The following is a 117,409-nucleotide window of genomic DNA, read 5'->3' on the forward strand; positions in this document are numbered from 1 at the left end:
CTGCAATAAGGATGGAGCACTTGCAGAAAACAGCACTGCTTGGAACCGCTTGAATACTCCGAAGGTGCTTGAAAAATAAGGGGTGTTACCTTAGTTCACTGGTAGTGAACAGCTGACACCACAGTACATCTCCAGCGTTAGAAGCTGTGCAAAGGCAATGGTAATAAAAGAAAGTGTTTATATTAGAGTTTTTAGGAATAGTGTGTATATAAGTGTATGCATGTATAGATACAGATATATATATATATATATATATATATATATATATATATATATATGTATGTATGTATGTATGTATGTATATATATATGTGTGTGTGTGTGTGTGCATGTGTGTATATACACTCATACATACGCATACATATTTATATTGACTTATGCATGTGCATACATGCAAATATGTGTGTATGTATGTGTGAGCATGTGAATATGTGTTCATGTTTGTTTACATTTTTTAACTCGAAGAATTCTGTATGTTATTCTTGGAAAAGGAAATATTTTGAAAACAAATGAGTTCAATATTTGATTTCATATACTGGGTCATCCCATAAATAATGCAGTTTTTTTATACTTCTTTTATTTTTCAAAATTAAAAAAAAAAAACTTTGTTTATCTTAATCTAAAATATACTCTCCTTCATTTTCTACAAAGCTCTTCCATCTATCTGGTAGACTTGCAAGGTCCCTCTTCAAAAATTCACTTGTCTGTCATGAAAAATACTCTTGCAAATAAATTGTTGAATGACCAGATCCAAGCTTCTCTGCTAGTTCCTCAACAGTAACAATGGGATTTTGTTCCAACAGGGTTTGTAGGACATCCTTGTTGAGTTCTACAGATCTTCCAGGATGAGGCTCGTCCCGGCTTGGAATTTCTGGAACCACCATTGACACTGGCTTATGCTTATTGTCCAATCCCCATATACTGCATTAACATTCCTTGCACTTTCCATTGCGTTGTTGCCTTTATTGAACTCATAAAGCAAAATATACCAAATATGCTCCTTTGTCACTTCCATTATAGCTTTGAAAAAATAACTGTTAAAATCAAACTGCATTCTTAAAAACTTACACTAAGAATAAGTACAAGGTAAAATTACTACCTGCTTTCATAGGTAGTTTTTTTCATGCAATTGAAAAAACTGCATTATTTATGGGATAACCCAATATATATTTAAATATGTGTGTGTGTGTGTGTGTGTGTGTGTGTGTGAAACTGATAAACTAAATTCATTTTAAGACAAAAATTTGCAATTTCATTTTGATTAAAAGAGCAGTGACTTCAGAACAAAACCTTTTATACCTGCATTTAACAACTCCAACTGTCACTCACTCCCACTCCATTTGTTGTCTTAGACCCTTTATACTGGCATTAGTGACGAGACACAAGGATGTCCATAAATTACCTTTACAACTTCCACACTTCCGAACTTCAAATTGTAAATGTTATTTATTTCCCACCCCACAACCTCTTGCCGAGGGGAAAAAAGTTCATAGTGAGCATGATGGAGGTTAGATCAGTTTAAAACACAAAAAAAAAACTAACTTATTACCAATTTTATTAAGTAAAAATAGCAGTCAACATACAAACAAACTTTGCTTTTTATAAGTATATAGATTACACAGCAGTATAGATATTAAAAAACAAAAGGACAGTTGTCATATAGACATGACAGCATGCTAGCTGTAAATATTCTTTATAAAACATAGAATAATTGTTTTTCTATGTATGTAGCCATTTGTCAATGTAACATCTGTTGCATTATATTTTGAGTTATAGACTAGAGAATAAATGTTTCAAGTAGAATACTGAACTTTTTTGTATAACAGATTTTTCAGAACAGAATAAACTAAAATTCTGTTTAATTAGTATACTGTGAATATTATAATAAAAGGGTGTGGGAACACACATGTATTCAATAACATATGATTGGTGTTACACAAATTTGTGGCATTAATATAACTAATAAAACCATCATCATCATCGTTTAACGTCCGCTTTCCATGCTAACATGGGTTGGACGATTTGACTGAGGACTGGTGAAACCAGATGGCTACACCAGGCTCCAATCTGATTTGGCAGAGTTTCTACAGCTGAATGCCCTTCCTAACGCCAACCACCCCGAGAGTGTATTGGGTGCTTTTACGTGCCACCGGCACAAAGGCCAGTCAGGCGGTACTGGCAACGGCCACGCTCAAAATGGTGTATTTTACGTGTCACCCACACAAGAGCCAGTCCAGCGGCACTGACAACAATTTCGCTTGAAAGTCCTTACACATGCCACGGGCACGCAATTTATAAATCCAGAATTGCAGGTAGATTTGTACATTAGGGTTTATCTGTTTTGCATTTAAACTGGCTGTATCAGGCCCCCCTCACAGCTATCCTACAGTGTCATTCTAAAAGTAAACCATCACATAATGAAAATCTTGAAGCTACAAGATAATGCATGATTAATTCAAACAATGTAAATAATAAAGCATTACCTTTGACAGAGTGTTAAAGGGTTAAATCAAACCATATTCTATGAGTAACGTTGCAACTGTGTCAATCTTGCTTTTATTCTGGAATTGCAGCACTAAGATTACGTTCCTGTTTCAACGATGGAGGAGAATTTGATTAAAGAGATTTATTTGCTGTTTTGAACAGGAGATTAAGTGACCGTCTAGACACTTCTAAGAAGTCTGAATTTAAGATTATTAGCTAAATACAGATGTAAATATTGAATTCAAGATAAAAGCAAATTTATTAATGAAGTAAGTTTTTACATTCCTTTAAGAAATTTAGAATTTATTTTCTACATCAGCACTAAGTTTAATATATATAAGATAAATGAAGACCACAGGCTACTAAAGGCTTTATCAAGAACATTAGAATTAAGGCTCTTTTATGTTAACATTTATGTTACCAACCAGCCTGGTTCTAAAGATACAAACCTCCACTTTTAAAGTGATCTTATTTATAACTGTCCATTAAAAGCTCAATTAAATTTATGTTTCAAACACTAACTTAATAATGAAAAATCTATTTAACTAAATTCTTCATTATTTTCAAAACTGAGAAAAAGACTGTATTTCAACAGAAATTTGGTAACAAAATGGTTTATCATGAGACTAATAAATTAATTCTGAAAGTGAAAGTAGTACCTAATTTTTGTTGGCTTCTTTTCTAACCTGACTAATTAAGATGCTAATATAGCATAGAAATCATAAAAGACCACGTAATCAAAAATACCTAGGCTATCTTAAACTGTGATAAGCAATACTTTGAGATTAAGGTCTTAAACAACAGACCACATGGTCATAATTATAAATGTAATAATTGTCATTATATTATAACCTGGCTTTGCTGAGACAATCTGATAGGGTAGAAACATGTCTAAAGTTATCTGCACTTGTTGAAATGATAAAAATATTAGTCATTGAGCTACACCTCCATGTGTATCCCACTTTTGGGACAAGTACACATATTCTTGTATATTGTAAAGGGCAACTAACAGGGTTGGTTGTCAGAAATGGCATCCCATTGTAAAAGATTACCTCAAAAAACCACTAATGTTGTCTTTTCCCCCACTGTGCAAGTATTTTGAATTGGATTAATCATGCTCATTACACTGTTCTAACTTAAATATTGCCCTTAGTTTTCCTGACTGAACTAAAACACAGGCCCCACCCCTACTTCAAGATTCAGTCACTAACAGTAGAAAAGGACATCTAGCTGCAAAAATTAGTCATCAACATAACTCTTCCCAATTATTCAAATGCAGAATGGGTATAAAATCAGTACCAAGAAAAAACATTGGTGCCATACAGTTCTGTGTGTGTGTGTGTGTGTGTGTGTGTGTGTGAGTGTGTGTGTGTGAGAGAGAGAGAGAGAGAGAGAGAGAGAGAGAGAGAGAGAGAGAAAGAGAGAGAGAGAGAGAGAGAGAGAGATAGAGAGAGAGAAAGAGAGAGAGAGAGAGAATAGGAAATATAACACCAGAATTTAAATAAGTTTGAAGTTTCCATGTGAATACAGAAATATTTACATTTGAGTAAAACACAAATAATGGGCTCAACCATATAGAACTACATGTAGAGTAAGCCTCTACATGTAGTTCTGTATACCCTCAAAAGGTAAGATGGCCATGATTGGAATGCTTGCAGTGATGAAACTTAGTTGAAAATAAGTCTGCTCAGCTATCTTTGATCACACGTTGAACTGCACTTCATCACAGTTATTCTAGTTGCAACATCTTTGATAAGTTTATCTGCTCAGCTGGAATGTCTTTGATTATAAGTTTACTCATTGTAGTTAACATGCAGTTAATTTACAAAACAATAAGTGTGGAAAAAAAAAGGTCTTCAAATTTATGAGCATGTGCGCACACGTGCGCACACACACACACGCACACGCACACACACACAGTGCAATTTGTCTTTTGACTACAAAAGCTGAGGGAAAAATTGAATGAATTCTTAACTAGATTTTGCCTCAATTCATCTCAGAAGAAATATAAAGCAAATTCAGCCCTTGTAGAATTTTAACTCTGAAACAGGTCACACAAAATTAGAAGCTTCAAAGAATAGCCATGCGCGCGCGTGCGTGTGTGTGTGTGTGTGTGCATGCACACATGCATGTGTAAACGTATATATTCTCCAAGCCATAACAGAGAAATTTAAAACTGGCTGTCTGAAGGAATTGTTATATGCTGGCGACTTATTTCTTGTAACTGAATCTTTTGAAGAATAAGAGGAAATTCCAAATGTGGAAATAAAGTTTAAAATCAACAAGTGTTACAGTAAACCTAGCAAAGACAAAAGTTTTAACTATTTAGAAAGGGGATAGGACTCTGCTGTTGTCTGGAAAGTGGTCCAGCAAGATATACACAAATGTAAATAATAATTCCATAAGATGTATTCAATATAAACTACAAGTGTGCAAAAGGTGTAGTGGGACAAATAGATTGACAGGGAAAAAATTCAAATGCAGTAGATGCACAGGAGCGGTTAACAGAAAGAGCAACCATGTAATAAATTCCTTCACGTGTTAAGGCTCCCTAGAAGTAGTTAATAGCTTCCATAATCAAGTAGGTGGCCTAAAGCGTGGTGGCAGTAAATGTTTTGAAAGCAGAGTTTAAAAAATTTCAGGAAGCTATTACTATTTCTGGGAGAAGAGGGAGTCTTTCACTGAGTCAAGGGCAAATCATGATGTATGTGTATGAAGTGTTATGCTCTATGACAGTGAAATATGGGCATTGCATACAGAGGATATACAAAAGCTGAATGGAATGAGATGAAATAAGCATGCTTTATTGGAAGTTTAATATGAGTAAGCACAAATAACAGAACACAAATGAACAAGGAGGAAAACTGGATATAAGAGGAATCAGACGAAGAGTACCAGAAGTACTTCAATCCCCAGCAGCTGCTAACAAGCAGTCACACAATGGCTCAAGCAAGACACACCACAGCAACTGTTCTATCCCACATCTGGGATGGTACAGCTACTATCGAAGTTGATATCCTGGGTCATTTCAGAGAAAAGCCAATCAGCTGTTTGCCATTCCATCACTAATGTCTATGTTCTAGCAGACAGGAATGCTGTCTCCTTTCACTATCTTTTCTATCATAACTATAATGGCCTCTACACATTGGAGCTGGCTGTCTCATACCTCTATCATGCAGGCACCCCCAACTAACTCATTACCCTTGGTAGTTTCAATTGCTCTTTCCCCACACTAACCACTATACCCAATCCTTCTACCTAGAACATCATCCTAATGGAACTTCCTCTCTGCTCATGTCTTCTTGCAGATGTTGACTTGTAACAATTTTAATGGAACACAAACAGCATCAATCTCACCAATTTTGGAGGGCTTGTAAGGATCATGGTGTCTGTCCTTTCCTCCACATTCAGCATGTAAACAAAATACCAAAAAAAAAAAAAAGGAGAGTGCTGCACTGGTACAGACATGTGATGTATGGAGGATGGTGTTTGAGTAAAGAAGTGCCATGTGATCCAAGTGGAATGGGCCTAGAGAAAAAGAAGACAAAGTAAAATACTGGACAAAGTCGTGAAATCTGATATCTGGAGGCTGAATCTTCAAGAAGGTGATGAACAAGGACCTGCAACAAGTACCATGTAAGCATGGTAAAATGATCATAGAATGAAAATTAGAAGCTGTGAAGACCACCTGTGTGTGTGTGTGTGTGTGTGTGTGTGTGTGTGTGTGTGTGTGTGTGTGTGTGCATGTGTGTGTGTGTGTGCATGCATATGTGTGTGCATGCAAACATTTTTCTTTTAACTTCATACTCACCAACTAAATGTAAAGATTAATGTTTACATTCAGCCAGTAGATTGATGTCTCCCAATAATCTATAGCAAGTTATCTTGACTGGACAAATGACTTTTATTGAAACAGATACATTTACAACCCAGGAGTTTTGTTATTTCCAAAACATTTAACTCATAAAAGATGTTTTGACATTTGTTCAAAAAGTGTTGCATTTATGATAGTAGAAATTGTAACCGATGTCCGTTATGGTGCAACGTCAGGATCACCAGTTGTAATGGTTGATATTTGTAAAAGGTTGAGATTTTTCATTATGTAAGGATGAAAGAACAGTGATTGAAGTTGTGACGAAAATATTTATTTTTACCGTTACATCGTATATACCTTGCCTCGACGGGCAGGTGATAAAATCCTAGAGTGTGCAAAGTAAAAAAGCTAATTTCGACCTGTGTGTTCTTATTGTAATAGTATGTTCTTATTGTAGTAGTAAACCATAGAGAGAGATATGGTAATGTGCAGACGAGACAAAGTGAGTTAGTGAAAGTGAGAGAGTGTGGGAAGTTGGGTCTCATAGCTGCTGACACTAAACTTCATTTCTCCATTTGACCATTGTCTTTAATAGCTGCCTTGCTATTATGATTCTAGCGTTCTACTCCTTAACTGATGGTAGCTGACTCTGACTCCAGTTGTCATTCATTAACTGGTTGAGTTGTCACGAGCCAACTAACTGATTTTTGCTTGGGGGTTCTTGCTTTTATAACTATCCAGAAGGATAGACATATTGTTGAGAACAATGGATTTAGTTAGTGGTCTTGTTATCTTAATTCTAGCTTTTGGGGAAGTAGAAGAGGTTAGAAAGGTCAAGTGGTGAAGACATTATTTTGGGCCTAGCTAAGGCATCTGGAAAATGTAAAACTGCTGTCACAGAAAAACTATTGTTTTACCATGAAAAAAGTTCTGTTGAACTGTTAATATATAGAAAATCAACGAGAGAGGGTGAAGGAAGAGAGAGTATAAGTATGATGGGAGAAATAGAATGCTAAGAGCAGGAAAAGAGTCAGTAATAAGCAGTTATATGTTGCATTGATAGAGAGATTAAACAGAAAAATAAATTAATATGAATGGTATGATGGTAAAATCATTAGAGTGCTGGAAAGAAAGCTTTGCAATATTTGTTCAAAATCTCTGCACTCATATATAGGATCACTGGTTTAGTTGCCAAAAGCCTGACAATGTGACAGGTTGCACTGGGTTATGTGTTACAAGTAGCAACAAAAATAACTTGAAACTTTGTCATAACACTTGCAACTTCATTTGTATCCAATATTTATATGCTAGAATTTATAGCTTTGTCTATTATCTACTTCCAAGTCCATGTTCACAAAGTATCTGACATCATTTTTTTCCTGCCAAAACTAATGCCATGTGGGTGGGAGGTGACACCACCCTTCCTGCACGTGTGAAAATTTTTGTGCCAGTATATAAACTGTCTTTGCACAGGGGCCATCTGGACTCCTGACTTCGTCATGAACAGGAATTCATCTTCTTTTTTCACTGCTTTGTGCCACATGGGCTCAACTCACTTTCTCTCTTCATCTGACACCAACTTTACCTCCTCTCTTCATCTGACACCAACTTTACTTCCTCTCTTCATTTGATACCACCCCACACCACTCCACACATACTAGCACTGACCACTTCCCAGAACTCACACTACCATCCACACACCCACACACAATCTTAAATAGCATCACCACACATACCACTATAAGAGCAGCCACACACAGTTTAACTCCGTACACACACACAGTCATGCACACTCCCACACCCACACAAGCATATAATACCTGAACATAGACAATATATACTACCACACTCACACAAGCATATAATACCTGAACACAAGATATATACATACACACACAACACGCATTAACACACACAACATAAACAGACAAGAACTTCTGCTCACATATATACACCCTACACATGCATACTGCCTGGTCACAAATACACACACATCACATGAAAAAGCACGCCTCAACCGCTACACACAACACACAAGTTACACATGCACACATTTACATACGCACACACTCAAACACAAAAGAGTCACTCGCTCCTATTCACACACACACACACACACAGACTTAAACACACTATTTTCACATACACACACATGCACGTGTGCCTTCTCTTGGGATCACCAGCACTTTAGTAACTGCCTTTCAACCTCTTTTTTTTCGTTATTATCTCTCTTTCAAACTTCTTCCAATCATTCGCCAAGTTTTTTTTTCATTCTCTCTGTTTATTTTCTCTTATTCCTTTCTGTTAAAGAGCATAGGCTCAAACTGTAAAAGACTTTTTCATTTTCCTGGGCATCAAACTAATATACTTGCTTGTTTTTCATACACCTGTCTTTGTCTTTTGTTTTTCAATAAATTTCAACTACATATATATATATATATATATATATATATACATACATACATACATACACACACATACATACATATATGTCATCATCAACATTTAACGTCCGTTGTTCATGCTGGCATGGGATGGACGGTTTGAGCAGGGCTGACAAGCTGGAAGGCTGCATCAGATTCCAGTCTCATTTGGCATGGTTTCTAAGGCTGGATTCCTTTCCTAATGCCAACCACTCTGAGAGTGTAATGGGTGCTTTTACATGCCACCGGCACAGGTGCCAGTTGCGTGACACCAGTATCTGCCATGACTGCATTTTTACTTGGCTTCTCGGGCACAACATAATACCAGTGGTCTCAGTCATTCATCATAGCCTCTGTGTGGCCCAACACTCAAAAGGAGCTTTTCACATGCCACAAGCATCACCCACTTTGCCTCCATGAGGCCCAACGCTCGAAAGATGCTTTTAACATGCCATCAGCATGGGTGCCAGTTATATGACACCAGCATTGGCCATGACTATGATCAGACTTGGCTGGACAGGTCTTCTCAAGCACAGTATATCATCGAAGGTCTCAGTCACTAGTCATTGCCTCTGTAAGGCCCAAAATTCGAAGATCATGCTTCACCACCTTGTCCTATGTCTTCCTGGGTCTACCTCTACTACAAGTTCCCTCCACAGTTAAAGATCAGCACTTGTTTACACAGCTGTCCTCATCCATACACATCTCATAACCATACCAGTGCAGTTGTCTCTCTTGCACACTAGATCTGATACCTCTGATGCCAAATTTTTCTCTCAAGACGCTTACATTCTGTTGAATATGTACACTGATATTGCACATCCAACGAATATGGATGAGTGAGGAAGAACAAGAAGAAGAAGAACAACAACAGAGTAGACAAGATTGGGAATGTATCTATACTAAATGTTAATTGTCATAAACCTATGGTGGGAACCAGTGTTTCTAAAAACGCTAGTAAGAGCACTGCTCAGGTTGGAGATACTAATAATCAAAGTACCCCCAGTGCCTCCTACTACAACCATCATCCAAACCATATGGAACAACAGGATGATCTGATAACAATAGTAGAACTGTGATTAATCATAATAGCACTACATTTAGAAACAATTTTAAACACCTCCCCTTACTTCAGAATAATGAAAGAACTTAGAGTCAGATATTATGACTCACCAAAATAAGATTAAGAATAAGAGAGCAAATCAATTATGTAAACAGAAAATTCTGTAGTATAACTCCACCCCCTTGGTAGTATAGACATTCACAGATATTTCTTCATTATTTTTCTGTGCTTTAGATAAATATTTTCCTCCTGCTAATAAAATATCATAGATTATTCAATAGGTACACAGTCAAATTTTCCTATTCTATTCCAAATTTGGCAGATAATATAGCTGCAATAAATGGCAAACAATTAAACAATATTAGTAATTGCCTAAGTGTGAACAATAATCCTTGTAATTGTCTACATCCAGCCCAACTATTAACAATGATCTAAATAATATAAATGGTAGCTAGTAAAACTGATTATTTATGTAACTGTAGAGATAAAGATAATTGCCCTTTGGATGACGAGTGCCTCCATGGTTATATAATATATAATATTCTGTCCAGACATGCAGTAACATTTACTACAATATTGAAGCCACTGTAATGAATTTAGGGCAAATTTGAATAACCATCTTATTTTCTTTGATGATAGGAAGAAATTACACAGTACTTCATTAGCAAAATTAATTTGGGAATTGAAGAACAGTAATATCAATCATGCCTGGGGATATAACTTATGTTCTATGAAGACATTTGAGATTCTGAGATGCAAATCAGGTCTAATTAATAAACAGTATAAGAATATACAAGTACAAACATACACACACACGCATAATATATATACATTTATATATTGTCTTGCAGAATGATATAGCTACAATTATCTCTACCTACACCCCACAAGCTGGCCAACCAAATGAACAGAAGGATCACTTCTGCAGGCTACCTCAAAGACGAGTGACAATGATCTCAACTTTGTGGCTGGAGATTTTAATGGGCATGTTGGACAGCAACCTGGTATCTTCCATGGTGTACATGGGGGCCATGGAGTTGGTACCAGAAATGAAGAGTTCTGCAATGCAAATAACCTATTGATCTGCAACACCGACTTCAGGAAGCTAGCTAGACACCTGATAACCTATCAATCAGGTGACTCTGCTAGCCAGATCGATTTCATTCTCACCAGACAGTGGGATGCATGGTTGCTCTTAAATACAAAGACCCTCCCTGGTGAATAATGTACCCTACCCCAACATAGACTAGTTATTAGTAACTTTAGATCCGAGGCCAGAAGGATGTCAAAACCAGACCAATCTGGAAAAGAAGGAGTTGGAAGCTTAAGAATCCTTCACATGGTCAGAGATTTAGGGATATCCTTACCGAGAATTTTAATGATAGGGAGGAGGAACTACAGTCCTGTGACATAGAAGGCAGCTGGTGCAAAGTCCATTCCAGACCTAGGGTAACATGGTGGTGGAACAATACTGTAGACAGGGCTATCAGAGCAAAGAAATAGGCTTGGAAGGCCTGGAAGAGTGTGGGTAGCAGGAGAATGTATGAGATAGCCAAAAGGGAAGCTAAGAGACAGGTATATATAGCCAAGGGAGTAGCAGAACAGAAGAAGTTTGCCTAGAATCGAAGGGCCTTAGGGTTAACCTAGCAAAAACCAAAGTCTTAGTAAGTAGGAAGGCTGTCAAATCACAATCCCCTTCAAGTAGATGGCTCTGCTCAATCTGTAGAAAAGGTGTGGGTAGAAACTCCATATGATGTACCTGGTGTTAGCTATAGACACATAAAAGGTGCAGCAATATCAAAGGACAGTTAACTGGGAAAAAAGTTTTTGTGTGTGACAGATGCACAGGGGCAATAAACACTGAAGATGCACAGAAAACAGATTCCATCATATGCCAGGGGGAGAAACTAGAAGTAGTTAGCAGCTTACACTACCTAGGCAACCAAGTCTGTAGAGGGGGCGGCTCTGAGAGTATAGTGACTAGAGTAAGAATAGCCTGGGCAAGGTTCAGGGAACTCCTACCTCAGCTGGCAACTAAGGGTCTCTTGCTCAGGATAAAAGGTAGACTGTATGATGCATGTGTGCAAACTGCCATGCTACACAGCAGTGAAACATGGGCCATAACTGCTGAGGACATGTGTAGGCTTGAAAGAAATGAAGCTAGTATAATCCGCAGGATGTGTAATATCAGTGTGCATACACAATTGAGTGTAAGCGCCCTGAGAGAAAAGTTGGGCATAAGAAGCATCACATGTGGTGTGCAAGAGAGGTGACTGTGCTGGTATGGTCATGTATTACGTATTAATGAGGACAGCTGTGTAAGGAAGACATGGGATGAGGTGGTGAAGCATGACCTTCAAACATTGGGTCTCACAGAGGCAATGACAGGAAACCAAGACCTTTGGAGATATGCTGTGATTGAGAAGACCCGGCAACTAAAGTGAGATCGCAGCCACACATGTCCGGCCCTGATGCATTGGGTGATATGATATGCTTGAGAAGACCTGTTGAATCAAGTAAAACCAATATCGTAGCTGTGGCCAGTGACCCCTGACTGGCTCCCATGCCAGTGGCACGTAAAAAGCACTATCTGAACGTGATCAGGCCCGCCTGACTGGCTCCTGTGCTGGTGGCATGTAAAAAGCACCCACTACACTCTCGGAGTGGTTGGCGTTAGGAAGAGCATCCAGCTGTAGAAACATTGCCAGATCGGATTGGAGCCTGGTGCAGCCGCTGGCTCTCCAGACCTCAGTCACACTGTCCAACCCATGCCAGCATGTTAAACGATGATGATGATATATATATGCCAACTGAATTTCTTTTCTCACTGCTATTACACTTCATCTGTGATTGGTCTTCACTTGTAGTTACATAACTTTGTTTTATCTATACTATCTTATCACCTAAACTTCATATATTAACTTATTTTCTTACTCTTAAATGTCATTTGTTTCAAATGTCATATTCTTCATTTTCTTGTATGCCTAGTAACTATTTCATTTTACTATTCTTTTACTTGTTGCAGTCATTTTGACTGCAGCCATGCTGGAGCACTGCCTTTAGTCAAACAAACTGACCCCAAGACTTATTCTTTTTAAGCCTCGTACTTATTCTATCAGGCTCTTTTGCCAAACCACTAAGTACCAAGGACATAAACACATCAACATCTGTTGTCAAGCGATGGTGGGGAGACAAAACCCAGATACAAATACTTATATATATATGTGTGTGTGTGTGTGACAGGCTTCTTTCAGTTTCCATCTACCAAATCTACTCACAAGGCTTTGGTCAGCCCAAGGCTATAGTAGAAGACACTTGCCCAAGGTGCCACGCAGTGGGACTGAACCCAGAACCATGTAGTTGGGAAGCAAGCTTTTTACCGCACAGCCACACCTGCGCCTATACTCATTTATTTATATATTTAATCAATTACTGCATATGCATATGTACATGTATATATCTATATGTGTGTAGATCTTTATATTTAGGTACACATGTGTGTGAATATATGAGTGTACATAAATTACATATACATGCATTATATATATGATGTATGTATGTATGTATATGTTGTGTATACAGTTAAATTTATGACTACTATTGTATGAATCAGACCTCCCATGTAGATTATCATTATCCAGTTAGCTTCCAGTACATTATCACTGTGTTATTAATTATGACATACAGTGCATATGTAGGGGAAAATTAAAATAAATATAAATTATTAGTTCCTATGTATGTTTTACTACTGCAACTATTTGGAACCTTGCATTGGATGTACCAAATGCACTTGGTTGCTTAACCACAATGGATCATCGGGGGATATACATATGTAAATTTATGCACTCTTACCCATAGTGCTTTGTTGTAGAACTGAATACTATCATATGGTTGGGAAGCAAACTTCTTACCATACAACCATGCCTGCACACACATATGTATATATATTTTTTCTTATTTATTTATCTAAATAAAGAAAAATAGAATTCAAAGTGATGTATTATGCCTACTGGATCATACCTTGGATTTTCAAAGTGCTCCCCTTTGTAATTAGTTGAAGTATAACTGATCTTCCTTCAGTTATCTGAATACTGTGCAAGCCAGGTTCATACATGATGTGCTGATGAGGTGACTGCCTGCATTTTAATTAACCTACACACACCACACATATAATTGGAATGGCTGTGTGATTAAGAAGTTTGCTTCTTGACCACATGGTTTCAGATTCAGTCCCACTGTATAATACCTCAGACAAGTGTCCTCCACTACAGCCCTGACCAACCAAAGTCTTGTAAGTGGATTTGATTGATGGAAACTGATGGAAGCCTTTGTGTGTGTGTGTGTTGGAGTGTATGCTTACATGTTTCTTGGTTTTGACATTGCAGTCCACTGACTGTCATCAAATTATTATATAAACTTTCTTCATAAACAGAAAACTAACATTGAGCTACCTACCTAACCCAACTTCCTGTCAGGTTAAAAGTTTTAGGGCTGCACTATAAATATTAATACAATAAAAGGTAAATATGGATGGAATGTAGAGGCAAGCAGATGTGTGCTGTGTATGTGAGGTAAGATATCAAGGAGCCTGATTAAACAGAATTGACCTAGATGATATGCAGTTCAGTTTTGGGTCAGGAGAAAGAATAATATCTCCTTCTTAGTGAGACAATTGTAGAAGTACAGCAGTAAGACTCTATATCCAAAATTCTTCAAACTGGAGATGTTTGAAAAAGTTCCATGTTCTGGAAACTGGTAGTCACAAAGAAAACTAAGAGTAGGTGTATTACTTAAATAAACTATGTAGAGACGCAATCAGTAATATGGCAGCAATGAGATGGATCAACAAATTTAGTGAGCAGGAAGGGGTTGTTAGGGCTCATTTGTCAAACCCCTCTTGTTACAGCACTCCAGGCCATAACAGAGGAGTTTTAAGAACAGCTGTGTGTGAGAATTACTATATGCTGATGACCAAGTTCATATAACTGAATCTGTTAAATACTTACAAGAAATTCCAAACCTGGAAGCAAAACCTGGAAATTAGGCCTTAAAAGGTAACTTAGTAAGTAGGAAATAAGATAGGACCCTATTAACATCAAGGAAATGCCCAAGCTCAATATACAGAAAAGAGTAGGTAGAAATTCCATATAGTGACTCAGTGAAAACTATAGCTGCCCTGGCAGGATCACATGCAGGCTAAGAGAAGATAAATTTCCCTTAGTTAAAAATCATGAACACTTTCACACATACACATGGAAAACTTTCAATTTCCACTTACCAAATTCACTCACATAGCTTTGGTTGGCCCAAGACTGTAGTAGAAGACACTTGCCCAAGATGCTGCACAGTGAGACAGAACCCAAGACCAAATGGGTAATAACTGAACATTCTAGCTATGCAGTCATGTCTGCAACATCATATGCAGCAAAAATTGAGGTGAGAGGGAAAATGAAGGATAAGAATGGGAACTAAGAGGCAGTGTAGAAAGAGAAGGAAACATTAGTGACATGGCTCCAAGTTTGAACATGAAATGGTGTTCCTTCTGTTTCTTTGAGTATGTGGATCAATGATATACAGCGATGCCATTAACCAATAAATCATTAAAGGAGTGGCCAGTTGTGTTGAAATATGTGGCGACAGGTTAGCCTGGCATACATAACTGTGTGCTTTGAATATGCACCCAATAGTACTGACATGGCGACAGCTTGTTCGTTTAATGTTAAATGTACCACAAAGTTCGCAGATGATGCAACATATGAAGAAGATTGTGTATCAGAAGTTTTTAAAAAGCTCAGTGACAGGTGTAGAGCTATTAATGTATAGGCAGGTGTTGAATCGTCGGCGAGACAGTTTCTCAAAAACAGGATGCAAAACTGTCTTCGTTTCCCTCATGTCATCATTATTCTGAAGAAGGACTCTAACCCAAATGTGGGATATTCCACTTCCCACAGCAATTTTACTGTATTCATTGTCGTTTTCACAAATCTACTGCGATGTAGGACCACAAATATTTTAATTCCCTCTAAAAAATATTTGTGGTTATTAAGAGTGAAGCTATTTCAAAAAAAGCTAAATAATTCCAAATAAAAGTTATATTGTATTAACTTATAGCTCAAACAAAATACGTGAAATAGAAATTGATAAATAAACGTAAATAAACGGCATGTACAAAGATTGCTATCAAATGCACCAGCAATAAGGCCTTCTTATAGTCACTCAGGCAGCTAGAAATGGTAGCCACATCTCTCTCAAGTCAAATCCTACCATATTAAAAAGTGAAGGATACACAATGCTTTGACTGCATTCAAAGTATGCTCAAAACTTTGAGTAATATTCAAGTTTTAGTTTAGTAATAAAGTCACACAACAATAATAATTTTCAAATGTTGGTACAAGACCAGCAATTTTAGTAAGTCGATTACATCAACCCCAGCATATTTGACTGGTACTTTACTTTATTGATTCCTAAAAGGATGATTGGCGAAGTTGACCTCGGAATGTAAAATAACCGGAACAAAAGTCGCAAGGCATTTTCCGATGCTTTAACAATTCTGCTAGCTGGCGAGTTAAACCAAGAAATAAAAATAGAACGAGGACAGAACGTGTTGACTTAGAAATAAAATAATAATAATCATAGTAATAATAAAAACTTTTTAAAAGTACACATCAGCTGTATCTGGTCTAATTTTATCAATTTTTAACTCCTAGGGTGATGAAATTGTATGTTACACCTGTATTTATGATTGCTAAGTCTTCCATCCAGTCGTACTAAATACTTTACATTTGTGTGTGTGTGTGTGTGTGTGTGTGTGTGTGTGTGTGCACATGTTATAAATCATGCATATTATATATACATGTATTATATAAATACACACACACACACATTATATATATATGTATGTATGACACACACATATAAACACATTCATATACACATACACTTATTTACATATCGTTTCTGTTTATTTCGTGATGCTATATATCTCAATATAAAAATGTCTTGTTAGAAATGGTGTTCACCCCAGGTCAAGCTGATCGGGTAGACCTATGATCAAAAGGAGCATTCTAATGCTGAATGCCCCACTGTTTGCGAGCTATCTAAGACTACCACAATCTAATATGTCCTTCCTTGTTTTATGATGTTTGGATGGGGGTGGGGTGAGGGGATTTCATCGCCTTTTCCAGCAGTTCGATCGTTACTCAGAGACGCCTTCGTTGGCTCGTACATACTAAAGGTAAACACACTATGTACATACATATTCGGATCTTAGTGTTTCCTTATAGTCGACTTTATGGTGGAATATAATTCATTAACGAGTTAAGAAGAGACATTTCTCCATGATCCACTGATGAATTCAATCGACTATAAGATCGATCGCACGAAATCTTTAGATCTGAATACATTCCTGTTGATTTTTTTTAGGGTGGGATCAGCTGTACCTGACGAGACCCAGAATCGAAAGTGTTCCAGCAACGACCATCCTATCAATTTTCAAATATTGTGTACCTTGGTTACATTGTCCAATGTGCGCTTCTTTAATGACTACATTGTGATTTTAGGAAATTTGGAGTCTATTTCTAGCAGGTCTATTGACCTCGTACTGGCTCTCCCGTTGGCTTTATCTCACATATGACCAATGCACATGCACACAAACATACACATACACACATATATGTAGGCATATTTTCCACCTAGCAAGGGGCAAGTAATTCCTTCAAATTTTAAAACTGATATTGTTTACATTTATAATAGAACTTTCCACACACACACACACACATATAGATAGATAGATAGATAGATATCCATTCACATACATATCCGTTTCGGTCGATTTTGTGTTTCATATAATGTCAATATTGACCACATTTTAAACTAAAATTTGAGGCTCAATTTTTATTTTATGAGGGCAATTTATTATACACATAACTTTATACACACACAGACACACACAAATATATATATATATATATATATATATATATATATATATATATATATATATGGGTGTGCGAGCGTGCCCGCAAAGGAAGACAAGAATTGTTTGTGTTTTTATAAATGGCCAACAGGAAATAAAACCAAAAGTAAAAGAGCAACAGCTTTCAGTTTTAAAATGCAGTCGACATTGACATTATATAAAAACAGAATCGACCTAAGCGGCTATGTAGAGCTTTTGACATTTCTCAAGACAGAAAGAATATCAAAAGCTAATGAATGTAAATGGCAACAGAATACGGAAATATATAAACGATATAGCATCAGGAAAAATTAAAATTAATTTATAGAAAAGGTTTCAGAAATTAATGCTAAAATATATATACTTATATATTAATTTAATACCTAAATATATACAAACAGAAAATAGGAATAAATCTATTAGAAAATGGCACTAACGGTACTTCATAAGATAAAAGATTAGATATTGTGCTTTGATTTCGATGACTACATATGTATGCATGTTTGTGCGTGTTGTTTGCGTAAATATGCATACAATGAAATAAATATAAACGTATGTCAGCTCAGAGATTCCTCATGAAGCAACAACTTGTGTTTGTAGTTATGTACACAGGAGAATTAGTTGTCTGTTTGTTCATTGGGCTCTCGTAAAAAACATTTGTTACTGAAATAGAAATTGTAATGCAAAATCAAATATAGTCCACAGCAATAAGGGATGAGTATGCTCTAAAAGTGCACATGAAATATTGTGAGGCGAGAAAATAATAGCACCATGTAAACAATAGAGGAGAGACAGTATCAAAATACATATACAGATAAAGAAACAAATGAGAATTGAAAAGTACTAACGAGGTATATATAATTTACCGTTCAGGAGATGAAAAAGATAATAATTATCGTAGTAAATGTTGGTGATAATAATAATACCAAACGCTGATGAGATTTGCGAAGAGGGAGCTTATCAAACAGATTGTAATCAGTGGCGAAACAACACTACCCTCTGACTCTCGCTTTCTCTCTCTCTAATGACAAATCATCAATGGAGCCACGTCAGGTTATTTTTTTATTATCTGGAAGCCCGTATGTAGGCCAGAATCACTCCGGCTCGAGATCCTGCAGTATTTGTAAGTTATAATCTGAAATAAATACATAAACTTTTGTTTGACTATTCTACTTATTGCAACAGCATTTTCGGTACACATGCTGATTTCATAATACTATTTTTCTTTTCTTTTTTTTTCTTTTTTGTTATTTGTAATTATGATTTACTTAAGAAAAAATACTTCAGCAAAAACAGTAAGGAAAACAGAAAAGAAAAACATCATTACAACGTTAATCATACTTTCGTGTCTTTTTATTAGTTTTTATCCCTGGTTTCACTGAAATATGACATTTTCACCTATATTCAACTATAGTTGATAACAGGCCAAAGACACAAACTAAAAGTGACTCAAGTACCGTTGGCTTTGTGCTTGGTTCTTAACAAAGTTTTAAAAGTACTATACACGAAACTCTCGGCCCTTGAGACCCTTTTTCAATTTTCTGCCGATTAAAAATAAAGACGCATGCTCTCTCTTTCTCTCTCTCTCTCTCTCTCACACTCTCTCACACACACACACATATACATCTATATATAATGTTTTAGTATATAAAAATGTTTGTATATATATATGTGTGTGTGTGTATAGATAAAACAATTAAAGACATGAAGACAGGGAAAGCCCCCAGCCCATCAGGATGCTTAAATGTTCAGAGAGCTGTTACTTCTGCTGGTAACGAAGGGCCTCTCCCTCAGAGTGAAAATCAGACTGTATGATGCCTGTGTGCGAACAGCTATGCTACACGGCAGTGAAACATGGGCTGTGACAGTAGAGGACATATGTAAGCTTGAAAGAAATGAAACTAGCATGGTTTGCTGGATGCGCAATGTCAGTGTGCATGTACAATAGAGTGTAAGCATTTTGAGAGAGAAAATGGGCATAAGAGGCATCAGATGTGGTGTGCAAGAGAGACGACTGCATTGGTATGGTCTTGTGATGCATATGGACGAGGACAGCTGTGTAAAGAAGAGCCAATCTCTAACTGTGGAGGGAACCTGTGGTAGAGGTAGACCCAGGAAGACATGGGACAAGGTGGTGAAGCATGATCTTTGAATTTTGGGCCTCACAGTGGCAATGGTTAGTGACTGAGACTTTTTGCCATATGCCATGCTTGAGAAAACCCCTCAAGTCAAGTGAAATCGTAATCATAACCAATACTGGGGTCATATAACTGGCACCCATGCTGGTGGCATGTAAAAAGTACCTTTCAATCATTAGGCCTCATGAAGACAATGACAAATGACTGAAACCTTTGGTATTATGCCAAGAAAACTCATCAAGCCAAGCAAAATTGTAGTTGTGGAAGATACTGGCATCTGTACTGGTGGCACATAAAAAACACCTGAGCATTGGGCTTCACGGAGGCAATGTGGCTGATGCCAGTGGCATGTAAAATGCACCTTTTGAACATTGAGTCTCATGGAGGCAATGAAAAATTATGCCATGCTCAAGAAGAAGAAGAGCCATCAAACCAAGTGAAATTGTAGTTGTGGAAGATACTAGTGTCATGCTACTGGTACCCATGCTGGTGGCACTTAAAAGCACCCATTACACTCTTGGAGTGGTTGGCATTAGGAAGGGCATCCAACCATTGAAACCATGCCAAATCAGGAAGTACATATAATACTGCTACTGGATAGCACAGGGTAAATTGAAGGTGGATGAGCTTTATACTGTACTCTACTATGTTCTTAACAGAATATACCATAACTACATATATATATGTTAATTCTCTAAATGTGTCCTGGCAAACAGGACACAGTAATGTGTCGATAAGCCAGCTGGAGGAGATGTCCTCCTGGGGCTAAAAGCAACAGTAACATCCACCCCTAGGGGTCAGCCACACTTAAGTGGCAATATACTACACTACATATATATATATATATATATATAGAGAGAGAGAGAGAGAGAGAGAGAATAAATAAATATATATATATATAGAGAGAGAGAGAGAATAAATATATATATAGAGAGAGAGAGAGAACTTTTATAAACTTAAACTTAAACCCTTTGAGGATGTCATCTTCGAGGTTAGGTGGATGAGCAGGTGCATTGTCCAGGATGAGAAGAGCTTGCAGCGGCAGGTTATTTTCCTGGAGATATTTCTTAATGTCAGGACCAAAGACGAAGTTCACCCACTCCACAAAGAACTGCCTGTGACCCACGCCCTTGGATTTGCCTTCCACATAACCTGCAGTTTTCCTTTCAGAATCTTATGTGACTTAGTCTCTGGGGTTTTCTGAATGATTAATGAGCAACAGCTTAATCTTGCAGTTGCCGCTTACATTGGCACACAGTGCAAGGGTTAGCTTATCCATCATGGGTTTGTGGCCTAGCATCCTCTTCTCCTCTGCCATTATATAAGTCCTCCTTGGCATCTTCTTCCCAGAAAGTCTTGTCTCATTACAGTTGAAGACTTGCTGGGGGATGTATCCTTTGGCTGCTATAATTCCGGCAAAAGTTTTGAGGTAATCCTCAGCTGCCTTCATATCCACTCTCTCTGTTTCACTATACCTGACAAGGGGGTGAATGCTGGGCCTCTTTTTAAAATTCTCAAACCAGCCCCAACTAGCTTTAAATGGCTAACCTGATACCCTGTCCGTACAAGTGCCGGGAGTCTGCTACAGCAAATCAGCATAAATAGCTCGTGCCTTCTTGCAGATTACAGCCTCTGTCACAGTATCTCTTGCAAGCTGTTTCTCTGTCTACCACACTATCAGCAGCTTTTCCATATTTTCATGGATAGATGTCTGCTGTCTACAAATTATCTTAATGCCTTTGGCTGGTGTTATAGCCTTTATTGACTCCTTCTGCTTCAGGATGGTGCAGATCATAGAAGTGCTATACTTGTACAACTTTGCCATGTTGACTGCATGCACACCTTGGTCATGTTTTTTGATAGTCAAATTCAATGCACATCATCCACTTCTTTTTCTCACCACTGTCCTTCGCACTCACTTTCTTTAGATCCATGGTTGGAAAAATGAAGTTTTGCAAAGTAACTGCAAGCACTATTGTGAGCACAACACTGATGCTTCTGTAGCCTGCGACTACTAAGTAAGCATTTTACCACCCGTCTAGCTAATGATCCACTAACGATCTTCACACTTGCTAACGCACATGTCTATCTAGCTATCCATCTACTAATGATCTTCGCACTTGCTAACGTGCATATCTGTCTAGCCATCAAGTGAGACGGATGTTACGACATTCACTGTGGCATTCACTATGCCAACTAGTGGTAGGGTATCATATCTTGAAAAACTCGTTAGTTGGAACACTCATAAGTCAAGATACCACAGTATGTGTGCATGTGTATATATATATATATATATATATATATATATATCTTTATATATGTGTGTGTATATATACAAGATTTGATCAATAAGTATCCTGACTGGTGCTGTAAAAGCAAACATACAACTTCTACCAATTTTGCATTTAGTCCCCTTCAGAAGCCACAAACTTAATCCAGCATTGTTTCCATTGATGGAAGCATTCCTGGAACTTGTTTTCTGGGATAATCAGCAGCTGCCTCGTCGCATTAAACTTTATTTCCTTGAAGTCCTGAAATCTTCTTCCTTTCAAGCAGGATTTGATTTTTGGAAAGGGGAAAAAGTTGGAAGGGGTGAAATCTGAGGAGTACAGTAGCAGTTAGATCTGAGGAATGCTGTGCCTAGCCAAAAACTGCTGCACAAGCTGTGTAGCATTGGCAGGTGCTTCATCAGCTGAAAGCAGTTTTGGTACAAACTTGGCAGACACGTGTCTCATAACCAAATCTTCAGTGATAATGGACTGAGCTAATCTGCACGTCCTCTGATAACTTACAGATGATGATTCAACGATTTGTCCTCACAGCTGCACACACATCTGTGATGTTTTTCTCAGTTCTGTTGGTTGTAGGTCTCCCAGAACGTTCGTCACTATCGACATTTTTTCGGCTCATACACTTCTCTCCATACATTTTCTGCAACCTTGCATAGGCCTTCTGAGCAGGTACTGCCAAGCTTTTGGCAAAATTTGAGGCAGATTCATGGTCAATGTGATGATCACACACTACACGCGTTCCTTCCAAGCGCTGCTGTAAACTGTAGAAGTGAGCTAGACCATTAAAACTTAGTGTGCATGCACAGCAGAGTTCAAGGTCAATCTGTGCCAAGTGGCTTCACTCAGTGTGCTTTAACTTCGTTATTATGGCAACAGTGCAGATACTTATTGATCAAACTACATACCTATATGAACCAAACTTCACAAGAAACTATATGTAGATGTTATAATGTTAGTAATCAGGTCACAAAAAGCACCTAAGAATCAATGTTCCAGTGAAATGAACAGTCTTTGTGTGTTTTTAAATGGCTTATACATGTCTTTCACACAGCAATTGTTTTAGTTTCAACACAGTTTCACATCAGATCATTTCTCTGCTCAAATACACCTCCAGTATGTGTGTGTGTGTTGTAGTTCAGCTGTTAAATTTAATGATGACCTGATTGCTAAAATAAACAATAAATAAACAAATTAAACATTTAGAAAAAGAAAGAAAGCACAAGAGGAAGATGCCTAAAGTTTTCATGTTTGCAATGAAACCAGAGAATTAAGCCATTCTTATCTGTAATGCCCTTTCTGTGTACTTGAAACAGTGGAAGTGATAGTATTTTGTTGTGAAACTCAGATCACCAGAATTAAGAGTATTGCTCTAGATTCCAAAGGCTTGAGACCTTGTATAAATTTTCTTAATTACTTGATTAAGACACTCACACATATATATATATATATATTTAGAGAGAGAGAGAGAGAGAGAGAGAGAAAGAAAGAAAGAGAGAGAGAGAGAAAGAAAGAGAGAGAGAGAGAGAAGTTTGATAGTACAAAAGGAATAAGAAGAATTGAAATCATGTGTACATATATTTTTGTATTATCTTTAATCAGCAGAAGTTACAAAGTGATCCACTTTAAGTTGTTTTGTAAATTCTGATTAAAAATAGTAAAGATATAAATATCATTGTCAGCATCATCCTTATCATCTTTTAACATCCATCATGTTTGGTTGGTGTTGTTTGGATGGTTTGACAGGTTCTGGTATATCAGATGACTGTGTCTTGCTTCAATGTCTGCTTTGGCATGGTTTCTATAGATGGATGCCATAATGCCAACCACTTTACAGAACTGCTATATAATATTTGCCTCTCATTCTGCATCTCTACCACACATTTGTATACTTTGTTGGCTTGCATGTAGTGTCCCTTTAGGGAGTATTCCAAAAGAATTCTACAGCTACATTTCATAGGTGAGAGACCAGAGTTGTAAGGTCAGTTTGTTGTGCTAATCACAGTAAAGATCTTTAGAGTACCAAGCTGATTGGTTACTCTAGAACAGTGGTACCCAACCAGAGCTCCACCGATCCCTGGCGGTCCGCAAAGGTAGAACTGGGGGTCCATGAACTGAATTTAAAATTTCATGTATACACACACACACACACACACACACACACACACACACACACACACATAAGGATAAGTATATTAAAAGGGGTCCATGGAAAAACTCATTCAAATAAAAGGGTTGGGAACCACTGCTCTTGAATGACATGCATCAGTGATGTTATTTATATGCCTCCTTCACCTATTTCCTTCCCATTTCTTGACCAGTGGCATTACTGCCCTGGATCTTATTGAAGTGAGCTCCACTGTATACACAATTGCAAGAGAGATCTCTTCTTTGGATACCTTTAGAACTGCTTACTTCCATCCCTGAGGTGGTTCAGTGTTTGGCTTGCGAAGACCTGTTGGGGCAAGCAAAAGCGAAATCGTGATGGCACCTGTGCCCAGTGTCGCCTTCCTGGCACGTGTAAAGACATTTGAGCGAGATCGTTGCCAGTGCCGCTGGACTGGCTCCTGTGCAGGTGGCACGTAAAAAACACCATTTTGAGCGTGGCCATTGCCAGTACCACCTGACTGGCCTTCATGCCAGTGGCACGTAAAAGCACCCACTACACTCTCGTTGTGGTTGGTGTTAGGAAGGGCATCCAGCTGTAGAAACTCTGCCAAATCAGATTGGAACCTGGTGTAGCCATCTGGTTCACCAGTCTTCAGTCAAATCGTCCTATCCACAATGATGATGATGAATGCTGGCCATGTTTGGTGTAGTGGAGGTGCATGGTTTAGTGGTTAGGGTGTTGGACTCATAATTGTAAGATTGTGGTTTCAGTTCCTAGATGAACAATGCATTATATTCTTAAACAAAACACTTCATTTCACATTGCTCAAGTTCTCTCAGCTGGCAAATGTAAGTATTCCTGTAACAGACTGGTATCCTGCCCAGAGGGGAGTATATATGCCATGAGTCTATATGACTCAGGAAGGAGCTTTATCCTTTAGCCTTATGTTTGGTGTGGTGGAGTATGACAACTTAACCATATTTCTAATAAAAATGTCATGGTACCTATGTTACCAACATGCCTACCTACAATGTGCATGACGGTTACCTTACTTGGCAACAGAGGAATGATGGTGACAGAAAGACCATCCAGCCATTGAAAAATCTGCCTCAGTGAATTTCAACAAACTAATGGCAAGCATAGAAAACTGGATGTCAAAATGGAGTTGTGCACATGTGTATGTGTGTGTGTGTGTGATAAGGAGGGTACACATACACACACACACACACACACACACACACATACACACATACATACATACATACATAAATACATGCATGCGTGCATATGCTTACATACACTTATATTGTTGATCACATGTTTACAAGACATGTAGGTTCAACTCCCGCAAACAGTCTTCAATCTTTTTTATCCCAAAGGGTTTTTAAACCCAATGTTTACCTGTTATTATTTATAGCTTTATATATAATTTGAGAACCAATTCCAAAATAGTATAACACACACACACACACACACACACACACACACACACACACACACACAAACACACAAACACACAAACACACATTAGGTGTGACAGAAGGATTCTCAAGATTATTTGTACCAATTTTGTTTTTAAAAACAGATTTTCTTTGATGAGCTGTGCAATGTTTTCTAAATTCATACAAATAACCTCAAAAAGCTGATGCAATCTGTATTTACATATGCATACATACATATAGGCATGTATGTATGTATGGATGCATGCATGCATGCATGTATATATGTATGTATGCATGCATGTATGTGTGCCTATATAAAAGTGTGTCTGAGCATATACATATATATATATATGTATGCATGTATATATATATGTGCATGTGTGTGTATGTAATTATATATATATATATATATATATATATATATATATATATATATATATGTAACTGTTTGTTCATAAAAATATTATTTATGTAGTCGATGGATGGATTGATGGGTGGGTGGGTGGGTAGGTGGATGTGAGTGAAATCATGAGGTTTAGTGGTTAGAGTGTTGCATTCACAATCACAAGATAGTGATTTCAATTCACAGAAAGGGCAGCGCATTGTGTTCTTGAGCAGGACACTTTATTTTATGTTGCTCTACAGTCACTTCGCCATCTGATATGTGACACACTGTGCACCTGTACTGGCAATATCGATTTGATGGAAGGAGTGAGCTAATGCTCAGCACAAATATTTGATCACAATTAACAAATCATCTGTGTAGATTGTTCAGCAAGAAATTGTGGAGCACTCATCGGTCAATTATGACAGGAGAGTCTACCATATATTTATGTATCATAATGTAAGAATTATTTATGTATATTATGAATATATTCTACATAGTGCAAGCACGTATCTGATATATAAATCAATATGTTGGGTAGACTGAATAGATATGTTTATTATGTCAAAACTGACTGTCAACACTTTACATATATATATATAAATATATATGTATGTAAGGGTTTTTAAACCCAATATTTACCTGTTATTATTTATAGCTTTATATATAATTTGAGAACCAATTCCAAAATAGTATAGCTAGCGCGGACGCGCGACTGCGCATTCGGGACCGTGCTGCTTTAGTAGTACCATGTATATATATATATATATATATATATATATATATATATATATATATATATATACACTTGGAAGAGGATGTGTAGCGTTTAATCATATAATGATATAAATAATATACATATACATATGCATATATAGGGGAGAATGTACGAAAAAACAACAACAGATGAGGACAGGTGGTGTAAATAACAAAAGGATGTATTAGTATGACGCTCAGGAATACGGAAAGTCTTTGACGTTTCGAGCTACGCTCTTCAACAGAAAGAATACGGAAACACGGAGAAAAAAAATTGAGAAAAAAAATTGAATAGTGTTCAGTCAACGGTCAATGATATACTTACGTCTATATGTATATATATGTAGTGGATCTTGCATGCATGAAGTAGATTCGATCAACCATAGCCAAATTTAAATTAACACTGCAACAGAACTTTTCCCACGGTGGAACAATGGCTTTTCTCTGACAGCAGTTTTACATTTTCCAGATGCCTTTAGCTAGGCCAATATAATGTCTTCACCACTTGACCCTTTCTTACCTCTTCTACTTCACCAAAAGCTAGAATAGAGATAACGAGACTACCAACTGAATCTATTGTTCTCAATGATATGTCTATCCTTCTAGATAGTTATAAAAGCAAGAAAACACCAAGAAAAATTCAGTTCAGTCACCAGTCAGTGACGACTCAACCAGTTCAGTCACCAGTCGGTGACGACTCAATGAGTTCAGTCACATGATGATGGCTCAATGAGAACGAAGTCTGGCTGACCAGCTAGAACCTTGGCCAGAGGGAGAAATGAAGTTTACTGTCAGTAACTGTGAGACAACGTCCCACACTCTACAACTCTCACTAGCTCTAATTCTGTTCTCTTACAACATCATTCTATCTCTCTCTGTAATTACTACTAAACAATGAAGAGGACACAAACACAAACTTCACTTCGCATGCTTTTGGATTTATCATAACCTGCTCGTCGAGGCAAGGTATTGTAATGTAACGATAAATAAATACTTTCTTAAAACTTCATGCATTGCTCCTCTTTCGCATCCTGCAACATGCCGTTATAACAACAAAGTTTTATCGGCACAACTGCTGACACCGACAAATCATAATATCATTTACTAATTAATATCTCCCATTATAATTGGTGACCCTCGACTTCTATGCAAATTATTATCATTACAACTAAAAACTTTATCGTTACAAACTGGCAATCATGATGTTGCACCATAACATGCATCGCTACAACTAAAAACAATAACCGTTACAATTGGTGACCCTCGACAACAATTAAAATCCAACCATTACACATATATGCATATGTGGGCACAGGACGTCATGAAACGTGTACAATAACAAAAAAATACGAAGCACGAGTACATGGAACATGAACTATTCTTTTGAACAACGAAAGAGACGAATGGAAAACAAAACAAACAACATAAAGAACGACCCTTCATTAGTTGCTGGATGTTTTTCTAGTCTCATATTTCGAGCATTTAACAACAATATACACTTTCGATAAAACAGTTGCTCCCGCAAAGCAAATTAAATAAAATTTGGGATTTTGCAGAGGTTCAAAATTGGTAACACAAACAGGACAGTGAAAACAAACAGGGAGGGCAGCATGAAATTTTGATACAATATAAAGGACATAATAAAAATTAATATGCACAAGCCAAATTTTGCAACACCACTACATCACATATGAAAAATTACATCGCTTAAATGGCAGCCATTTTCGGCTTCGCACACATGTGCTCTTTCCAAAACTTGCACCATAACACTCTCAAGAGTTTCAGACCCCATTTCTCTGATTTCTCTATTGATGTTCTCCTTCAGTTGCACCAGGGTATCTGGTTTGTTGATGTAAACCCTCTCTGTCAGGTATCCCCACAAGAAAAAATCCAGGCTAGTCAAATCTGGGGTTCGTGAAGGCCATTCAAAGTAGACCTCACTCAGGGTTCTAGCAAGATGGGGCAACTGCTCATACCACAAGAGAAACAATGCAGTTGCTACGGCACTGCTTTGGAGAGAGAATAATCTCCTGTTATGGCAATGTCAACTCCTCAGACTTGACTCGCCCAGATTTTCTCTTGTGGGTTTACATCAACAAACTGTAGATTCTGGTGCAACTGGAAGAGAACATCAATAGAGAAATCAGAGAAGTGGGGTCTGAAACTCTTGAGGCTGTTATGGTGCAAGTTTTGGAAAGAGCACGGGCATGTGAAGCCGAAAATGGGTGCCATTTTAGTGATGTCATTTTTCATATGTGATGTAGTGGTGTTGCAAAATATGACTTGTGCATATTAATTTCCATATCAAAATTTCATGCATTTATTTGTAAAGTTAAGGAACTTATTAAAAATTGAAACCCATCAGGGACTTTTGGAACACCCAGTGTATAGACACACAGATACATACATACATACATTTGTGTACACCCATGCTAATGTGTGTGTGTGGTGTGTGTGAGTATGCGCACATGCGTGTGTGTTTTCATGCCAATGTGTGTTTGAACACATGCATTTATACTAACACACACACACATACATACATACATACATACGTAAATACATACATACATGCATACATACATGTGTATGTACATACATACATACATACATACATACATATGTGTGTGAGTGTGTGTGAACAAACACATACATATTTAATTCAGAAAAATACGACTTCCTATCGTACATAGTGCAAGCATATATATATTTATATCTGATAAAGAAATCAATACGTCAGGATTGAATGGATAGATATGTTTATTGTATAACAGTTTACAAGTGTTTGTATAGAGAATATATAATATAGTATTCTGTGAGAGAAATATTTGAAATAACATTGTAATTGTATGTGTACATGTGTATGAATAACTCTCTTAGTATGTGTGTATATATATTTCAATGCTGTTATACAAAACACACACACACACACAGTTTCTCATATTTCGTTATTTGAAAGTATCATCATCACTTTCCATATTTGCATAGTGTTAGTCAGGTTTCACAGTTACATTGAGTTCACTATAACTAATTTATTTTCTCCACCCTAGATGGAAGAAATTCAACCCTGGTGGAACCTAATGCAAGAACTGAAAAAGTTGGATCTAAACACTAAATAGCATTTCCAGTTAAAAAATAATCATTTTGACCATCTCTTGCCCTCCGTTTAACAAAATATACTAACTTATAAATTATACATACTAAACTTACCAGAACAGTCATAAACTTATATAAATAAAACTAATATGTGATTGATAGACTGGTAACAGCTTTCTTTCTTTCTTAAATTTCTGTTTCCTATTTACTACATGGATAAGATGATAAATTTTGAATGATGATATAACAAGCTATTTGAACATCAGCATTTATACTTAAGTCGATGTGGCTCTCACTTCTTATATTTGGACCAATCAAAATTCGCCACATATGAGTTTAAAATAAAATGAATGTATGGTGGATTTTACGTATAAATTTTATAACAAAACAGTTAGAAAATGAGAATTTATTTTGACGGAGCAGTTTTTGCTCTCTCTACTGTGCAGAACCATGGAAGTATGTTTTTTCATGTGTGAGAATCAATTTTACTGCTGCAGGAGTTCAAAATTTAATAGAAGAAATTATCTCATGTGATTATATGCAATGCTATACAGTCTCAGTAACTAATCTACAATTTTTTAAACTTGTCAATGACGTTGCTATGAATTAAATTAATTTTGATTTTCTAAAGCTAAAGAAGAACAAGAAAATTTAAACAATTGTAACCTAAATGAATTATTAAAAACAAGATAATAGATAGCAGAGCCAATAGGAAACTAATCTATCAGTTATGTGTTTGGCAATGGTATGTTCTGTCTTCAGGATTGTTGTGTCCTAAGTAGAAACACTTAACATGCACTACTAGAATTTTACTATTTTAATTTTTTAAGTTTTATTTCATTTAACCAGAGAGGCAACAGCTGTACCCATGAAAATTTATTAAAAAATCTTTTTACTATCATAAACGCTTGCACCAGAGTGGACTTTACTAAGTACATCCAAGGCTATGGATGAAGTCAACCATCCAAAAACTCAGAATATAAAAGCATGGTGGGTTAGCAATAGCAATGTTTAGTAATTAATGAATTGTCTTGCAGTGATCAGTTCAATTCCTCCCAAAGGAAAAGCTACTCATTATAAATCAATGTTCCTGAAGGATAACATGGTGTTTCTGCTTCTGCAATTACAGACATCCTAGGCTACATCATCTTAAAAGAAGGTCACTCAATTGATAGACAGTAACATAGTGCAACCACTGACTCACAAATGCGACCTTTACTATCATAGCTACATCTATTATGACTTCAAGGGCTCTGATCTTCTGAATCAGGAAGTTTCTCCTCCCTTTATACCCAATCTCTCACCACTTAGATCCTATATGAGACACTTTGCCCAGAATTTCAACCTTCTGGAATTTTCTCACCATGCACATATTTCTGGTATGCAGTGAACTATAGATGTTTAAGCTGGACACCATCGATCCAATCATTCTGGAAGAGCCTGTTAAAGGCCTCAAGTATTGCCACTCTGTATTTCTTTTATATTAAAAATATAAAAATAAAAACCAGGAATAAACACTTACTCTATAGGTCAGTGGCCCCAACCTGTTTAACATCCAGGCCAGATCCCAAACCTGGATATTTTAGGAGTCTGCACTGCAAAAAATCAAACATCAGTCAATTGAAGAAAATTTTATATTTATAGAGGGAAGGCTGCTGGAAGGATGCTTGAGGGCTGCTCAAGGCCCTGAGAGCCACAGTTGAGAATCATTGTGATAGATTGTTATGACTAAGAAAAGGATTGGACTTGCAAAATAATTTAACTCATATATATTTTTGCTTTGTATTATATATAAATATGTGTGTGTGTGTTAATGCAGTAGCTAAAAACAGAAAACCAGTAAAGTTGTCAAATTGAAAAATCTAGAACTACAATTCTTAATCTCAATTATGTAGCTTGTTTTCTTTCTCACACACACTCTCTCTATTTTCCTCTCTCACTCTCTTTCTCTTTCTCTCTCCCCATCTCTTTCTCTCCCTCTCACTCGCACTTTCTCTCATTCTCTCTTTATTTTATTCTAGTTAATACTTTTACTTTTAACCTCCCCAAGCAGATCTAAACAGGTTTTGAAATGCTTTTAGCTGTCACTAGAATAGTCACATACCCCCCCCCCCTCTCTTTCTCTCTCTCTCTCTCTCTCACACACACACACACTAAACTACACATTGAAACATATGTGTTTGTGTGTGTGTATGCATCTAGCTAGATAAATAGAGTGATATGGATATATAGTTATGTACATATTCACACACAAATAGCTCACCAAACCGCAACTTCCAACAGGTAACAAGAGTTGGAAGAAATACCATAAAGCTTTGTTTTTCCATTAGTTAATCTATTTTGCTTATCCTCCATACTTAATATAATTGTTTCTAATTTAGGCACAAGGCTAGCAAAATTATTTTGATTACAGTTCTTGACTGGTACTTTACCTTATTGACACAGGAGGGATGAAAGGCAGAGTGAACCTCAGAAGGATCTGAACTCATATAATAATAATAATAATAATAATAATAATAATAATAATAATAATAATAATGATAATAAGGTTTCATATTGGCAGCACAAGATCAAAGCTTGCTTACCAAAACCAGTCAAAACGGTTCTGACCCTAAGTGCAGATTCTGCAATAATTTTGATGAAACAATAGACCATCTCGTCTTGGGATTACCCATGCTGACTCCAAACGAATACAAAAATTTCCATGATGGGGTAGGACAGTATTTACATTGGAAAATATGTAAACACTTCAAAATCAGTACTCCTGCTTACTGATATAAACATCACTATCCTCTGGGATTTTCCAGTCAACACTGACAGAACAATCCAAGCTAATTGATCAGACATAGTCATTAAAGACAGAGAAGAAAATACTTGTAGACTTATAGATGTAAGTGTTCCCACTGACAAAAATATATCTGTAAAGGAATTTGACAAATTAAGTAAATATAAGGACCTGGAAATTGAAATACAAAAGATGTGGCATCTTAAAGCAAGAACTGTTCCTGTTATTGTGGGTGCTCTTGGTATGATAAAAAAGGAATGTCAGAAACATCTAGATAATATCCCAGGAGAACCATGTCTCAGAGAAATCCAAAAGATTGTGCTGACAAGTTCTGCCCACATCCTTAGAAAAACCATATCAATTTAAATATATGTGTTGTATTACATGAAGATATTTCCCTACTGCCCCTGCCACTTCACCTCCCCAAGCTTTCAGTCATTCTGTAACATCTCTTATCTTTCACTTGCTGTAGGATGCTAGGTATGTCTCAGTGAGTGATTGTAACAAACATGCAGATTAAAAGTAAATAATGATGATGATGATGATGATGATTGCCCTGATGCAGTACCAGACAGAGGCTCACATGGCTTCTGATCTTAACTGATTGGAAGTACATCTACATGTTTTGTCTTGGTATAAAAGATGGGCTACAACAAATATTCTGCTCAATACCACAAATTTGCTCGTCAGTTTGACCTTAACCAGTTGAGCATGTCCCTTAGTGGCTGATGATATATGCATCTCTGATTATGAGCAGAAAATATGTGCACCTCTGATTACGAGCCATGCGTTGAGAGGAATTCTTTGGGGTTTGGATAATTCACTTCTAGAAACATGGGTGTTTCGTTTAATATCCTTAACCTTTATTCAGGGACCTTTTGAGTGGGATGGGCTACTCAGTCTGAAAAAAATTCTAACTTGGCCCCACCTGCAAGGTCATGCACTGTTTATCTTGATATGAGATTACCATGTCATGCACATTTGGTTGTGAGGCATGTGCCTGGAATACCCTTATCAGATTGGTATACTGGGCTTCATATATTTAACTCCAGTGTCAGTTTGATGGCATGCACTGCTCTCTCACTCAATAATAATAATAATAATAATAATAATAATAATAATAATAATAATAATAATAATAATAATAATAATAATGGTTTCAAATTTTAGCACAAGGCCAACAAGTTTAGGACAGGGGGTAAGTTGATTACACCAACCCCAGTGCTCAACTGATACTAATTTTATTGACACCCTAAAGGATGAAAAGCAAAGTCGACCTTGGTGGAATTTGAGCTCTGAATGTAAAGACTAAGCATTTTGCCCAGCATGCTACTGATTCTACCAGCTTGCCACCTTAATAATAATAATAATAATAATAATAATAATAATAATAATAATAATAATAATAATAATAATAATAATAATAATATTAATTAATTAATTAATAGTAATGACCAGTGTTGCATTACTAGCACTTGTGCTGGTGGCACGTAAAAAATATCATTTGAGCGTGGCCGTTGCCAGTACTGCCTGACTGGCCCTCGTGCTGGTGGCATGTAAAAGCACCCACTACACTCTCAGAGAGGTTGGCGTTAGGAAAGGCATCCAGCTGTAGAAACTCTGCCAGATCAGATTGGAGCCTGGTGCAGCCATCTGGTTTGCCAGTCCTCAGCCAAATCGTCCAACTCATGCTAGCATGGAAAGCAGACTTTAAATGATGATGATGATGAGGGATGAAGGAAACCAAGATCATAGATATTCCTATACCTGGGGATACACAGGTGAGTGACAAAGAGCTCAAAAGATGGAAAAACACAAGCTACTAAAAGATGAAATAGCACAAATGTGAGCAATTCAGAGAGTAACTGTCATTACAATAGTTATAGGGGCACTGAGAGCATTAACAACCAAGTTTAAGAAATTCTTTGGTGGAAATGGGATTGACATGAGAGTAGAACATCAGAAGACTACTCTATTGGGGACAGTGAGGATCATGAGATTGGTACTTGGATGCTATGTATCGTGGAAAGAGACCCTGTGAGACCTTTGACAACAGACTGCTGTCCACTCTTACAAAATTAATCAGAGCAAGTGAAGTTGAGAGCTCTGAGAAGTGAAATGGATATAATAATAATAATAATATCATCATCATCATCATCATCATTTAATGTCCATTGAAAGGTTTGACAAGAGCTGTGTAGCTGAAGAGCTGCCCAGGCTCCATGTCTTGTTTCGACATGGTTTCTACAGAGGGATGCCTTTCCTAACGCCAACCACTTTTTATGGAAGAAATTCCAAGCTCGAACCCTTACTACTTTTTCAGTATCTTGTAAAAGGAAAAGAGCAAAGGAGTCAACCTTGACAGCAAATCAAAGGAAGTAGCCCCTCAAGTAGTCTGGTGTCCTTTTTGACAACTCCAGAGTAGTTGCAGCTCTCTAGCCCTGTAAGGCAATTTACAATGAAGAAAGCCACTCCAATCTAAATCTTACAGCTTGCTGGTCATGGCAGTTATCTTAAGCCTGCTGAGTCACTGTTAATTTGTCAAGTCTAAAGAACAGGATTGGATTGTGAGGAGGGACTCTCTATTAAGCACAGACAGGAGAAAAACCCTGCATCATCAAGGATCATTTTAGCCAATTAAGGACATACTACTTTTCATCATGATCTTTGGGCATGAAGGAACTGCCATCAATATAAAGGAAGAGTGTCTAGTTTAGATGATTGTCTGAGAGAGAATAGGATAAGGGAGAGAGAATGAATAGGAAGACAAAGAGAGAGAGAGAGAGAGAGAGAGAGAGAGAGAGAGAGAGAGAGAGAGAAAGAGAGAGAGAAAAAAGAATGGTAAGAACAGAGAATTTATTATTATTTGAAGTTTTGTTTTGAATTTTTAAAATACCTGTTTTGAGTTGAAATGCATGAAAAAATTTCAGTCAGGTTTTGACAAAAATCTGTTATGGCATTCATCTAATCTGTGATTATAAAGGGTTTTTTTTTCTGTTTATCATCATTATTATTATTATTATGGCGCTGAGTTGGCAGAATCATATGTGTGTTGGACAAAATGCTTTGCAGCATTTCTTTTGCCTCTTTACGTTCGGAGTTTAAATTCTTCTGAGATTGACTTTGCCTTTTATCCTTTCAGGGTTGATCAAATAAGTACCAATTGAGCACTGGTGTCAATTTTATTGACTAGTCCCTCCTTAAGAATTTCAGACCTTGTGCCTATAGTGGAAAAGATTATTATTCCCCTCCCTCAAAATAGTTGGCCTTGTGCCAAAATGTGAAATCATTATTATTATTTATTTATTTATTTATCTTTTGACATTTGATAGTTTCAGGCAAATTTCTATTGCATCAGCTACTATACCTCCATGTCACTGAGGTATGTGCAGCATTGCATGTTTTTTTGTTGTTTGGGGGAATGCAAGCTCTTCCCGGTATTGTACTGCATCTATTTGTTTTGCTATGGTGTTTGGTTGAAGTATTTTGTTGCGTTAGTGTTTGTATTGTGTGTTGCATGTATAATGTGAGCTGTGTTCTCCTGTTGGGTGTCCAGTTTTTAGATTACATGCTGTGGGGGTGATTTAATTTATTGGATATTTACTGTATAGAGTGTTTCTTGTTTATGGATTGTTTTATTTGGGTTTGTTTAGTATAATTATTCACTAAGGCAGAGGTATTGTTTTCAGTCATGTTTGTTTGTTTGACCGTGGACAAGATATCACAAGAACAGCTGGATGGATTTGAATGAAACTTTCAGGGATGGTTGACCTCGTGAATGGCACAAACTGATTAAATTTTGGGATTGATCGCGTCCTGGACAAGGATTCTATATTATTTTCCGTTTTTTTTTACTTTATTTTTGAGAGTGGTCAGGTTCAACTTCTAGTTTATGGATTTATAAACCTTCTTTTATAATGGTAGAGATAACAAAAGATGCCCCAAGATGCACTGAATTGACTAACTGGAAATGGTGTTGATTTTAATGTAACAGTGATTTTGTATTTTTTATTGAGCAGGGGACCAGATTGAAATTTGCTGTGGGCTGTGTTTGATACTCCTATTCTAAAGTATCTCCTTTACCCACATAGCAGTTCATGATAATACTGCTATGCCAGTCACTGGGAATACCACCTCCTACCTACATGAGTATGCCCTACTTAGCCAGCTATTTTAAGCATCTTGAGACTGTTTCTGACTATTATTAGAAATAAAACCTCATACCTAATTATAAGTAACCAGGATGTTGTACTCTGTCACCTATTTTAAGCATTTTGAGATTATCCCTGCTTTCTTATCCTTAATGGTCTTTTCTATCATCTGGTAGTCAATTTCAACAGCGATTCCCTCCACTGGATCCACTTGGGATAATCCCATTTTTACACACATATTTTTCTTATTCAGCAACTGATTGAAGTATTGCTTGTATGCCTCTTTTTTTCTTAGCTTCAGTGTGAGTACATTAATATCATTGTGTGCAATGTTTGTCAGTCTTGATAGACACTGACACATTGCCTTGCAATTGGATCGTCTCATTGTGCAGAACACCAACAAACCTCACTTGATATTAGTTGCTCTCCACCTTCCCATGTTTGTATGGCTCTCTTTTTTACTATTTAACTAGCATGTCACTATGGGAACTTATTCTGTCCGTAAACCTAGTCTGGAGACTGAACAAATGTCCAAGTGTCATCTGTCTCTTCCTCCTTGTCAAAACATTGCAGTGTGTTTTGAAAGTTAACTATGGTACATTGAACAGTTAGTTTCTATAGCTGTCCAGTACCTTGGGCAAGGGTCTTCTGCAATAGCTCTGGGATGACCAAAGTCTTATGAGTAGATTTGGTAGATGGAAATCCACTCACAAAAAAAGTCCATCTTAAATATGTTTGTCTCTTTGTTTTCTCCTTGTTGTCAACAAACATCATCACTATACAAATAGTGTCATTAGAATGCTATTTTCTGTGAAAATATGTCCAGCCACTGTGCTGTTCATGTTCAAAGAATTAGAGGAAATGGCTCCATGCAAGCTTGGGGAAGCAGACAACAATGACAATGATGATTATCTGCCTTCTCCAAGTTATCTCTAAGTTTATACATCACTGGGGGGAAAATTTAGTATTTATAATTTGGTGTTATCATGCTTTCTTGTGAAAATGATGTCTACCTAGCTAGCAGGTTTCTGAGTGTTAGCTGGTTTTCTGAAATATATGTTAAAAATGTTTAAGTTAGTTGCATCACAGAAGTTGAAGAGACTTGATCCCTCTTCATTACTATATCTTACATGTCATTTTGATATTATCCAACATATCTAATTAAATTACCAGCCTTTATAATGAAGTCACTGTCGTCCGCTTTAGAAGTAGACTAAATTTTTTGCTCATTTGTCAGTCCTGATTGCAGTGCATTTGCAAAGGATGTTATTATTACCATGTTGCTTATGATGTCAAGACTTAATTATTACACCATACTCTACTCCAACCACCCAAAAGAATTTGCAGTTCTGGAGTTAAACCACAGCTAAACATCATCACTCACTTTGTACACAACACACAGCTGCTCACTCCTATCATCTCCACAATCTACTTCCATCATGCTAGGTTTAACAGTGACAACCTTTAAGTTCTGCATCTCAAGGGAAGAGAATTGCTGAGATTGCTTGATGGTGATTGAGGTGGAGCGCTCACACCTGGTTGTCCCACCATCAAGCACAACATTAACAATAATAGTAGATAGTTCAGTTAACATTTTCACTAAATTTCATATTTTTGGATATAATTTGGTAAGATTTTTACAACTTGATATCCTACCAATCAACAACTACTTTACCAATGAATTAAATGCATTTTGGTATGATACCAGCAAGAGAGGATAATTGCACCTGTATACAAGAACTTTTATTCAGTTACTGTTCTCATAAATGGGTTGCTGAGTTGACACCTTTTCTGTAAAAATAAAACAAACAAAATTCCTTTTTGCTGGTTTCTGGATTTGTTTGGAGTGCCTAACTCTATAGACACATCACCTTCACTATCTGTCAATGATATTGCTTGCAGTGGGGTAAGTAAGATTGCATTAAGTAGTCTAAAACTGTATCCACAGCATAAGTAGATGGTACCATCATCATTTTACAATTACTTCTTTATGCAGGCATGGGTTAGGTGGGTCAAACGTCTTGCTCATATGTTCATTTTGGCATGATATCTGCAGCTGGCTATTCTTCCTATCACTTTGCAAATTGAACTAAGTATATTTAACCATGACATCTTGAGTTGACTCCACCTGTACATTCCTTTCCTTCTCACTCAACTAGGTGTGTAGACAGTGACAATTTGTCTTGTCACATGGGTGATGTGATAAGAGGGTAAGAGAAAAAACAAAAACTGTAACATCAATGTATTACACCTCATGTTATTTGCACATTTGTTTAACATGTCTATGAGTGAGAGAGATAACATACATTCTCATACACAATTTACATGTTTCATAGTGCGTTACAGGACTTTTCCTCATGTGCACAGTAAAATCTACATTAAGTGCACAAACAGTCCGACAAAGTGAGCATTTGTTGTTCTAACTTTACACTGATATTGTCCCTATTTACAGCTACAAGAACTGGGACAGCTAAAGTAAAATTTTTACCAGCTCAATATAGTGCATTATCAGTGACAAGATATGAACCAGCCACCTTTTAGTTCATTGGTTGATAACTCATCATCAGCTAATTAACTAATTCTATCCAACAAATACTGAATATGAAAAAAGAAAAATCATAAAAGGACTTTCTTGGAGAAGTGTATATGTAAACAAATTTTTTTTAATAATTGGAAAAATGTGAGGAATCATCACTATTTCTATCCAACATTTTAGTAAAGTTCCAAATAAACTGTATTGAAATAAACAAATTCATTGTTACAGGAAAAACAAATTTATTTAAGAAATTATGTGTTGTGATGTACTTTCTTTTACTTCATATATTTGTCATCAAATTTCTGTAAAAGCTTTGCTGAAGATTTGGCATCATAAAATAATTTCTTCACTTCTTCAATTTCTTCTTTACCAATGCCATCTTTTCCATTTATTCGAGCTAATAAGTTAGCTGGTGTTAGAAGCTGGACAGCATATCTAAATTAAGAAATAAGAAAATTGTCAGTTTGTCAATACCATACAAATAAATGGGAAATTTGTCAAGAATTTGTCATCTAACTATCAAGTCACAAAAAGGAACATATAAATGCTACTAAAAGTAGTAACAGATCTTCTTCAAATCATACATAATTGGAACAAATATAGATAAAATGTAAAGAGTACTTTTATTTAATCTAGAATCAATCTAGAATATTAAAGTATTACCTGAGTGTGGAATTAGTTCCAGTCAAGCTGAGTAACTGTAAAGATTCATCACTGATGTGAATTGATTCAGTTTGTGAGCGAATACCTAGGATCTGTTGAGGAAAAGGGTCAATGACCAAAATATAAAGACTCTTCTTTTAAAGAATTGCACATTTCTAAATTAATGAATAATAAACAATCAAATTTCAATAACTGAACAAAAACCCTAACCAGTTGGTATTTAATAGAATTCAAAACAATTTACTTGAATGGTGATAAATTCATTGTCCCAAACATGCCTAAATTTTCATTCAAATGATTATATGATTATTTGAAATGTAATAATTGTTTTGTTTGCCTTGAAGTTAGAAAAGTTTTGTAACAAACCTGATATTATACATTATCTAATTTTAATTAGAATTATTTGGCCAATGTAATCTAAATTTTGTATTTAATGTTTAATGTTAGAACAAAAAGTAAAACCAAACACTGTACCAGTTCCAAATTCAGATATTTGTTGTCACCTACATATTTTTAAAGATCTGTTTGTAGATAGTATTTGTTTTAATAGCAAGAGTACCTTGTTTTCAACAACTGAATTAAAAAGGAGCTGGTACAAAACTGGAGTAAAAATATATTCTACAGACAATAAAACGATTTATAATCATTGCATCATTCTACCTGACGATCATCAATTGTACAATGTTCTCACAAATCATCAATCGTACAGAGTTATCTTAGCAACCATCAGTCTATACAGCTACCTTACCAACCATAAATTCATAGAGTTATCCAACCGTTGTTACTAGTACACTAATGATCTTTGGTCACATAACACAACTTGGACTCAATGTTTTCTTCTTGAATTAAACCTGCTTATCAGTTTGAATTTTATAATTGCCTCTTTTAGATTGTAGAACAGCACTAAAAATCAAAATATTGTTCTTTATTATTTTAATGCCTTTTTTAATCATATTTGTATTTAAGAAAACTAGGTTAAATTTGAAAATTATTCCAAATTTGGAGGGATTTAGTAAAATAGTTAACTTTTCTGTTATAAAGTGTGTACAAACCTGCATCATTTCCTCTTGTGTATAAGGTAGTGTTCTAATGATCATGACTCGGTCTAAAAGATCAAGTGGAATGCCATGGGAAGATACTATGTCTTCAGTACCCCTGAAATTGTACAAATACATCATTTTAGTAATGGAAGAAAAAAAAAAAATTATACTGGGACTTCAAGCTTTGCCATAGGAACTTGATCAACTCTAAAATGATTAATAAATTGACTCTACTAACAGTATAGAGTCCCACCATCAGTAAATGGTGTTTGTTTTCTATAAACTACACACACACACACACGTCCATGCATACATATTAGCTGATACTTGATCAAAAAAATATTTACATCTTACATTGCAAAAAACTAAGTAGTTAAAATGGTCACCATCACAGAAAAAGAATAAAAGACATAACCAAATCGATAGTTTTCAAAGGAGCGCTGCAGTCTAAAAACACTGACACTAGCGCATGCTTGGTATTTAATCAAACTCAAAGAAATAATTGGCAAAGATGATATCAGAGAAACTTAAACTCAGAATGTGAAAAAATGTAACCAAATGTCCTGTATCTAATTCAATTCTACCATTTCTACAACTCAACTACCCTTGTAGAGATAACAGAAAACAAATATAACCCCTTTAACATTTAAACAGACCATATCTGGCCAAAATATTCTACCCGTTTTATGTTCAAACCATCCAAATCCAACCTCTCGCACCTACCCTATAATATTAATAACAATAACCTTACAATAAAATAAACAATCACATCATTGAAATTTCAAAGTTACAAGATAATGCTTGATTAATTCAAAACAACGTGAATAAATGAGTATTACAAAGTAATTTGAATGCTAAAGGGTTCAATTATGTTGTAGCTGCCTGATTTTTATTATTTGTTGAAAGCAAGTCTTGATCTAAGCTTGTGAAGGGACTTTTCAGATGACAAGTGGAAATAAGAAAGATTAAGATGGTTAATACAGAGTTTGAAAGGACAAAGTGTAGCATGAGATGAGAAGAAAAAGATGAGTTCCACAAAGTAATACATTTTAGAATAAAAACCATACATAGTTTTATTTCTGTACTGACTTCTTTGAATTTTAATTTTAGTTGAGGTCATCAACATTTGCCTTTCAAGACCTTCCGTCTTGTACAATCCTTTTTAAACAACTTTTGGTCCTCCAGTTTCCCTAAAGGCCTTTCACCAAAAGATGTCATCAGTCACTGAGGTGAAGAGAATCTCATTTGCATGTGATTTCTCTCAATATTTACATTGCAAGAAATGTTTTAATATGACAAGGCTGCTAATCCATTTATCACTCTCACTCTCACCACCAACCTGGAGAATCAGGTCCATGTTAGCAGCCTGTTACATGCCTACATATAGATGCCATTCATTATATCTCCTGGATGGATCCCTACAAATAAATGGGGAATTTGTCAAGGATTTCAATGGAATACCATTATCACCAAATGCTTGGTTGAATGATTCTTTTTAATAGTTACTGCCCTCCTACATAGGTTGGAATATTACACCATGTTCATACACTTCATTTTTGGCTTTGTTTCCATAGATATATGCCCTTTACCATAATATCAAAACTACATATGTTGTCATGTCCCTGATAAGCCTACACTGCCTTAGGGTGCACTTTACAAAATATTGGATGCATTTTATTATAGAACCACTTTACAGTGTACAGGGTATATTTTATTACGGCACCAAGAATACAGAGGTTGTCATGTCTCTAATAAGAATAAAGAGTCCTAAGACCCTACATTGTCTTGGTACACAAACAAGCATGCACATATGTATATAGATACATATATATTTATGACAGACTTCTATCAGTTTCTGCCTACTAAATCTACTCACAAGCATTTGGTCATAGTAAAAGACATGTGCATAAGGTGCTGCACTGTAGGTAAGAACTCATAAAGCCATGTCTGCCCTTATACGGCCATGCCTGTGTCTATACTAAGATAAATAATAGACACTTCTACCATGAATTCAATTCAATCAATAAAGTTAAATATCATTAAATAATCTTACCTGATTGAACATTTGCCTCGATTGGTAGCAAAGATGACAATTGGAGAGATGGAGGATTCTAGAGCTCTATGTAAATAGGTGAAACATTCTATGTCGAGCATATGAACTTCATCAATGAACAGAAGCCCCGGAACCAGTTCAGCAATTCCTTGGTCAATGTATGTATTTACTACTTTGTTTATCTCTTTACGCAGTTTATCTGAAAAAAAAAATGTCATTAAAAATATACACTTCATTCAGGAAAGTTTCACAACAAAAGATTCCAATTAAAAAGAATAAATCTTACCAGTGATTTCAGTTTTCTTTGGTTTCATTAGACTACTCATCATTGACATTACGTCTTGACCACCCTAAGAAAATAATTAAGGTAACAATATTAATGAAAAACAAAATAGCATCTAAGAGAATGCAACAAAATAAAATTTTATATAGACACACACACACATATATAGTTGTTCACTTTACAACTGTTTTCCCATGCTAACATAGGTTGGGTGAATACATACTGAAACACTGTTTTACAGCCAGACCATCTTTCAAGTAAGGGTATCATTTTATTCCACTTGTCTTTGAAAGTGCTGAGCAAGTGAATGACTTGATGCAAAGAGCCAACAAACTCCACTCCTAATAAGCAGGCACATTCAGGAAAAATGCAAAATGTAAACATTATGATGCCTGTGTACAAACTGCAATGCTACATGAGTGAGACATGGGTTTTGAATGCAGACGACTTGCAAAGGCTAGAAAGAAATGAAGTTAGCCTGCTCCATTGAATGTGCAACATAAGTGTGTATGAATAACAAAATGTAAACATGTCGAGACCAAAATTGGGCATAAGTGTAATCAGGATGACTGGAGATGTGCAACGCTGAGAAGGCCTATCCAATTTGGCAAAAACTGAGATTCTGTAAACACAATGTGTGTGTGTGTATAAATTTCTCGCTCTACACCACATCATCAGTAAACTCCAACTCAAGAGCATATGTCTTTCGTTGGTGTTTTTGTGGCTAGTCTTGGACCAAATGCAGTTTGCCAGCCCATGTGCAGGATGTTTTTAGAAGACACCACCTGTGTAGATGGCCATTGGCTCACAATGCGGTCATCAATCCTTTGACAGGTCTTGCTTTTAGTCCTGCAGAATGTCCACAGCAGCTGTTTCACCTGGCAAGCCAGGTGGAGGAATCAGTGTAGGTGCCAACCACTCAACCATGAAACAGGTAATACTGGATTACATGGTACCAGCAGCAGGTTTTCCTGGCCTGACTGTATATCTTAACTCTTAGTATAAAGTCACTTTCTTCTACTGTAGCCCCACCCAATCAATGAAAATCTTCAATCTTGCAAGCTGCAATACAACCTCACTAGTGCTGATCTACCACAAAAAAAGGGTGTACAGTACACTCATAAGTGGTTGACATTAGGAAGGGCATTCAACCATAGAAACTATGCCAAAGCAGATACTGAAACATGATGTAGTCTTTGGACTTGACAGATCCAGTTCAACAGTCATTATTAAAGCAATGATTTTACAACTGGATGTTCTTCACAGCATCAACTATCAGACAAGCATCTTCCACCCACCAGGTATCTTTTAAAATACTTTTCCTAGTCAGCTGAATACAATAAAAAATATCCAAAGAATTTAGAAACTTACCTGTGGGTGTGCATTAGCTGTATCCAAATCATGCAGAGTGACATCCTGAATTACCTCCTTTTTCTTGTGGACATCCCCTTTAGGTAAAGGAACATATTCTTCAGCTTCAAGATCAAATTCTGTAGCATAGCTGTCAGATCTTCCTTGTCTCTACAAGAATAAAGGAAAAATAAGCCTTTAAACATTTATTTATTTCTGAAGTGATATTTCATTTTCAACTTCATATAACTTTTTCTATTACATCTTACATTTCAATAAAAAAATAAGAGAACAATCAAAATTTTTTTACATAGAAAATTAATGAAATTCACAAATTTGACCAACATAAATTTCAAAATTAACAATTAATTCAATTTTGATTGCTTCATTACACAAAGCTGTAAAACCACAGCAAAGTAATTCTTTTCCTTTACTGGTTTCAGTCATTGGACTGTGTGCATACTGGGTTTTTTAGCTGATCGTATCAACCCTAGTATGTATTTCATGCCATCTCTGGATGAAACACATTCTGATCTTTGTTAATCAAATTAAGTTACCTTTTGATATAACAGGATGCACTTCAATGCACAGTTTAGACTGGTATACACAGATATACATACATAAGGAAATAAAAAATTCAACTTACTTTTACAGCACCACTGTTTGATTCAATGTAGATCACATCACCGACTTCAACCTTCTCTTTTTGTAAACTCTCAAAGATGGAAGGGTCTAATTTTAATTGCTTTGTTCCTTTTGCAGTTTTCAAACCAATTATCACATGACTTACAGTCTTGCCATAGCCTGTATGGAATTGCCATAGTTTAAAAGTAAAACAGATTAGTATTCAACATTTATATAAAGTACCACCAACTCCCTATTTCACATTCAAGCATTTGGATTGACTCTTAAGAAGAGGGAGTTCTTAAATTAGATGATGTCATATGAAGTCATATAGAAAAATGCTGAAAGAAACCCATTTAGCTCATCCTTGCACAGAAACCAGGATAATTATACTCATCATTAACATCATACTCAGTGACATAGCATGTGCAACACACCATGAAATAATTTTAATTCCCAGTTACAGCTAATGTTATTTGCAAAAGTTATGAATGCCAGTTATTTTATTTTCCTTCTAGTTCTTAGGTAGAGAGGCCAAGATGAAAATCATGTTACTTAGAGGCCAGCAAAATATACTATCTTCACCACCCATACAACATTAAGATAGTAACAAATCTTGAACAATTTTTCTCCTTTAGAATTACAGCAAACTAGAATTTGTTCCTAATATCCATGCTTTCTCTACAAGTACAAGCTTTCAGAAGATGAAGTTGAAACATAGATCATATAAGCCTTAGGGAAACAGATTTGTTGTTAAGCTATCTGTGTGGCTAAAGCCTTGGCAAAAGCTATAAACTCTGACAGAGAAGAGGGCCATTACCCTGTGAATAACTGCTGACATACAAAAAAAAGAGCTAAGGAAGAGATGGATGAGTTAGGTACTGTTAATAGAGCTTCTTAAATTATGGAAGATGGCTAGAGCTCACAAGAGACAGCTGAGACGCAGCATATTTTTGATTAGAAAACATTGGTAAGGGATGAGTTCTAGAGGACTATAATTATAAGATTATGTAAACTATACAGTTATTGATTTCACAACTAAAACATATTATTGTTGTAGACAGAAATTTAGAATGGGCAGGAGAAATAATTTAAAGCAGGTGGTAGGAGAGATATAAGAACAAACATGTTTAGTAGAGTAACAAAGATAGGTCAGCCCAAAATGGATTCAAAAGGTAAGACTGTTTAGTGAGGTGGGTTTCATCATCATTGTTTAACGTCTGTTTTCCATGCTGGCATGGGCTGGACGGTTTGACTGAGGTCTGGAAAGCCAGAGGCTGTACCAGGCTCCAATCTGATCTGGTAATGTTTCTACAGCTGGATGCCCTTCCTAATGCCAACCACTCCAAGTGTAATGGGTGCTTTTTATGTGTCACTGGCACAGGAGCCAGTCAGGCAGGCCTGGCATCGATCATGTTTGGACAGTGCTTTTTATGTGCCACCTGTACAGGAGCCAGTCAGGCAGCCCTGGCATCAATCAGGTTCGGATAGTGCTTTCTACATGCCACTGGCATGGGAGCCAGTCAGGTGGACCTGGCATCGACTACATCTGGATGGTCTCCTGCTATTGCCTCCACGAGGCCCAACATTCAAAGGTTATGTTTCACCACCTCATCCCATGTCTTCCTGGGTCTACCTCTTCCACAGTTAGGGTGTAACACTTCCTCACACAGCTGTCCTCATCCATACATAACACATGACCATACTAGTGCAGTTGTCTCCACATTTGATGCTTCTTATGCCCAACTTTTCTCTCAGGGCACTCACACTCTGTTGTGTATGCAAACTGACATTACACATCCAGCGGATTATACTAGTTTCACTTCTTTCAAGCCTACGCATGGCCCATGTTTCACTGCTGTGTAGCATGGCACTTCGCACACATGCATCATACAGTCTACCTTCATCCTGAGCAAGAGGCCGTTAGTTGCCAGCAGAAGTAGGAGCTCCCTGAACTTTGCCCAGGCTGTTCTTATTCTAGCAGCTACACTCTCAGAGCAAACACCCCCACTACTAACTTGGTTGCCTAGGTAGCAGAAGCTGTCAACTACTTCTAGTTTTTTTCCCTGGCATGTGACGGAATCTGTTTTTTGTATATCTTCAGTGTTTATTGCCCTGTGCGTCTGCAACACACAAAAACTATCTTCTCGATCAACCTTCCTTTGATATTGCTGCACCTTTTTTGTGTCCATAGCTTACACTGGGTACATTGTATGAAGTTTCTACCCATGCCTTTTCTACAGATCGAGCAGGGCCATCTATCTGAAAGGGTTTGTGATTTGTCAGACTTCCTACTTACCAAGACTTTGGTTTTTGCTAGGTTAACCCTAAGGCCCTTTGATTCTAGACCTTGCTTCCACACCCTAAACATCGTCTCTAGTTTTGGCAGTGACTTGGCTATTAGAGCAAGGTCATCAGCATAAAGGAGCTCCCAGGGGCAGCCTGTGCTGAATTCCTGTTATTGCTTGGAGGACTATGAATAAGAGGGGGCTGAGGGCTGATCCTTGGTGAACCCCTACTTCTACCTGGAATTCGTCACTATACTCGTTGCCAACCCTCACCTTACTAAATAGCTAAAATTTTATCTGTAATGTTATCTTAGCTGTTATGATCTAAGTTACTCTAGCCAAGATCATTTCCATTTTTTAAGGCAGGATGGTGTGATTTCAGAGAAATTTGACTGATATTACCAGCAGGTCAAATGATTGTGGAGAGGTTCCATTATGTTTTAATGTTACAAAATTACTAGCACTATATAAAGTAAAATTCTGAAATACAAATATATTTACCGCCCATTGGGTTTTCTGTTTCTGCTGGTGTAATTTCTGTGACTTCTCCTTCATAAACCTCCTTAGTCTCTTTTATACGCAAGCCAATGGCACGTCGAAAGTTTTCCATTAAAACTTCTGTCTTCTTAATTTCACTGGAATACACTTCACTTCCAACCATTGGGCAGAATGGAACTTTGCTGCCAAGCTCTTGAGCAATAGCTAATGCAATAGCAGTCTATATAAGAACAAAATAAAATATATAAACATTTTTGTTGAGAGTAAAAAGTGTTCATATACATCAGTGTATATGGTCACATGCATCTTTACATTAAATATGTGATGGAATTTAGTACCTTTCCTGTTCCAGGAGGTCCTGCGAATAGCACAGCTCTTCCTGCCATTTTCTTGGATCGAATCATTTCTACAATAACTCCAGCAGCCTAAAAATACAAGTTCATAACAACAAAATTATTACTGTGTTGAAAGTATTCACTATTTGCACTTGTGTTTCAGATACTAAGTCAGACATTTTAGATAAATAAAACAATTTAATTCTAGGCAATTGTTTCTTGTCACAATAATTAATTCAAGTAAACTTGGAAACAGGAACCTGGTGTAGCCATATGGTTTCACCAGTCCTCAGTCAAATCGTCCAACCCATGCTAGCATGGAAAGCAGATGTTAAACGACGACGATGATGATGATGATGACATTGGTATGATAGTACATCACCAGATAGAGTGAACATACTGAAAAAACTACATTCCTAAATTTTATCACTGAATCTCTAGACTCAAATTAAAAACAAAAACTCATTCTGTTTAGTCATCTCACTAAATAGATTACAATTTTTTTGCAGATTCCAGATGTAGTTACAGAAACATCAACTAAATGAAAATACTGAATTTTATATCACAATTCTATGCAAACTTGCCAGATACTGTAATTTTGGGCCATAATTGTTGATGTATATTGAGAGGAAAGCGTTAGAGATCCATTTAAGTCCAAAACCTCCTTTGACTATATTTGATAAAAGCCACTTTTAAACTTGGAACAAGCAATCACTCAAGCTCAATTTCTGGAATCTGCCCTAGAAATGCAGAAACTTTTCAGTCTTCTCACCTTCTCAGTACCATATCTGAAACTGGAAATTTGCCACACCTGCAAAATGGGTGGACATTTTTCATGAGTGTGTTGGCCAAAAAGAGTCATGACATTAGCATCAACAACCCTATTACAACAAGCACATGTTAATAAATTACCCTTATAAAAAGTTACCATCAGCATATGTATGGCTATTCAATGCATTAATATTTTACTTCCTTCAGATAGTGTTGTCAACTTCATAGAGGAGGATACTTGCCAGAATCCCTAATTCACAACATCCTGGAAACTCAAAGCAAGCTGATTGTTCATCAATCCATATTTAAAACCTCTTTTTGTAGCTTTTGAATTCAAAAAGAATGTATTTAAATGCTTTGCCTGACTTGTGTTCCCCTATAATCCAAGGACATGACTTTATAAAACAATACAACTTTCTAACATTAAAAAAAATATAAAAAAACATGTTTCTATGTTGGTGACCCCTTCTTGCTAATTTTGCTCAACTACATAATAATTTGAAACTGATTGCTACTAATTTCTCCACTTATCAGATTTAATAATAAAGAGATTAAACGACTTCTTGATGTTAGTAATATCAAGCATTCAGTTTTTCCCTGGTAACTCGGAAAAACAATGCCATGTTATCAACTATTTCCAAAGAGTAAATCCCTACTACTTTTAGCTGCTTTTCTACTTTCTAATATTAAAAATCGAGTGCATTCTATCTTTTAATAAATTCTACAACAAACTAGATCTGAAAGCAGTATACTGTCAGATTCTATTCTACATTAAGAGATAAACATTAAGCTGATGTACTTTTATTCTACATTGCAAGGTTAGCCTTTGGTGTGACTAATGCTGTGTAAATGCTTTTCAAAGTGTGATGGATAGTATACTTCTCAACAATGACATCAAAGGCATTCACATCTCTTTCAACAAAGCTATTATTGTTGATATAACTATTGAAGAACACAATGGTAACTGGACTATTTCAATTAATAAGAGACTCGAAATTTTATTGAACAATGATATATGATTTTTCTATCAACTATTCATTTATTAGCTAGGACATAAAATATATCTTTCAGTCATTGTACTACAGCCATGCAATCTGACTAGAAAGACTGGGACCTTTTGTTAATCAGCCAATGTCTAGCAAAGCGAAACAAATACATGTTTAGATACTATTCTAAATGAGTACCTTGATTCTTGAAACTAATTCAACCTCTAAAACACTACTTTTGATGCTAGTCATCCGTTTAAATCATTATCATCATATCATCACCACCATTTAATGTCTTTTTTCAATACTGGCATGGATTGGATGGTTTGACAGGAGCTAGCAAACTGGAAAGTTTTAGCATGGTTTCTATGGCTGGATGCCCTTCCCAATGCCAACCACTTTACAGAGTGTACTTGGTGCTTTTTAGATGGCACCAAACTCTTATCCATCTTACTTGCAATGCCACTACATGTTCACATTCATGCAGCTAGAACAGCAATCTTGAGAGTCCTTTCGCAAGACAATTTCTTGTTCTGAGTAAGACTTCTCACCAATTGAAAAGAAGGTTCATAGAAAGTTTTAGAAAATGGCAAACTATTTTTACTCAGAGGCTATTTTATATTATAAACTCATCAATCAGTGATCTCATTCATATTTAATCACATAGAGAAAATAATAACTTCAGTTTCCTCATAGCTCAACAAGGATCTGATAAGCACTAGAAAGACTGAATCTTTAAAGTACTGATAAATTATGAAATTGTTACTGCTATTTCCAGTCTAAGTGATTTATGTTATACTTTGAAGGTTGGCAGCCAATCATTTGAAATAAAAATGAGCATGTTCACACTTGTTCTTCAAATGTTTTAGCCAAATGAAATAGTTTGATTCTTGGCAACTGTTTCTTGTCACAACAGTAGTTCAATCTAAGAGCTATTAAACAAGTGAAAAAAGGTAATAGCTGAGAGAACATAATAGTAACAAATTCTATATAAATACATAAACTGCATGAATAATGAATGAAGAGATGAAAAGTAGTCACTAACTTCACAGCTTCCCACTGTCATTAACAATAGCTTCTACCAAACATGTACATTTTCCCCCCACCGTTTCCTCAAATAGTACCTTTTTTTTTTTTTGTTACAATACATGCTAGGACTTGCATTATTCTGTGGCTACTGTAGGGTTTGCATGGATTGGACAGTATTTACTGAGGTAGGTTTTCTACAGCTGGATGCCAACTCTTACTTGTTTCCAACCAAGACAATATTTCCTTACTGTTAGATATGTTTTCACAGAATATTGGACATATTTACACTACACAATATTAAGATAAAGATACAAAATATGCTTCTTTCAGTTTCTTTCTGGCAAATCCGCTCACAAAGCATTGGTTGGCCTAGGGCTATAGTAGAACCAACTTGTTTAAGGTACCTCACAGTGGAACTGAACCTAACTTCTTGACCGCACCCAGATCTGTGCTTACATGACAGAATGGATTAGTGGTTAAGTGTTTGAGAGAGTACATCTCCTTAGATCAATGGCATCTCAAACCACATGCACATGAATATCTGAACAATAACTCTATTCTTTCATGAAAATCTTCCGTTTGATCCATTCCTTTCAATGCTTTCTCTCTAACTCTCTCACAAAATTATAAGACTACAAAAACCAATGTCTGAGTGTCTATGCAGTTGCTCAACTGACTAAAAATTGCAGCAACATTTCCTTCAAATTACACTTTAAAAGAAGGAGGAAACATTGGATAGAGTAGCACTGCCTCAGAAGGACAAAGATTGGATGGTCACAGCTTAAATACTTTTGATCAGCTGGATCAGGATGGACCTGAGGCTAAACATCAAATGATCTTCAGAATTTGCTGGCTATTCATTCAAACCTAGAATTTGAATCTATTTCTCATTGATAGTTCTTTATTTAATTTTAAGTATCACAATTATGGCTATGCTAGCGAACTGCCATCTAGCTGAGTTAATCTCTCTAACTCCCAACCAAGCATTACAGCAAGACTGTCCTGTATTAACTGGTAGACTTATTTCATTGGCCAATGTAACATCACTACCTGGAATCATGGGTGCAATTAGCAGAGAATGCTCTGTTGCAAGCATTCAGGCCTGGCCACTAGTCTGAAGATATCTTCTCCCTCCTACTAGTCTTGGAGAATCTGATAAGAGCCATAACAGCGACATTCTTCCTGACTATATGAGGGGTGCTGACAAGTTCCTGACTTTAAGGGTATCACAAACGGCCTGCATAAATGTGTGAATCTGAGAGGGGATTATTTTGAGTAAAATCATAATTAACTCATCCTCCTGTATTTTCTTTTACCCAAAGCCAAAAACTTTTCAGCACACCCTCGTATGATAAAACAAAAACTTCCCTTTCCTCTTTATTACTTTTTTAAAATCCAAAACAGATTTTCTAACACATTATTTAACGGGGAAAAAAAAAAGAGAAAATTGGAGATCTTGTCGCTTATTACACACAAATATTATTATTGTGAAGGCGCGTGGCTTAGTGGTTAAGGTGTTTGCACTCACGATTGCAAGATCATCGTTTCGATACCTAAATAGACGGTGCGTTGAATTCTTGAACAAAATACTTCACGTTGCTCCAGGCCACTCAGCTGTAAATGAGTAAACTTGCGACGGACAAGCGTTCCATTCGAGAATATTGGCCTGCCCACTTAGTCAGAGGGGTGGCATCATTTGAAAGCTACAGCAATGCGTGTAAGCACATTGTGACTATCGGTGTATAACAGCATACGATGCAGTGATATATTATTAAATCTGAGCATTCATCGTCATCCAGTTACATGTAACTATCAAAAGCCGTTGACAGATAGCAAGATTTTGCGTTTATAGCCTGCAAGGTGCTATTTTGCAGCAGATGCATATATTTACAGCTGAGTCAACTGGAGCATCGTGAAATGAAGTACCTTGCCCAAGAACACAACACGCCGATGGAACCGGGAATCGAACATACGAACCGAATGCAACTGTCGGTACTACTAAAGCAGCGCGGACCCGAACGCGCAGTCGCGCGTCCGCGCTAGCTAGTCGTGAGTGGTCGATCCTAACCCTAACCCTAAACACGTATTCATTTGCACACGCGGGTTAGGGTTAGGATTAGGATCGACCACTCAAGACTAGCTAGCGCGGACGCGCGACTGCGCGTTCGGGTCCGCGCTGCTTTAATCATTAGGCTACGTACGTTCACTTTAATAGTATGGATTTATTTAAAATTAATTTTTAGAAAAATGTTTAAAGAAAAAAAAAATCAGCTTTCGTTTTCTTTCTCTCCACAATCTGCGTCTTGCATGTTTTCTTTTTCCTTCACACATAACCAGATGTCAGCGTCTTTTATTTAATAACGAAACAAATAGAAGGGGTAATTTTTGTACATTTAGGTCAAACAAAACCACTTTTACATTTTCGTTTATAATATACGAAAAATACAATAAAGAACCACATATTAATTAAAGAATGACTACAAAGACTATGTTGTTGGTCCGCTAGAAATAGCAGCGAAATCTCAAATTATGGTTAACATGCACTTTAATTTCTTTTTACGACGTGAAGTTGCATGTTAATCCAAATTGTAGTCTAAAAACCGATAGAGGGTCAAACTAAAGGGCTTGACCCGGTGGTAAATAATAGGTGTAAAACAACTTCCTGAGAACGAATATGAAGGAAAAAACACACGGGGGAGTAGGGAGAGGCCTCGGAACATTCGCATCCTGAATGTTCCGAGACATCTCATCGGAGCCAAGAAACAAAAGAAAAATAGTGTAATAGATGTACAACGACATGCTCTGAACGAATATAAAAAAAAAAATGCGCTCCTGCGAAAGGCGGGGTGAGGAGGACTCGGAACATTCACATCGTCGCATATATTAGACAACGTAGATCTTGATGTGCAGGAAGACGAGACAGTCGTGGTTAGAAAACCTTTGATAATATATGTTCGATTAAGGCTGATAGAGACTATTCCGAAATGGCTTTTCAAAAGAAAATAATTGCCCTCGCTTTATGTGTAGGAAAACTCAAGGCGTATGAAGTGAGCGAGCCGGTATCTAAGCAATATCAAATCTCAAAGAGAAACAGAATTAGTGGCGGGTGAATTGTTTTTTGTTTTTATGGGTCTTAGAACGAAGGCCTGCAGAAAAAAAGACAGATTTCCAATAATATAGCATAGGCGAATGCGAAAATATCAACTTCATTAACGCAAATAATGAAGTCGATGGCTTAACGTAAAATTCAGGGAAGGAATAAATTCAATCCATGAACTGTAAAACAATATATCTCCTCACAGAATATTAAAAAAAAAATTGGGTTTATGTAGGAAAAATATACATTAGGAATAAAATGTGAAATCGTATAAAATTAATGAAGTTTTTCTTTTCATGCATGTTTCATCTTGTCTTTTCAATCAAAACATGGCATAACTACAGGGTTTTACCCCCCCCCCAGACTTTGGGAGGTCATAACTTTCAGAAAAATGAATATTTTTTAATGAAATTTTCTATGCATATAGTATTTACTATGTAGAATCTGGGGGGGTAAAGCCTGTAGTTATGCCCAAAACGGCAAAACATTTACCTCGCGGGCTAATTCCTGACCAACAAGCCCAGCAGCAGATTGAATTGCATAACCATTTTCATCTAAACCTAATCCTTTCACATGGCTGTGTGACGCAATACGTTGAGACTTTGAATTACTCTTTACTTCTTCAATCTTCATCTTGAGATGTTCTTTTCTTAATCAACTTCAGTCGACAACGATAATTCCTTCTCTCCGTCCAACTGAAAAATGGCGTTCACGTGTGCCGTAAACCGGGTTATGACATTGTCGTTCAACACAACTATCGTGAACAATTTTTTTTGTTATTCTTGTCGAAGAATTATGAATTGACGTAATATTACATAAAAAGAAAAAAATTAAATTAAATTAAGAAAACAACGGAATTGCTAAAATATTATGAATGTGGGATAATCATTTTTTTTTAAATAACGGAAATGTACGGCATAGTTATAATTTCTAAAAACAAAAAGAAACATATACTGTAGGGTGGAAAAACCTTTGAATAAACATTGAATTATTTTACAAATAATTCCCTGTGTATATAATATTAAACTTAAACATAGATATCTAAAAACTATTTACTTTTTTTTTTATTAAATATTATATATATAGAAAACCATGTTGCTTTTAAATTAACGACAGTCAAACAGTTTCTTAGTAACACATTGTTATGGCAACAGTAACTATGAATGTAATGTAATTAATCCTTTATAGTCAATGTTTCCAAAGACTAGTTTCCCCAAGAGACAAATATACAGTGCACCTCAACAAAAAGTAGTGTTACTTTCTGTAATTACACTAATAATGTTTTGTTTGTGAGGAGACAAAATATCAATTTGTACAGATCGTTATTGCTGTGCATAAATAACCAAACTGATAGGTTTGTTTTTATTGATTGATATAATTATCGATGTATTGATGTATTTTGCAAGGCAATTCTCATGTATAAGTGATTTTATTGATTTAGTTATCGATATATTGATATTATTGATTTGGCTATTGATATATCGATATTATCGAAATTGTTATCAGCGTTTCAATATTGATATATCAATATGTGTCGGAGTTGGACTTGTTTGGCAAGTGACTTGGTCTGAGAACGTGTGTTAAAACTGAATAATTACATTATGGAAGGCTCATTTTAACCACTTAAGAACACACACAAAGTATTATATTCTCTCTCTCTCTCTTATTATTATTATTTCTATAAAGTACGGCCTTTTATGAAGTGTTAAAATGTTTTGTACTAGTCATTGACCACTAGCATAGCTAGAGGGAGGCGGTCCACTCCAGGCGGCGCTTTTATAGAGGCGGCACCACTTTTGGGCCTGCTGTAGGCAATATGTATTTTTTGTGGGGGCCCAGGGGTGGCAAACTGAAGGGACGCCCCTGGCAGCACACACTCTAGATACGCTCATGATCACGGACACATTTCCACATGCAGTTAAACTGTATTCGTGACCAGGTCGCAGAAGTGCGACGAAACTTGTTGACGTTTCATAATAGACAGTACTGTTAAGAAATTAAACGTCAAATGAATGTAAAAATTTCTGTGCATTCTTAAATGACTAAAACAACTTCCCACTCCTGATAAAATTGTTTCAGTTTGTATTTGTGTTAATATTTATTGATTTCCATGTTACAAACTAGTATTAGATAGGGATATCCTATGTGGCCGTTCTTTTTTTCTTTTTTTTATTTTTCTAGAAATAGTAGCCAAATTTCCTTCAGATCATAACCCATCGTCTTAAAAAATAAATGACTTGTTGATTTCTTTTCAAGATTCCCTGTGTCTGAAAAAAAAAAAAAAAAAGGGAGAAAAGAAAAAATGTCAGACATTTTCAGAAGGATCCTAAGCTTACTGGATTAAACTCGACCTGAGCTTAACAACAACTGGTATTTATATTATGAGTCACGAAGATATTAAAGAAGTAACCATATCCAAAAACTATTTAACTCTAAATGTTAAAGAGTAAAATTAACTGACCTTTTATCTTTCATATACATCCTGGATGCATTACAGAAATAGGTTCACCTGAATATTTGACTGGCACTGTATTTCATTGTTCCTAAAAGAACGAAAAGCAAATTTGGCCTCAGTAGGATTCAAAATCAGAATACTGCCAAATATTCTAACAATTATGCCAATCCAGAAGCATTTTATCCAATACATTACTATTTCTACTTATATATTCTTGTTTTTCAGTCCCCAGGTCAATTCTTATCATGCAGATCTGCATTCAAAAGTGTTTTCTGTCTTTCTTTTAAGGAGAGTTTAGTTTGAGAAAAAAATTGTTTGCTACTTTTAGCAGGTTGGCTGGCTACATAGTAATTCCCCAATATGTTAATTTCTACCATTATATTGTTACTGATATTGTTATTGATATGGAGATAGGCAGCAAAATAAATGCATTGCAGTTTTTAATTTCGTACCTCTAGATCTGGAGATTGAAGCTCACTTAGATCAACTTCATCCTTGAATCCATGGAATAAGTAAGTAATGATAATATTCTAAGATTAAATTAATCAATGATATCTCAAGCTGAAAAAATAAAAAAGTTTAAAAAAATCTGGTGCCTCTTCATGGTTGATTGACATGCAAGAAATAGCAGCTAAATCTTCCTCAAATCGTGCCTTGTTGTCTTCAGAACTGATACACTAGATTGTGTGGTCTGGAAAAAGGATGGGATCATCATAGCTGGAATGCGTTTGACCATAGGTCTGCTTGGTCAGGGCTGACCTTAGTCTAAACAGCAACAACACAAGTAAAAGAAAAAAAATAGAAAAAAAAAACCTTTTGCATATTAACAGAAGTCAATATATTGATAAGTTTGTTAATATTGTTACAAATATTTTGATGAGTAATGTGTAACCAAAGATAAGTCCTCAGCAAAACTGAACCTGCAATGTTGATTCAGTTTCTTGTTGAAGCCATTTTGTACTTTTTTTTTTCTTTTTGCATGGGTAGGATGTCTTTTAAAAGTGATTTAGCTACTATTTATGGGAAGTCAAATGATCAAGTACAAACTCTCTGGATTTTCCATTCATATTGCATATGACTAAGATGCTCATGATCAGAGTTCTGATACATCACCAGTTATTAAAAAAGCAGGTTTATTGTGTTTGAATCCTTTAAAGGTACATTGAAATTATTAATATTAACAATCCAGAACTTTCCAGCCTTAGTATCCAGAAATTTCCAGCCTTTCATTCCTTCTCTTACATTCAAAGCTAAAAGAATTATTGTGAAACTACAGGAACTAAAATATATAATAATGGAAATTTGGTATCTTATAATACTTTGACTGTGGCTTGGACAGTGTGAGAAAAACAGCATGTCCAAAACATTTTACTGTGACTTGTAAAGAGAAATAACAATATTCTTTGGTTGAAGCTTCAGCATTTGTTCATTCCCAATTTATTAACTTGCAAATCTCTGCTATGAAACTATCCAGTGTTTCACATCCTAAATTTTAGGATAGCATGCCCAAAATAAAGATGTGGTGCTCACAGTTGGGCATTCTTTTCATGCATCTTTCAGTCTGTGTTATCAGAGGTCTGATCAAATAGAACAAGGGTTCTCAACCATTTTTTATCTATGGACCCCCTTTGATTGCTATTTTATTCTGGTGGACCCCTTTATCTATTTGATGTTTTAAAACTATTTTTATAAAATGTTATTTATTAATGTTTTCAGACATTAATTTGTGCAGGTTGAACTATGTAAAATGATAGAGAAAGAAATCTTGCTGTTTCTTGTAATACATATCAATACCTATATCTAAAGCAAAATTTCTTCAGGTGCCCCTAAAATATTATTTACTATTTTGCTATGTGGACCCCCCAGAAATCTGATGTGAACTCTCAAGGGCCATATGGACCTCTATTGAGAATGCCTGAAATAGAACATCATGAGAACATATTATTGCTGTTATCATTGTGATTATAACTTCTATATAACAATAGCTGATATAAATGTTGGTTGGTTGCTTCTTGATTTCTCCAGTCTGCTTTACATCATATACAGAGAAGGGCAGTGTGAGAGTAAAAGAGAGATACTGACAGAGTTAACATAAAAGGTATAGGAGAAGCACACATATGAGGTATGATAGGTGGCAAAGAGTGAAAGAATGACACACACAGTGAGAGAGAAATAATCATAAAGACAGAGGAAGGTGAGGGAATAAATGAAAGAGTGGTTATGGGAGGAGTTATGCAAATGAGAAATTTGTTCTATTTGAATATATTTTAAAGTTATAATTTTTACCCCGTGAGTGTAAGTGAAAGCAGGGTATTATAATCACTTGTCTTTGTTTGTCTGTATATTTTTTTTTAAATTACTGGAAAATGGTTGAATGGATTTTCACCACATTTGGCAGAAATACTCACTGGGTGAACAGCCTGAAATGATGAATATTTGGTTTCCTTATCTTAGAAGGAAAAGATTAAAAAGAAAACAAGCTTACAAATTTCTCGATAAGCAAGTGGTCATATTATTTTGTTCACTTTCTTTTTCATATGAATTGACCCTCGTCTGTGTGTGTATAGAACATGGTGTACCTATGCACATAGACACATGTGCATACATACATACATACATAGATATGCGACTGTATGTATGTGTGTGTGTGTGTGTGTGTATACATAGATGGATTTGAGGGTTTTGTTTATTAACGAGTTGATTTCTTAATTCCACCAGAGTATAAATACCTATAATGGTGATACTTAAAAAGATAAATAAATAATTAATTCAGTTCAATTAAAAAGCATGGGTAAGCAATGCATTGGAAGCCACACTATAATTTGCGGAAAAATGTATTTATATGTAAGGTATGCACCCCTGTTCTGATGCCTATTTTTTCATGTTTTTAAAAATTAATATTCATTTCATCATTTTGATTAAGCAGCAAGAAACTTGATAAAATTTAAATATAATCATTGTATGTATGTCATATTTCCTGATATTACCCCGAATGGCAAAAGTATACTTCTAAGGTTACTGCCATATAATGGGTAACATTCTAGTTATAATAATCGTCAACATCATAATTGGATGTCTCTCTTTCCATGTTCACACTGGCTGGACAGTTAATTCAACAATAATTAGCACAGCAAATGTCATTCTTTAATTGCAGACAACACTGGATTTTTTCTAAAACTTTTTTGCAAGACTGGATTTGCCAAAAGCATTTTGAAAGATGGAGAAAGACAAAACTGAGGCGGTAGACAAGGATGAAGATCCACCACCAGACAGTCCATTGATATCCACATTTGTAACAAACCCAGAGGAGCAGGAAGAGTCAGTGCTTGTTTCTGAAGTTAATCAAAGTGAAATATCAGATGAAGGAAAAGTGTCAGTTATAGAGATTAATGAAAATCCAGCCTTACTAATCCTTGACAGTGTGAGAAATCTTCTGCTTTATTCCAAATTTAACTATTATAGTGTCTAATTAGTTAAATGGGTGCTAAGGGAAATAACACAAGGAGAACAGTAACATGAATTTAGTGAATTGAGATATGGTGTAGTACTGAATGTGACATCTGTAACAAATTCTAGATGAAATAGAGTTTGCTCATTAGTTGGAGAAAGAAAATAAAAGCTTAGTGGTAATTGTCAGTGACTTCCATTTTGTAAGGGTCTCTTTTTTGACTTTGTGAAGCGCTGCTTCTCAAAATTGGTGCTGAGGCAGTTAATTGCATATCCAGGTGGCCTAATAATCATAGGTATAAATTCAAAGCTCCATTCCAGGTGGAGCAACTACACTCCCATTTGTTCAGCATATACATCCCCCTTTTCACTAATTCTTAACATTTTACTTGCACCCGCTCAGCACATGTATGTGTGTGTGTGTGTATGCAAACACATACTGTTTAAACTAAAAGCAAGAACTCTTCTATACAACATAAATTGAAATACTTTTGATAGCTTTAGGCAAACAGTAATATGAAATACTAAAACAACCAGTTTTCTGCTTATTTTTGAAGTTTACAATTAACCAAGATTCTAAAGAGATTTTAACATAATGCTCTCTATATTTTGCTGAAATATTGGTGTTCTTATTGACTGATGCCTTCTGTATTGAAAAATAAATGTATTCTGTGAATTTCTACATAAATAATGTTCCTTTCAATTGCATCATCTTTTAGCTTTGCAATTCTGGAAAAATTTCTTCAACAAAAGCAGCATACTTTAAAGAGAAGTATTTGAAAATGCAACAACTTCTAAGTCAGTAAGTTATCAATAAAATGTACAGTCGTCTTTGTCATCATTATTGTTATTGTCATTGCTGTCATAGTTGTCTGCATCATCATCTTCACTGTCATCATTGCTGTTATCATCGTTGACATGGCCCCTGCTACTGCCATCATCTTCATCATCACCAATACCATCATCAATTGCAGGGTACACAATCCTTGTTTGTCCTTAGATTATTTGCCTACTGTACACTATCATCATGGCCCACCATCACCTGACTAAAATTACATGACACAGCGATTTTAACATGCCAGCTGGTATGTAACCAGACACCATCAGACCAGTTACCTTACCATGTGGAATGTTAGTACCTGAAGTCACTGAATTCCTAAACCCTATTGGTCAAACCTGTTAGTACCTGTAACTAATAGACTGTTTCTTCTATCATGTTGAAGCATATTTAAAGTTATCTGAAACTGTCTGACCTTGCTGTTTTATCAGACTATTATGAGACATGAGCTGACAAGAGGAGGCCTAAATATTCTCACCTAGAAGCCATCTTTAAATTTTCTTCATTCTGAGTATGTATCTGAGGATGGAAATGCAAATTCTACCTTACAAAGTTTGATTTAACCTCAGTTCTTCATTACAGATATTTCTCTTTCACCTCTAGTGCATGTCACCAATTCCATTATCAATGGAGCTTATAATCTGTTAACAAAATATCTTTAATAATTGCACAAGCACTTAGGAAAAATACTTTTTCATGTATAATATAATAGCATAATTTGTAGAGCGTCATGTAAAATACTTTATGGTATTTGCTTATGTCCCTTTACATTCAGTCTTCAAACTTGCCCAAACTTTTTTCATGTTAAATCTTTCTGAAGTTGAGAAAAGAAATGCTATTATAGCAGAGATATGTGCAAGGTAGGTAGTTCCTATTCAATCTAAAATTGTAAATGTTAATTAAGGAATATAACAAGTAAATTATTTCACTTTAATTAGAAAATGTGAATTTAAGGTATCAAATCCATTACATAATTCAAGAACATTTTGAAATTAGACAGGTAGAATTTCAATCCTTTCAACTACAATATATACATTTAGGTGTGATTATGTTGTATTGTGTGCTATGGGTGTAACTACAAAATGTATTAAATAACATTCCATAAATGAAAAAGGGATTTGTGCCTTTTGCTCAGTGTCATATCAATCAAAGAGTTGGAAGAAATACTGGAATATATGTTTTGTTGTATTTCTTCTGACCCTTTACTTTTTGAGTTCAAATCCCACTGGAATCAATTTTTCCATTTTGTCTTTTTGGGTTAAGTGCCAGTCAAGTGCTGAGGTCAATGTAATCACCCTTCAGAATTGCTGGTTTTGTGCCTCAATCAAAAACCATTATTGTTGATGTTCGTCATCATTATCATCATCGTTTAGCATCCGCTTTCCATGCTGGCATGGGTTGGACGGTTTGACTGAGGGCTGGCGAGCCAGATGGCTACACCAGGCTCCAATCTGATCTGGCAGAGTTTCTACAGCTGGATGCCTTTCCTAACGCCAACCACTCCAAGAGTGTAGTGGATGCTTTTTATGTGCCACTGGCATGAGGGCCAGTCAGGCAGTACTGGCATCGACCACACTCAAATGGTGCTTTTTACGTGCCACCAGCATAGAAGTCAGTCAGATGGCACTGGCAACGATCATGCTCGAATGGTGCTTTTAACATGCCACTAGCACAGATGCCAATCAGGCAGTAATGTCATCGGCCATGACAACGATTTCACTTGCCTCAATAGGTCTTCATGAGCACAGTTTATTGCCCAATGATTGAAGGGTACTCTTAAATAGTTAAATAGGCTGGTTATGCTGCACTGGCACAGGTCACGGTTATGGTCTCACTTGTATTGCCGGGTCTTCTCAAGCACACCATATCTCCAAAGGTCTCAGTCACTTGTAATTGCCTTGGTGAGGCCCAATATTTGAAGGTCATGCTTTATCACCTCATCCCAGGTCTTCCTGGGTCTACCTCTTTCACAGGTTCCCTCTACTGGTAGGGTGTGACAATTTTTCACACAGCTGTCCTCATCCATTTGCAACACATGACCATACCAGGGCAGTCGTCTCTCTTGCACACCACATCTGATGCTTCTTAAATTCAACTTTTCTCTCAGGGTGCTTACTTTCTGTCGTATACTAACATTACACATCCAGCGGGGCATACTGGCTTCATTCCTTGCAAGCTTACACTTGTCCTCAGCAGTCATGGCCCATGTTTCACTGCTATGTTGCATGGCTGTTTGCACACAGGCGTCATACAATCTACCTTTTACTCTGAGTGAGAGGCCCTTAGTTGCCATGCCAGCAGAGGTAGGAGCTCTCTGAACTTTACCAGGCTATTCTTATTCTAGCAGCTACACTCTCAGAGCAACCACCCCTACTACTAACTTGGTTACCTAGGTAATGGAAGCTATCAACTACTTGTAGCTTTTCTCTCTGGAATGTGACAGAAGCTGTTTTCTGCACATTTTCTGTGTTTATTGCTCCTGAGCATTCGCCACACACAAAAACTATCTTCCCAGTTAGCCTTCCTTTGATATTGCTGCACCTCTTATGTGTCCATAGCTTACACTAGGTATATCTTGTGGAGTTTCTACCTACGCCTTTTCTACATATCGAGCAGGGCCATCTACCTGAAAGGATTCATGGTTTGTCTGCCTTCCTACTTACTAAGATTTTGGTTTTCGCTAGATTAACTCTAATGCCCTTCGATTCTAAACCTTGCTTCCACACCTGAAACTTCTCTTCTAGTTCTGATAATGACTCAGCAATTAGAGCAAGGTCATCAACATAGAGAAGCTCCCAGGAGCATCCTGTCTTGAATTCCTCTGTTATTGCCTGGTGGACTATGATAAATAAGAGGGGGCTGAGGACTGATCTTTGGTGGACCCTACCCCTACTCGAAATTCTTCACTGTACTCATTGCCAATCCTCACCTTACTGACAGCATCCCTGTACATGGCTTGTACAGCTCTCACTAACCACTCGTCTATCTCTAGTTTCCTCATTGACCAATTTTTATTCCAAGATAAGAGTAATAAAGATGAATAGAGTCAATGAAATGTTCAGTTAAATGCAATATATATAGTTCAGATTCTAGCAGGGCCACATTCCCATTGATTTCTGTGTAAATGATAAACTTAGAATCAATAATAGATTGATCTTTGACCTTAGCTGGCAGCCATGAGTCTTATTTCCATGCTTAATTGTGTAAATTGGTATTATTTTTGCTTTTAACTCTTTTTTTTTTTTTTGCATTTAAACCAGCCATATCAGACTCAACTACTCTGCCTGTTTTACATTCAAACCTTTCAGGTCTACCTTACAGTGTCATTCTAAATATAAACAATCACATCATCATAATCTCAAAACTACAAGATAACGCATGATTACTTCAAAACTTGTGAATAAATAAGTATTATATTCAACAGAGTAATCTCAATGCTAAACAGATAATGTTGTCTTTCACTAGATCTAGCTCCAACGTATCAAAATTGTATGAAGAATGTTCTGACTATCTCAGTACTCAACAAGAACTGATGCAAAAACTTGAAGATGCTAATAAATATCCAAAGAATATTGCTGTGTCAACAGAAATTACTAGCTTACGAGAATCCTTTTTGAGTGCCAGTAACAAATATGCAGAAGTAAAAGAACGTTTAGTTCATTATGAATTCAAAATTGAATGGTAAAGTAGTTTATGTTCTTTTTTTTTTCTCTTTTCTTTCTTTATTTTTTGCTTACTGGTTTTGTTAGGGGAGAGAGCAGTGGCAATAACCTTTTTCAGGGCTACCAAGTTGGTACTGTTTGGCACTTGGATCATAAGAATATGAAAAACCTTCCATCATGAAAAAGTGAATAGCTAATTAAAACCATTCTGAAGGGAAAATCAGACTTTTTTTTTGTTGGTTTTGTTAATAGTTTGGAGAAAAGAAAAGAAAGAAAAAAATAGAAAAACAAACCCTATGTTTCTTTCCAACATCTTTAAGAACTATTGGGAGGAAAAGGAGATATATATCCGTAGAATGGAGATCTGATCAGAATGCTTGTAACAAGGTATATTCCACTATAGATACTCATGGACCAAATGGTGATGTTTGACTCAATTAAATCCATCCCCTCCAAGAACAGGAACAGTTCCCCTACCAGGTTTTTACATTTTTGCTGTCTATCAAATTGCACTCACAAGGCTTTAATCAATTTAAGGTTCAGGCAGAGGATACACTTGCCCAAGGTGCCCCCATTGGAATTGAACCAAAATATTCATATTATTGAAGCAAACTTCTTAACCATACAGTAGTGTCAAGCCATTAATTTTTTGCCTTCAAATCTCAGCTGTTGCTCACACACCTACCCACAATAATTTCAAGAATATTATTTTATACTTCACTTTCCTGTTTTATTATTTAACTTTCTAAATCCAGTCATGTCACTGCTTCAATTTTTGCTAAATCTTATATCAATATTTATATTTATACCTTTGTATCTTTATTTTTTAATTTATTTTTTTAGTATTTTTCATTCATTTTCCTATGCTAGTCTGTTTGGATTTGTTTTTCTTATTAAAGCAAGTACTTTTAAAGCTGATTGCCTTGCTTACTAATCACTCAGCTGTGTCTTTACAACTAAAATCACTCAACAGTGAGATATGAACTTAATCTATGAACAATAGTTAAATTAGAGTTAACATACTTAATGTAGTAAGCATCAGAAATCTAAGCAAAAATAATGTCAGCTTGTAGACTAATCATCAGCATCATTATCATCATTTGACATCTGTTTTCCATGCTGGTTAGACATTTTGACTGGAGATGATAAGCCGGAGAGCTGCACCAGGCTCCAATCTGTTTTGGCTTGGTTTCTACAGTTGGATGTCCTTCCTAATGTTAACCACTCCACAGAGTGTACTGGGTATTTTTTAAATGTCACCAATAGGGGTGCCTTTTATGTGTAACCAGCACAGGTGCCTTTTGCATGTCACTGGCATGGGTTCCTTTTACATGTCACTGGCATGGGTTCCTTTTACATGTCACTGGCATGGGTTCCTTTTACATGTCACTGGCATGGGTTCCTTTTACATGTCACTGGCATGGGTTCCTTTTGCATGTCACTGGCATGGGTTCCTTTTACATGTCACTGGCATGGGTTCCTTTTACATGTCACTGGCATGGGTTCCTTTTACATGTCACTGGCATGGGTTCCTTTTACATGTCACTGGCATGGGTTCCTTTTGCATGTCACTGGCATGGGTTCCTTTTACATGTCACTGGCATGGGTGCCTTTTGCATGTCACTGGCATGGGTTCCTTTTACATGTCACTGGCATGGGTTCCTTTTACATGTCACTGGCATGGGTTCCTTTTACATGTCACTGGCATGGGTTCCTTTTACATGTCACTGGCATGGGTTCCTTTTGCATGTCACTGGCATGGGTTCCTTTTACATGTCACTGGCATGGGTGCCTTTTGCATGTCACTGGCATGGGTTCCTTTTACATGTCACTGGCATGGGTTCCTTTTACATGTCACTGGCATGGGTTCCTTTTACATGTCACTGGCATGGGTTCCTTTTACATGTCACTGGCATGGGTTCCTTTTACATGTCACTGGCATGGGTTCCTTTTACATGTCACTGGCATGGGTTCCTTTTACATGTCACTGGCATGGGTTCCTTTTGCATGTCACTGGCATGGGTTCCTTTTACATGTCACTGGCATGGGTGCCTTTTGCATGTCACTGGCATGGGTTCCTTTTACATGTCACTGGCATGGGTTCCTTTTACATGTCACTGGCATGGGTTCCTTTTACATGTCACTGGCATGGGTTCCTTTTACATGTCACTGGCATGGGTTCCTTTTACATGTCACTGGCATGGGTTCCTTTTGCATGTCACTGGCATGGGTGCCTTTTACATGTCACTGGCATGGGTTCCTTTTGCATGTCACTGGCATGGGTTCCTTTTACATGTCACTGGCATGGGTTCCTTTTGCATGTCACTGGCATGGGTTCCTTTTACATGTCACTGGCATGGGTTCCTTTTACATGTCACTGGCATGGGTTCCTTTTACATGTCACTGGCATGGGTTCCTTTTACATGTCACTGGCATGGGTTCCTTTTACATGTCACTGGCATGGGTTCCTTTTGCATGTCACTGGCATGGGTTCCTTTTACATGTCACTGGCATGGGTGCCTTTTGCATGTCACTGGCATGGGTTCCTTTTACATGTCACTGGCATGGGTTCCTTTTACATGTCACTGGCATGGGTTCCTTTTACATGTCACTGGCATGGGTTCCTTTTACATGTCACTGGCATGGGTTCCTTTTACATGTCACTGGCATGGGTTCCTTTTGCATGTCACTGGCATGGGTGCCTTTTACATGTCACTGGCATGGGTTCCTTTTGCATGTCACTGGCATGGGTTCCTTTTACATGTCACTGGCATGGGTTCCTTTTGCATGTCACTGGCATGGGTTCCTTTTACATGTCACTGGCATGGGTTCCTTTTACATGTCACTGGCATGGGTTCCTTTTGCATGTCACTGGCATGGGTGCCTTTTGCATGTCACTGGCATGGGTTCCTTTTACATGTCACTGGCATGGGTTCCTTTTACATGTCACTGGCATGGGTTCCTTTTACATGTCACTGGCATGGGTTCCTTTTACATGTCACTGGCATGGGTTCCTTTTGCATGTCACTGGCATGGGTTCCTTTTGCATGTCACTGGCATGGGTTCCTTTTGCATGTCACTGGCATGGGTTCCTTTTACATGTCACTGGCATGGGTTCCTTTTGCATGTCACTGGCATGGGTTCCTTTTACATGTCACTGGCATGGGTTCCTTTTACATGTCACTGGCATGGGTTCCTTTTGCATGTCACTGGCATGGGTGCCTTTTGCATGTCACTGGCATGGGTTCCTTTTACATGTCACTGGCATGGGTTCCTTTTACATGTCACTGGCATGGGTTCCTTTTACATGTCACTGGCATGGGTTCCTTTTACATGTCACTGGCATGGGTTCCTTTTGCATGTCACTGGCATGGGTTCCTTTTGCATGTCACTGGCATGGGTTCCTTTTGCATGTCACTGGCATGGGTTCCTTTTACATGTCACTGGCATGGGTTCCTTTTACATGTCACTGGCATGGGTTCCTTTTACATGTCACTGGCATGGGTTCCTTTTGCATGTCACTGGCATGGGTTCCTTTTGCATGTCACTGGCATGGGTTCCTTTTGCATGTCACTGGCATGGGTTCCTTTTACATGTCACTGGCATGGGTTCCTTTTACATGTCACTGGCATGGGTTCCTTTTACATGTCACTGGCATGGGTTCCTTTTACATGTCACTGGCATGGGTTCCTTTTACATGTCACTGGCATGGGTTCCTTTTACATGTCACTGGCATGGGTTCCTTTTACATGTCACTGGCATGGGTTCCTTTTACATGTCACTGGCATGGGTTCCTTTTACATGTCACTGGCATGGGTTCCTTTTACATGTCACTGGCATGGGTTCCTTTTACATGTCACTGGCATGGGTTCCTTTTACATGTCACTGGCATGGGTTCCTTTTGCATGTCACTGGCATGGGTTCCTTTTACATGTCACTGGCATGGGTTCCTTTTACATGTCACTGGCATGGGTTCCTTTTGCATGTCACTGGCATGGGTTCCTTTTACATGTCACTGGCATGGGTTCCTTTTACATGTCACTGGCATGGGTTCCTTTTACATGTCACTGGCATGGGTTCCTTTTACATGTCACTGGCATGGGTTCCTTTTACATGTCACTGGCATGGGTTCCTTTTGCATGTCACTGGCATGGGTTCCTTTTGCATGTCACTGGCATGGGTTCCTTTTGCATGTCACTGGCATGGGTTCCTTTTACATGTCACTGGCATGGGTTCCTTTTGCATGTCACTGGCATGGGTTCCTTTTACATGTCACTGGCATGGGTTCCTTTTACATGTCACTGGCATGGGTTCCTTTTGCATGTCACTGGCATGGGTGCCTTTTGCATGTCACTGGCATGGGTTCCTTTTACATGTCACTGGCATGGGTTCCTTTTACATGTCACTGGCATGGGTTCCTTTTACATGTCACTGGCATGGGTTCCTTTTACATGTCACTGGCATGGGTTCCTTTTGCATGTCACTGGCATGGGTTCCTTTTGCATGTCACTGGCATGGGTTCCTTTTGCATGTCACTGGCATGGGTTCCTTTTACATGTCACTGGCATGGGTTCCTTTTACATGTCACTGGCATGGGTTCCTTTTACATGTCACTGGCATGGGTTCCTTTTGCATGTCACTGGCATGGGTTCCTTTTGCATGTCACTGGCATGGGTTCCTTTTGCATGTCACTGGCATGGGTTCCTTTTACATGTCACTGGCATGGGTTCCTTTTACATGTCACTGGCATGGGTTCCTTTTACATGTCACTGGCATGGGTTCCTTTTACATGTCACTGGCATGGGTTCCTTTTACATGTCACTGGCATGGGTTCCTTTTACATGTCACTGGCATGGGTTCCTTTTACATGTCACTGGCATGGGTTCCTTTTACATGTCACTGGCATGGGTTCCTTTTACATGTCACTGGCATGGGTTCCTTTTACATGTCACTGGCATGGGTTCCTTTTACATGTCACTGGCATGGGTTCCTTTTACATGTCACTGGCATGGGTTCCTTTTACATGTCACTGGCATGGGTTCCTTTTACATGTCACTGGCATGGGTTCCTTTTACATGTCACTGGCATGGGTTCCTTTTGCATGTCACTGGCATGGGTTCCTTTTACATGTCACTGGCATGGGTTCCTTTTACATGTCACTGGCATGGGTTCCTTTTGCATGTCACTGGCATGGGTTCCTTTTACATGTCACTGGCATGGGTTCCTTTTACATGTCACTGGCATGGGTTCCTTTTACATGTCACTGGCATGGGTTCCTTTTGCATGTCACTGGCATGGGTTCCTTTTACATGTCACTGGCATGGGTTCCTTTTACATGTCACTGGCATGGGTTCCTTTTACATGTCACTGGCATGGGTTCCTTTTACATGTCACTGGCATGGGTTCCTTTTACATGTCACTGGCATGGGTTCCTTTTACATGTCACTGGCATGGGTTCCTTTTACATGTCACTGGCATGGGTTCCTTTTACATGTCACTGGCATGGGTTCCTTTTACATGTCACTGGCATGGGTTCCTTTTACATGTCACTGGCATGGGTTCCTTTTACATGTCACTGGCATGGGTTCCTTTTACATGTCACTGGCATGGGTTCCTTTTACATGTCACTGGCATGGGTTCCTTTTACATGTCACTGGCATGGGTTCCTTTTGCATGTCACTGGCATGGGTTCCTTTTACATGTCACTGGCATGGGTTCCTTTTACATGTCACTGGCATGGGTTCCTTTTACATGTCACTGGCATGGGTTCCTTTTACATGTCACTGGCATGGGTTCCTTTTACATGTCACTGGCATGGGTTCCTTTTACATGTCACTGGCATGGGTTCCTTTTGCATGTCACTGGCATGGGTTCCTTTTACATGTCACTGGCATGGGTTCCTTTTACATGTCACTGGCATGGGTTCCTTTTGCATGTCACTGGCATGGGTTCCTTTTACATGTCACTGGCATGGGTTCCTTTTGCATGTCACTGGCATGGGTTCCTTTTACATGTCACTGGCATGGGTTCCTTTTACATGTCACTGGCATGGGTTCCTTTTACATGTCACTGGCATGGGTTCCTTTTACATGTCACTGGCATGGGTTCCTTTTACATGTCACTGGCATGGGTTCCTTTTACATGTCACTGGCATGGGTTCCTTTTGCATGTCACTGGCATGGGTTCCTTTTACATGTCACTGGCATGGGTTCCTTTTGCATGTCACTGGCATGGGTTCCTTTTACATGTCACTGGCATGGGTTCCTTTTACATGTCACTGGCATGGGTTCCTTTTACATGTCACTGGCATGGGTTCCTTTTGCATGTCACTGGCATGGGTTCCTTTTACATGTCACTGGCATGGGTTCCTTTTACATGTCACTGGCATGGGTTCCTTTTGCATGTCACTGGCATGGGTTCCTTTTACATGTCACTGGCATGGGTTCCTTTTGCATGTCACTGGCATGGGTTCCTTTTACATGTCACTGGCATGGGTTCCTTTTACATGTCACTGGCATGGGTTCCTTTTACATGTCACTGGCATGGGTTCCTTTTACATGTCACTGGCATGGGTTCCTTTTACATGTCACTGGCATGGGTTCCTTTTACATGTCACTGGCATGGGTTCCTTTTGCATGTCACTGGCATGGGTTCCTTTTACATGTCACTGGCATGGGTTCCTTTTGCATGTCACTGGCATGGGTTCCTTTTACATGTCACTGGCATGGGTTCCTTTTACATGTCACTGGCATGGGTTCCTTTTACATGTCACTGGCATGGGTTCCTTTTGCATGTCACTGGCATGGGTTCCTTTTACATGTCACTGGCATGGGTTCCTTTTACATGTCACTGGCATGGGTTCCTTTTGCATGTCACTGGCATGGGTTCCTTTTACATGTCACTGGCATGGGTTCCTTTTGCATGTCACTGGCATGGGTTCCTTTTACATGTCACTGGCATGGGTTCCTTTTACATGTCACTGGCATGGGTTCCTTTTACATGTCACTGGCATGGGTTCCTTTTGCATGTCACTGGCATGGGTTCCTTTTACATGTCACTGGCATGGGTTCCTTTTACATGTCACTGGCATGGGTTCCTTTTGCATGTCACTGGCATGGGTTCCTTTTGCATGTCACTGGCATGGGTTCCTTTTACATGTCACTGGCACAGGTGCCTTTTACATGTCACTGGCATGGGTTCCTTTTACATGTCACTGGCACAGGTGCCTTTTACATGTCACTGGCATGGGTTCCTTTTGCATGTCACTGGCATGGGTTCCTTTTACATGTCACTGGCATGGGTTCCTTTTGCATGTCACTGGCATGGGTTCCTTTTACATGTCACTGGCATGGGTTCCTTTTACATGTCACTGGCATGGGTTCCTTTTACATGTCACTGGCATGGGTTCCTTTTACATGTCACTGGCATGGGTTCCTTTTACATGTCACTGGCATGGGTTCCTTTTACATGTCACTGGCATGGGTTCCTTTTGCATGTCACTGGCATGGGTTCCTTTTACATGTCACTGGCATGGGTTCCTTTTGCATGTCACTGGCATGGGTTCCTTTTACATGTCACTGGCATGGGTTCCTTTTACATGTCACTGGCATGGGTTCCTTTTACATGTCACTGGCATGGGTTCCTTTTGCATGTCACTGGCATGGGTTCCTTTTACATGTCACTGGCATGGGTTCCTTTTACATGTCACTGGCATGGGTTCCTTTTGCATGTCACTGGCATGGGTTCCTTTTACATGTCACTGGCATGGGTTCCTTTTGCATGTCACTGGCATGGGTTCCTTTTACATGTCACTGGCATGGGTTCCTTTTACATGTCACTGGCATGGGTTCCTTTTGCATGTCACTGGCATGGGTTCCTTTTACATGTCACTGGCATGGGTTCCTTTTACATGTCACTGGCATGGGTTCCTTTTACATGTCACTGGCATGGGTTCCTTTTGCATGTCACTGGCATGGGTTCCTTTTACATGTCACTGGCATGGGTTCCTTTTGCATGTCACTGGCATGGGTTCCTTTTACATGTCACTGGCATGGGTTCCTTTTACATGTCACTGGCATGGGTTCCTTTTACATGTCACTGGCATGGGTTCCTTTTGCATGTCACTGGCATGGGTTCCTTTTACATGTCACTGGCATGGGTTCCTTTTACATGTCACTGGCATGGGTTCCTTTTGCATGTCACTGGCATGGGTTCCTTTTACATGTCACTGGCATGGGTTCCTTTTGCATGTCACTGGCATGGGTTCCTTTTACATGTCACTGGCATGGGTTCCTTTTACATGTCACTGGCATGGGTTCCTTTTACATGTCACTGGCATGGGTTCCTTTTGCATGTCACTGGCATGGGTTCCTTTTACATGTCACTGGCATGGGTTCCTTTTACATGTCACTGGCATGGGTTCCTTTTGCATGTCACTGGCATGGGTTCCTTTTGCATGTCACTGGCATGGGTTCCTTTTACATGTCACTGGCACAGGTGCCTTTTACATGTCACTGGCATGGGTTCCTTTTACATGTCACTGGCACAGGTGCCTTTTACATGTCACTGGCATGGGTTCCTTTTACATGTCACTGGCATGGGTTCCTTTTACATGTCACTGGCATGGGTTCCTTTTGCATGTCACTGGCATGGGTTCCTTTTACATGTCACTGGCATGGGTTCCTTTTGCATGTCACTGGCATGGGTTCCTTTTACATGTCACTGGCATGGGTTCCTTTTACATGTCACTGGCATGGGTTCCTTTTACATGTCACTGGCATGGGTTCCTTTTGCATGTCACTGGCATGGGTTCCTTTTACATGTCACTGGCATGGGTTCCTTTTGCATGTCACTGGCATGGGTTCCTTTTACATGTCACTGGCATGGGTTCCTTTTGCATGTCACTGGCATGGGTTCCTTTTACATGTCACTGGCATGGGTTCCTTTTACATGTCACTGGCATGGGTTCCTTTTACATGTCACTGGCATGGGTTCCTTTTGCATGTCACTGGCATGGGTTCCTTTTACATGTCACTGGCATGGGTTCCTTTTACATGTCACTGGCATGGGTTCCTTTTGCATGTCACTGGCATGGGTTCCTTTTGCATGTCACTGGCATGGGTTCCTTTTACATGTCACTGGCACAGGTGCCTTTTACATGTCACTGGCATGGGTTCCTTTTACATGTCACTGGCACAGGTGCCTTTTACATGTCACTGGCATGGGTTCCTTTTACATGTCACTGGCATGGGTTCCTTTTACATGTCACTGGCATGGGTTCCTTTTGCATGTCACTGGCATGGGTTCCTTTTACATGTCACTGGCATGGGTTCCTTTTGCATGTCACTGGCATGGGTTCCTTTTACATGTCACTGGCATGGGTTCCTTTTACATGTCACTGGCATGGGTTCCTTTTACATGTCACTGGCATGGGTTCCTTTTGCATGTCACTGGCATGGGTTCCTTTTACATGTCACTGGCATGGGTTCCTTTTACATGTCACTGGCATGGGTTCCTTTTGCATGTCACTGGCATGGGTTCCTTTTGCATGTCACTGGCATGGGTTCCTTTTACATGTCACTGGCACAGGTGCCTTTTACATGTCACTGGCATGGGTTCCTTTTACATGTCACTGGCACAGGTGCCTTTTACATGTCACTGGCATGGGTTCCTTTTACATGTCACTGGCACAGGTGCCTTTTACATGTCACTGGCATGGGTTCCTTTTACATGTCACTGGCATGGGTTCCTTTTGCATGTCACTGGCATGGGTTCCTTTTACATGTCACTGGCACAGGTGCCTTTTACATGTCACTGGCATGGGTTCCTTTTACATGTCACTGGCACAGGTGCCTTTTACATGTCACTGGCATGGGTTCCTTTTACATGTCACTGGCATGGGTTCCTTTTACATGTCACTGGCATGGGTTCCTTTTGCATGTCACTGGCATGGGTTCCTTTTACATGTCACTGGCATGGGTTCCTTTTGCATGTCACTGGCATGGGTTCCTTTTACATGTCACTGGCATGGGTTCCTTTTACATGTCACTGGCATGGGTTCCTTTTACATGTCACTGGCATGGGTTCCTTTTGCATGTCACTGGCATGGGTTCCTTTTACATGTCACTGGCATGGGTTCCTTTTACATGTCACTGGCATGGGTTCCTTTTGCATGTCACTGGCATGGGTTCCTTTTGCATGTCACTGGCATGGGTTCCTTTTACATGTCACTGGCACAGGTGCCTTTTACATGTCACTGGCATGGGTTCCTTTTACATGTCACTGGCACAGGTGCCTTTTACATGTCACTGGCATGGGTTCCTTTTACATGTCACTGGCACAGGTGCCTTTTACATGTCACTGGCATGGGTTCCTTTTACATGTCACTGGCATGGGTTCCTTTTGCATGTCACTGGCATGGGTTCCTTTTACATGTCACTGGCATGGGTTCCTTTTACATGTCACTGGCATGGGTTCCTTTTGCATGTCACTGGCATGGGTTCCTTTTGCATGTCACTGGCATGGGTTCCTTTTGCATGTCACTGGCATGGGTTCCTTTTGCATGTCACTGGCATGGGTTCCTTTTACATGTCACTGGCATGGGTTCCTTTTACATGTCACTGGCATGGGTTCCTTTTGCATGTCACTGGCATGGGTTCCTTTTACATGTCACTGGCATGGGTTCCTTTTGCATGTCACTGGCATGGGTTCCTTTTACATGTCACTGGCATGGGTTCCTTTTACATGTCACTGGCATGGGTTCCTTTTGCATGTCACTGGCATGGGTTCCTTTTGCATGTCACTGGCATGGGTTCCTTTTGCATGTCACTGGCATGGGTTCCTTTTGCATGTCACTGGCATGGGTTCCTTTTACATGTCACTGGCATGGGTTCCTTTTACATGTCACTGGCATGGGTTCCTTTTGCATGTCACTGGCATGGGTTCCTTTTACATGTCACTGGCATGGGTTCCTTTTGCATGTCACTGGCATGGGTTCCTTTTACATGTCACTGGCATGGGTTCCTTTTACATGTCACTGGCATGGGTTCCTTTTGCATGTCACTGGCATGGGTTCCTTTTACATGTCACTGGCATGGGTTCCTTTTACATGTCACTGGCATGGGTTCCTTTTGCATGTCACTGGCATGGGTTCCTTTTACATGTCACTGGCATGGGTTCCTTTTGCATGTCACTGGCATGGGTTCCTTTTACATGTCACTGGCATGGGTTCCTTTTGCATGTCACTGGCATGGGTTCCTTTTACATGTCACTGGCATGGGTTCCTTTTACATGTCACTGGCATGGGTTCCTTTTGCATGTCACTGGCATGGGTTCCTTTTACATGTCACTGGCATGGGTTCCTTTTACATGTCACTGGCATGGGTTCCTTTTGCATGTCACTGGCATGGGTTCCTTTTACATGTCACTGGCATGGGTTCCTTTTGCATGTCACTGGCATGGGTTCCTTTTACATGTCACTGGCATGGGTTCCTTTTACATGTCACTGGCATGGGTTCCTTTTGCATGTCACTGGCATGGGTTCCTTTTACATGTCACTGGCATGGGTTCCTTTTGCATGTCACTGGCATGGGTGCCTTTTACATGTCACTGGCATGGGTTCCTTTTGCATGTCACTGGCATGGGTTCCTTTTACATGTCACTGGCATGGGTTCCTTTTGCATGTCACTGGCATGGGTTCCTTTTACATGTCACTGGCATGGGTTCCTTTTACATGTCACTGGCATGGGTTCCTTTTACATGTCACTGGCATGGGTTCCTTTTGCATGTCACTGGCATGGGTTCCTTTTGCATGTCACTGGCATGGGTTCCTTTTGCATGTCACTGGCATGGGTTCCTTTTACATGTCACTGGCATGGGTTCCTTTTGCATGTCACTGGCATGGGTTCCTTTTACATGTCACTGGCATGGGTTCCTTTTACATGTCACTGGCATGGGTTCCTTTTGCATGTCACTGGCATGGGTTCCTTTTGCATGTCACTGGCATGGGTTCCTTTTGCATGTCACTGGCATGGGTTCCTTTTACATGTCACTGGCATGGGTTCCTTTTACATGTCACTGGCATGGGTTCCTTTTACATGTCACTGGCATGGGTTCCTTTTGCATGTCACTGGCATGGGTTCCTTTTGCATGTCACTGGCATGGGTTCCTTTTACATGTCACTGGCATGGGTTCCTTTTGCATGTCACTGGCATGGGTTCCTTTTGCATGTCACTGGCATGGGTTCCTTTTGCATGTCACTGGCATGGGTTCCTTTTACATGTCACTGGCATGGGTTCCTTTTGCATGTCACTGGCATGGGTTCCTTTTACATGTCACTGGCATGGGTTCCTTTTGCATGTCACTGGCATGGGTTCCTTTTACATGTCACTGGCATGGGTTCCTTTTACATGTCACTGGCATGGGTTCCTTTTGCATGTCACTGGCATGGGTTCCTTTTGCATGTCACTGGCATGGGTTCCTTTTGCATGTCACTGGCATGGGTTCCTTTTACATGTCACTGGCATGGGTTCCTTTTACATGTCACTGGCATGGGTTCCTTTTGCATGTCACTGGCATGGGTTCCTTTTGCATGTCACTGGCATGGGTTCCTTTTGCATGTCACTGGCATGGGTTCCTTTTACATGTCACTGGCATGGGTTCCTTTTGCATGTCACTGGCATGGGTTCCTTTTGCATGTCACTGGCATGGGTTCCTTTTACATGTCACTGGCATGGGTTCCTTTTGCATGTCACTGGCATGGGTTCCTTTTGCATGTCACTGGCATGGGTTCCTTTTACATGTCACTGGCATGGGTTCCTTTTGCATGTCACTGGCATGGGTTCCTTTTGCATGTCACTGGCATGGGTTCCTTTTGCATATCTTTCAAGCATCACTGGCACTGGCCAGCACTGCATTATTTTAATCATTTAAGCAAATAATACTAATGCTATCAAATCTTATCATAAAGCTGTGGTGTATGCGTGCGAGTAGAAGTAATCGGCTTACCTCGTTTGCCTTCCTTTGCACGAGTCTGTCCTGTGGTGTCCGATCCTCGCGGCTGGCCCAACCCGAAGAACACTAGAAATAGCAGCTGCTTCTCCCAACACCTAGACGATCGCTTGGCACGTCCTCTCGTCACAACAACCCCGTTCGAAAAGGGCCTGAAATCCCTACCGAGGCTCCCTTTGCTCTTCTTCCTCTTACGGTCAGCTCGCCGTTCCGGTCAGTTCACGGTTCCGGTCAGCGGTCAGCTCCCCAGTTGCTGACATCATACCACAAAAGTTATGTGGACTTGGTATTATTTCTCAGTATTGAACTGGCATTAGAGCATTGGACAAACACAGTATTTAGTTACAGCTCTTATGTTCTCAGTTCAAATACTGTTGACACTGGTTTGCATTTCATCCTTTTGTGTTTGATAAAATAAAGTATCAGTCAAATATAGAAGAAATTAGTTTAAATGCTGCACCCAACTCTAAATTGGTGACCATGTGTCAATGTTTAGAAATCTATATGTGTACTTCATAACTTTGGTTTAGGCACAGGCATGGTTGTGTGGTAAGAAGCTTGCTTCCTGACCACAACCACATAGTTTCAGGTTCAGTCCCACTGCATGACACTTTGGGCAAGTGTCTTTTACTATAGCCTCAGGCTGACCAAAGCCTTGTCAGTGAATTTGTTTTACAGAAACTGAAAGAAACCTGTCATACATACATACATACATGCATGCATGCATGCATGCATGCATGCATACATACATCTATATATATATATATGCATATATATATATATATATATATATATATATATATATATATATATATATATATATACATATATATATATATATATATATATATATATATATATATATATATATATATACCGGAGTAAGCACATGAAATGTGCAACAAGGTGGAAAAAAAGAGTACTCAAATACCAGAGGTAGAGTAATATGCTTTATTTAAAAGCAGCAAAACTGTCCGATGAACGGGAACGTGAAACTCAGAGTAACGGTGTTTTTGTTATATTTCTGCTGCTTTTAAATAAAGTATATATATATATATATATATATATATATATATATATATATATATATATATATATATAATTATAAAACCTGGTAATTAATCATATATTAATTAATATCGATTAATTATCAGGAGGCCAGCACATCTAAAGAATCAAAGAGATTCAGAAATAGTATCTGCAATCTCAGGGGCTTAAGGTACATTTTAAAAAAATAACGTTGACCACTAATGTGGACAATTAATGTGCTAGAAATAGATCACATCTTGTGTCTATTAAGACCTAAATTGTTCTCAACATGAAATATAGCAGCATACCAAAACGTGAGCGGGCAAGACATTTAAAATCACATAAAAAAGCATTCTTAAACAGGTACCGGTTTCGGATTTAACAATCTTACCGATTGTCCATTCTTCTTCAGCCTGATTTGTAATGTAACCGCAATCATCAGAATCGTATACAGAGTTGTCCACCGCATGTATATGGTTCTGCTAATTACAGCTTAATGGTAAAATTCAAAAGTCTTCGTTTTGGCGCGCTAATTCCAGGAATATATCTGCAGAAAATATTTACTGTGTCGTATATATTCAGTATGAGAACATGGGTAATGGGTAAAATATTATTATAAAATTTGGTAATTAATCATATATTAATTAATATCGATTAATTATAAGGAGGCCAACACATCTAAAGAATCAAAGAGATTCAGAAATAGTATCTGCAATCTCAGGGGATTAAGGTACCATTAAGCTGTAATTAGCAGAACCATATACACGCACACCCATGGCGGTGGGCAACTCTGTATACGATTCTGATGATTGCGGTTACATATATATATATGTATGTATGTATATATATATATATATATATATATATATATATATATAAATATATATATATATATATATATACATACATACATATATATATATATATATATATATATATATATATATATATATATATATATATATGCATATGTATGTATGCGTGTGAGTGTGTGTTTGTGTTTGTCCCCTATCATTGCTTGACAACTGGTGTTGGTGTGTTTATGTCCCCATTACTTAGCAGTTTGGCAAAAGTGACCAATAGAATAAAAAATAAGTTCTGGCTAAAAAAAAAGTATTGGAGTTGGTTCATTTGACTAAAAATTCTTCAAGGCAATGCCCCAGCCTGGCCACAGTCTAATGATTGAAACAAATAAAAGGATAAAAGGATAAAAGGATATTGCACCATTCTTTAATATTTATTTTCTTGCTATGATTTATTTTCTCACATGAGTTATCTTAGTTTCTTATTACTTTTATCTATTTTTATTTAAGATATATCTTTTATTTAATAAAGTTTTTCAATATTATTAATATAGTTGTTTCATTTTATTAATATTCTTAATATAGTTTGGTTGATGAGAAAATGGTTATAGAAAAAGAAGTCAACAGACAACCAAAACCAGGGGTGAGTTTCATTCATTGCCATTCATTATTCATTTAATAGGAAAACATTATTGTTTTAAAATTTGCATATAACATTTTGAAACGAACCTTTAAAGTCTTAAAGCACTTTTTTTAAAACTCATAATTGTTTTTAAAGCATTGAATGAGAACATGGCTATGTGGTCTCTAATCTCACCTTAATTTTTTTTAAAGGTGTTTTTGCACCTTATTTTGCACATTGGGTTCCATTTCTCCTATTTGTACCACCAAATCTATACTTTATATATGTTTCCCATGGCTGGATGTCCTTCCCTAACATTCACTACTCTACAAAATGTATTGGGTGCCTTTTTCTCATGGCACCAGCTATATGAGTGGGGCTACATGAGAGAGAGAGAGAGAGAGAGGAGGGGCAGCTTTTTGCTAGTAGATTATGTTAAAGTATGAAAGAAAGGATGAGAATAGAACAGGTTTCTTTTTGTAGAGGAACTTCATAGTTACTCACATTATAAAAAAGTGAATGGAAATAATAGGGTAGAGTTGAAAAGAGAGACACATTTGGTTTCCTCATAAAATTCAGCATTACCAACCTCAACCTCCTCAACATCAACTGGAGTTGATTCATTTGACTAAAAATTCTTCAAGGTGGTATTTATGCAAATATATCAACGCAATCACTGTAAAACTTAGCACAATGGTTAGACCATACTTTGTTTTAGCAGTTAGGAAGGATGAAAGAACCAAATAATTTCACTGCTCTACTGTAAAATCAGTTAAATAGCTTGTTCACTTGCCATTCCAAGTTGTTGAAAACCCTATGTGCTAATCACAATACTTTATAGTAATAATAAACATCTTTCAGAGTTGTTGATGTTTTTTTCCCACCTCTTTGTATTGCTCAAATACAGAGAATCTTGCCTCTCACAATATAGAAACATTTCTCATAGTACCTTGATATAAAAAGGATAGATCTTGAGCACTGTAGATATTTCCTGCAATCAGACCTGCACACAATGCAGCAAGGGATCACGGACTGGCAACTCAGGCTGGCTGTGGACAAGTGTGCCACTATGCATTTTGGGAGGAAAAACCCAGTGTCTACATACTTCCTCCACAACGTTAATATCAAGAAGTCTTCTTGTGAATTTTAACCTGGGCATTACTGTCAGCAGCGATTTGTGCTGGACAAAACACATCTCTAAAATTGTCAAGAAGGCCAAGGGTGTCTTGGCATCACTCAGCAAAATCTTTGTCAGCCACTCTCCAGCTATCTATTTAAGGCTGTATATGGTTATGGTGCGGCCACAGTTGGAATTTACATCACCAGTCTGGAACCCCTATCTTGCTCAGAGCATTGACCTCCTGGAAACTGTTCAGAGACATGCAACCAAGCAAATACCCTCCATCAGGCATTTACCATATTCTGAATGCCTTGCTTCCTTGGGCATGGATACATTGAAGGTCCGAGTTCTGGCAGCTGACTTGGTAAACATCCACAAAATTATTAACCATTGTGCCAGCAACAACCTTGAGTGCCTTTTTGAATTCCATGTATCTAACACGTGGGCATGCCTACAAAGTCAGAAAACAGCACAGCTCTCATGACTTTCAGAAACCTATTTTCACACTCAGAGTTGCTGAAGCATTGAACAAATTACCTGCATTAGTTGTTAGCTGCCATGACATTGCATCTTTTAAAATCTCTATGCTTCCTGAAATTTGCCAACACTACACTTGATATCTCCCCACTCCATATGTATGCACTCATGTATATCATGACTCATACACTGTTCACTTTCCTGACATTTGTATATAATTCTATGTACTGTACATGCACCTTTAATGAGTTGTAGTGCGCCTGAGCACTGTACACAATAATTTCACTATTATCATTTTAAAATGGAAAAGGTGAGATTAGATACATGTATATTGAACTCCAAGTGCATAACCACATTGTAGTGGTACTCTAGTAATTTAGAGTAGTAATAGTACAAGGATACCCTGCATTATGGTAATTCTAGTAGCGGTTGTAGAAGTTGTATTTTTTTCTGAAAAAAAGTTCATAGAAATGCATCATCCTTTATAACATGGAAGTCAGTATAAAAACAAGTTTGCATTATAGAATTTTCCATGTTATAGTGAAGCTTTAAAAATGTAATTCTTCCCCAGTGAGACTGCAATAGTTCATACAGATAATTAGGACTTCAACCAAGTAACTTCAACTTGTGAGGATATTCTATTCACTGAAACACATTTGTGTATTTTTATTGGTTTAACTCAAGTGGTAATATATGAAAACAATGTGACTAATTTGAGTGTTTTGGGTTTTTTTTTTTGGTTTTTTTTCTGAAAGAAAACTTGTTAAAACAATTACAATAGTTCTAATCATTGAATTAATATTGTCTTTCTATCACTGTACAACTCCTAATTAGAAATATGAAAGAAAATCCTGTATGTTTCTGTGAGTTTAGATCTCAGAAGAAATGGGTTTTTTTTTTTTTTACTGATAGTTAATCACAACAATGTAATTTTTTTAGCTGAAGTGAAACTAAATTTCAGATGAATTTACTTAGATATTGTATTGTACACAATAACACAATGCATTGTCTGAGGTTGTTTGGATTCAAGATCTTTGAGTTTGTAGTAAAGCAAGTTAACCACTAGCTATCACCCATCTTAATTAATAATCAAATGTAGTTTAATAACTTTTTATGCTTTTAAAATAGGAAGTTCAAGCAAGGCTAAAAGATCTTCAGAAATATATTGATGATTTAAAGAAAGGAACCCAACAAACTCGCGTTGATACAAAACAGCTTCAAGAAGAGAAATCTGAGAAGGTCACTTTGCTAACACAGGAGGTTGAAGAGTGTGAACACCTAAGAGAAAAGCTTGGAAGTATACAGGTTGTTCCTTCCATATTATTTTTTTCTGTTGGCTCTCAATTTGAAGCTTTTGAATTTCTATATCCAAGTGCAGGTGTGGCTGTGTGGTAAGAAGCTTGTTTCCCAACCACATGGTTCAGTGTTCAGTCCCACTATGTGGCGCCTTGGGCAAGTGTCTTCTACTATAGCTTTGGGTTAACCAAAGCTTTGTGAGTGGATTTGGTTGACAGAAACTGTAAGAAGCCCATTGTGTGTGTGTGTGTGTGTGTGTGTGTGCGTGCGTGCGTGCGTGCATGCGTGCGTGCGTGTGTGTGTGTGTATGTGTATATATATATATATATATATATATATATATATATATATATACATACACATATGTGTGTGTGTGTGTGCATCTTTGTGTCTATGTTTGTTCCCCTCACCACTACTTGACAACTGGTGTTAGTGTGTTTACATCCACATAACTTAGTGGTTCAGGAAAAGAGACCGATAGAGTAAATATCAGGCTTTAAAAAAATAAGTACTGGGCTCGATACATTCGACTAAAATTTCAAGGCAGTGCCCAGCATGGCAACAGTCAAATGACTGAAACAAGTAGAAGATAGAAAATAAAAGATAAAGATGAGTTCTTTCTTAGCTGAAAAGCTGAACAGTAGAGAATGAAGATGGTGTTATATCTTATTTAAATTAGCAGTTTCCAATTAGTACTTCATAAAGTACATTAACCTTGTAAACTTTTAATCGTATTTATCTAAGTATTTGGAAGCAATGAAAAGATAAGAATATGACACACTTAATGAATGGATACAAAGCTGATGGCAATGAAGGTTGAAGAACACCCCCATAACAAAGTGTGCTACAGTTTCTACCTCCAAAACCAATGAGCAGAAACATTGATTCTAATATATAAATGACCCATCTTAGTATATATCATTATCATTATTATCATTGTCATTTAACGTCTGTCTTCCGTGCATGCATGGGTATTATGGTTGACAAGAGCTAGCCAGGTACAAAACTGCCTCAGGCTACTGCATCTGTTTTGGCAGGGTTTTTATGGCTGAAGGCCCTTCCTAACACCAACCACCCACCCAGCAGAGTGAACTCAGTGCTTTTTACATGGCACTAGCACAGGCAATGTCAGTTTTGGCATGATTTTTACAACTGGATGCCCTTCCAAATGCCAACCACTTTAGAGTGTGGATTGGATGCTTTTTACGTGGCACCTGTACTGGCAGGGTCATCAAGTAACTTGCAAGACAAGACAAGGAATTTTGAGAGGGGTGGGGGCGTTGGAGGAGGGGATCTTGTGTTAGATAATGAAGGATTAGAGTGTGACAGAGAGACAGAGAGACATAAACATATTACATTTATTGACAAAGAAACAAGTAAGCTCAAAAAATAATCCTCACTAACAAGAGTAAGAGTTTAGTCGATATCATCTATTAAAATTACTAGGGATGTCTAAACATTTTATAGAAAAGAAAGTTTCTTAGAATATACAATTCCTCATAGCTTATTTTTTGTCTTTGATTTCATTACAATCACTCAGATGGAGCTTTATCAAATAGCATCTCAGCCAAATCAAATTGCAAAAGAAGCAGATAAGATTTCCAGAAAGATACAGTAAGTATATGGTGCATTTTAGAACAAGTCCACAAACTTTTTGATACCATCTTGTACTAGGAAACCTTACTAGTGCAATCCTTTGAATTACAATATAGTTTTAAAGTAAAAGTAATCTGTAAAAACTCTTCGTGATAAGTGCTAAATTTTGTTTTTTTTGTTGACTGACAGTGATGAGGACTCTATCAGCCTCATCCCAGAAAATTCTTGTAGGAAGGTAATAACTCCAAATACAAACTGACACAGGACACAGGGGCCTCTTTAGTCCTACTGAAGACAACTTCTCTCCAGTGCTGGTGGCATGATAAAATGCATTCCATGCTGTAATCTGGTTCATGATAGAAAGGGTATTAAACTTGAAAAAGGAAAAAAAAAAAAAAGGAAAAAAAAAAAAAAGGAAAAAAAAAAAAATACATAGATAAATATGTAAACTGGTATATGATGCTGCAATAATTAAGATATTATGAGGATTGTCTATCGCATACAAGAATAGGAAAAGACAACATCATCATCATCATCATCATCATAGCGGTGGTGGTGGTGGTGGTGGTGGTGGTGATGGTGGCAGAAGCGTCAGCAGTGGTGGTGGTGGTTATACAGCAAGTATAGTGGGATGTAGATAATTAAAGAAAATTTATGGAGTTGTCTTAATGTCAGCAGCCTTGTACACTAGCCCATACCTAATTATTGAGACACATGAAATTTAGTAGAAATCTCCCTTACCTGCCTTGAAAAATATTAACCATTAAACTAATGGATTTTTTCCTTCTCTCTGTAATTATCAGTTCATGTTCACTTTCCATGCTGGCATAGATTAGACAAGTTGTCACTGACTGAGTCATTTCTTACAGGGAGCCACTGCTTTTATAAACTGGTTTCTATAGCTGGATGGCCTTCCTTTTGTCAATCACTTTACACAGTGTATTGAGTGCATTTTCTGGTTGCACCAGCACTAGCATGGCAGATAAGACCTGTTATTAACTCCTCTACTCAGGAAAGAGAGAGATTGATGACAGCGGAAAGGCCAGAATCATTGAGAGAAAGGAACAAGGGGTAAAGCATAGAGCATACTCGGTAATCTAAGACATGTATTTTGACTCAAGTAACTGAGGAAGGAAATAGGAGAGGGGAAAAATAGAATGGCCAAGATCCCAGAAGGACCCCAAGCTCATGGATCTCAAAAGACCCATTGTGTTTTGGATATTCAAAGAGAAAAACTTCTGATTAAGATCAGAATGTAAATAGGAATGACAGGTGGCTCTGCATGTTGGCTAGTGTCTTCTCCTATAGTCACTGGTTGACCAAATATCTTATGAGTTAAATTAATTAAAATTGATTTAAGTTACACATGCCCTTCGTATGTAAATTTAATTAATTTTAATTTGTTTGGTAATTAGTTTTGTAGTATATTGTTTTGCACTCTAGCTGCGCTGTTTTCTTGTTTCCACTTTTAGAGAGATTGAAAAGAAAAAAATGGTTGTACAGCTTGAGTTTGATGAATGTTTTGAGACTCTGAGAAGTTTAGAGAGTATAAGTTTGGAACGAGACAAAGAAAAGCAGAATCTAGTTGAAAGTCTTCAGAAGACTTCCTTATCAAAATTAGAAATAGAGAAAAACATATATGCACTGAAGAGCTCCCTTGAACAAGTAAAAGATAGACTAGCACAAAAGTGTACAGAAAAGTGAGTATTTTTTTAAACATTATTTTATTGTCCAAAATAATAGAATACCAAACTGGATTTATTGCATTCTTCTTTATATTGTAGTCATATTAAAGCACTGAGGTAGTTGAAATAGGATAAAAAGGGACTTGAGCATATCTAGGTCCCTCAGATTATACAGAGTATACTGGGTGTTTGCAAACATAACCTTTGAGTTCATAAATGGAAGATGAACTTACATAATGTTTTGTGAATACATCAGATTAATTATGACTCTCATTTCTCTGCTCAAATTATCTATAGCACCAGCATGGTAGATTATAATCAAGTACAAGAAATCAAAAGTATGCTGTGTTTGTTGTTCTATCTGCCAACCATAAAGACAGAGATTATCATTTAATGATTTATATATATATATATAGATAGATATATATAAGGTGAAAAGGAGATAGAAAATGGAAGATTCAATAATTTTTATTAATTTCTATAATTCTTTTGAAACATCAAGCAATGATCCCTCATGGGTGAGATACTTAACAACTGGTTCAGGAGCATATACATATACATACATATAGATATATACATATATGTATATATGTATGTATATATATATATATATATATATATATATATATGTGTGTGTGTGTGTGTGTGTGTATTTGAATTTTTCTTGTTATATATCACATTTAAACTCGGACATTTTCATTCTAATGTTTAATCTTATATCTCACATTCTGTATTTGACATATACTTGATTTTACATGATTGATATATACACTAATTCATATTTATAATATATAATTTATAAATTTTAATTCTTAATATTACAAAGTATAATTTTTATTCTCAATTTTTAATTCTTAATTTTTAATCTTTAATAAACTTAATTGTATTGCTTATTTTTAAAGGGATGTAAAATTAGATATATAGTATTTTGAAATAGAACCTGAAGATATGTTGGAATAATTGTAAATCTAATGATTGCATATATGCATTTATATATGTATATATATAGGTATACAGTTGTGTATATGTATATATATTGTAATCTGCCAATACCGAAACATGTGTAGTTCCTTCATGTTTAATAAATATGAGTATTAACTAAAGTAGGATATAATTAATGAAGTATATTATATACCCTGCTGGAAATTTGGTTATATCCTTTAAGTATTATTTTTGATGTGCAAACTGATACAATGAGTTTACTGTCAGATATACTCATTAGGTTATTTTTGTATTATCTGAAATAGAATACCCACATATCAATTAATCCCCCAAAATTGAATTAATATTGACTTTTATCAGATACTTTGTATATTTATAGATAAATATATAAATATACGATAAATAAGACCCCAAAGTATGATTTGTAGATGCATATAACGTTGAAGGGTTGCCCCTGATTGATTTTGGAATTTGTTTTCCCAAATTCTTTATATATATATATATATATATATATATATATATATATATATATATATATATATATATATATATATAATTATGTGTATTTCTTCTATCTTAATGAATAAAAATTCTTCAGATAGAATAAATGGGTTAATAGAAACCAATGTAGCAAAGAACACAAAATAACTGTGGTTTAGTTCCTGTTTTTAAGGCAGGAACTCCTTGAAATTTTGGGTATTTGAGTATATTTAAAAATTTAAGGAATGGAGAAAACGCATGTTATAATTGTATACTTTATTCCTACATATGTTTCAAAGGATTACAACCTGTGTGATCCATAGGGATCTTTGATGTTAAAATTGTAACCTTCTCTTCAGGGAATGCATGGGAATCATCTTAAACATAAGACATTATGACCGATTACAATTTTAACATCAAAGATCCCTATGGATCACACAGGTTGTAATCCTTTGAAACATATGTAGGAATAAAGTATGCAATTATAACATGCGTTTTCTCCATTCCTTAAATTTATATATATATATATATATATATATATACATGCACACATACATATATATATATGTATATATATGTATGGCACCTTGGGCAAGAATCTTCTACTATAGACTTGTGAGTGGATTTGGTAGATGGAAACTAAGCCATTTGCATGTCTGTCTATCTATCTATCTATCTATCTATCTATCTATCTATCTATCTATCTATCTACCTACCTATGTGTGTGTGTGTGTGTGTATGTGTGTGTTTGTGTTTGTCCCCACCACCATTTGACAACTGGTGTTGGTGTGTTTACATACCCATAACAAGCAGTTCTGCAAAAGAGACTGATAGTATAAGTATCAGACTTAACTATAAAATAAATGCTGGGGTCAATTCATTCAATTAAAAACTCTTCAAGGTTGTGCCCTATCATGGTCACAGTCTAGTAACTGAAACAAGTAAAAGATAAAAGATAAAAGATAGTTTTTTGAAAGATTTTGATAATATTGAAGGTAGAAGAATTATAAAAAACAAGTTCAATGTTATATTCTAGTGTGAATAATTTATAGGTACAGAACAATATATCTTTCTTCCTCTTAGAGATGAAGTTGATATTTCCATTCAACAAATGTTAAATGAGAAACAAAGGAGGTTAGAATATGTAACCATCATGTCTCGAAATATTGAAAAGGACCAGCGTGAACTGAAGAAAGCAGAGTTGCAGGTGAAAATTGCAAAAGATAACTTAAACCATTTACGGCATATCTTGAATAAAATTTCTCAGCAGGTAAAGATTCCATTAATTACATATAACTACAATTTATTGTTTCTTTTTTTAACTTTGCACATGTTTTCTCCAATTATAGTGAGTTGGAAAGACATGAAAATTTGTATACTTCTGTTGGATATTTGAAACTGCAAAATAAAATTGATACACATATCCTCCTCCTCTTTCCTCTCCTTCTTCTTCTTCTTCCTCTTCTTCTTCTTTTCTCTTCCTCCTCCTCTTCCCTCCTTTCTTATATAGCACATACTATCAGTATCACTTCTAAGTCTTCCTGCTCCATGAAATCTCTTACAGCTGCCATCTTTCTTTGGGCCTCCAGCTTCTCTAGAAGAGCTTTGACAAAAAGATGCCAGTAGTCTCTGAGGCAAATTGCATCCATTGCTCAAGATGTGGGGTTTTTTTCTTGCATGAACTGTGTTTTCAAGGTAGAAATGTTAACACTAAGCTTAGCCCCACTTTCCAACCTGAATGTAGAGGTCCAAGACTATGCTTGGCAACCTTTTACTGTGCCATGGCCATTCTTTGAACCTCTGAGAGGAACCGTCTCCACAGAGAATTTTAGCTGAGATATCTACCTATGATGAACACTTGTATATAATGAGTTGACTGTAGACAAAGTGAAACACAATAACAGTCATACAATGCCTACTAAGCCAAAATACAACTTGCTATCCAACTGGAAAGTTGAGAGACATGACTATGATTATGCTGGTCTCAGGTCAATTGCGATAAATACCAAAGTTTTGTCTTTACCTAATCTGGAACTAGAAGAACTAAAATTACTACTACTGGGTAACTTTTGTTGGTTTTTCAGAGCAGACTTATGGCATGGTATTAGACAATAAAATAAATTATTCAACCTATCTTTTAGCAAGTCAATCCTTTCTTTTATTATAGACTTGCTGTCTAAAATTTGGTGTAAGTAAGAAGCTTGTTGAGATTTTAGTTGCTGTATTGACTGTATTGGGTTACTGCAAAAATACTTCTGTTATCACAGGATAATTTATTCATTGATGTGACGTATAACAATGTATACTGTCTAAATTTTTTTTTCTAATATAATCTTTCTCTAATTAAGTTTTTATCAATAAGATTATGTAAATATAAAACTGTTTCCAGAAAGAATCAGTCCCAATTGATGATGAAAATAGAGCCAAAAAAATACAAGATTTGAAAGCAGAAAATGAAATAAAGTCACAACAGCTAAGTTCACAGGTAACTTGTAATAATTCTTCTCTTGAACAAATTTATCAATTTCTACTATATTTAGAAAACTAGATAGTTTTAATGATATTCTGTGTCATCATGTTCTATGAATTTCTTTCATTCTGCTGCTCTAATATCTGACAGTCTGTACAGTCTTTGCACTTGGATTATAGAAATATGAGAATCTTCCAGTATGAAAAGCAAGCATAGAAAAGTAAAATAATTTATTTTTTAATGGTTTAATCAGAAAAGAAAAAGTAGAGTCTATGAACCTTTTCAGGGATACCTGCCCAGATTGTCTGCAACAGAGGGATATCCTCCAAAGGCATTCAATGTCCAGGTGGTGATCTTGTATGAGTGAATGATAGGTTATAAACCTATCATCCTGGAGAGGGAACAGTCCCACTGATAGGATTCACAGAGTTTACTTTACAAAATTCCACAGAGTTTCTCTCTATAAAATTTCATTTACAGAGCTTTCCCAAAATTCTGCATTGTAGCATTGAACCTAACACCACAGAGTTGCCAAGCAAACTTCTTAACCCCTCAGCCAAACCTGCATCCAAGTGAGAATTGAAACTTGGGTTGTATTTTGAAGTTGCTAAGAGTATTCATTGCTTTAAGGAATTGCACCAAGATGATGATGATGATGACGACAACGAAGGTGGCGATGAGGAATTGCACCATCATCATGATGACGATGATGACGGCGATGACGATGGTGACAATGACTGAAAACGATAACGATAATGATGATAATTTCTTTCATACATATATATATATATATATATATATATATATATATATATATGTATATAGTAAATAGATATTTTTTATTAAAAATTTGTACATAAAGACGTGTATTTTAGCATAATTAGTAGCTCAAAAGAAGAAAAAAAAATTCAGGATCCAATTTAAATATGTTGGAAGGCAATTGTTAACAGGATAAGGAATTTGAAGAATCAATTCAGCTACAAGAAAAACAATGGAGTATGCTAAGAGAAGAAACATCTAATATTCTGTGTAAGGCTGTTCAAACATTTTCCCAGATATATCTGTTGTTGAAAGTGAGGTTTTGTCTAAAGCAATGACCAAAAGAATAAAAGACAATTATTATTATTTGGGACTTGTTTTTTTTTTTACTTTTCAAGAACAGACTAATGGCAACAGAAAATATCAAGTTTGACAAAAATGTTCAACATGAACAAGAATTGTTGCATGAATACTTTGAAGGGGATTTAGAACTGCAAGAATTGAGTCGACTTGCAATCCTGAAGGTAAGTAAACTCTTGTATTTATATATTTCTTCATTATTCTACCATTTACTTGATATATGGTTGATTGGCACCTGCCATGTCTTTTTCATGATTTAACAGAGAAAAACAAATCAAATAATTTCCTTGATTCTATTAGACTTTTATGGTTCCTGACACTAATTGCTGTCACTGTTTAAGTAAGGTTCATCATTAAGCCATTTCACTGCAAGCTCTTTTTCCTAAATACAAATTGTTGTAATTCTTAGAGAGATTCTAAAGTGGAAATGCCTACAGAACCCAAAGTATGGAATGTAGAAAAGAAGACCAGAATTAAACACTTGGTGAACATCCATGTAGACACTAATTGCTTTATTATGCTTATTACTAATCTTGTCATTAGTCTGAGGTTTCAACAAAGGAGCTGTATGGGTTGATACCCACTGGACTCTGTTTCCCCTTATTTATTTATTTATTTAATTATTTATTTATTTATCTATTTATATATTTATTTATTTATCTATTTACTTATTTATTTTCATGCTTTGTGTATCTACCCACAAACATTTATTTAAAAAATTTAATCTTGCTTTATCCATTTCTATAAAGAAATACAATCTAAATTTAATTGTTGATTTTGAAATTCTCGTGACTCACTTGCTGCACAGATTTACATGAACCCTGGCAATACTTTTCTAGTTACTCTTTCTTGTTTTGTGGAGCTTGCTGATGCCTGCAATCTTCCAGAACATTTCTTGATGGCATTCTGAACAGTTCCATCTGCTTCAAACTTAGCTCTAATTCAAGTAAGTCATATAGATGGACCTGTTTGAAACTCCCTCCTAAACAGTCTTTGCACTTTGTTTTCAAACTTCCAGGAGCACTTTAGGATAAATTTTCTTTGTTCAAAGCTTGTCTTGTTCCATTCATTACTTCTAATAGGTTATAGCTGAATAAAAATGAAAATTGTCATTTGCTGTTAAAGTGTATATTGCAGAGTAGTATATTCTTAGTTATGATATATAACCAGTCAGAAAGTTATCATTGCTTTTGTGTCTACTGTTGCACTTAACATTACTGACAACTCATCAGACATGCTGATATCTTGTTTTTTTTCACCACCATGCTGACCAAGACTGTATATTTACCTCCAGCATTAAAGACGCTGTGTACTTCCAGCCAGCATATCCAGTGAGTTGTCTGCATTGCTAAGTGCAATAGTAAATATGAATATATAGTAATTTTCTGACTGGTTATATGTCATAACTAGGAATGTGCTACTCAGTGATATAAAGATATAACTGCTCCAATTCTCCTTTAGGGTGTTCTTTTTTCTCACTTATGGACAATTGACTGATAACATATGTATGTGTGTGTGTGTGTGTGTGTGTGTGTAATGCATGTATGTATGCTGCATGTATATATACTTTTAAATTATTGTTTAAGAATGTTATGTATTTCTACATATTTTCTAGACTATTGAGCGGGACAAAAAAGCCCGAGAAAAAAATCGAGCTGACAACCGATATCGATGTATAAAGGAGGAATTAAAAGCAAAATATGGTCTTATTGATGATCATAAGAAGAAGTTGAGAGAAAAAAAGAAAAGGTACGGAACCATTGCTTTTTTTTTTTCCAGAAATGTTTAAAATTGTTTGTATTTTATTCTACAATTAATTTTAATCATTAAATGTGGAATGTTTATATAACATTTATATAACATTTCTAACATGGCACAATAATATTTCTTTTAATTTGCTGTACAAATGAGAATATTTTTCCCCCTACAATATAAATGGAACAAATCAACGAACTATTATTGAACTCAAATTCCAAATTATAGTCAATCAAATTGATCAATTATTGGTCATCTAAACAACTCATGAGTAACCTGCAGCCTGCAGAACTTTCTGAATGGCACACCTAATGAAAAATTACCTTGAAATTTTTTTATTAGTATTCCCTACCTAATGGTGAACCATATTTCACATGACTCACTTCTCGAAAAAGACTGCCTATGTCTGATCTTAACCGAAGACAAGCAATCCTTGTCTTGTGGAAAATAAAATATTTTATCAGAGATAATAATGGTAGTCATTTTTAATTAGTCTTGGGTAGGTTCATATAATGCCAGTAACAACCACATCTTTAAATGCACCCAATGCTCAAAAATAGAACTTTTGAGTGGTCTCTTGACTGGTTAGAAATAGCAACTAAATATCCCTCAAATTGAAAAATGGTAAGGATAATACAGTCCTAAAGGATGGGAGTGTCACAACTTGGTGATGCTGGGCTTTGTATTTTTTTCATTGCTCCCATGGTTACCGAGATAATCTACTATAATGATACTCTTGTGTTTATGAATGAGAAAGGAAGGGGTGATAGATGAATAAGGAAGGAGGGGGTGAGCGTTTCAACTCTGTGTGAATATATATGTGTATATGTAAAAGGAAGGGGGTATGTGAGTGTGTGTGTGTGTGTGTGTGTGTGCATGTGTGTGTGTGTGTTTGTGTGTGTGTGCATGTGCATGCTCATTGGAAGTGGGATGGTTCATCTTTGTTTGCTTAGTATTTGGGTTTATTTTTTTGATTTGGTTGAATCTTGGTTGGTTTTTTTTTGTTGGTCAGTTATTTTTAGTGTTTTGACAGAAAAAAAGTCTTTCTAAAATTGTTTTTTTAATGTAAGCATGCCCAAACAAGTTGAATACTTACACAGAGCAGGTTTTACAGCCACATCATCCTAACTGACCGGGTGAAACTGGGCTTAGCTAGTATACATATATGAGCATTGTAGTTCACTTGAAGCAATGTAGCACACAAGTAGAAAGGAAGTAGAAGAAAGCAGTCGAAGAAATGTCTAGTATATCAATTCATGTATATAAAGAATAAAGTTAACTAGGCAAGCCAATGTGGTTGCTTGACCTCTTAGAAATAGCATCTATTACACTGTAATTACACTGTACTTTCTTAAGAAAGCAGATAAAATTGGATTATGTAGCCCTAGATATATTGTATCTGATTGAAAGATGGTTATATGGTCATGACTGAAATCTGATTGTTAGTCTGCTTGATCAGAGCTGAGCTGTGATTAAACAGCAGTAGCCACAACAGTATATTTACCCAAACAAAATAATCGTCTCTTCTTCTACATCTTCATTTTCTTTCCTTTCCTTTCCTTTTCTTTTCTATCCATGCCTTCCTCAGTTTCTTCCCACCATTTATATTTTTCTTGCTTGTTGTAGACTAAAGGTTTTTGCCCAGAAATATGAAAGCATGAAAACTGACCGGAACAAGTATGTAACCCTCATCCAGAGTAGTACACAAAAGACCAGTGAACTGAGACAGAAGATAAAAATCATACAGAATGAAATGGAGATCCTCCGAACAGCAGTTGTGCTGAAAGACAAGTGAGTAGGAAACAGTTACTTTATGTGGCAGAGTTATTTAGATGATTGACTAGCTTCTTAATTATCTTCTATTATCTTTATTTTTAATACAGATTTCAGTCTTTGGAGAAGGTCATACTAATACACATTACTTACGGTTTATTTTTGTTGTTGGTTATACGATCAACTCTATTTTGTCTGGCACTTATTAATAGTTTTGTAAAGGGAGATAACTTATTCAGACTTGGATACCACTGAATATATCTTTTCAAGTGGTTTGGGTCTCACTCACTTCACACTGATACAAGCATATAGAAGAATTCTCTGCATGTAATTCACAATAAAAATGCATCTAATATATTTTGTAACAAGGTTGGTGAATGAACTGAGACAACACAGGGTAGAGAGTTTTACTGGACACAAGACAGCCTCAATGGTGCTAATGCTATAATATATACATACAATACACTCTCTGTAAAGGCTGGTAATAGGAAGGCACCTAGCCACAGAAACTTGATAAAAAATAGAATGTAAGAAGGAAAGATGGTTCTGTCTAGGAGAGCAGAAACTCCAAATAAGAGCTGACTCACACTGTGTCCATCTCTCCAACCCATTCTAGAATAGAAAAGGGTATATAAAATAATGATGATGGTAGTGGTGGTGGTGATGAGGAGAATGAGGATGAGGAGGAGACAAACTGAATTTTAAATTTACTTCAGCATATCATGAAAAATTGTTTTAGTTTTGTCATAAACAAATGGTTGAAACATGAAGCCTTTCATTACATTGCCATTTCAACCAAACACTCCTCATAGCAAAAAAAGACAGGTCTATTGACTAACTATTCTTATGTATAATCTATTGAGGGCCTACCATTTTTTTAATAATCAACTGAAACTATACATGTAATGAAATTACAGAAACAAAAATTAATGAAAGCTCTTGTGAAGAAAGGTCAAGGGAAATAAATCAAATTACTTTTAGTTGAATGTGGATGTGTAGTGAGACATTAGCCTGATTTGTGATATGCTCAATGAAAACGCCAGACTTGTTAGTTTTATTAGGCCTCTTTTGCAAAGCTTAGTCTAACACATACTCACCAGATTTTAGAATGAGTGAAAGGATAAATATTTTGAGAAACATAGTGTCATGGGAAAATTTTCTAGAGATGCCTTTTGCATTGAAAGCAATTAATCATCACCATCATTATCATTGTTTAACGTCTGTTTTCTGCACTGGCATGGGTTGGATCATTTGACAGGAGTTGACCAGACTCCAGAGGTCTGTTGTGGTATGGTTTCTATGGCTGGATGCCCTTCCTAATGCTGACCACTTTAAAGAATGTGCTGGGAGCATTTTATGTGCCACTGGCACAGGTGCATTTATGCAGCACCTGTATGAGTGCATTTTATGTGGCACCAGCACCTGTAAAGGACAAGCCTGTATGTATGGATGACAGTGATTTTTCTTAGCTTGATGCATGTTCGCAAGTACAACAAATCATCATAACTCCTGGTCCCTTGTCATTTCCTGAGTGAGGCTCATTAAGTGGTTTTTAAAGCATTTTCTTTAATATTCACAAATTTGAGAGACTTTTGTGATAAATAGTGTAATGCAAATGATAGGCATAAATTATTACACTTTACATGTGAATATGGGTTCTGTGATTAAGAAGTTTGCTTCCCAAACACATTGGTTTGGGGTTCAATCTCACTGTATCACATCTTGGGCAAGTGTTTTCCACTATAACCCGAGACTAACCAAAACCTTATGAGTGAATTTGGTCGAAACTGAAAGAAGCCTGCCGTTCATGTGTGTGCATGTGTGTGTGTTTCCATGTGTTTGATTACATCTACACTCTATGAAAGTCATAAGCTACATGTGGTGTTGTAGCCAATTCTCTTGTCAACAAATTTTCTACTCACATTGTGCCTTCAAAGTTGTGAGAAATAAGGGATGCCTTTCCTTGAAAAACAGGTAAGTGTTAGTGACAGAAAGAGCATCTGGTAGTAAAACAATACCTTAGTAATATATTCATATAATACTGCTGCATGGTAAAATAGACATCAAATGAATCAGTGTATAAAAGAGCTTTAATGTCCCTGTAGATAAATACATATTAACTGGAATTTGTTCTTGTTGCAGACAACTTCATAAAGAGCGACTAAAACACATGCAGAATGTCATGCTACGTGATGCCCTGCGTGAAGACATAGATAGACATCATCGGAAGGTAATTGACTTGGAAGAGCAATGTGAACAACAAAAAATAGAGATAAGGAAGTTTAATTACATGATTAACCAAACTGAAGAACATATGATCAAGCTGAGAAAGAGATATGAAAATGCCATTCAAGAACGTAACAAAAAGTATGTTGTTGTTGTTTTTGTATGATTGTTTTGTGATTGTTGTTGTGGTTGTAAATTTGATTATGTTTTTTGGCTTGTGTGTATCAGTTTTAGGTTATAGCTCCTTAGCATTCAGATTACTCTGTCAATGCTTATTTGTGGCAGTGTTGTTGCTGTAGTTGTGTGTGTGTGTGTGTTGTTGTTGTTCGTGGTGGTGGTGGTGGTGTTGGTGGTGGTGGTGTTGGTGGTGGTGGTGTTGGTGGTGGCAACAACGACGACGACGACGAGGAAGAGGAGGATTTTTGCTGTAGTCTTAGATGCTTTTGTTGTTCAGAATTTATTAGCATACGCAGTGTTTTATAGGTAAGTAATGAAGGCTAATAAATATTGGGAACATATTCCCTTTAAAGAGGAAATTAAGCAATAGCACAAAGATGATTGTCTGAAGCTTGTTTTTAACTTTATGATGCATACATTATCAATATGCAGTGAAAGAAATCTTTATTTATTGACGCTTTTCAGTTTATTTAAGAGTGATAAGTACGTTTGAAGTAACAGCATTCAATTTTATCAAATACACACACACATCATCAACACTGTTACAGTGTCAAAAACAGCCTGCTTATTATTTTTGTTTAATTACTCTTAGAATCATACCATCCTTGAATCTTATGAAAAGAAATCAGGTATCAAGAGGATATCTATAAGATATAATCCATGTAAAAATCTATCAATGTTTTATGAACTTCATGTTATTTCATTGCATGTCATTGAAATGTTTAATAGTATGATATGCTTTTATTGGTTCTAATCATTGAACTGCAGCCACGCTGGGGCACTACCTGTAAGCGTTTAATCACTCAGTTGGCTCCACTGCACAATATCTTTGTTGTGAAGTGAATTTCTTAATTACATAGCTGTGTTTCTGAATGAAACATGCCTATAGGTTCTACTTCACTATTTATTGCCTCTGATCCTTTAACCTTAAGCATTCACATTACTCTGTCAAATGTAATACTTATTTATTCACATCATTTTGAATCAATCATGCATTATTTCATAGCTTTAAGGTGATTGTTTATTTATAGAATGACATTGTAGGGTGGGTGTGAGAGGTTGGATCTATCTGATTTGAACATAAAACAGATAGAATATTTTGGGCCTGATATAGTCACTTTAAATGCTAAAGGGTTTAAACTCTTTTTATTATAAATATGTAATTCTCCTGTAAAGTTATTTCTCTTCTTGGTCTCACAATGAAGTGTTTTGAAACCCTGTATGTTTTTTACCAGTACAGATCATGTAATATGGGTATTTGTGGGTATTTTAAATATTTTGATGTGATCTTATGTTATTTTGAGGACTAACTTCACTTGATGAAAAGATGTCTCATTAAGGTCAGAATATCATATCATTTTTTTTTTTTTTTGTAGGGGTGAATGGTTAATTAAAATAAACTCAGAAGTATGTTTATTTTATGAAAAATTCAATGTCCAGAGTAAGTGAAAATATATTTTTTTAGTTGTTTTGATCAATTTCTTGCTTTTTCGTACATTACTTATACAGACACATACACATATGCATATATGTATATTATATGTGCTTATCTGCATGTGTGTATGGGTGTGTGTATGTGTTTGTGTGTGTGTGCATGTGTGTGTGTGTGCATGTGTGTGTGTGTGTCTGGATGTGTGTGTGTGTGTGTGTGTGTACATGAAATTGTTAATGTATCAAATACAATACTCTGCAGTATTATTTGTTCTGAGTGTGCCCCTTTGTTCAAATCACACAGAGTTTGACTATACCTTTCATCCTTTTGTATTCTTTCACTTACAAAGTATTGATCAACCCTTGGCTACAGGCAGATGACTATAAAGACATGCATACATTTATTAAGACATGGGCACTCCAAAATGTGTGTATATATGTGTGTGCATGCATGTGTATGTGTGCACATGCACACGTGTGCATGTGCATGTTTGTGTGTCCTATCATATAACAAAAAATATCATGTTTTTGTTATAATGTTGAAAGTAATATTCCTAAATATTAATTTCTAACATTGACACAAGGCCACAAATGACAGAAGAAATTCAATTAAATTAGACAATGTATATTATAGGCACATATTTTGTTTATAAAAGTGAGATTTAACTCAAAATGCAAAGGAATATATATAAATACTGCAAGCACTCTTTATTGGCTGTCTCTTTTGCTTGTAAAGTAGGTAGATATCTTGCCAGAAGTCAATTTTATTTATCTTTTTGGTTTATTGGAGAAGTTTTAATTTAATAGAATGAAATTTATCATATAAACTTGTTTTTTTTAATGTATATGTGTGTATGTAGGTATGTATGTATGTATGTACGTATGCATGTATATATGTTTTTCTTTGAGCTTTATTGAAGTTCTTCCTAAGAGAGTCCAAGCTGGTTGTGAACAAAGCAACAAGACTTTTTGAGTTAAAAGAGTTCCTGGTGTTTGTAAATATGTAATTGAGTTGGTGTGTTGGTTGAGCTGTCAATGCACACACCCAAGTGTATGCACATATTCATCTAAAGAATCTCAGATGGAGAATCTATGGAATGACTTACGTATCTATGGAATGACTTACATTTGCTCACTAAAAACAAATCACTTGTGCCGGCTTTTCAGCAAAAATGCTGAATGCTTGTACATCATTTTCGATAGGGGAGTCCATCATCATTGTGGCAAGCTGGCAGAATCGTTAGCACACCGGATGAAATGCTTAATGGTATTTCGTCTGCCTCTACATTCTGTGTTCAAATTCTGTCGAGGTCGACTTTGCCTTTCATCCTTTCAGGGTCAATAAATTAAGTACCAGTCAAGTACTGAGGTTGATGTAATTGACTATCCCTCTCCCCACAAATTCCAGGCCTTGTGCCTATAGTAGAAAGGATTATTATTATTTTTATTATTATTATTATTATTGAGTGAGAGAGCAGTGCATGCCATCAAAGTGACACTGGGGTAAAATATACAAAGCCCAATATACCCATCATGACTACCCGTCTGATAAGGGTACACCAGGCACATGCATCACAACCATATGTGCATGACATGGTGATCTCATATCAAGATAAACAGCGCATGACCTCGCAGGTGGGGTCCAGTTAGAATTTTTTTCAGGCCGAGTAGCCCATCCCGCTCAAAAGGTCCCTGAATAAGGTTTGTTTAAGGATGTTGAGCAAAACACCCATGTTTCCAAAGGTGAATTATTCAAACCCCAAAGAACTCCTCTCAACACATGGCTATGATGCTCCCCCACTACTTCTGCTCGTGATCAGAGATGCACTTATCGTCAGCCACCAAGGGACATGCTCAACTGGTTAAGGTCAAACAACTGACAAGCAAATCTGTGGTATTAAGCAGAATATTTGCTGTAGCCCATCTTTTATACCAAGACAAAACAACGTACATGATAACACTTCCAATCAATTATTATTATTATTATTATTATTATTATTATTATTATTAGTAGTAGTAGTAGTAGTAGTAGTAGTAGTAGTAGTAGCAGTAGTAGAAGAAGAAGAAGATTAAAATGATTACACTTCTTTATTATCCTTGCCCCATGATGGACTAATGAGGAGCTTCTATATGGTCTTCAAGTTTGCTAGGCATAGCAGCTAAATCTCCCTCCTCTCAAACACTACTGTCTGTAAAAAGGATGGGCATGTTGCTTAAAAGAATTTTTTGTCCTTGAGCTATTAGGTCTTAATAAATGAGAAAGCATAGACACAGCTGTAACACCTTTGATTAGAGAGTTGCTCAATCAAAGCAGGTCTTGGTTAAACGAGAACAACTACATTGCCTGTTCCTCAACAATTGATGTGTGTTCATTTACAACAAATCAAAATATTTCTTTTAATATATCTGAAATTTTCTGAAAATCAAAGAAAATAAAATTCAACTAACTCAGAATATTTTTTATTATTTTGATATTTTAATGTTCACCAATTTCATTTCTCTAAATTTTATTTTTTTTTAAATTTCAATTTAGATGACATGATTACAAAAGGAAATTCAGAGCTTGAAAATTTTGAACAAGAATTGAAAATAATGCATCTCGAAAAGAGTTCATTGTTAAGAGAGATCAATGTCTTAGACAGGCAGCTTCCCGAAAGGAAACCTCTGCTAGAAAAACTCAGAAATGCTAAACTTGATGTAAACAAAATTTCGGATTATTAATGAAAGAATTTTTTTTGGTTATATCAGTCAAGCAATTAATCTTACTGATAAATCATTTAAGTAATCATTTAATCAATTCCTTAATCATTAATTTATCTCCTTCAATTGCTTAATTTTTTCCATAATCATCAGAGCAATAGAGAAAATTGTTTGGCCTCTTCCTACCGAAAAATAAAAAGTGTTTTCATCATCATCATCATCATCGTTGTTTAAAGTCCACTTTCCATGCTAGCATGGGTTGGACGATTTGACTGAGGACTGGTGAAACCAGATAGCTACACCAGGCTCCAATCTGATTTGGCAGAGTTTCTACAGCTGGATGCCCTTCCTAACGCCAACCACTCTGAGAGTGTAGTGGTTGCTTTTACGTGCCACCGGCGCGAAGGCCAGTCAGGCGGTACTGGCAACGATGTGGCTGGGCCTATACAAGGTAATAAATACAAAGTAACAAAATCATTCTGCATGCTGTACATTGCTGGCTTGTGCATTTATGTTAAATAGCTGTTGTCATGATCAAGATTAACTGAGCTCATCTTAATCCATTATGAAGATCATCACCACCATTTTTCTTTGACTGAGAAGAATAGGTAATTTTCTTCTGTCCGATGCCTTTAGAAAAAGAGGTAGTATGGTGGACAAGCTTGAAAGGACTAATGACAGACATTTTCCTCTAAAGTCCTCATCAACTCGATCAATAAGTTAATGGTAGAGAGGGAGATGCTTCAAGTGAATTTGTTGGAAGTGTGAGTATGACCTAAGTAAAGGGGTCTATTCTCAGCATGTGCCAAGAGAATAAAAACCTGGGGGAGGATATTTGCATTAAAGATAAAGTAGGATCTCTGTAGTTCCCTGTCCTTCTAATGGGATGTTTCATTATTTCTTTTCATAATGTTTTTACATGTTAGTTTTCTCATATTTGATCCTATGTAAACCTGCAGTTCTTTCTGTAATTTGTCATTGTAAAGTCCTCTCAGCAACTTCCTTGTGCAAGGAAAGAAACAGCTCTTCATCCTTTTGGAGTTGATAAATTAAGTACCAGTGAAACACTGGAGTTGATATAATCGACTAGTCCCCTCCCACAAAATTTCAGGACTTATGCCTTCAGTAGAAAGGATTATTATTATTATTATTATTATTATTATTATTATTATTATTAGTAGTAGTAGTAGTAGTAGTAGTAGTAGTAGTAGTAGTAGTAGCAGCAGCAGCAGCAGTAAGGTGATGATCTGAGCAAAATGTTTAGCAGCATTTTGTCCATCTTCATATTCTGAATTCAAATTCTGCTGCAGTTGACTTTGCCTTTCATCCTTTCAGGGTCGATAAAATAAGTACCAGTTGAATACTGGGATTGATGAATTCGACTAGACCCATCCATCAAAATTTCAGGCCTTGTGCCTTTTGTAGAAAGGATTATTATTATTATTATTATTATTATCATTATTAAGATGTTGAGCTGGCAGAATCGTTAGCACGCTGGATGAAATGCTTAGCAGTATTTTGCCTGTCACTACATTCTGAGTTCAAGTTCTGTCTAGGTGATTTTTTCCCTTTCATCCTTTCAGGGTCAATGAAATAAGTGGATCACTGGGGTTGACGTAATTGATTTGCCCCTCCCCCAAAATTTCAGGCCCTTGTGCCTATAGTTGAAAAGATTATTATTATTATTAGTATTATTATTATTATTATTATTATTATTATTATTATTATTATTATTATTGTGTGGTGAACTGGCACAATCCTTAGAACACTGGACAAAATGCTTAGTGGCATTTCTTCTATCTTTATGTTCTGAGTTCAAATACCTCTGAGGCTGATTTTGTCTTTCATCTTTTCAAGGTTAAGTACCAGTTGACCACAGGTGTCAATGTTATTGACTTGCTTCCTACCCCAAAATTTCAGGCCTTGTGTCTATAGTAGAAAAGATTGTTGTTTTGTTGTCTTTGTTCTTCTTATTATTATTATCATGATCATTATTGGTATTGCTATTATTACTTTCAGTTTAGTGAATGGGAAATTAAATGTAAGAAAATGGCAAAGAGCGTTGTGGAGAGAGACAATGAGAAATATCTGCGTTTCCTTGATGGAGATGATCCTTCTCCTCTTGAATTGTCACAGAAAATTGAAAAGGTAGGTTGACAACAGATTTTGACTTTTAAAAATTATCTTCTCTCACACACAAACTTTATTGACACATGTTGCTCTGAAATTAATGGATACAAATGATATTTAATCTTTGATGTGAGTGTCTAGGGGTAACCCTTTGCAGTAGTCTCCTCTAAACACCTCACTTATAGATATAATAAATATCAGAATAAGAGCATATTCTTTTGATGTATAATGTAAACAAGATCCACCTCAACTAATGACTTGCCTTCCTATGTAGTGCATGTGGTACTATATGTGTATAAAGGTTTGTTGAATTTGTTTTTGTGCTTGTTGCTATAGCCAACCAAATACTTGAAAGGAATTCATAGGTCAAGCAAACTTAGGATGCCAAATTTAATTGAACTTTATGTCTTAGTTAACTTCATACAAATTATGGGTATGTGGGTATTTTGAATAGGTATGTGAGTATTTTGAATGGGTATGTGGGTATTTTGAAAATACCTCATGGAATGACAACTGTGCCTTGCATAGTTACAGGTTAACCCTTTGACAAGGTATAGCTCCCATCCAGCCACCCTGTCAGGGATATATCGATGTTATGGAACTGCAGCTTGGTGGATTATGAAGAGGTAGCAGAAGAGCTCAACTGAGCCAATGGTGCTTCTTACAATAATGCTGAGCAGAGTAATCTTTGAATTTCAATGGTCAGAATCACCAAGTTCTATCAACAGATTCATATGGGCAGCTAATGAAAAATTCACTATGATTCAAGCTCCCAATTGAAATTCATAATAATGGAAATGGATGGTGACAGAGTCATGGGGATCTGCAAAAGCAGTGTAAAAAAGAGAATACAAATCATTCAAATCTTTTGAAAGATGTCCTTTGGTTATTCACAAATACAAAGATTAAATCCTCTCAAAAGTTTATTATTATCCACCATTCCTGTATTTATTTGCAAAGAGTCTATCTTCAGACATTTGTAAAAGAAAAGACAAGTAAATGTTCCACCAAAGTTAGAAATGAAAATGGAATTAACAGCAAATTTTTCAAAGGTGCAGGCATGGTTGTGTGGTAAGAAGCTTGCTTTCCAACCACGTGGTTTCAGGTTCAGTCCCACTATATGACACCTTGTGCAAGTGTCTTTTACTATAGCCTCAGGCTGACCAAAGCCTTGTGAGTGGACTTGGTAGATGGAAACTGAAAGAAGCCCATTGTATATATGTGTGTGTATTCGTGTGTCTTTGTATCTGTGTTTGTCCCCATAAGTAAGCAGGTATTAGTGTGTTTAGGTCCCCATAAGTTAGCAGTTTGGCAAAAGAGATAAATAGAATAAGTACTAGGTTTAAAATAAAAAATAAGTACTGGGGTTGATTCATTTGACTAAAAATTCTCCAAGGTGGTGCCCCAATATGGCTGAAATCAAATGATTCATCATCATCATCATCGTTTAACGTCTGTTTTCTATGCTGGCATGGGTTGGACAGTTTGACTGAGGTTTGGAGAGCCAGTGGCTGCACCAGGCCCCAGTCTGATCTATTTAGTTACTTAGTGTTTATTTTCTTACTCATTGTTTTGTTTGTCTAGCTGGAAGTCCGATTGTCTAATATGGAGAAACAGCTGATGGAAAAAGAGCTCCTGATAAATCAAGTGACTCATCTTCTGGAAAGAACTAAACAGAAGGCTGATACAGGAAAAGATGATACATTGAAGCTTGCTAAAAGTGTATGTTTAAAAAATAATTATCTGTAATGAATTTACAGTTGTGCTTTGTTCTTTACCCTTTGTAATTATATTATAGGATATATTCATATGTACAATATGTTTAGTTCAACATTAGACCAAGCATTTAAAATATGATTTTCAACTACATATTTTTAAAGTCTTTCTCTCTCCAACATCACCCAAATACTACAATTTCATTCAATCTTTCCAAATTTCCATATCAACAACAACAACAACAAAAACAGATTCTATTTAAAATAAAGAATATTAGCTTTATATTTGTCAGTGCCATAGTCTTTTTAAGATCCTCCTTGTCAAGTCGGCGTTAGAATGACTGAGATAGGTTAGTGGAAATAATGTTTAATGCGAAATGTTTGGAGTTTCCCAGCTATGCAGTTCTGAAGATGAATAAACAACCAAACAATCAAATGATTTCTGTAGAATGAGACACTGTGATGGTGAGGTGACTATTTGTCAAGGATTTACTTTACACATTTACTTTTTGAATACTTAACCCAATTTGTCTAAACTGAATAAAATGTTAATACCTTGTATTTTAGAAATGCAGTGGAATCATAGGTGGAGAGCTAAAGTGAGTTCTCTGCAGTATTTAATTTCATCTGCTCATGAGTTCAATCTTATTCAGGGAACCTTTGCTGTTTAGCCATCAGTGGTTGTTAAAATTTGTATGGACTATTCTTCTCCTCTTCACATTTAAGTCTTTGTTCCAATGTGAGAAATGAGATATTTTATATTTTAGATTAATGAGATGCAGCGCAAGATTAAAGAAACCACTCGCAAAATGATGTCTCTGACTGCTGAGCTGTCCATGAACCAAGCAAATGCAATGATGTTAAATCATGAACTGAAACAAGAAGAAGACTTAATAGGACAGTGTTATGCCCGAATGGCACAAGGAGAAGCACCATCTGAGGCAATAGAACAGGAATGGTTGAAAAAGAAAAATGAGGAACAACAGCAAAAGAATAGATTACTAGAAAAGCAATGGGTGAGTTGTGGTTATATATATTGGTTTAAAAATGAAAGTAATGAAAGCTGGATTTGATCTAAAATAAGTTAGTAGTTTGGAATCAGTCCAACAGTAAGAAATCGTAGTGGTCCTTGTAATGGGATAAATAGAAACTTAGTTTCTAAGCAATACAACCAGGTTGTATAAAAATGGCATTGAGTCTTTTCAAAATGATTGGTAATGAGCCAGTCCTACTGGAACAACAAGTAAGGTTTTAGTGAGACTTGAAAAAAACTAGGTACTGTTTCAAATTTCTGGCAACTTCTTACTTTCAAACTTCTTTTTTTTTTTTAATCTCATGTGGGAGTTATCAAAAGCCAGTTAATGTTCATTTTGTTTTGCTACTGGTCCAAAAATATATTTTCACACATGTTTTCTACATCTTTTAATTGTGGTCGTTGAATCAAACGATTGGATTTGTGTATAAAAGTGTTTTGGGAATATTACAAAAGACATCATTGTAGAAATGAAACATTGAATGTCTACTCTTAGTTTAGTCCTAATGTTTATGATAATCTAGAGCAACCAATGTAGAGGTGCAATGGCCCAGTGGTTGGGGCAGTGGACTCGTGGTTGTAGGATCGTGGTTGCGATTCCCAGACTGGGTGTTGTGAGTGTTTATTGAGCGAAAACAACAAAAGCTCCACGAGGCTCCAGCAGTGGGTGGTGATGAACTCTGCTGTACTCTTTCACCACAACTTTCTCTCACTATTTCTTCCTGTTTCTGTACCTGTATTTCAAAGGGCCAGCCTTGTCACACTCTGTGTTATGCCAAATCTCCCTGCGAACTACGTTAAGGGTACACGTGTCTGTGGAGTGCTCAGCCACTTGCACGTTAATTTCATGAGCAGGCTGTTCTGCTGACCAGATTAACTGGAATCCTTGTCATCGTAACAGACGGAGTGCCATGAGAGCAACCAACAGAGTACTTGTTGAATTGTTACCTCATTGCTAAGTTTAACCATTTAGCATTTAAAATAGCCATATCAGGCCCTAATATTTTACCCGTTTTATGTTTGAACCAGCTAGATCTGACCTCTCATACCTGTCTTACATTGTTATTCTAAAAATAAAGAATCTCATCATCAAAATATTGAAGCTCCATCAGGAAAAGCAAATTTACTGTGGTATTTGTCTGTGATGTAATAATACTAAGTATGATACACAGATGGTTATTTTAAACTAATACTGCTTCTGTTACACATAACTGATATATGTGTGCATATATATGTATGTATAGCTTAGGAGAAGAATATATGAACATAGGTAAAAGGTAGAAAGTGTAAGTGAAAAAGTATAAGAAAAAAGATATATTTATATATATATATATATATATACACACACACACACACACACACGCAAAAAATATATATACATAAAATACATCTACATCTGAATGTTTACATGAATACATATATGTAAATACTTATTCATACATATAAAATACACATACATATGTGAAAACATATACACAAACATACATGTATATGTACACACACATCTAAATATACAAACACATGCAAAGCAACATACAAATATACATAAATACATTCATCAACATCATCATCTTCATTTAACATCTGCTTTTCATGCTGCCATGGGTTGGACGGTTTGACTGACTGGCAAGCCAGCAGGCTGCACCAGGCACCAATCTGATCTGGCAAGGTTTCTACAGTTGGATGCCCTTCCTAAACCACTCCAAAAGTGTAGTGGGTGCTTTTTACATGCTACTGGCACGGAAGCCAGTCAGGCAGCACTGGCATCAACCACACTTGAATGATACTTTTAACATGCCACCGGCACGGAAGCCAGTCAGGCGGTACTGGCATTGACCATGCTCGAATGGTGCTTTTTTTTTTATTTGTGGCATTATATATTACTTGTTTATTTATTTAGTTGGTCGTCTATAGCTCTTATTGTAATCTTTAATTGTAATTTCAACTTTTGAATACCTAATTTTGCAATCCTATTATTCCTTTTAATTATTTGAAATTCCTATTTCTGCATATATTCTGTTCATTTTTACTTGCTTTTACATATAGTTTTTCTTTTTTTTTTTTTATATAATTATTAATTATTGTTTATTCCACTGTTAAGGTACACCTCCATGAGCGGCCAACCTACACCATTTTTTAAAAATCAGTTATTCAATCAAATTCAGTTGCTTATTCATTGAACTGTAGTGGCTGTATTGTATATTATCTCTGTCACACTCTAACCTTTCACCATCTGACACAAGATCACCTCCTCCAATGCTCCTTCTCCTCTCAAAAGATCATTGTCTTGCAAGTTACTTGGTGACCCTGCTATGTAAAAAGCATTCAGTCCACACTGAAAAGTGGTCGGTTAATTTTATCTGAATTGATGGGTAGCATTATCCCACAAGCACAATTAGCATTTCTAGTTAGTGATTTGTGCTGGTCTGTTTCCACTGGATGTTTCTGTGAACTGGTTTTTTTCTTATTTACAGTAGAATTTATTACTGTCAAGGTTTTGTTTAAACAATAACATTCTTAACATTATCATTTAACGTCAACGATTATATGAATTTATTTCAGTTGGAGGAAGAAGAAGTACACCTCAGAAAAGTTGGAAGTACTTTAACAACTGCAGAACAAAGACCAAATGCCTATATGCCAGATATTGGCTGTGATCTTCCTGTTCCAAGGCCTTATGGCAAACATGCACCATTTAAACCACAAGAACCTGGTTCAAATATGCGATACATTCGTAAACCAAACCCAGTACTTATTGATATCTAAACAAACATTTAATTTTGAAATGTCTCTACAGTCACTATATATATTACTTTATCAAATAGTATATATGTACACTATATATTGAATGAAATCATAGAATTCTATTCTTGAAATGAACAAGAACAAGAAGGATTATATTATTAAAGCTTTAAAAGTATCTCATTAAATCATTAAATATTAAAAATAGTGAGTGTGTATTATTGCAAATTTATAGTGGATGGAAGCAGTTTTGGGACTATTTGACTTCAATGACAATTCTCTCTACATAAACTACAACATTTTGGGAGCCATTTTGTGGTGGCTTGCTTTGTTAGAAATAATAGCCAAATATCTCTCAAATCACACTCCATGACTATAAAAAGAAAGAAGGGAGGGCACATTGAATTTGTTGTCCTAGATACACCATTCCTGTGCACATACATTTTAACAAAGCATGCAAAAGTTGACATACACATATCACCTATGTGAATATGTATATACATGTCTATGTACACTCTATACATATTTTTTTTGTGATATCAGTCCATCAGTTTCTTGGACATGCACATTCATATAAGCAGAATAATTGGTTACCTTTGTTCCTGCACCTGAAGAAATGTAATACTTGCTACGTTGTATTATCATTTCCAGAAATATAGCTCATAAAGGCTGAAGTCAGGTAAAATCAAATGAAGAAAAAAAAAATAAAACAAAACTATAAAGTACAAGGGAAAGAAAATATAGGGCTAGAGGATGTTTTGAGCTGTAGAAATAAGGCAAAAATATTTCAAAGAGGTTTACATCAGGGTTTATCAATTACTCAGTGTTAGAGACTTTGCTTCACAGGTAGACCTAAAAATAATGCATGGGTAGAAAGTTATAAGGACTTAGCTCATCTCCATTATAGTATGGGTGATGGGTATATTCCCAAAGGATCTCGACGTATTCAGTCTTTTCCAGCAAAGTCAATGTTCAAATGTAGGACTCCTAGAACAATTATTTAACTACATGTCACTTGGGCAATAGGTTTAATGATCCTAAGACAGCTCTAGAATGTTCTGAAGTAATAAAGATGAGTTTGCATATAGCATCATAGTTTATACATCTTTTGGTGGAGTTAGGAAACATGGAGAGTGAGGTGACATTGAAGTTGGCTTGAACTATTGGAACTCTCCAAAGATGCCTCTTTATTCCTCTAAGGAATTCTTAAGCCCTAGTGTCAGATCCAATTGGTTTACAGAAAGATAGGTATATATAGCAATGTTGTTACACCAATGTAGGACTATCCCCATGTTGTACTTCTTAGTATATTATTTAACATCCACCAACTTATAAAATTCTCAAGAATGCCTTCTGGATATAAAAACAAGTAGTGAAGGGAATCCTAATATACTAAATATAGTGAGCCTAGAAAATTTTTATTAATTAAAATTGCACTTGTACTTGTTGGGTGAAAAAAGAAAAAGAAAGTCATTATCTTAATTCATTCTAGTCATAGAATATAAGGGAGACAAGTCCTGAAATTAAATTAAATATAGAATGTAGTGCAGTAAAACTTCAAGATATGTTTTAATGTTATTAGATATCATCAGTGAAACATTAACTATTATTGCAGGTCTTAGTTTGATTTGAAAGGTAACTTACCAAGTGTGGCAATTTTTATTTCTATGAAAATTAAGTCAAGTTGGCTCTGTTTGGCTGAACGGTGAAAGCTTCATGAAATTAGGTAAATTTTTCTAACTTGCATGGCTAAAAAAAAAAAAAAAATTTCAAATATATTGCTATGTTTACATGAAATTTAACCTGGTGGTGATGCTTTCTAATGGTGAGTCTTTATGTCCACATAGAGTAGGCTCAAGATAATTTCAGACAATGATGTTCCATTTATATGATTTCATTGAGGCTCTTAAGTCAGCAATATTAGCTCAGTACTAGATGTACCCATGACCCATTGGGTCACAACCACTCTAAGTTGAAAATGTCAATGTGTGGCAGCAAAGGAAAAGACACTATTTTGAACTTCATTCAATAAAATTCTTAAATAATATAGTTCTCCTGCCTTTGGTGTGACAACATAAACACAACCAAGTGTTTCTTCTTTGAAAATGTTCAAATGGCCTTCAATTTTTTTTCCTCACTTTCTTCTTTGCCATTCTCTGTTACTACTGTTCCAAGTGAAATACATGGGTATTTCAGCATAAAGTAATGTATTTTGCAAAGTCATCATTGATGCACAATGAAAAGAATTCAGTCAATGTTGTTCTCATATATCGTTCATTGACAGCCATATATATCCTCATTATTTCTGAACAACATTCTTTGTTCATCTGGTAGATGAATTTGCAGTATCAATATTGCAGTTGCTCTTTCATGAACTGAAAATCCTAAAATAGATGCAACTGCTTTGGATGGTTCATTAGATATTGATTAATTTCATTATCATTGTTTATTTGAACTGCAGCTTGGTCATTTCCTTTCAATGGGTACTTGATGACATACTAAACTGACCCCGCTGCGACAACAATTTCAATGTTGCAGTGGCATTTGAATGTTCTTAAAAGAGTTTCATTATAAGGTACAACCCATTTGTTGTTTGTTTTTCTATTTTTATGAGATTCAACTCCTACTATAACTAATCTTTGCCTATAAAGAGATAGTCTATCTGTCTGTTTTTCTGCCTTTTGATTAACGTGATAAAGATTAATATTTTATTTCAAATAGTAATCTTCCTCTTTAAGAAAAAAAATGTCAAGTATCCGTAATTCAAAAAGTATCTCAAAAATATAGGGAAAATTTCTATCTTTCTGTCCATGGTACTCTGAAAGTAGTATAAATGATTAAAGTGGGAAATGACTATTTTATTTGTAATCTTAATCAAAGGGTAAGAAAACAGACAGAATAAGGCAGCAAGCTGGTAGATTGAGAGAATTGTTAGTACATTGGGTAAAATGCTTAGTGGCATTTCATCTGTCTTTATGTTCTGAATTCAAATTCTGTTATGGTTGACTTTGTATTTCAACTTTTTGGGGATCGATAAAATAAATGCCAGTTGAAAACTGGGGTCAATGTAATTAACTTACCTCTGCCCTAAAATTGCTAGCCTTGTGTCAAAATTTGAAACTAGTATTAGCGCAATATTCATTTTATAAATGCTTTAATTTTTATAATTTAATTCAATTTGCCTTTAACCACAAATCACAATCTGCAATCAACTTTAACTTTTATCCTTCTGGGGTTGATAAATAAATTATTCTCTCTCTCTCTCTCTCTCATGAGGAACCACTGTCAGTGTCACTTTTCTCCAAGAAAGGGAAAAAGGCTGAGAGAGTGGCTAGCAATCTCTTCTTATATTGTATGCTTCAAAAATCATTCCCACCAAAATAAAAGAAACAAATATGTTAGGCATGAATAATATTAAGTAGCTTTAAGAACATCATAATGGCTGAGAAACAGAACAATAAAGATGGTAATTTAGATAATATAATGATTCTTCAAGTGACCTTTTCCCGCAAAGAAAGATTGAGAAGCAAGAACTGAAACTACTTTCTAGAATATTCTTCAAGAATCCAGACTGAATTTAGATTCAGAATAATGTCTCTAACCACCTTAGTTCATTGACTAATATTATCAATGAGGAAAATCAGTATAATGGTGAGAGCTAACTTTGCACGAGAAGGAAATGTCAACAACTTAGAAATACAAATGTCTCAAGAAAATTTCTACCAGTTTTGAATAATGTACACAAATATTTTTGTGCTTTACAAAATTAATTCAGTAATGTTTGTAAGAACTCTTTGTTTCAATTATCTCAAAATTAATGATAAACTTACTATCATTGCTTCCTTCTTCAGCTGCATCAGAAAAGCTGTGTTCTTTGGCATATTTTAGAAAGAGAGTGCCTAGCCTAATGGTTAGGGTCTTACACTCATGAACACAAAATTGAAGTTTTAGTTCCTGGACTGAGTGGTGCATCGTGTCCTTGAGCTAAACATTTCATCTCACATTGCTTTGCAATCACTTTGACCCCTGACTTGTGGTACACTATGCACCTGTTCAGACAATATCACTTTGGTAGAGGAAGTGAGCTAATCTACAGCACATACATTTGATCACTATAAACAAATCTAGAGACCGATTGTAAGCACACCTTTGCAGTGAGACGGTGAAGGATGCAGCTGACCGCAATGGGGTGCAGGTCTTCATTGGGTTTGGTGAACCTGAATAATTTTGCACCGAAGAATAGTGGGCAGATATAAGGGAGAATATTTGCTGAAGAGAACTGGTTCACAAACTGAGCCAAATTCTCCCAAGAGCTCAAGTCTGGCATCACCTGCCAATAAGGAGATACCATCCTTGAGGTGTTGAGGCCGAAAGCCATCAATTCCCGCACCTGAACCAGCAGGGTTTATTTCTTTCGTTGTTCGAAAAAAAAGTTCGTTTTCTATGTTTTTGTTTTTCATGTTGTTCACGTTTTTTTTTAACGTCCTGTACCCATATATATGCCTGTGAATATATATATATATATATATATAATACAGAATGGGACAAGGACGCAAAACATCCAGACAGTTAGGTGATACACGAAAGGGACAAAACATACGGATAGACGATACAAAGAAAACACGGACAGGTCATTCGGAGTTTTCTCTCTTCAGTCGAAATCCCCAAGGAAAAACTAAGCGAAGAGCATTAGATTCCTTGGAAGAAAGCAGCGAATGTATAAAAAAAAACAAGGACGGAAAAAAAACGAACAATGTTACACAAATACAATAAAGATAATAATACAGGACATAACAACAGATGTCTTTCGACTCTCTCTCTCTCTCTATATATATATATAAACACTTATTTCCAATTTGATAACATACTATCGTCAGTAATGTGGAATTGCGATGGGAACGAAAGCAGCCCCTGTTCTTGCGAACCCAATAATGAGTTATTTTGAATAACCCATTATTCAAAATGTGAGGTATTCAACACTATTGTGCAAAATGTTCCTTTACTAACTACAGATCCAAAAATGAACGATATCCTGAAAACGCACAAACTAATCAAATGTAAAGAGCAACACAAATCGCTAAAGAGACTACTAACAAATGCGAAGCTTTACAAAACAGCCACGAGACCAACGGTTAAAAAATGTGGACGCCCAAACTGTGGAACCTGCCCCAACTTACTCGAAGGCTCGTATTTCCTTTTCAAACAAGGACAGAGGTTCACAATTAAAATTAGTTTCACTTGTGACTCTGAGAACCTAATTTATGTAATAACCTGCTCGGGTTGCGGACACAACTATATTGGACAGATGAGTATGACCTTGAGACGGAGAACCACTCTAGATAAAAAGCAAATCCGTTTCCCGCAATACAGGCAAATTCCTCTCAGTGAACATATAGAAAAATGTGCAGATAACATAAAACCAAATTTCACAAAGTCTTCCCCTTCTACCAGTGCAAAGACACAATTTCTCCACAAGAACGTTTGAATAAAGAAATTTTTTTCATTGAAAAATACAGAACACGTCTTAATATGCACGCATAACCAACTTTTATGTTTTTACATATTTCAATTCACGATTACATCACTGTACATAAATTCCCTCACTAAACAAGTTTTTCGAAACCTTTTATTTTTGTGTACATATATATATTCCCCCCTCCTTACCGAAAGCTGAACAGTTATCTCCCTTACCCACAGCAATAACAATAGCAATAACCAATTACCTCCCCTTATTTTTCTACTTGTGAAGTAATTCATTCGTAAATATCATCACACACAACATGGACAAAAATTTCTTAAAAAAATATATATTCAAATAAGTAAACGTTAATATCATGAAAATCGAAAGCGAAACCAGTCGATATATCAAAAATTATATTAGAACTATGTAAAGTGTGTATATTTTTCTTTTTTAATTTCTTATATATATATATATATATATATATATATATATAAAATTTGGGATTTGCAGACTGAAAGAAAAGAAAGATGATCACGTGAGGACAAGAAAGATGGACAATGGTCACGTATGAGCAACGAGAGAGAGAGAGAGAGAGTAAAGGAGAAAAAGGGAGAGAGTGAGAGAGAGGTAGAAAACTGTGAAGGAGAGAAAAAAGAATTAGAGAAAGGATGAGAGAGGATATATATATATATATATATATATATAAGCTTACATAATTTTTTATGTTTTCCGTGAATTTATCACGGGTCCAGCTAGTTATTATATATATATGTAGGATCTTGCAGGTATGAAGTGGATTCGATCCACCATAGCCAAATTTAAATTAACAGTCCAACAGAAATTTTCTCACGTTGGAACAATGGTTTTTCTCTGACAGCAGTTTCACATTTGCCAGATTGCCTTTAGCTAGGCCGAAATAATGTCTTCACCACTTGACCCTTATAACCTCTTCTACTTCACCAAAAGCTAGAATAGAGATATCACAGTACCACCAACGAAACCCATTGTTCTCAACGATATGTCTATCCTTCTGGATAATTATAAAAGCAAGAACCCCTAAGCAAAAACCAAGTAGTCATTTGGTGACAACTCAATTAGTTAGGGAACGGACTGCTAGAATCATGATCACAAGGAAGGCAGCTACTAAAGACAATGGTCAGCGAGAGAAATTAAATTTACTGTCAGTAACTGTGAGACAACATCCCACAACCCTACAACTCTCACTAGCTCTAATTCTGTTCTCTTACAACATCATTTTCTCGCTAACTGTGGATTACTGCTAACAGCGTGTACACAAAATTATACGAAAAAATTCTACCACATCTTTCTTTCACATGTTCTCGGATGTTATAACCTGCGCGTCGAGGTGGGGTATTTTTCAACGTAACGGTAAATAAATATTTTCTTAAAATTTCATGCATTGTTCATCTTTCACATCCTACAACATGCCGTTATAACAACAAATTTTTATCGTTACAACTGCTGACTCCGACATTTCATATTATTGTTTACTAATTAATATCACCCGTTACATATATATATGTGTAGTGAAACCACCTCTCTCACGGTTATATATTTACAAATGCGAACGTAGCAGGAAACAGCTCTTTCCCGCCTTGCTGTGTCATCACCTGACTGACTTTTATTTTCGCGGCATTTGCCTCCAGTCCGTTCGCGCCAGGACGCAAACCGACCAACCGTAGCCACTAATAAGGTTACGTGAAAGAGGGTTTTTCTAATGCTTTCGGGAGCCTATCTATATCTATAAATAGCCTAAATTATCCGCGTCAATTCGTCGCGGCTACAGATCTTCTAAGATCTGGTCGTAGACCACACAGCACCAACCAACCAGCCAGTTCCAGCGACGACATCAACAGCATCGTTCAATTACGTACTACAAGCATCGTCGCCAACGTCAACATGATTTCTCCACGTACACAAGCAACCGCAGCTTCTCTTCTCAATCCTGTTTGTGTGAATCGCCTCACCACGAAATTAACAGCCAGAACTCAACCTGCGAAGAACATCTGTATCAAGAATCCGGCCCGGCATCGAAGCCTCAACTGCACGACAAGTGACTTAGCTCTGCCTCAAGCCTTAACCTCTTATATACAGACCTACAAATCTACTGTGTACCTTAACAGAACTGGTATATTCTTATCCGTGTTACTGACTCTGTTCTATCCTCTGTATCTCTTGCATTCACATACATATATTTGTATACACACTCTTCTGTTTACATGACGGCCTGTCTTATATTGTGTTTTATTATGTCGCATTCACACACACACAGACATACAGTTTAATGCCCCAATAAATCTTACTGTTATTCATCTTTATCAGTTGTGTTTCTATCTTTTCCTTACTGGCACTCCTTCGCATTTCACATGCGAATTCTCAATGTTATAGTATTATAACAATATATCATATATTTTTGTGTCGACCGTGCGACGCGTTAAAAAGGGGCCTGTTTTCCATTCGTCACCATTTCTCCTTTGGTTCGCACGGTCATTCTACATATATATATATTATATTTATATATATATATATATATATATATATATATATATATATATATATATATATATATATATATATATATATATATATAAAGGCGGTGCTCGAGCATGACCGCAGTCAAATGACTGAAACAAATAAAAGAGTAAAAGAATATATATATATATTATAGCCTCAGGCCGACAAAAGCCTTGTGAGTGGATTTCGTACACAGAAACTGAAAGAAGACTGTCGTATATGTGTATATTTGTGTGTGGGTGTG

The 117,409-nt window shown here is 36.6% G+C and overlaps 3 protein-coding genes and 1 pseudogene across 7 annotated transcripts in view; 2 read left to right on the forward strand and 2 right to left on the reverse strand.

Annotated features, from left to right (window-relative positions):
- LOC128248698 (small integral membrane protein 14-like) overlaps positions 1-18,777 on the reverse strand; it is a 37,135-nt gene extending 18,358 nt beyond the window's left edge. Inside the window, exon 1 of one of the 2 annotated variants that reach the window (XM_089361272.1) lies at positions 18,586-18,777. The gene's annotated coding sequence lies outside the window, so the exon portion shown is untranslated. The remainder of the gene's footprint in view (positions 1-18,585) is intronic. The other variant, XM_089361275.1, reaches the window with a different exon arrangement.
- A 20,863-nt stretch (positions 18,778-39,640) lies between these two features.
- Positions 39,641-55,155, reverse strand: LOC106883175 (ruvB-like 1). The gene is made up of 10 exons (XM_014934095.3): positions 54,931-55,155; positions 48,559-48,645; positions 48,224-48,440; positions 45,457-45,614; positions 44,832-44,981; positions 43,464-43,527; positions 43,178-43,376; positions 41,137-41,239; positions 40,085-40,176; positions 39,641-39,856 (listed from the first exon to the last, which is right to left on the reverse strand). The coding sequence occupies exons 1-10, from the start codon at positions 55,069-55,071 to the stop codon at positions 39,697-39,699; spliced, it is 1,371 nt and encodes a 456-aa protein (XP_014789581.1). The 5' UTR covers positions 55,072-55,155; the 3' UTR covers positions 39,641-39,696.
- A 455-nt stretch (positions 55,156-55,610) lies between these two features.
- On the forward strand, positions 55,611-109,374 carry LOC106871403 (coiled-coil domain-containing protein 146). Of its 4 annotated transcripts, none has more exons than XM_089361287.1 (21): positions 55,615-55,792; positions 57,352-57,405; positions 60,048-60,314; positions 61,060-61,142; positions 64,644-64,859; positions 80,266-80,323; positions 83,028-83,204; positions 84,736-84,809; positions 86,264-86,491; positions 88,982-89,168; positions 90,288-90,383; positions 91,526-91,651; positions 93,103-93,236; positions 94,869-95,033; positions 97,158-97,382; positions 98,795-98,859; positions 101,383-101,546; positions 103,569-103,697; positions 105,264-105,401; positions 106,162-106,410; positions 108,990-109,374. In XM_089361287.1, the coding sequence occupies exons 3-21, from the start codon at positions 60,111-60,113 to the stop codon at positions 109,191-109,193; spliced, it is 2,922 nt and encodes a 973-aa protein (XP_089217413.1). In that variant the 5' UTR covers positions 55,615-55,792; positions 57,352-57,405; positions 60,048-60,110; the 3' UTR covers positions 109,194-109,374. The 4 variants fall into 4 exon arrangements, with proteins under 4 accessions (XP_089217418.1, XP_089217413.1, XP_089217410.1 ...); XM_089361284.1 differs by having other exon boundaries at positions 55,632-55,792; positions 57,331-57,405; XM_089361290.1 differs by having other exon boundaries at positions 55,669-55,686; positions 57,331-57,405.
- LOC149137815 (uncharacterized) lies at positions 81,315-82,039 on the forward strand (annotated as a pseudogene).
- Positions 109,375-117,409: the final 8,035 nt, after the last annotated feature.

The sequence above is a fragment of the Octopus bimaculoides genome, chromosome 1 (genome assembly GCF_046866305.1).
Source record: "Octopus bimaculoides isolate indiv1 chromosome 1, ASM4686630v1, whole genome shotgun sequence".
Taxonomy (NCBI): Eukaryota; Metazoa; Mollusca; class Cephalopoda; order Octopoda; family Octopodidae; genus Octopus; species Octopus bimaculoides.

Bases quoted from the DNA above. Each gene is read 5' to 3' on its own strand.
- LOC106883175 (XM_014934095.3), bottom strand. From the start codon at position 55,071: ATGAAGATTGAAGAAGTAAAGAGTAATTCAAAGTCTCAACGTATTGCG. The intron at 48,646-54,930 runs GTAAATGTTTTG...TTGTATTTTTAG, and splicing joins GTCAGGAATTAGCCCGCGAG to GCTGCTGGAGTTATTGTAGA. The intron at 40,177-41,136 runs GTTTGTACACAC...TTTCCTCAACAG, and splicing joins CACAAGAGGAAATGATGCAG to ATCCTAGGTATTCGCTCACA.
- LOC106871403 (XM_089361292.1), top strand. From the start codon at position 60,111: ATGGAGAAAGACAAAACTGAGGCGGTAGACAAGGATGAAGATCCACCA. The intron at 89,169-90,287 runs GTAAAGATTCCA...AACTGTTTCCAG, and splicing joins TGAATAAAATTTCTCAGCAG to AAAGAATCAGTCCCAATTGA. The intron at 105,402-106,161 runs GTATGTTTAAAA...TTTATATTTTAG, and splicing joins CATTGAAGCTTGCTAAAAGT to ATTAATGAGATGCAGCGCAA.